Here is a 144179-nt window from a genome sequence, read left to right as displayed (position 1 = left end):
GCGTTTGAACCCAGTCGCGCTTGCAGTTAAGCTGTTTCTGCCGGACAGATGCAGCCGCCGATCGATTGGAGACACGGTTGCAAGATTGTGTCGAAAATTCAGCGCTACCTCATACTACTTAAGATGATTCGATGGACGCCATATTCGTCGCTTCCCCCGCGAAAGAACGTAACTCCATTTCAATGTTGCCAAATGTCTTCTCGCAAATCGCATATTAACAGGGATAATTTTTGGGAATTCGAACTGAAAATTTCGCCGATAATATCTTGGATTACATGCAAAAATCGGACAAACTTTGACTACAAATTGCACAGGTAAGTTGTTGTAAAATAAATTAAATGTTTGAGTCAATTTGGTAACCTCGGAATGGAGTTACGTTCCTTCGTCCGGGAGACGACGTATTTTGTGTCAGAAAGGCATGCGATATATCGCATCAATTGGTTCCATTTTTTCAGGTACTCGTCATTTTTCTCCAATTTTGAGATCGCAATTCTGTTGTCAGGAGACCAAAGCACTCACTCACCAATTTTAACAAAGAAATTCAACGTAATAAAGGCGTGGTTTTTTCAGAGAGAAAATATCGCATTCGAGTGCAGTTTCGATATCAGTATCGAATGCGATGCTTTCTCCCTAAGAAAACCACGCCTTTAGTACGTTGAATTTCTTTGTTAAAATAGGTAAATGAGTTCTTTACTCTCTTGACAACAGAATTGCGATCTCAAAATTGGAGAAAAATGAAGAATAGCTGAAAAAATGGCACCAATTGATGCGATATATCGCATGCTGTTGTGACACAAAATATGACGTCCGTCGAATCACCAATGCACGTTTCCGACGCAATCCGACACCCTTGGATCGGAGGATGTGCACCACGAGATGGAGAGAGAGCGCGAAGAAGAGGGGGAGGGGGAGCCGCCCAACACCGTACATTAGACAATGATTCGTGGGTCCGCGGCTGCCCCATGCCGTGCACAACCGAAATGTTTGTTCATGAAAAGACACAAATGCTGAAAACTCATGTCGTGAGAGTCGTGATAAACCAGGGATACCGAAGCTCGACAATTTTTGCTGCGAGGCCTTTTCGTAAATAAACGGTTGAACTGCACACGGCGAGCAGAAAATCGGGGATTAATTCAGTTTATAAGCCCGCGCGGACTTGCCAGGTCGAGAGTCCGCCAGGGGAACTGATCCCGCAGAGGGCGAGATAAAACTCTTCCGAAAAGGTAAATAAATGGTGGAAGTCGAAAAACGCGTGCCTCGATTGCGACGTTTCAAGATCACCGCTATTTAATTTGCTTCAATAGAAAACGGCAGAACATTGTTGTTTCAAACAGTGTTTCCGTCCCATGCCCGTCAAAATTTCCGGGATTCGGAACTTCTTTATTCCAATTTCTCAAGCCCTTCTCCCACGATCAAATGAACTCATCAAATAGTCATCAAATGCAAGATGGCGACTGGTTTTCGCGCAAGTCTGCTATCAAATGTTAGCGGGCCGTCAAATGTTGATGAACCCGCCATCTTGCATTTGATGAGTTCATTTGATCGTGGGAGAAGGGCTTATCACTCCATGACCGTAAAAACTTCCGGGATTCTTTTCAAATTTTCTTAAAAGTTCCAAGAAAGTTCCGAAAATCTCAAAAGTTCCGAAATTTGGTACTAGTTCCGGTAATTTAGAGCACTGGTTTCGAATGCTCTAAATTGATCATAAAGGCACGGAGTCGTATTTTGGAAAAAGCTGAGTTTGGATTACTTTTGAGCTTGATAAGCCACACATTTTCTCTTATTCGTGTTTATAATCTGAAAAACGAGGGCTATCATTTTAAAGAAGTCATGAGCAAGACACAGGAAAAAAGTCATCCGATTCCAAAGTCCAGACTCTTGGAAAATTTGACAAGAAACACTATCATATTGATTCAATCGGATTTTTGCTTAGGTCAGAAAGAAATCCGCTAGAATTAAAGGGCTTGGCTCTCGATTCAAGCAAAAATCCGATTGATTCAAGGGTGTTTTTTGTCTGTTTTTTAGCTCGACTCAAAAAACAGAAACAGAGTGACGAAACGAACCAAACCACACGCAACTTATTCCATAAGCGCTCTACTTTGAGGGATCGAATCTCATTTTTTAGTGCATAGGAATGTGGCGATAGCCCGCGACCTACGTCCCAGGTATGCTGGTTACTTAAACCTAGTATATCCGTGTTTGAAATAATTTGTTAAAAGTCTTGATACCATTTTCATATGTGCTCCACTTCAATTCTGACACTGTTTCGGAAAAATCATCTGCAATGGTCGGATATGGCATCCTCGGAAGCACGAAGCTTTCCAGGTAATTGTTGTCCAGCCAATCGGCCGATTTATGTCTATCTCACCAGTGGAAGAACAGACATAATAGTCTCATTATCTCTCACCTGAGCACCTCTTGTTTTCACTTTTAAGCATGCGTAACGTCGGTGTGTGTTGGGGATCCCTTTTATTGAGGAGACGAAGTGAGATGAGACGGCGCGGGGAGGTGGAGTAAAGAGACAAATTGTAAACAAAGTGGACAAAGAGAATGGATGAATGAACATAGGCAGTTCCTAGAATGTGAGTAATTCGAGTTCTCTGTTTTTGTTTTAAGCAGCATTCAACTTTTTGCGCGGATCACGACAGTCGGTCAAGAATCTGTCGCCACCAGCGGGCTGATTGTTTAAATTGATAGACAAAGTCATAGACAAAGATGACAAAAAAGAGCCTCCCAAAAAGTGGCCCCTTTTTTGAAACTCGGGGATTTCATTCGTATGCGGCTTAAATAAAACCTTACGATGAGGCAAGCCTCCAGTAAAAATTTTAGCTTGAGTATACGTCTGGTTTCCAAGATACAGCGTTGCAAAGTTTGCATATTTAAGCTTTAAAAAATCGCATATTTTCAAATATCTTACTTTAAAAAACAACTCCATCAGATATAATCTGTTATTTTGTGACATTTTACCTACAGTCAGTCTTATCTTTAAATCTATATTCCTATTGATACGGTGATACTGCTGATTCTCTTGATAGAACGTTGCAAAGTTGACACCAAAGACCTATAAAAATTGCTCATTTTTGTAAGTTTCTGAATGAAGAAACGAACTTATTGATCACCAAAAGATCTGTGTATGGTGTTTAGATGTTACTTTATAATATGATAAGTCTTTTGTATAGGCCTTACCGCAAGCGTAAGTACAGATTTAATGATACAGCGTTGCTAAGTTTATACATTTGAGCTTTAAAAATGTTTATATTTCTAAGTCCCGCGTTTAAAAAGCTACTTTCGTGGATCTTCTTTAGAATTTGAAGCATGAAATCTACCAAATGTGTCATTTGTAGCTCTATGTTTGTATTTAAATAGGGATACTTTAATTGGTGGTGATACAGCGTTGCCAAGCTAACAACTTTAAACTCTCAAAATTATTATTTATGCTAGTTAAAGAGGACGTCAATGGGTGTCAGGCCTTATATCAAGGAAAACTGTCGAGGGCTGATGTCAGTTCCAAGTGACGATTGGTATTCGCAAAAATACTATTGCTAAGTTTATTAATACTTATTTTCAAACAATTAATAATAAAATTATTTTAAAATAAAGATGCCTCCAATAATTGATACTTAATTTTGTTTTTTTTTAAACATTATTTTACTGTTTAATTTTTATTTGATTTTATTAATTTTTTCAATTTTTTCAATATTTTTAATTTTTTCAAGTTTTTTCAATATTTTTTATTTTTTCATTTTTTTTTAAAAAAAAAACAGTGGAGGTACTCTATTTTGCAAGGCATAATAAATGTATTCTCTAGATCAATATTTATTTATACTTAAAAAAACTCGGCAAATTCTTTATTCTATGTTTATTTTTTTCATTTTACTTAAAAAACGGTTAAATTGGCAACTATGGCGAGGCATAATTTGTTGGATTTTGAAAGCAATGCTGGTGCTGCGAGCATTTCATCGAGCATGGCAAAGTCTCTTGAATTTGATTTTGAAATTAGATAATTATTGGAAGTATCCTAATTTTAATGTTATTTTATGATTAAATGTTGAGATAAAAAAAGATAAATAGGCAACAGTGTCATTTTTTACACCAACTGTCACTTAGAACTAACAAGATTCCTTGTATTTCACTTTACAATATCAAAACATGTTTGATCGGAGTTGTCTCTCATAAGAAAACAAGAGAAAAGACATTTTCAGAGATTTAGGATGTAAACTGTGCAACGCTGTGTTACTTGAAATCATTGTAGCCTTTTATCAATGCAACTATGCATCCAAAAGTATCACTAGGGGTTAATTTTATCCCTCAAAACGCAGTTTGATATTCACTAAAATTGGTTTTTAAACAAGAAACTTAAAAATATGAGCATTTTTAAAGCTCAGAAAGGTAAACTTGCAACGTTGCACTACCAAAACAGGGGTCATGCATGAGCTAAAACTTTTGATGGAGGCTTTTTTTATCATTATGCCTCATTTACGCTTTGTTTTAGATTGTAAAGTTCACTCTGATGTTGGTTTTAGGAAGATAATATTTGAAACTATGAAGATTTTTAAAGCTTAAATATGCAAACTTTGCAACGCTGTATCTCCGAAACCAGACGTATACTCAAGCTAAAATTTTTACTGGAGTCTTAGGTCATCATAAGGTTTCGTTTAGGCCACATTTGAATGAAATCCCCGAGTTTCAGAAAAGGGGCCAAAAAAGGCCCTTTTTTTGGGAGGCTCTTTGGATTAGCTGTGTCGAAATTATCCAACCCTTATTTTTCTCCCTTCCTTTTTGAACTTTTCGTCATGGATTAAAACGGATTGTTTCTAACCACTTTAGCGCGCCACTCACTTGCAAAGAAAGATAAGGTCACTGATAATCTCTTCTTTTTTCGCATCCTGCTTCATTATCTCTTTATTTCCAATTCCCTCCGAATCCCTGCTCCACTTACCGACATTTTCTCCCGTCGCAAGTTCTACGGAGGTCCTTTTATAATCATCGATAAATTTCCAAACCCCTCACGTGAAAAGAATTAAAATGTTTACGCATTTCTTTTACTGTCAGCAATTCTCACATTTAATGCTCAGGAAGGGGGAGGACTGAGTAATGAGTATCCACAAAACTCAATGGTCCATGATCAAATGGGTGCTCTTATCAGGTGATGAGAGAAATGTTAATGTCCCACTCATGCAGAAGTGCCAGATATAATTAGCGCAAGGGGGAAAAATAAATTAAAAATTCATTTTCTCCTGAATGGTCTCACCGTTTCATCTGATGTTTTTCAGGATACAAGTTGATCGCTACGCATGGAACTGAAACGAGGCTAAATTCACTCTGGAACTTGTTCTTGGCCAGAATCGAAATACATCGAATACTTGATACTGCTTGGTCTCAAATCTTGTGATAATTAGCCGTATACCGATGAGGCCCAAAAATTGTGTTTTATTTGTGATGGTTTTAAGAATCGAAGCATACCTTTGAGCCAGAGGGGCTCAATTTTATCGCAACATTGCATATAGTTTTACTTAATAACTCTTTGTTTCACAACAGGTGTATGAGTTATTTAGAAAATTGCAGGAATATTTCGTGAAAGCACACAAAAAATTCACGGAAAATTTTAAATGAGCATTTAGAACCCTTATCGAGTAACTTATACATTTTCAAGTAAAGCTTTGCGAAGTTGTAATGCAGTAAACCGACTATAACCCCCTCAGAAAATGGACTAAGAAAACAGAAAGGAATCAAGTCACATTTTGGGAGATAAAACAGTTAGTTGCAGTTTTTAGCTTAACAACTAGATCTCACATTTTATATTATCAATATTCAAAATCTAACAAAAAAAAAAAAAAAAAAAAAAAAAAGAAGCCGTAAAAATAAGCGTTGAACTTTAGGTTAAACATTAGTCGTACGGAGGGATAATGGGATAATATACTTCAACTCCCTTTTCCTCAGTTCGAACTTTATGTGATTTGGTCTCCGCCTGTCAAAACCGGTCCATAATATGATCAGTTGCTGACCATCAACAAAACTCAGCTGATTTAAGTTGGAACGACTTCTGATTTAAACTGATAACAAGGCGCATGGACCCCAATGTCATACTGAGCATTTACTCTAGGGCGATAGATTCAGTTTCTGCCCGGAAAAATTTCGATAGAGGTTACCATGAAATCCCCTTAAAATTCCCACTGGGACGGAGGCTTATTCGTGTGGAAGAATAAACCACTTAATCAACTCGGATGGGTGGTCTTGAAGTTATTTGAAAAATTCATCTTGAATCCCCTGAGCGTTCCTCACCCCAAAGTTCAAAGATACCCCGAACAGAAACAAGAAGGTATGAATAATTGCGTGCGGCGATGTATTTTAGTTCCATTTGTTTTAATGATTTAAATGAGACGAGGACCTTGTTTATGTATTTGAGTTGAGGAAACTTATATTCATACTTAATACTCGTCTGAGTTTTCTGCAGCAAGAGGAGATGCCTAGCGTTCGTCGAATGTTTGCTCCGTTCTGCCCCGCTGGGGAAGAACCACTCAACTCCAATGAAAACGCGATGTACATGCGTGGTTATGCCGAGGCGTGGCAGCGTACTTATAATCACGCTGACTCTTGGCAAAGGAGCCAGGAAATGTGTCACAAAGCAGCTTTTCATGTGCCAAATCTTTCCAGGTTTTGTTTTATTTGTTTAATAACTGACTTGACCTTTTTCAGACCCGACGGCGTGGGTTTCGGCACCGAGACAAAACCATTTCAAAATATTATACTGCATTCTTCTCTTGTCCTCTCTCCTCTGGCCTTTTGCTTGTCCACGCTAATTTCTGTCCAATAACTGTCATTCTCTCGTCCTCAATTTTTGTTCTCATCATTTGGATGTGTATTACTTGTGTTTGTCAGATTTTGATCGGTACCAGCGCTGGGTGCTGAATGTTCATGATAAACGGCTCTTTTGCACCAATGATATACAACAAAACTTGTATACGTTTCGTAGGTTAGACTGCATAAAAATCCCGTTCAAATTTCTTTTAAAAAAGTCTAAAGTTCGCTCTTGAAGGCACAGTTCCCCAGTAAAAATTGGCGATAAGAGCTGCGTTTCAAAATACCACAGGAATTCTTATAGCCGGCTAAAGAAGGCTACAGAAAATCATATAGCTGGCTGTAGAATGCGGAGAAAATCATACGGCCGGGCTATACAAAGCGAGAAAAAATTATGCAGCCGGGCTTTACACTTTATCGCCTGACTATTGCTTTTTCGCCATCGATTATAAAAGGCTATAAGAAATTGTGTAGAAATTCGTGTGCTTTGGAAATCATTACCACCTTAATATTTACAAAACACACGTTATATTTTCCTTTAATACATATTTTTTTTTCATCAATTAAAACGAGAATAATCCATACAGGATGTGCAGACATTTCAAAATCATGAGTTGAATAACGCTGACTCCGCCAGATTAAATATTAGAGCCTAACACAAAGCGGAGCGGCGACGCACTGGCGCCTACAAATCTAACAGGGATACTTCACGCATTGCGCAACGCGTAAAGTATCCCTGTTAGGTTTGTAGGCGCCAATGCGCGTTTTGCGCTGGCTGCCCGCCTGCCGCGCCGCAGCGTGCCACGGCGTTTGAAGCAACTATTTCACACCAGAGGTATTGCACAGTATCATACGAAACTGAAGGCGCTCTAATATATTAGGAATGGCAGGCATCCATCAAAAGTACGGAGCTTTCCTCGCAAAATAAATCAAGATACTACGGCCCAAAAAGAGAGCAGAGGTCCAAAAACTCACTTACTACTAGCATCCGTTATTAGTGACGTTTAGCATACACTTTATTGCCTGGCTGTGAGTTGCTTCATCGCCATCGGCTATCAAAGGCTATACGAAATTGTGTAGCCGGCTATAGAAGCTATTGGAAATCTTACAGCCGGCTGTAGGTCTATGGTATTTTGGAATTCAGATTCTACTGCCAATTTTTACCAGGGTTTGCGTATTTTGTAACAAGCCTTTGCAAACGGAACCGTGTTCATTATGACGTGAGCCCTGTTATGCATATATTCCAATGGGTCTCAGGGCTCATGTCTTCAGAAATAGTCCGAATAGAGAATTCGCAGGTGTCTGAAATTTTGAAAATTTCATCTTTAAAATGTTACTGCTAGGAAAACTGAGTAAGAGGATATCCTTGGTTTCTAAATTGGACAATTATTGGAGGAAATACGAGTATGACAAAAAACCCTATTCTGCTAAAATGCATGTGTTCAAATGGAAAATGCCGCCAGAAGACGTTATGAGGCGGCATTTTTTTTAACTTTCAAATCTATTTTTCTCCAATTTCCCATGCCAGAAAAATAGCATGTAAAATACTGCGAAATCAGCTCATTAAGCACTCCCAAATGGAGCAATACAATTTTTGTGTGCAAATTCTCCATTGCCTGTATTCTTGCACAAACTTTTCTTCGTCACCGGCGCCTAGATTTGCAAAAGAATCGCTTACTTGGTATACGCGCCGTCAATCGCTGACGGCACGGTGGTGGAACGCAAAGCAGTCAGGGGGCTCGCCCCGGTTTAAAAAAATAATCCACGGCCTTTTTAATAATATAACTATTAGTATCTGGCCCCATTTGATAACTATGTCAGAGCCTGCTGTGCCGCATTATTTGTGATCTTTCATATAACGGCCTCCGGCAGTTCAGCTTGCATTTAATTCCCATTAGCCCACCAACGCTCCGACGTTCTCCTGATTTCCTTTACCCCGTCCCACCCCCCACCCTCTCCCCCGCCTCTTCAGCGGCCTCCCTCTTCCTTAACACCTTTCCTGGGAGCATTAAGGATGCAGTTTGAAACGAAATTGCGCCGCTTTCATGGAAGTCTCGAGCAAAATCGGAAACGAGCACCGACCTGACAGACGTATCCTTCGAGATTCGTATAACTTGTGAGAACTTGGATACGAGGAACTAGGTTTTGAAAAAAATATCGTTTTCCGAGAGCTTGGAAATAAAACGTGTCTTTTTTCATTATGGATAGGAATTACGTTCTATTTTCGCACACACCCGGTTTTTCATGAATTCCTGCTTAGTTATTATTTCTAAGTTTTCCATTATTTTTAATTTGTTTCATCATTGCTGACTCTGCGACAGTATTTGATTGGACGTATCTCTGCGAAACGGAACTATGTGTATAAACACTGTTTGGCGCAATGCGTGAAGTTTTCATGCAGTCTTGTAGGCGCTATGCGTTTCAGGCCGACTGCTGCTGACCGCAGTGTGTTTGACGCAATGCGTGAAGTATTCATGCAGTCTTGTAGGCGCTATGCGTTTCAGGCCGACTGCTGCTGACCGCAGTGTGTTTGACGTAATGCGTGAAGTATTCATGCAATCTTGTAGGCGCTATGCGTTTCATGCCGACCACCGCGCCGCTCCGTTCCATATCTATTTACAACAAAATGATTCAATCAATGAGGTAGAAAATAAAACCATACATTTCAAGCCATTTTGTGTTCACATTTACTTACAGCGTCCGCCATTTTCGGATCTTAAGAAGAGCTCCATGAAACTAAATATGGAGGAGCCAATCAAAAGCGATAGCCACATGGTGATATTCTTTCCATCAAACTACTCTAAACCGACCCAAGCTGGTTTCTAAATTGTCTGCATGTTTTCGCCTTGGCTACTCATTTTTTATACGCTTTTTATCCTTTCTTCTCAAAGGGAAAAAAGTCCAGACCCTTAAAAAAATCGACAAGCAAAAATACTCTTGATTCAATTGGATTTTCCCTTGAATCGAGAGTCCAGCCTCTTAATTTGAGCATATTTCCTTTTTTTTCAAACAAACATCCGATTGAATCAAGAGTGTTTTTTCTTGTCGAATTTTTTAAGAGTCTGGACTTTTCTCCAGTGAGAAGAAAGGATAAAAAACGCATGAAAAATGAGTAGCCAAGGCGAAAATATTTAGACAATTTAGAAACCTGTTTGGGACGGTTCAGAGTAGTTTGATATTTATTTGAACAAAAAGGGAATCCGCTCAAATTAAGAGGCTGGGCTCTCGATTCAAGGGAAAGTCCAATTGAATCAAGAGTATTTTTTCTTGCCGAATTTTTAAGAGTCTGGACTTTTTTTCCCAGTGAGAAGAGAGGATAAAAAACGCATGAAAAATGAGTAGCCAAGGCGAAAACATTCAGACAATTTAGAAACCTGTTTGGGACGGTTCAGAGTGATTTGATGTTTGTTTGAACAAAAAGGAAATCCGCTCAAATTAAGAGGCCGCGCTCTCGATTCAAGGGAAAGTCCGATTGAATCAAGAGTATTTTTTCTTGTCGATTTTTTTAAGAGTCTGGACTCCGGATCCAAGAGACTTTTTTTCCAGTGCTCCTCAGTGTCATCCGCCGCACTGGAAAAAAAAAAAAAAAAAGCACATTGGATCTAGAATTCTAGAGTCCAGACTCCTAAAAACGTCGACAAGAAAAAGTACTCTTGATTCAATCAGAACCTAGCTTAAATCAAGAACCAAGCCTCTTAATTTAAGCGGATTCCGTTTTGATTGAAGCAAAAATCCGATTGAATCAAGAGTATTTTTTCTTGTCAATGTTTTCAAGAGTCTGGACTCTAGATCCAATGTGTTTTTTTTTTCCGGTGCGACCCACCTGGCAACGGCACCGGAGACGTATGCAAATCGGAGAATGTTGCCGATTCTGGAATCGGGGGGAGCGTCACTTGAAGTGTGTACGCGGGGGCGGAAGTAAGGACTTGCTCCTACTCCCTGCCACCACGCGCCTCGGCCTCCCTCGGACTCATTAATCACCTTTATGATGTCCACCGTCGCCGCTTCGCGCCGCACTCGCCGATCCACCCCTCGAAACCTGGGTGTGCTATTCTGTCGCGCCGAAGAAAAACGCCGTATGAACATTCGAGAGTTGCCACATTTCCTTCGACAATATGTGTTTTCCTGAGGCAAGTTATGAATATTTTTCTTAGAAATTTTCAGGAGCCTTAGGTGGAATTCCGAACAAAATATCCTGGAGAATTTGAAGACAAATATCCTTAGGTTTACCAAGAAATTCTCGTTTTATCGAAAGAAATTTGGCAACGCCTGAAGGTTTATACGGCGTTTTTCCTAGCGCGGCAGTTTTCCGACAACGTCGGCAACGGGGGTGATGTCCCCACGTATCCCCCCTCCCCCTCCCCCCCGCCGAGGCTCCTTCGCCGGAACGTGGAGGTCCCGAACGATTCGCCCGGCGCACAGTGGATCGAGTCAATCAGAAAGCTCGGAGATAACATTTTTTACTAAAACCGCAAATTTTCATGTTCAATTCGTCACATTTTAAATTTCAAAGGGTGTTTCTAGTCGTAAATTTTACGAGAAAACCGATGAAACAACTTTTAAAACCTCGAAGCTTCGTATGAACGGAGTTATGAGCTTTTGAAGTTTCCGAATTTCGTCCGACTTCCCCCGTTGACTCGACCCACCGTGCGGCATCGGATCTTGGAGTCGCAGGAACTTCATCGTTGCGATCAATCAAACTTGCAGGCTCCATTAACATTCCCATTCGGCTGCGACGCCTGTCTCCGTCCTTCGCCCCCCCCCCACTCCCACCCCTGCGGCCGCCCCCCGTTTCCGCGCCTACCCGTTCTCCAGGATCCCATCAGAATAGGAGGAAAATTATAATTAGAATCGAAGGGAAAGGGACGACGAGGGAATAAGAGGATGGTGAAAGAGAGGACAAGGAGGAAGGAGGACGAGAAAAAGATGAGGAGGCAGAACTTTTGAAATATTTCGATTCTAACTAAAATAAATGCAACATGAGTGAGAGAATTCGAAGGATCCGAAGTGCAAACATATTGTGTCAACATTCATAGTAAAAGTAAAACATAATCATAATGCTCAAATGATCATACATGATTGTATTTTATACTTTCCCGGTACGTTCATCGTGGTTTTCTCGCCATTTCTCACAAGAAACAACTTTTCTTTTTGCTCTGGCTGAATTTTGCAACAGATCCACAGTGGCGTGGCGTGCTTTGCAATGTATCGATTGATCTGCCATTTGAGTCTATGAAATAGGATCAATGAGCGGGGAGTTCGCAACGAACACCTTAATAATCGATTTTTTTACTATAGCTACATAGGGGGATATATCGATAATCGATCATTTACGCCACGCCACTGAGACCCATTCAATTTTCACTGTCTCTGGGCGTTTCATGACCTCAGCATTTTAAGGAATTTCAATCTTCAAGATTTGATAGAATGTTACATCTCTGCACATGGACGTTAAAAAAGTTCGCGAAGAAAACGTGAAAAAAAAATACCTAGAGATTTGTATTTCTTTTCCATTAACCCATTGTCAATTTCCGCCTATTTTCCAGGAGACTATCAAATTTCCTAAATTTGATAGGATGTTGCATCTCTGCAGTAGTGCACGTTGCACGTGAAAAAAGTTTGCGAAGAAAACGTGAAAAAAAAATTTACCCAGAGATCTTTCTTTCTTTTCCTATTGTCAATTTCCGCCTACTTTCAAGAAGACTGGTAAATTTCCAAAATTTCGTAGAATGTTGCATCTCTGCACGAGTGTACGTTGCACGTAAAAAAAGTTTGTTAAGAAAACGTGAAAAAAAACTACCCAGAGATTTGTCTTTCTCTTCCATAGGCCTATTGTTAATTTCCGCCTACTTTCCAAGAGACTGACTTTTAATCATCCTTTGCGGGGCTTACGATTCCGCAGACGTTGATCAGGGTCAGCACTGTCACTGAAGAATTTCAATCTTTAAGATTTGATAAAATTCTGCATCTTTGCAGGTTGCACGTGATAAAGTTTGCGAAGGAAACGTGACCAAAAAATTACCCAGAGATTTGTCTTTCTTTTCCATTGACCTATTGTTAATTTGCGCCTACTTTCCAGGAGACTGACTTTTAATCATCCTTCGCGGGGCTTGCGATCCCGCAGATGTTGATCAGGATCAGCACTTTCACTGAAGAATTTCAATCTTTAAGATTCGATACAATTTTGCATCTCTGCACGTTGCACGTTAAAAAAGTTTGCGAAGAAAACGCGAAAAAAAAACTACCCAGAGATTTGTCTTTCTTTTCCATTGACCTATTGTTAATTTCCGCCTACTTTCCAGGAGACTGACTTTTAATCATCCTTTGTGGGGCTTGCGATCCCGCAGATGTTGATCAGATCAGCACTTTCACTGAAGAATTTCAATCTTTAAGATTTGATATATTTATCATATTTATGTACTAATTTAGAGGCTAGACAAACAGAGTCACGGCCCTACTCAGAAGTTAGAAGAAGAAGAAGAAGAAGAAGAAGAAGAAGAAGAAGAAAAAGATTTGATAAAATTTTGCATCTCTGCACGTTGCACGTAAAAAAAGTTTGCGAAGAAAACGTGAAAAAAAAAAAAAAAAATACCCAGAGATTTGTCTTTCTTTTCCATTGACCTATTGTTAATTTCCGCCTACTTTCCAGAAGATTGACTTTTAATCATCCTTTGCGATCCCGCAGATGTTGATCAGGAGCGCTCTTGACGCATAACAAGGAACTCGGGATGAATGCAACGAAGTTTAAAGCTGGGAACGTTGTCTCCGTGATTCATAGCCGGAGCTTTTTTAGCGCGAGCACGACAAGATAAGCCGGGTCGGTATCTGCCGAGGGCATCGGGTTTTTCCTTTCTTCCGCAATCCGTCATGCGCTCGCGGCAATTAGATATAATTACCATGTTCCGCCGCCGGCTCGCTTTCCAGCTTGACGGGCCCGTGATTAAAAGAAGAGAGGAAGAGTCGCGGATTGTCAACATTTGATCTGAAATGTGCGTGACTCCGCGCAAAGGTAGGTACTCTTCGGAACGCCCCTCGTAATAAGCGTGTTCTTGGGCAGAGTGAAAAGCCGCTGAAAACAAATCTCCACCGACGCACAGTGTATCGAGTCAATAAGAGAGGTCGGACATAATTTGGAAACTTTAAACGCTAATAAGTATATCGACACTTATTTTTGTTTAAAAAAAAATCTTGGTGTCTCCTTAATGATAATTAAATTTTGAAAAAAGAAACTAATAGCATTGAATTATTACTAAGATTTGACAAGTTTAGACGAGAGAGAGTTTAGAGATTTGACGTAGTAATTAATTTGTCCAAATCAAAAACATTAATATGTCAAATAGACTTGTTACATTTTTCATTTTATCCATGCATGCTTTATCCTCCGAGTATGTTTTCCGTTTTCCTTTCAATGAGAAAATTTATCGATTCCTAGACTTGAAAACCACATAATTTGGCTTTGCACGTTGTTGAATGCTCTTTATTTCTTTACATTCTAGTTGAGAAACCAACAAACGTAATTTTTAATCAACATTTCCGATGTTGTCGCTCTTTGTTCGGTATAATATTTGAACATAAACTGTCAGAGAATCAATATATGTTTCAAAGAATTATTTCATTTGAATAAGGTGCTTTTTGTGTAAGAATAGAAATTGTTTGAATCGTCAAGTTTTCCTTACTATTACTTGCGACAGAATTTTCACAGTTCATCATTTCCCACAGGAAGGCGCGAATCTTTTCTAGCCGTTATGGCCTTTATGGGATACGAGCCGCTTTTTCGCTTGAAAAATTTACATTAAGTCCTCCGAGCAAAGAGGGATAACATCGAATATGTTGATTAAAAATTACGTTTGTTGGTTTAACAACTAGAAAGTCAAGAAATGAAGAGCATTCAAAAACGTGCAAAACCAAATTCTGTAGTTTCTAGGTCTAGGAATCGATTAATTTTCTCATTAGAAGGAAAAAGGAAAACATACTCGGAGGATAAAGCATACACGGATAAAATGAAAAATGTAACAAGTCTATTTTACATATTAATGTTTTTGATATGGACGAATTAATTACTACAGTAAAAGCTTTGAAAGATGATATCATTTTTTTAAGAGCCGAGAAGAGTGAATTAATCTATACCTACGCTGCTCTTTATTAAGAACTTTAAGGCACGAAGCGAAATTCTCCGCTGAAAGTTGGGACTCGACAAACTTTCATCTCAAACTTGTCGGCTTCATTCCCTCCATTATGGATGGTGATTATGCTTGTGCAAAACACTCACTTTAATTACGCGTTCCGAAAAATGGGATTAGAATCCATACCGTACCCTACGGCTTCGTAGTAAGTACTCCACTGGAGCTGCAAATGAGAGTGCTTGAGTGACTAAATGAAATCTTACGGTCCAACTCATTCCTCAACTCACCGAAACATCATTGATTTTCTTCTCTCGGAACACGTATTAATGGTGAGACTAGAATAAAAAACGTATTTTAAAGCGAGACGGGTCAAACTTTCTTTCGCGTTTTAAGTACTACAGTGCAACAAAGCCGTCCCTCAGTCGGACCACATTTTGCGATTCGAGGAACTACTAATACTATGGCTTATCCATAAAAGAACTTATCTGCACGGGGTATCAAACGGTACCAATGCTCTTTGTTGCAAAATTTGGTCCAGTTGTGATCTAAGACGCAGCAGGTCAAAATGTGGCTAAAAGGTACCATGCCGGCGAATTTAATAACTGCTTTCTTAAATTCCTTGTTCCTCGTCCTCAAAGTTTAATTGCTACCACAGGATCAACTTTTTGTAATTTTTTGGATTTTTCGTGCAACAAATGATGTGAGATTAATCCCTATAAGCAGTAATACAGTTGAGGGGCTTGGAAGATCATAAGTGCAGTTTTTGCTATTTCAAGAAATACGTGTTTGAAGTTTCGAGATTACATGGATCCTTATGGCAGAAAGAAAGTCCAAACTAACTTTTTGATGCTTAAAAATTGGACTCTTGGGGCGAGATTTTCCCAGAATATACATTTAGATTAGTTTCTCTTGAAATCATTAATAACTCAGTTTTTCAAAAACTGCACTTTTGCGCATTGTCCTCAAAGCCCCTCAGTTTAATTTTAATTTGAACCAAATCTTACAGAGGTGCTAAAGCACATCGAGAATGAACACCGGAAATACGTCTCTTCGCGTGGAACCTATCAAACTGGATCGTCGGATGATCGGGCGCAGAGACTTTTAAACTGTCGAACAACAGAATTAAGCGGGGAGTTAATGGGCGGTTACAAGTTGGGGTCCGAACAGCGTGTAACAGGTTGCCCCGGGATCAATTTTCGAGGGGACTTAGGAGGAGTTTTGTTTGCGTCGAGCTCCGGGTTAAGACGGGAGGCCGGTCCAAGTGTTGAGCCAATAGTGGCATGTAAAGTTGATATAAATACGTGTTCGAAACTAATTCGAAAACTTCCTCCTGTCCACTCTTCGTCACCTCCCTTTCTGTCTTAAACGATTTGCTATGTTGCCAAGTGGACTAATGGACCCTAGACAGGGTACAAATTAAAACATTCTGATACATGTTCCTTAATTAGAATTTCACGTAGAACACGATTCTTGCAACAAGGGGTGAACTCGCAATGCTTCGTACTATGCTGCCAATGAAGTGTAACTCAGATTCGAGAGAGATAAGTTAAAAAACGAGGTCGTATAATAGGCCTCTCCTATCTTAGGCTATGTTTTTCACGTTATCCTGGAAGCTCCCTCACAAATTAGGCAAATGAAAATGAACAAAATAATACGGAAACAGAGGAAGGTAAACGACGCGCGGTGACGACGGCGCAGAGATACAACTATTCGTGTTTGATGGATGTCCGTATTGTATCTGAAAAATTGAAGGCGCGAGGCGTAAACTCGCAGTAGACACCTAGACAAGGTACAAATTTAAGCATTCTGATACATGATGCTTAACCAAAGTTTCACGAAGAACACGATTCTTGAATCGAAAATTATTAAAGTCAACTCCTAACTATATGAACTCTTTTATTTTACATTGATTACGGGAATTTTGAATTGCTCGGTCACAAGAAACGCAATTCTCTACGTAAGTCAAATCACGCCTCACAAGAGTTTAGGCAAGCTTCTCAATCGAGCGTTGTTCCTTTCCCGCCCTTAATCGTTCAACGTGCAAACAATTTGCTACAGCTGAGCCAAAGCGTCAAGATTAAGATTGCCATATTTTTGTACCTCAGAGACTGCCACGGTAACGTTCAGTCTGCGATCTGACGTACGTAGATCATTTGTGTTTTCATGAGCGGGAGACTTGAATTCAAGTGTCAAGGAACATTAGATATTTTGATTAGGAGTCAATTTGAGTAATTTTCGATGCACGAATCGTATTTTCTGTTAAATTTTGGCTGAGAAACATGTATCAGAATTCTTAACTTTGTACCTTGTCAAGTGGTCCATTGTAAGAACCGATACTATTAGTTCGCACAAACTCACAATGCTCTTTAAAAAGATTTATAAAATGAATGGAATTCATCTGAGAGAACCATGTGACATTTTGCTGGAAATGCAGGTGACATGTATTGATTTTATCTCTCGAAAATGTTGAAGGTAGAGGAGAATATTAAATCTGAGGAAATTTGGGTTTAGCCTCGTTTTTTTTAAAATTTTTCTCTCGAATTGGAGCGATATCTCACTCGCAGAGCGGAGCATTGCGAGTTCAAGCATCGCGCCATCGCGCCTTCAATTTTGCGTATATGCAACACGGACATCCATCGAGCACGAATAGTTGTATGTCTGCGCCGTCATCAACGCGCGTGCTTTCCCTCACTCTGGTTCCCTGTTATGTATGTTTGCATTTGTCTTATTTGTAGTGGTGCTTCCAGAGCTACGTAAGCAACGCAGCCGGAAAATGGGAGAAACGTAATCTAAATATGGAAATAAATTTAAAATATAATAAATTGTATATACTTCGTCGGCTATGTGGTTTCTTTAAAAATTCAAACGTTTTTTACATCAGTCAATTGAAATTGTCTAGTTATCAAGAATTAAGTATTCAAATTGGCTCCCCGCCGCAACACCCAACTTAACAAAGGTTAAGGCTCAATGAATCCTAACCAGATTTTTCTGAGATTTATCTCCCAATCGAATACTTTCCCGTTCAATTTGTTTGACGCACCTTCGAATCCACAATCAACATACCAATTGAACGAATAAAAATCTTCAAACATCCGATAGGGGTTTTGCACACTACTATTTTATTCATGACTATGTAACATTCATTTACGTATTATCTGCGGGCAAGTATTGAAGAGACAACACACCTGTTACTCTTGTGCACAGATGTTACACCTTCCTCCGTAAATTATGGAACTTAGTGCAGACTTGAACGACTGTACATTTAGACGGATGATTCCAGACAAAAGCTGAGTAAGCTACTTAATTTTGCGATAAATTTAAGAGAAACGAAAAAGACTGACGTTAAAGAGGTTTGCACGTTTGGGAAAATATTCTTCTCTTCATGGAGATTTACGGCAATGAGTTTTGTACCGGCTGCTCTCTCTTTACGGTCTGTGTTTTTTTATTAATTATGGGAGCCTAACGAATTCTTCCTTAGGTCTTTGTATCTATGCTTTTTCCTCTTTTTTTCTTTTCAAAAAAAAAAAGAAAACATGTTCGTCGGATACTAAGACTGAGACTGAGACTGGCTAAAAAACGAAGCTCTTTGAAGCAATTTATGTGCGAAAGGAGATTACTTGTTTACGTCCTAGCTTTTTCAGGTTTCTTCTCGGCATTTGCTTTGAGCACTGAAATAATTGAAATAATACACTCTGAATAGTTCCTTAATTGGACGGTTTATTCCAGGAGGGACGTTTTTGTCAAAGAGACTTTCTGGCGCTCATGTTTTTTTCTGTTTTTTTTTTTTTTTTTTTTTTTTTTTTTTTTATGAGCAAAAAAATAACCAATTAATATATTAGCCCCCCCCCCCTTGATTTAAGCAACTTCCTCGCGGAGAAATGAAGCGACTGGTGCGCTTGACTCGTGGTAAACTGCAATGCGCTTAAGTGCACTTTGAAACCGTTTAGATACGAACATATACGTTTGGGGGTCATCAAACATTAGTGTGGGGTCTCGCAAAAATAAATTTTGTCTCTGCATGGTCGCTAGGAATGATTTTCGATGGAAAATCAGCATCGGCAACGACACGGCTAACAATTAGTTGGGTTTTCAGGGTGCTTGGCAACCTTGCTTTGTAGCTTGGAATTCCAGGAATGTCATTAAACTCGTAAAGCTCGACACCTTATCGGAGCATGAAGAGAAGGGAGAATATTGTCCGAAAGATAGTTTTTCTCAAGACTCGCGACTGTTTTAGGGTTCCGCTTTTTTTATTGTATCGGACAACCTTACGCGCAGTTGTCATATGTCGATGATGAAACTACCAGAGCATGTATCTCGTTTAAGGTGTTTGAAACTTTTCGTATACCTATTTTATAATCTTAAAGGAGGACAAATCAATATCATTCCTTTGAGTTTTCACAGAGTTTTCTTTGCACAAAAAATAAAAACCAAGGACGTTTTCAAGAATTGACGCTGAGCAGTTTTCCAATAAAAAACTTAAGTATGACAGGAAGTCTTCAACGTCGGAAACCGAGATACGTAGTCTAGTAGTTTCACCGCCGATATTTTATTATATGATCGTTTTATTGAGATGATCTGATTTGTCGGTCCTTTTTTTTTTTAGTCTTCGAACGCAGCTTTGTATAAAGGATAAAATCCCCCGAAAGTCTTTCCGAGATCGAACAACTTGTGCAAATCTTTAAATGCCGAAAATTTTAAACCATTTTTTTCCCAATTTAATATATTACTTTCGTAAATAAAGGAGTGAATTACATCTTTAAATCAATTATTGAAGAATTGATGAATGTAAACAAAATTAGTCTCGGAGTTTACGACGCACAAAAACTGACCTCCAAAGTTTAACTTCTAGGGCCGCATCGTAGTTCCAACTTTGAAATAGTCAAAGGTTCACACTGCAAAATCATTTTCTTGTAAATATTCAGGTACCAAATCCCATTCGTTCATCAGAGATTCCGAAGTTCAGTTAAAAATAAAATAGGAGAAACAAAAATTGCTGCTATCAAAAATGTCATTAATAAACAAGAGTTGATAAAACAAACCCATTGAACCCTTGTTTTCCCCGCATTCGAGCCTCATATGAAGGGACATTTTTATTATTCAAGTCCCAGAAACCGGCTTGACACGCTTTCTATCGGTGAGGACATGAGCTAAAACACAAGTGACAAACTCATGTTTTCCATCATAGCCTACTCGAATGACTATTTTTTCATTCGACGCGACAAAAATACCCGTTCTAAAAATTTTCCTGAGTTCGAAGGTCTCTCTTCCCTGACGTCATGCTGTACTAACTGAAGTCCACAATGATTGATCAGTCAGATCGATTGCTGTCACCACGTCGCACAGTGCTTGCAATTGTGTAGAAAAATTAACCACGAGCACCTCTAACTGACCTGAAAATCTAAATGCAGTATCCTAAAATGCTCTAGTAGCACCGTTCCGTAGGACCGTTAAACCAAAAGTGTCTCCCGTAAATTTTAAACAAAAAATATTGAGTAAAAAAAAATAGGAAATTCGGATTTAACTTTTTTCTTTTCAGCCCCTTTTCCCACCCCTTCGATTGTTTAATTACAGGAATTTTTAGCCCGTTCATGTAATTTACATCACGCGATGGGATAAGGATGAGATCTGATCCAGCGTGACGGGCGCGTGCGACTGGTGAGAGACGGAAAGAGGGAAGGTTGACTTTGCGTGACGCCACTCAATTATCGGTGCGAGACGTCGTTTTTCTAAATTTGTCCGTAGTTTTGATAGACATACTGAAAAGAAATGCTGAAATTTTGCTCTAAGAGACTGATAGCAAGCAGCGAGCCTGAAGTAATTTCACAGGGGCGGGTGGTGAATGCCTGCGTGACGGTTGCATGACAAAGGGGGAGGGAGGGGTAGGGGTACCTTAAAATTCCAAAATTAAATTGTGATATAATTTTTGAACGGTGCCTTACGCCGGAATTGGTTTCATTCCCCTTCGTCAAGCACCTGCAGTCGATTGTTGAATGTTATCGAATGAACTTGATCGATATATAGCATTGTGAAGATAGGGAGTTATCGATTGAGTTTATTCGATAACGATTTAACAATCGACCCGTTGTCAGACATCTTTGGATTCCCCTACTTCCGGTTCCTCGATAAAATATTCGTCGCTTATTCTGCCATGGAATTTTTTAAGAGGAGGCCATGATGGAAGACAGTGTCTAGTGCCAATATTAGCGAGTGAGATAATGTTCCAACTTTTTCCGAGCTCGAAACATGGGTACGCTGATCGATTATTTTATTCCAACTCGCACTGCTCCCACTCAAATTAGGTGACGAAATGTTCGGCGCCGCGCCGCGGCGCACAGTGGATCAAGTCAATCAGAGGACGTACGTGAAATTTTTGACTAAAACTGCAAATTTTGATGTTTATTTCGTTACATTTTAAATTTCAAGAGGTCCTTCCAGAGGAAAATTTCACGAAAAAACCTATAGAACCATTTTTAGAGCCTCAAAGTTTTGTATAACCGGAGTATTAAGCTTTTAAAGTTTCTAAATGTTGTCCGACCTCTCTCATTGACTCGATCCACTGTGCGTCGCGTAGCGTCGCGGTGCCGGCGACCGATTTGGCTGATAAACAGCTGTCTGAGCCAAGGTCAGCGCAGTGACCTCTAAACTTAACACATCTATGTGATTGGGCCTCCGTTCGCGCCTCCAAAACATTTGGAAAGTGAAGCTTATCATTCCAGTTTAAAAATTCGATTATCATTCGTATTTCATAATGGCAAATTATAAACCCGTGACTCACGTAATTTTTGATATGGACGGACTTTTGTTGGGTGAGTTCTTTATCAGTTTTTCCATCCAATTTGCTCTACCGGGATTGAGGTTATGAACGAGAATGTCACGGTGAAAAATTCCACGATTGACAGCCGGTGTTTTCTTATTTTTGAATGTCCTTTTATTTTCGAGATAAGCTGACTTTTCACGCGTATTTTCTTGACTTTATCTTCCTTCCAGTTTTTTTGTGTCCGCCAACCTCATAATTAAGTATTTCTATACAGCATTGAGTAACATCGGACTTTAGTAATAAATAAAATGTTTTAAAGACGCTTTATTTGTTTCGAGGAGCTTTATTTGTGAGGGCAATAATAGCTACGAGCAAAAAACCTAGAATAATTTACGTATACGTTCAAACTGATTTTTGCCGCAGTTTATGCAGTTACACTAACTTACTTCAAAAAATCTTATCAAATTTCATAAAATCTTGGCGAAACTTTTTTATCAGTTGGTACGAATTTCTGTAAAAAAGGCGCGAATTTTAATCTTTATTAGTGAATCACATCTTCCGCGAACGGTTGCCTTGCGGTACCATGCATCAACCAAAACTCGTTAGCCAACGGAAAGATATGACAGATTATGAAAAAAAACCTCCTACCCCGGCACAGTATGAAGTAATAGGGAACTCATCCTTCATTGCAAATTCAATCTCAACGTGAAAACTCATGATGACGTCACGCATTGACGCTCAAATTAAATAGATCGAAGGCGGAGAGGTTCGATAGTGCCAGCGATCGGTCCGCGGAGTCAACGTTCTCGTCATTCTGGCAATCTGCCTGCCTGGCGGTCCACTTTCTATCAACGAGGAACATGAGATAGAGTCAACGCACAGCGCGGGAATCTAGAGAGCGGTAAGGTTCAGTTACACGATCAAATTGAGCCATCAAACTGAAGCTCTGATTGGTGGAAAAAGACCTGAGGTGAGGATGCGACCAATGAGAGGCCAAATTTGATGGCTCAAATTGATCGTGTAACTGGACCTCTACTGTGCGAGGAGTGGACACTATTTTCGCGGGTTTGGTACGAATTCGACATCAGAGGTTGATAAGCCAGCATCTAATTTTTTGCATGTATTCGTTATTCATGACATATTGAATATACAGTTACCTATTTGGAGCTCCTCCTCAAAACTAATGATTTTTTTTAATTAATATTAAAAGAGAGAAAATGGAGTGAATAATGGGAGGAGTCTTTATAGGTGGGATATCCACACGGTTTCCCTTTTGGCCCTAAAGTTGATCAAAAATTTGAAGTGTCGGGGTAAGTTGCTACTCGGAAACTAATTCATTTCCAACCCCTTAAGCTTCTAACTCACGATCAATATGAAGTTGGATCTCATGATACATACATACAAGTCGCTTTTACAGCGCGCCCGGGCGCTCTGCGACACCTAATCGCCATTCTTCATCTTATGATAATATTCATAATAAATATTCATTTTTTGATGTAATGTAATAAAAATTGGACCACATTTAGCAATAAGTAACTACGATTTTTGGCACTGATTAGAAACAGCGTGGGTACCATTAGTTTCCCTATACACATAAGCATTGTTACGGATGAGCTAGAAATTGTAGTTCCTAATTGCAATATGTAGTCCTACTTGAAAGGGCTCATATATTAATCATAATGTAGTCCGCAGGGACAACCTCGAGAAAAACAGCTGTCCACTCAAAATGATCAATTTAGGACTGTACTTGACAAACCTCTCTTTTCTTAAAAATGTTTCAGACACGGAGAAAATTTATAAGCAAACTTTCAACGAAGTACTCCAAAACTATGGTAAAGAATATACGGACGACGTGAGGGTGAAAGTTGTAGGGTGCGCGGCGAAAGACACATTCGTGATCATTAAAGAAAACACAGGGGTGGATGTCGACCCGGAACAACTCAGGAAAGAAGCTCACGCAAAGTTACTTGACAGGATGCGCTCCGCACCGCTGATGCCTGGTAAGCATACGACAGTTGGACATTTTTCGCCCACGTTGTTGTCCGTTCGTACTTAGAGTATAAACTCATGGTTTTAGACATCTCTTAATTTTAAGGAAGAACACTGAAACCCATGTAACCAACGCAAGGACGGATTAAGGGGGTGGCCACATGGGCCGTGGCCCATGGCGACAAATTTAGGGGGCGGCACATTGTGCAATTTTTTTAAATGTAGGTATGAAAAAAGTCGGATTCAGAAAAAAAATTATCAATGAGAAAAGGGGACAAAATTTCTCTTTCCTGATAGTATAGTAATTTCTAACTTTATCGTTTTTCGGTGATACAAGAGACAGCATCTTTAATTAGTCGAGTTAAGAGAGGATGAGGAACTAAACACGCAATTTGGCCTGGAGCTTAGCGCAGAGAGGAATGATGACGAGAACTTGAGATGAAAAGGACAAGCCTTCGGTGCGGCGGTCGGCATGTAACACATATTAGCGCCTACAAGACTGCATGAATACTTCACCCATTGCGCCAAACACAGTGCGGTCAGGAGCGGTTGGCGTGAAACGCAAGCGCCTACAAGACTGCATGAATACTTCACGCATAGCGCCTACAAGACTGCGTGAATACTTCACGCATTGCGTCCAACACAGTGCGTTCAGTAGCGGTCGGCGTGAAACGCATAGCGCCTACAAGACTGTCGGAATACTTTACGCATTACGCCAAACACGGTGCGGTCTGCGCGGCGCAGCGGCTGAAGTTAAAATTATGATACAACATTTATGTTTGTTCTTTCATGATTTTCTGGTTCATTTCTTATAAATGGAGAAGCAAAGTTCCGTGAAATTTTGCTGTAGTGTTGACAGGGCTCTCGCAAAAAATGTATTCAACACGAGTATAGGTAAACGCGTCTTATGCACCCCTCCCCCTCCGGCACGTTTACCTGATGGTTTTTATTGATGTTTCAAAACGAATGAGAAAGGGGCGGCAAAATACAGGCGGCCCATGGGCGGCACGTAGGTAAATCCGACCCTGAACCAACGAACAGGCTTCATGAAGGTATAAGTGGACCGTGTTAAGCAGAAAGGAACCAAGCCGTCACATCAGCTATCGCCAAAATAATTTTGGGCAATTTAATTTTTACAAGAGAACGTTTTTGTGGATTCTGTTGAAACTTTTATGGAATTTGCTCTGTACTATGCAGAAAATTCACTAAAATTTGCACAAAAATACGCACGAACGTTTTCATGAAAAAAATCAAATTGCTCAGTTAAATTTGGCAATAGCTGATATGTAAATAGACTATTCATTGAGAAGTAATCACGCAGGTTTTGGAGTATAAAATGAACACCTTTTCCTTCGTGAATGAGCAATTTGTTGACATCACGCATTCATTACCTATCTCATTTTTAATTTAAGAATCAATACCTTTACGTTTAATTATTGTTAAGTTTAATTATTTTTAATTACAATTGTATATTTTACTAATTATTTCAGGAGCTGAGCGTTTAGTCCGTCACCTGAAAAATAACAACATACCCATTGCCGTTGCAACAAATAGCGGGGGAGAAGAGTTCGAAGTAGTTTCTGCCCGTCATAAAGAACTGTTTGATCTTTTCCATCATATTGTCTGCGGTAGCAGAGATCCTGAAGTGAAAGTAGGGAAACCTGCACCTGACATATTCTTTGTTTGCGCTTCAAGATTTGATGAAAAACCCAAACCAGAACAAGTGAGGATCTCTTTTAATTTTTAATAACATTTTTGCCGTCTTACAATCTTTCCTTCTGTCTAACTCGTCTTAATAAAAAATCACCTTGGTGGAAGAGTCATTAAACATATTTTTTAAAGAAGGAAAAAGAAAATAAGATAATATAGCTAAATTTTGAAAATTGGAGTTTTAAGCGATAATCTTAATCGTGAGTGAAATAAGTAATAATTTGTTAAGTGTGAAACTTTTATTCACATAGTTTTACAACGAATCATCGCTATTCGTACAGTAGAGTCGTTAATGCATTTTTCGATGGAGTTCATTTCAAGTCGATCATCAAAAACTCAACTTTTCTATGTTCCTGAAAGCTTTCAAAGTCGATTTATTTTCAGCTTTTCCATTTAATATTTATTTTTTCTTTACTGTTTTAGTGTCTGGTTCTAGAGGATTCCTTTAATGGAGTAAAAGGTGCCTACAGCGCTGGAATGCAAGTAATCATGGTTCCTGACCCCATTATACCTCCAGAAAAACGTACCTTGGCAACGAAAGTCATTTCATCGTTAAACGAATTCAAACCGGAAGAATTTGGTTTACCACCCTTCTCTGATTAGACATGAGATTGGAAAAACATCTGAATCAGCAGAAAACGCTCATTGGGACCACCTGGATGAACAAAAGTCTTGTGAATGTTCGAAATATTGATTAAACCAAAGAATAGAGGCGATATTTGAGAGGATAAAGACATATTGGTTAACCGGTAAGGTTCTTACAAGAGCCTTCTAAGGATTTGTTTACGTACCTACTTATGATCATTTCTCATATATGTCGTCATATATTTACGACATTTCTCTCATATTTTTTTTTGGTATTCTCTCATCTGTAAAAAGCTTTTCATGGGTGAAGAGAAATTATGGCTCCTGAAATTGTGCAGAGAGGTAGTTAAATACATTTTGTAAGACCAGAAAATGTACTCATACCGTACTCTAACTGATTTTACAACCAGATAAAATGTCACCAGACATTGACAGCACATGAAATTTGATGAGAGGCACCATTATATTACTATAAGAGTAGGTAAAAGAGTGGTCAGCGATTGATTGGTATAATATAACCCTGGTACCCAGCTAACAATGATAGCATATTCATATAATCAAATCTATACTCCAAAATTCGTCAATGCTTGATCATACGGCGGATAGAAACCCAGATTGACGTACCTATGATTGAAACAAAAAACAAGGTTGTTTCATGATTCCGATAGATCTTTCTTGTCCATTGCTTAGCTTTTCTAGTGTTCATTATACTTTAAGGTCTAATTTTAAAGTGTCATTCCGTACCATTCTTTATGTTCCGGTGAAAATGTGTTTTCTATTTTGATGTAGGGATTATTGTTGTAAATAGTCTCTGCAATGAAGAAAATAAAGTATTTTGAGAGTTTTATCGTTCAAATTTGTAATATCGCCATCAATTAGATTTGTTTCTTTTGTCCCATTAAAACTGCAACTGTTAACCTATTTATAAAATTCAATACATTTTTATGATTACCTACTTTTGTATTCTTTTTCTGTCATACCATACAGAGAGAATCTGGGTAAACAGGACGAATTCAATACTGATTTTGTTGATATGGTACATTTAAAGAGTTGCTTTGCATGGGTACTTGGATATTTACGTGTTACTTAAAACAAAGATAGGTCTTTTAATCAAGTAAGAATTAAGCTAAGACAGGAGAAATATATTAGTGAAAGTTAGAATTTCAGAAAATCAAACTGCGTGATTATTCTTCATCATAATTTTACGAGGAACGCAGTGAAAGGGTTGAAAAGGCCAACAGCCAAGTTTTCAGTGAGAAATTTCATTCCCCGTGTCCATCTATCCAAACTTCTTTAAACATGAAAGTCCGATTGAGTCAAATGGGGTTTCATACCCATTTCTGCGTGCTTCACAAACTTACACGAAGCTACCTGAAACATGCTACGTGATTTTTCTGTTCAAAACTGCTTCTTGAATGTGCGCTGACTTTTCTCTGACAAGTTTACAAGTTTACAAGTTTTACAAGGAGGAGAAATCTCGTCAAGACTATCTCGGGTCATTTGCCAAACTTTTAATGTATGTCCTCTGTGAACATTTTAGCTATGGGGTGGATTTCGGATTTCTTACGAATGGAATTAACTAAAACTGATGTAAACTAAAAAATTTAGGTTTACACTCATGAATTGCTACTATGAAAATGTCCTTAAGATATTGGTGTTGGGCTACGGAAAAAGAAAGCACGGGATTGTTTGATGATATGGACATTTCCAATTAATAGTACCCCAATAAATTAGGTTGTTGACCCAAATGCAGTGGCGTGGCGTGCTTTGCGATGTATCGATATTTCACCATTCGAGTACCAGTGTACCACCAGTGGTATATAACCGATTATTAAGGTGTTCGCCCGTTTATCGATACTTTGCATACGTTTAAATCGCCGATAAATCGATAAATCGCAAAGCACGCCATGACACTGCCCAAATGTTGCGGTACTACCATAATTAATTGGAAATTTCCATATTATCCCACAAATTGTACCACAATTTTAGGGAATAACCCTATTTTTTTCTTCTTCTTCTTTCTTTTTTTGGTGATCAGATGGAGAAAGAGTGTCAGGGGTGGCCTTCCTCCCCCTCCTCCCTCAAACTCAAAAAACCAAAACGAGAGGAAAGAAATGATGCAGAAGAGGGCGGAAGAGGAAAAGAGAAAACTGCGATTTAAGGCAAACATGTCGTAACTCCATTCTAAAGTATTTTCGTTTTAATTCCTTCCTAACAACATTTTACATTCCAGGAACATAACTAATATTTCTTTCTCACTTCCAAAATGACTCCGACATGTCATCGGCAACACAAAATGAGGAAAATGGTTAGAAGATTATCTTATAATAAAGCATTTTTTTCGGGAGTAAAATACAAACTTTGGAATGGAATTGCGACATTTTTGCTTTGAACGGGAGTGTAGTTTTCTATCAGGCACTCATGAGTCCGATTCAGATCCACCACGATCCGTCCCACAAAGCGGGACTCAACTCGTGCCCCCAAAAATTAACCGCCTATTCACGGCGCACACAGGAACGATTCAGTGGGAGAAGTCGGACACAATTTGGAAATTTTAAAAGCTTAAAACTCCGTTAAATCAAAACTTTGAGATTTTAAAAATGGTTCCTTTGGTCTCCTCGTAAAATTTTCTTATACACGGAGAAAAAAACCTCGTGCGTGGGACCCGAAGTTTAGGTCATGTGGATCTCTGAAGTTTTCGGATTGAGCATCTGAACACTTTAGGTCTAGCTGTCGAGGTTCGGATCACACATCTGAAACTTCAGTTCTTAAATCGGAAGTACTTCAGATGTGAGACCCGAAGTTTTTCGGATGTGAGAACCGAAGTTTTTCGGATGTGAAAACCGAAGTACTTCAGATGTGTGATCCAAACCTCAGCAGCTGGACCTAAAGTGTTCAGATGCTCAATCTGAAAACTTCAGAGATCCATATGACCTAAACTTCGGGTCCCACGCACGAAGTTTTTTTCTCCGTGTAGAAACACTCCTCAAAATTCAAAATATGACGAAATAAACATCAAAATTTGCAATTTTAGTCAAATATTTCATGTCCGACCTCTTCGATGGACTCGATCCACTGTGCGGCGCGGCGGGCCGATCTTCATAATCTTATTTCGCATCAATGCGTTAAGCCCCGTCGAGCGTTCACGAAATTCCGGCGGATCCCTAGCGTGCATTCCTTAACGGGGGCCAAACTAGCCTAAATAACCCCGGAACAATAGTAACGAACATCCGATGAGAAATCATCTCTCCGGAGACGAAAACGCCCAACCACGAATCACGAAGAGCTCTTTCGCCCGAGTAACTTCACGTTTTCCGAGGCTCAAGGAAAAATCGAGCTACGCAAGTCATAAATACACCGATCAACGCAAAGAGACGCGTGTAAATTTTGAGTTGAGCCCTACAGCCCGTAAAACTCCGTTCTTGCCAGGGCTCACGCGAAAATGAAGTTGCGCCGCTCGACGCGTGAACCATTCAACGATAAAGATACGTAACTCCTTTAGGAGATGAGCCCTCTCTCCCATATAATTGCAGACATTCTGAGGCTCACGTGAAAAACGGAGTTACGTCCTTTTGTGAGCGAGACGAGGGGTAGAAGGAACCGCAGTGCCGCAGCTGGGATCAGTCCTCCACTTATGATAACACGCTCCGCGACCGCCTCAAAGCGATCTCGTCGTCTTGTGAATTTAATGGGCAACAACTAAACCGATCTCCCCGCCGCCGCCGCCGCCCCTTTGAAGCCCCCACCGCCCCCAAACCCCCCGACGGTTGCACCTAACCATTTAACTTCCGTTTAATGATCTATCCTCAGATTAGGTCAGAGGCGCGAAACCAACTGCCAGTTATCCGTGAGTAATCTCATTCCCGCTCTTCTTCACCCCCCTCCACCTCCCCCCGGCGCATCCGATTCTCTATCTCTTAAGCTCGACCTTTCTCCGCGCCCCCGTCTCGCATCACTTTCATCGCTCTATCTTTGGACCTGTCCGTTCTCGGAAGACGCTCGAGAGCCATCTCACGGTGGAGTGTTACACTGCCGTGCTAAGGAAAAACGCCGTATGAACCTTCAAGCGTTGCCGAATTTCCTCAGATAAAACACGAATTTCCTGGAAAATTTGTGAACATTTTTTTTCTTCAATTTTTCAAATGATTTTGTGCGCAATTTCCCAAGAAGTTCCTGAAAATTTCGAGGACAAATATTCATAAAGTTACGCAAAATTAAACATTTTATCGAGGAAAATTTGGCAACTCTCGAATGTTCAAACGGCGTTCTTCTTAGCGTGGCAGTGCAGAGGAGAACAGAAACGATAGAATTTCCGAAATCGAGTTTCTTCGAAATTCGATTGAGCTGGATGATTCCGATTAGACGGAAAAGTTCGCTAAATGTGTAAAAAACGCGAGTGCAAAGAGTTTCGTAAGCGGAAAATAAATGACGTCATTTCCGATAAAACAGCTTTAAGTCTACAGAGGCTGAATGGTCGGAAATATATGTATCAATGGAGTATGAGATGGATTACCTACATTTTGCAAAAAAGAACCTAGAGCATTCTTAGGCCTTGTCACCACGGGCCTTTTCACGAGATTTGTCCCAGGGAAAAATCCCATTTACGAAGTTGGGAAAAATATAGAGTTAATCAATATTTTTCCCAGTACCAAGTATGGTCCTTTTACTCCTAGGACCCACTGAGAGAGGAAGGAGAAGTAGTGTGAAAGCATTGTGCGATTTTGTCTCTAATTGCCAATTGAGTGCAATTATTATTTTAATCCCGGTTAAATACTTGACTTTATCTAATTTATCTTCCCGCGCAAACTAGTCGCAGGACCGTATGAGCCTCGTCCCGTGGAGACGGTAACTGGGAAAAATCCCAGAAGTATCATTCCTGCGATTCGAACTTGGGACAAATCCCATGAAAACGTCCTGTGGAGACAAGGCCTAATGTGAATTTCTGTGATATAAATTAATTGTTTGCCTCAATTCAGGAACCTTGGAATCGAGTCACGTTCTCTCGTCCGGGAGACGACGAATTTTATGATAGACCCTCTTACGCGCAGAGAACGCCACGGGAAATGTCGCAATGCGAGGTAACTCGTACGGAAAATCTCCATGAAATCCTGTCATCCACTCGGCCAGATCAAATGGGTAGGTAGGAGGTGCAAAGGTAAAGAATCCATATTTCGACATGAGCCCCAATTTGCAAAACAGCGCACTATTAGCGAAACTCATTCCAGAGCATGGTCAGCAATTCATCTCCGCGGTAGCGTAAAACCTATTTCCATTTGAGCACGAGCCTCGGTGATGGGGCAGTCGAATACGAGTCAAGGATCATGAGAAAATATTCAGTCTCCCGCAGAGATGCGAGGCAGAAGGGTGAATATTGCTGTTGGAATAAATGACGACTGCCTATCGTTGGTATCCATTTTTTGCTGTTTGTTTGCTTTTATTTTTACTTTTACCGATGGAGCGCGCCGGTTGCGGTCGATCCCGTTTCGCTGCGGGGGGCCCAACAACGATGAAATAAACAAATATCAATTGTCAATTTGGTTGACCGCCAAATGTGATTCCAGCCCCGGCGAGGGGGGGGGGGGGGGGGGGGGGGCGAGGCTCCAAATGCCAGACAAACTTTTACAAATGAGGCTTGCAGAAATTTCATATTGAAAAAAGAAAATAAAAGAGAAAAATAAAAGTTTTTTTCCCCCTTAAACGCAACGCAATTTAAAGGTTGGAATGGGGTGTTTAGAGACTCTGGTGTAGACTGTTCTCACCTACGTTTTCCATGTACAAAACTTTACGTTAGCTAAAATCAGAGAGAAGAGGGACGTATAATGCGGCATACGTGAATGCAAAAGGATGCTATCCGCGCTGGTAATTTTGGACGGATGAAGAGACGGGAGTGACAAAAGCGAAAGTGCCTTTAATTCTGAACATGCAACACGCACATCCACGGAACACGAATAGTTGCGTCAAGGGGCTACAGTCAACTCGACTTGGCCTGGAACAAGATGAGGGTTGTTTCTGGAGTTGCCATGCAGATCTTCGTTTCGCGTGCTGCTCCAAGTGAAAATTTCATTGTTCAAAATTAGGCTGTTTACGCGAGAGTTAAAGTCCCTAACAGGCTTTTCCTTCTAATGGAGTCTGGAGTGGTGTTTAAGAAATGCTCATTTTATCCAGTCTTTCTCCTCGCCCTCTTTCATTTCTGTATACACGCTGCTGGATAACACGCTTAACGAGTTATAAACTGTTGCACATATGTCGGTTTTCAAAACTCTCGATGTAGATGCATTTTTGTTTCAATTCGTCCGAGAAGAAATCATCCTCTAATTTTGGGGCCATAAACAGACGATATACAAGTTTTGGGTTCCATCACTCGCTTCTTGAGATTTACTACTGATTGTTACTGGCGCTTGATACGTTTGACTAGAGTGCTGAAAGAGTTGTTTCACAACACAGAGGCGACTTTTGCGAGTTGGTTCCACTGATACACACAGGGAACAGTTGGTACACACAGGGTGCTTCATCAACGATCTATTAATCATAGCGAATTTACCTACGGGAAAAATACTGTGACCAATTTTCAACGATCACCACTGTTTTACTAACAACACGAGTGTTTTGTCACACTGATTTAACACAACTGCTTAACGTGTTACTTTATAGCATATAATTGCAAGTGAATATACAAATTTTGAGAAAAATTAGATTCTACCGTGCTGTTACGGTAAGAGAATTTCCCGGTTTTTTTCTGAAATGGTGAAATTGCCTTTGTACCACTCTTAAAACTTTATTTGCTGTCCGAATAAATTGACGCGTTCTTATACGAGATTTTCTAACAATTAAGTCAATTTTTAGAAAAAGTTCGAATCTTATACATTTTTCCTAACCATTAGCTTTGTGCCGATCCTATTGTTTCCGCTCGTGCAATATTGAACTGCAGTGTCTCATCGCAGAGGCCAGTTTGCCAGCTGGTGTCTCGTTGACAACCCCCTCCGTCGCCCACTTCTTCGCACCCCCGCCTGTCTGTAACCTTGCCCAGGCGAGCAAGTATCGGAAAAAGTTTAGTTCCTGCTGAGATTTGATCCTGAGCCAACTTCCCTAAACTTTCGTGAAAGGTTCACACGTCTACTTCACACCCTTTGGCCCTTCAACATACCAAACGATCCTCCTCACTCCGGGTAAAAATTTCAATGGAAATGAACTTAATATCGTTGAAAATTGCATTTTAGAATGGTAGATACATACATAAAGTCTCTTTTATAGCGCCGCCTCGCGCTCTGCGACGCCCAATCGCCATTGCCCCTATCCTCCCAGAGATCATCAGGCAATTGGCACCTTCTAATCTCCTCCTCCACCCCTTGTCGCCACCCTTTCACAGGACGTCCACGCCGTCGCCTTCCGGGAGGAACCCAATCGAAGACCTGCTTGGGCAACCGATCATCTGCCATCCTTTGCACATGTTCATACCAGACCAACTGCTTAGAATGGTAGATGCTCTTTTTGAATTAAGACGTTTACGCGTAAACGCGAGCCTTCAGACGTTGCCAAGTTTCCTTCGATAAAAACCGAATTTACTAGGAAAATTGCGAAAATTATTTTCCAAACATTTGAGACAATTTTGTACGCAATTTAATAAAAAATATCTGAAACTTTCAAGGAATATTGTCAAAAATACACGCTTTATATAGGAAGATTCGGCAACTCTCAAATGTTTATACGGCGTTTTTCCTTAGCACGGCAGTGCTGATGATCGTCATTTAAAAGTTTTGTGTCAAAACCATTGAATGTTACAAGAGGAACGTCAAGAGCAAAATTGTTTTCTTTTATCGTCGGTATGTTGAGTAATTGTGACTCTAAAGAAGATCAAATTTAACGATTCTGAAATTGCACCAATACGACTTAATACACGACGATATTCTGGTTGAAGGTGGCGTTTCAAGCGCGAGCGGAGCCTTTTAATTATTCCCGCAAAGAGGAGCATTGTTAAGAGGTTTAGAATTTCATCGATTGAGTTAAAAATTTATTCCCCTCGATTGTATCCTTCGGAAAGGCGGCGACCGGAGTAACTAACAGCTCTGCAGTGCTCTGATACCATCAGCATCGGAAACCTACAAATTGCAATGAAACAGGTTCCGGCCGAAAGCTGCCAGATAACGGACCGAGCAAACGAGTTTTACCGTCCGTGCAAATAAATACATTTTTCCTTTGGACACAGCTTGTTGTCAAATTTAATAGAATATTGCTGAGTTAGACAAAGAAACGGACGGTTAATATTATCGATCATCATTGCGAGATAACAAATTCAAGGCTTAAAAATTGATTACATTGAGTTCCAAACGTCATATAAATATTGAATAAATGATGTGGCGCTAAAGAAGTTTTTAGGGTTACTTTTCTTTGATTTTTTGCAAAAATTACTTTGAAATATTTTGTTCAAATCTCGTTTTGTGGGTAAGTGTGCAGGGCCGGATTCACCTACTTGCCGCCCATGGGCCGCCTGTATTTTAACGCCCCCTTCTCATTCGTTTTGAAACTCGATAAAAACCATCAAGTGAACGTGCCAGCAGGGGAGGGGTGCATAAGACGCATTCCCTCGTGTTGAACACATTTTTTGGGAAAACCCTGTCAACACAACTAGCATAAGTTCACAGAACTTTGCGCGAAATTTAAGTTTCGTAAACCTACCTCTGTGTGGACAAGGCCTTCCATTCAAAAGAAATGAACGGAAAAATTATGAAAGAACAAACATAAATGTGGTTCAATGATTTTAACTTCCGCCGCTGCGCCGCGCAGGCCGCACCGTGTTCGGCGTAATGCGTGAAGTATTCACGCAGTCCTGTGGGCGCTATGCGTTTCACGCTAACCGCACTGTGTTTTGCGCAGTGCGTGAAGTATTCATGCATTCTTGTAGACGCTATGCGCTTCACGTCGACCGCTGCTGTGCACACTGTATTGGACGCAATGCGTGAAGTATTCATGCATTCTTGTAGGCGCTATCCATTTCACGCTGACCGCAATGTGTTTGATGCAACGCGTGAAGTATTCGTACAGTCTTGTAGGCGCTAATATGTGTCACATGCCGATCGCCGCGCCGAGGGCTTCTCCTTTTCATCTCAAGTCCTCGTCATCATTTCCCTCTAAGTCAAGGCAAGTTCCGGGCCAAATTGCATGTTTGGTTTCTCTCTTACCGCGACTAATTAAAGTCGCAGTCTATTGTATCACTCAGAGACGACAAAATTAGAAATTACTGAACTCTCAGGAAATGAGAGGTTTTGTCGCCTTTTCTCGTTTGTAATTTTTTTTTCTAAATCCGATTTTTTTATACCTATACTTAAAAAAATTGCAAATTTTTGCCGCCCCATAGATTTGCCGCCATGGGCCGCGGCCCATGTGGCCACCCCCTTAATACGGCCCTGTAAGTGTGTTCAAGAATCTCAGCTCGCCCATTCTTTTGAGGCTTCAAGTTTGAGTATCTCCTTACTGAAAATTTGGAAAAATCGATGCATGGTGTCTCAAACCGTGCTGTCCTCTTCCGCTTATAATTTTTGCTCACTGATAGACAAGACGTTAGTCATCGAAAAATTCAGCTGACGACGTCTAAAACGCGTGTTCGACAAATACATTTCAATTTTCACTTAAGAATTTCGTGATTGTAAAAAATCTAGGGTGAAATTATTTTACAAAACTCACCGCGAAGCTAGTCTCGTGTAAATTACCTGATGCCTTAATATATTCAAAAATGTCTCTCAGCTCTTTATGTTCTGACAACCTGTATAAACCGGATGTTGCTCGAAGAGTTCCCTTCGAAGAGAATAGACCCTGAATTAAGCAACAAATTGCAATGACTTTGCTGAATCAAGCATACTCCTTGGTCATTTGTACTTGCGTCCTCCTGAAAAAAAGGCGGCATATCAGCACGACGCACCCTTAATCAACACGGAAGTACGAATAGTTACGCCTTGGGTCTACTGCATTGCCAAATCGTGCAAAACAAAAGAGACACCCTGCGAGAGCTTGGTGCAACCCCGTTCTTTCCAACAAAAGGCTGCAACGGTGCTCATCATTCGACCCTCTTTAAAAACGCCTTCATTTGAGCACGACGCAACCCCAATCAACACGGAAGCACGAATAGTTACGCCTTGGATCTGCTGTATTACCAAATATTACGAAAAATACATACCGTACGAGAGCTTGGCGCAACCCCATTCTTTCCAACGGTGCTCAACGGTCAACGGTCTGCACCGGTGCTCATCGGTTGACCTTCCTTGAGATCGCTTTCATTTGAGCACATCGCAACCCCAATCAACACGGGACTCTGAATAGTTACACCTTGGGTCGACTCCATTGCCAAATCGTGCAAAAGACAGAAACCGTGCGAGAGCCCGGCGCTACCTCACCCTTTCTGACGAGAGGTTGCAACGGCGCTCGAGACGTGGACGGACAAACGTGAGCGCGGCTCGTAAGTTACGTTTTGTTTTGTTTTACGACGCCGCGCCGGCCGGGCCGCGCCTCGAGGCTTCGGCCGCGTCGGACATCATAATTCACGGCATCAATTCATAAATTCCGAGGAAACACACCACTTATTTCCGGCGGGGCGGAACAGGAATTATGCTCCAACAAATTTCTTTCGCTTTCCACGGGCAGCCGGGGCCGGGGCCGACGCCGAGATCGGGAGCGAACGAACATGGGGCGGGGGCGGGCGGCGGCGGGGGATGCGAGTATGTCTTATTCATTCGTTAGTTCATTAATGCTCCGCCGGTTAGAGCCACTCGGTAAAATGCCAAATGCCGCCAATTACGTCTAATGCATTTCCTTCGTCTCCCGTTGCACGGCTTGCACGCTGCAGCACGCTGCTCCGCTGGTCTGCCCCGCGTTGCCGCGTCGCGCCGACCCAAGGTCTAAGCCTTCGTGGATCTGTGGGCTGATAGTTGAAATTGATAGACAAAGCAATAGACAAAGGGGACCGATATGGAGTATGGAGCGATCCTGCACGGAGAAAAAAACTTCGTGCGTGGGACCCAAAGTTTAGGTCATATGGATCTCTGAAGTTTTCGGATTGAGCATCTGAACACTTTAGATCTAGCTGTCGAGGTTCGGATCACACATCTGAGACTTCAGTTCTTACATCTGAAGTACTTCGGTTCTCACATCCGAAAAACTTCGGCTCTCACATCTGAAGTACTTCAGATGTAAGAACTAAAGTTTCAGATGTGTGATCCGAACCTCTACAGCTAGACCTAAAGTGTTCAGATGCTCAATCTGAAAACTTCAGAGATCCATATGACCTAAACTTCGGGTCCCACGCAAGAGGGTTTTTTCTCTGTGTATTGGTTAAAGTGGGTGGTTCCTGTAGACTACGGGAGAAAATGATGGACTAACTATAGGGTCTCTCGTGGGTTGCCGTTAGTTTGTCCACTACCTTCTTTGTCCATTGCAACCACTTGCTTCCACCACTAAGATCCCTCCGTATCTGTTTTGTCTCCTTTGTCAATAGCTTTATCTATCGATTCCAATAATCGGTTCGCAAGACCTTGATACACATTGAAAAAAAACTCCGGCCATGGAAGCCGTACTTACATAGACAATAGACATATCGTCCGCGTTCCGGGCTCAGAGGCCGAAAGTTCCGGGTCTTGCCTACAAAGGCAAGGATTACAAGGATTTGCAATTTATACTACAATCCCCGTGGAAAATTTTGCTAGACAGACGGAAGTACCACTGGCACGCGATTTTTAAATTCGGGAAAGTCGTTTTAAATCACAGCCGTAAAGAGTGCACTGTAGGCACGGTTATACATATCGATGGTGAAACTACCATACCACGTATCTCGGAAAACTCGATTTTTCAGGAGAGCAAAAAAACTGTCTGCCTTCCTTATTTTTGATAATTAAAAGGTAATAATTCTTGGAGATAGAGATGATAAGATGCTTTTCACCACGCCTTGAGCATTTTTGAAAATAGTCGCAACCGCGATGAAATACGGAGGAAAAACCGAGTTATGTGTTTTGCGAAGTAGGAATTGACACTATTACATCGAGATATGTGAATTTTGAATTAAGGTATGGAGCCTCTTGTTTGAAGATTTTGATCGATTTAAGGCTTAGCGAATAGTCATATTGAACAGTGTACTTCAATTCATGCACTGAAAGCTTCTGTTGATCCTACAACTGGACCAATCAGCGTATCTTTATTAATTACAATACTATTAAACGGCATGACAGACTCAGAATCGTTGCATAGCATAAAATTGAAAGACTGATACGACCCGCACCGCAAGAAGTAGGATACTACTACTACTACTTCATACTTTCTTGAATACCTTAACACTTCTAATAAAGAAGGTGAATCTCCTTTCCCGGTAAATGAGTCGCTTTCGAAGAAAAGCGTATATCGACGGTGAAACTACCAGACCACGTATCTCGTTTGCGGTGTTTAAAAATCTCTGCTCCCATTTTATTTTTGTAAATGAAAACCAAACAATATCATTCCTTGAAGTATGCACAGATTTTTCGTCACTTAAAGAAGAAAAATCACGGAAGATTTCAAGAATTGATGTTGAGAGGTTTTCCTTTAAAAAATATAGTATGACAGGGCGTCTGCGACGTTGCAAACCGAGATACGGGGTCTGGTAGTTTCACTGCGGCACAGTGGATCGAGATAATAGGAGAGGTATCGGCCAAAAGGACTTTAAACGCTTATAACTCCGTTTATACCAAAATTTTAGAATCTATAAGTGGTTTCATTGGTTTCCTCGTAAAATTGTCTTCTGAAATCACCCCTTGAGATTTAAAATGTGAGAAAATAAACATCAAAATTTGCAGTTTTAGTTAAAAATTTAATGTCCGACCTCTCTTATTGACTCGATCCACTCTGCGCCGACATGCTTTGCCATGCAATCAGGATGCACCCGAAACGTACCCGATGCCGTGTAATGTCAAGAGGGTACGAAACACGACCACCATTCTTTATCCGCCACGGTACTGCGTACTGTAGAGCGCGCCGTGTGTACGCAATAACTTCCCGCCGGCGCGAGATATGTGAATTGCGAATTGGCGCTGAGATATGTGATATTTGAACTACGGTTTTGGATAACTTCCTGATTTTTTTCGACAAAAACATTTTGGTGGCAGATAAAGGACATCTCCTACAACTCATTTATGCAACTAACTCAAAACCGACAAAAATCGAGATACGTGGTATGGTAGTTTCACCATCGATATGCTGCCTGGTAAGGAAGAAAGTCGTATGAACTTTCAAGACGTTGCGACATTTCCTTCAATAGAACCTTAATTTACAGGGAAAATCGTGCATTTTTCCCTCAATTTTTTTAGACCATTTTTTTCGCAATTTCGTCTAAAATGTCCGAAAATTTTAAGGAAAAATACGTATAATCGTTCTCAACAATGCATGTCTTATCCGGGGCAATTTGGCAACTCTCGAATGTGCATACGGTGTTCTTCTTCAGCACGGTAGTAAGAGAGTCCACTCACATGTTCGGTTGGATCGATACAGCGACCCCTCCTATGTGGCTCTCGTGTGAGGGTGTGTGCGTGTGTGTATGTATAAACAACGAAGGCATGGCAAAATAGAGACCTTATTGTAACGGAGGAAGAGGGATTCAGGCCGGGAACAAAAATGAATATTTCGCGACGCCGGCGGCTGGAAAAAGTTCACTTATTAAGTTTGAAGACTCAGACTCTGCAACTGCATCTCGGAGCGTTACGGCCCACTTTTGAGTTTGCGCTGAACTCGCGGATATGTGTGCGAGCGTCGGCGAAGTTGCGCCCTGAAGGTACAATCGCTTAGGTGATTTCGTCGGAGCAAGTTTCCTTTTATTGCATTTGAGCGGAAACTATACCGTAAATACGCGAGACTCGCGCGGAGGAGTAAGTAGGTGCCTTGGCAAACTTCGGAAATTTCAAACTACTCAAACGGAATATTCCTTGCTTATAGTCCTGATTTGAGCGATTCACTTTGTTTGTAGCGAACGGCCTTGGAACAGGCGAAAGGTTGCGATGGACAAGTAAAGCGCGAGAAGAGAAGTCTAGCGTTTCGAAAAATCGTAATGAAAAATTTATCATCTTCCATTCATTCAGGTATGCATTCGCAGCTTCATGTATCGAACATTAATGCAATGTGTGAAGAAAAAAGAGTCAAAACAAAAAGCAGCAGATAAAAATGAAGGAGTGGAAGAACGAGATAATGAAAAAGAAAGAAGACCAACAACAAGATGAATAGCAAGGAAAAGATGAGAGGGAGGGGAAGATGAAGAAGTTTCTGGTGGAGATCGATGGCAATACAAACATTTTTCGACCATTCAGCAACTTTTTCATCTTCCCCCTGCCTCTCATCTTTTCCTTGGTATTTATCTTGTTGTTGGTCCTCTCATTTTTTCTTCTTTTTCATTATCTCGTTCTTCCACTCCTTCATTTTTATCTGCTGCTTTTTGTTTTGACACACACATACACATTTCATACACATTGCATTGATGTTCGATACATGAAGCCACGAATGAATACCGGAGTGAATGGAAGATCATACATTTTTTGTCAATATTCTGAGAAAAGTTGCTAGCCTGGTAGAAGAACCATCTCAGTCTTGTACACAATTTCGTTTCATCTTTACAGTTTCGTAAATGCTGCATTCTTACGAAAGTCCGCCAAAATAATCCCCATTAAATAAAAGATGAGGACATGAATTGCACAAGAGTTAGGTGAAAGCAAAGTTATTTTGCCGGAGAAATCAAATGTACATAAAATTCATAGATGAGCTCCTTAAAGCAACTACGGCGTTAAATTATTTATAAACGTTATTTTCTACTAAAGTACCGTTTATAATACCAACGAATTCCGTATTTTCAACACAAGGGGATTCCTGCAAAAATTCCCATTATCGTCAATTCGAAGTTTCAGGGGGTTCTCGGAACAGCCTGATCACGGACGGCTTGGTGTAAACACACGAAGACAGAGTCCCTGTGCGGCAGAGTAATTTAATTTCGATGTTAATCTTTCATTCGACTGTTTTTAGCCCTTGCTTGCGCTTACACTGCCAGCAGGTCAACCCTTCCACTCTTCTCCTTCCACATTCACGCTTCTGCATTAGTTACTGAATTAATACCGATTTCTAAATCCGATTATTCGCGCAAGCTGAAAGCGTCAATAGCACAGCGATGCTTCACCGGCTTGCAAAACGTTGCTGTAGAAATTAGATTTTTATATGACAATTGACTCAAATAAGAAAAAAACCTTTTTTACTCATGTGAGATATCTAAACTGATGAGACAAATAAATACAGATCTCTGTCAGTTACTAACGGATAAAATTAAACTCAGTGGGTGCCTTTTTTAATGTCGGAATACGGGTGAAGGCTGGAATATTTCACGCGAAACGAAACCTTTGGTGTGCGGGTGGGATGATTGATAGGTTTTTACTTTCGAACAAAATTAAAAGGAATATAACATGGAATAAAAAAAAAAAAAAAAAAATTGAACAAAACAAGTTTCAAATTGTTCATACTTTTTCTCCTTTCCGAAGTCTCCGCTGAAATAAGTTCCACGTAAAAGTACTGATATATAGGTTTCAGGACATTTTGTCAACGATTTTTTGTCCGCGCACATTTTTTATCCCGTAGTTTACGCCCACAGGTAAAATAAGCAACAGTGACTTTGTCCAAGCGTTATATTTTAGTCTAGTTATAAACTGCAAAAATGAATAAAAGAGGGGAAAAAACCAAGAAGCACGCAATCTTTAGTTTTAACCCCTTTGTACAACGATCTTTTAACGATCGGAGCGGCGTGCTGCCAGCGCGAGAGGCTCACTGGCGCCTAAAAACCTAAGTGGATACTTCACGCATTGCACAATGCTTGAAGTATCCACTTAGGTTTGTATAGGCGCCAATGCGCGTTTCCTGCTGGCCGCCCGCCCGCCGTGCGACGGCGCCTGAAGCAACTATTTCACAACAGAGGTGTTGCACAGTATTATACGAAATTGAAAGTATTAAGAATGACAGGCATCCTTTAAAAGTACAGATCTTTCCTCGGAAAATAAATCAAGATACTTATCGTAGACAGGAAAAATCTAAGAGCCTTTAGCTGAGGCAAATATAGAGGTTTATATCCGTTTCAGGTATAACAAGGTGGGAATTTCTTGAGAGATAATTAAGTCCTGTTACACCAAAGAGGTGTAGAGAGTTTTAGTGAATTTTGTCTTATGGAATAATTGTCGCTCCCCCATTTTTACCAAAATTCTCAACTTTATATTATTCTCCGTTGGACCAAACAGACAAAACAAAAACAAACAAACAAACCCTCTTTTTTCCAAGACATTATACATTTTCATCCAAAAACGTCGTGAGCAATGGTCGTTTGTATTTACATGTGGGTCAATTAACTTTGGGTCTCAACTGGCACGTGGACCAAAACTCCCGTGCGCCGAAAAAACGCGTGGACGTAAATTACTGGAAAAAACAGGTGTGCCGGTGTGCGGACGTAGACGAAATGTCCTATAACCGATATATATTGTGTAGCCAATATGAATATGTGACCATCTACGAGAAAAGAGACCTTCGTCCATGGAGAGGAAATATTCAGAAGCGAGATTTTTGTAGTCCGGTAAAAAAATTGGATTTTGAATTTTTGACAGAAAACTCTCTCATCTGTATCATTACCCGATTATTACTGTCATGATAATTGTCGATTAGAATTTTAGACAGGTTTTTTCCTCTACTGCATCGCCGAAGCTCGAGGTTGGTTTGACAACAATAGGAAATTTTTATCCCACAAGGCCAGTAGAATCCTTTTGAATCAATGTACGGATTTTGAGTTTTTATGGCATTTTTCCGTAGATGATCACATTTGATCAATCAGAAGAAGCTTCAATTTCAATCATTCCGACTCATTATTGGAGGCAGAATTGGCTCTCCCATTAGATCGCCGAGTTTGCATCCGTTAATATTTCAAACATCTATTTTGCTCTCCGAAAATCGTGCCGGAGGAGAGGGGAGGGTGTTTAATAGCGGATGAGCACTCCCCTGGCACTTTGAGATGTTCTGCGAAAACGTAATTAAAACTGCATCTGCTCTCTACCTACTTTTCCTTTGATGTCTTTTGGATAGTTGCATGCTCATTTCGGACGATTTTATCTACCTAGCTGAAACGGATTTCAAGCTGCGAGTAAAAAATTCATGATTTTTCCGTGAATGTTTCTCAGCGATGGCAATCTGAGCGTCCCGGAGCCAGCCCTTTTAAATCTCCAAAACTCCGCTTTTAAAACTTCTGAAAATAGTCGAGCACAGAAGATTAGCAGTGTTAAATTATTCTCGGTAGAGTTCCTTTATATCCAGAGTTAAGACAACTCACTTTTGGTTGGGCCAGGGTTGGGCTGAAAGTGGCCTAAAAAAAAATCCAATTCTGATTGGTTCTCGCTCATGGAGGCCGAAACGAGTGCACCAAGATGGCGGTACCTCGAATGTCAACAAGAATAATGAAAATATTACCTAATTGTGGTTTATCAAGAGTAAATTGTTATTTTCATCGGTCCAAAATGAATATAGATTAAGAAATTATTCACAAACCAATCCCATTTTCTTTTTAATTGATCAATTTGTTGATGTTGTTGTTTTTGTGTGACAGACATCGCAGGATTCCTGATCCTTATCCCTCAATATCGTTCGTTTGGGTGCACTCGTTTCGGCCTCCATGGCCAGCCGAGGCCGGCTGCCAGTCAGCTGATAATCGAGTTGTCTTAACTCTGGGTATAAAGGGACTCTAATTCTCGGCGAAAGTCGGGGAGCGTTAATTAAATGGAGGACTGTTGTAAGGGTCGTACATGGCAGGAAGACACCATCCTCAATAGCCGTTGCTGAACTTTATGTCCTGCTTCGTTTCCGCCATGTTTAGATAAAGCACACTATTTGTTTTGTTAGTTTCCCCACTTCGAGCCCTACAACAAATATTCCAAGGAATTGCCATTTCAAATGTATCAATTGGACCGCGTTAAACAGAAAGAAACCAAGCCACATCAGCTATTGCCTTTGATCGGGCAATTTAATTTTTTACATGAAAACGGTTGTACGGAATTTTGTGCAAATTTCAATGAATTTTCTCCATAATACGAAGCAAATTCCTTAAAATTGTCAAAGGAATCCGCACAAACGTTCTCTCGTAAAAAATAAAATTTCCCTGTTAAATTTGGCAATAGCTGATGTGGCTTGGTTTCTTCCTGTTTAACGCGGTCTAATTGCGATTCATTACTGAAAAATCAAAAATATGAAAGAATAACAATCGCACAGCCGACGAGGTAGTTCTTTTTCGGTAATTCAATCTACCTATCTACACTTTCAAAGAGATTATGAAAAGAAGGGGAAAACAAAATGCAATATAATCGCAACTTGATAAAGAGGAACTTTTAGAAAAAAACTAAATAAAAGAGAAAAGTCTTACTTTGACCCATTGAACACGCTCCTAAAATCTGGCCGTTTAATGCTGGGACAATCTGCATCGTGTCGGATGCTGGTGTGCCTTAAAGTCATAACGACTTCGCAAAAATGGGGAAAGAACTCAGTATGGGCATTTGAAGTCTGCGTATGCGGTCTGGAAAAGGCAAGATTTCTTCTGACATAAGACTTATTTTTTTGAAAAGTCTTGAATGCTCCTTTTTGAAGTTTATAGACATTCTAAACTTAACTGCGTGTAAAATCCTCTGAAAATATCCAACTCGATATACCTAAAATGGTAAGCTCACGTGGCTCTAATGCTGAAAATCCTAACACGAAAACCTAACGCTGGACGTGTCCACGACCCCTTCCTTTACTAAGGGGAATATTCACAATAAATTTTAAAAATTTATAATGTATATAATATTTATACATAAATAATTAAATGTCAGCATTTTATCTGAGGGAAGACAGCACGCTGGAAAAAAACGCATTGAATCTAGAGTCCAGACTCTTGAAAACATTGACAAGAAAAAATACTCTTGATTCAATCAAATTTTTGCTTAAATCAAAAGGAAATCCGCTCAAATTAAGAGGATTAGTTCTTGATTTAAGCAAAAATCCGATTGCATCAAGAGTATTTTTTCTTGTCGATGTTTTTAAGAGTCTGGACTCTAGATCCAATGTGTTTTTATTTCCAGTGCATTCAAAATTTCATACGGAGTCCTATCGCAGCATGACAGAGCATGTCATATTTTCCGGTGTTTTTCTGCTGACACCACTTCGGCTTATATTCACGGACCGAAGCTGAGCCGAGGCGAATGAGTTAAATGAGGCTGACGGCTTGAAACGGGCGAGCGCGCATTCATGCAGGTGTCCATTTGTCCATTGGCGAGGATCAATGAATAAATCCAGCCGAATCGGTCGATCGGTGAATTGCTCAATCGGGTAGGGTTTGAATCGCCAAATTTAATTACCATGCGGGCACATTCGAACGGAAAATTACAGCGCGGCCGTCCCGCGTCCGTCCCTGCCCCTGACGCGGTCCAATTTCTTCAAATTATCCTTTGCTCTGGTCCGCTCGTCTGTTTGGAATGGGCGCTCCGGTTTTTTCACGTCCAGTCTCATTTGAAAGCTCCCCGCGACAAAGAGGATACAGGTTTATCCAAAATTATCAGAGGGAAATTTTCCCATCATTTGGGAGGAGGGTCTAGAGTACCTGTATAGCGAGAGTATAGACGGATGTGAAACTCCGAAAATCCATCAGGCCTTCAACGATGCCTCCGCGAATAAAGTTAGGGCCCAGAAATGCAGCCAACCTATGAATTTCAATTATCCAGAGCGATTTATTAATACAATTGTTACGAACCATCGTTTATAAAGCACGTATTTGACTTAGTTTTTGCATAAATATACACATTTTTGTGTAAGAACGCTCATTTATGTACTTTCTTAGCCATCTTCGTTAGAATTGGAATCTACAGACTGGCAGTGAAATTTTGTGTGTTAGAAGTTGGTTAGAAGGGTGGCTGCACTTTTGGGCCCTAAGCCCTCCATGAAGCGATCTGTCCATGCTCTCGCTAGATAGGTACTCTAGGAGGGTCCAGACCCTCTGAACCCCCACCCTGGCTTCACCACTGACTAATAAGGATATTCGATGAAGTGCCTTTGATCGTACACAGCTTGGAGGGTGAGTTGCGCGTATAAAAAGGCTCAGGCATAAGTTTTATAAACTAAAATGGAGATGTTGCATGTGTGAGGAATTTGCGATTTGACTATTGATTCTTATGTAAAAGTTCGCGAGAAACACGATGGCGCCACTGGTTTTCTCTGGAATCAACTCCCAAGCTCAAAAAAAGTTCTCAAGTTGAGGCCAAAATGGAGGGGATATCCCACGCTATCCTGAGAGTCTACCTCTACATCAAGACTCTCCATGCAAAGATAGGGAGCAAATACATTAGCAGGGCTGCCGTGTTTTCAGTTTTAGAGTCCCCAAATAAAGTGGCAGCCCTGTCAATGTATTGGTTTCAGGACATTCCGTCAACGATTTTTTGTCCGGGCACCTGTTTAGTCCGGTAATTTACGTCCACACGTAAAATAAGAAACAGTGACTTGGTCCAAAGATTATACTTCAGTCCGTATGTAAAATTATATTGACAATATCGCATTAGCAAATTGAGAGAGAAGAAGGTGTTGTTATGGTAACTTATTTTTTAAATGAAATGTTACTTTCTAAAACATTTTCCAAGCGATGGCATCGATATTAATCTCAACGAGCCGTACTTGTGTTGAAAGGAACTATACAAAAATGAAAAAGAGAGAGAAAAAACCAAGGAGAACGCAATCTTTGGTTTTAACCCACTCTTACATGGATCTTATACAGTCAAACGCGTCCAATTTTGAGCGTTTGGTTGCGAATATACCACGCTGCAGCACAGTAAAAGCACAAAATATAAAAGAAAATTAAAAAGCTTTGGGAATCATTAAATTAGACACGGAACCACCTTCATATTCCCAAAACACACGTCATATTTTCCTTTAATACAAGGTTTTTTTTTTTTTTTTTTTTTTTTTTTTCCCCCCCATCAATTTAAATGAGACTAATCCGTGCAGAGCGTGCAAATATTTCAAAATCATGAGTTGAAAAACGCTAACTCCGCAAGTTTAAATATTTGAGCCTGACACAGAGCGATAAGCACACAGGCGCCTACAAACCTAACGGGATACTTCACGCGTTGCGCAATGCGTGAAGTATCCCTGTTAGGTTTGTAGGCGCCCATGCGCGTGTCACGCTGCTGGTCGCCCGCCGCGTCGCGGAGTGCTACGGCGAAAGCAACTATTTCGCGACATAAGTGTTGCACAGTATCATAGGCGCTCCAACGTATCAAGAATGACAAGTTTCCTTTAAGGGTACAGAGCTTCCCTTGCAAAATAAATCAAGATACTACGTTACAAAAAGAGAGTGGTAATCTAAAAAACTCACCTAGTCCTAGCATCCGTTTTTAATAACGTTTAGCTAGCATGATTTTTTAATGTCATTAGAGAACAATGTGACTCGATTTACGCAGAAACATTATTGAGTATGCCGTCAAGAAGATTTATTTTGAATCAAGAATAAAATAGCTGAATGAAAGCGGGTTTCTGCTTGGGCTAAATGACTTTTCTTCTTATTTAAGAATCCTTTCTTCTCTGAACAGGCATTATTTTCTTTATTGATTTATAAGAAAATCTTCTTGGCGGTAAATTTGAGCATATTTCTGCTTGAATCAAGTCACTTTTTCCTTTAAATAAGTTCAAAAATCATGCTAAACGTTACTGGATCAGATACTTGGACTTGGCAAGTTTTTCGACTACAGCTCCCTTTTTTTCGTCGTCACTCGATTTAATTTGCGAGGGAACCTCGTGCTTTTGAAAGATGCCATCGTCGTGAGCAAATGTTGCTTGTATTTACATGTTGAGCAATTAACTTTGGGTCTCAATAATCGGTAAGTGGACCAAAACTCCCCTACCGAAAAAACGCGTGGACTTAAACTACTGGAAAAAACAAGTGTTCGGACAAAAAATCGTTGACGAAATGTCCTATAACTCAATGTATTTGCTCCCTATCTTTGCATGGAGAGATTGTCTTGATGTAGATGTGGACTCTCAGGAAAGCGTGGGATATCCCCTCCATTTTGGCCTCAACTTGAGAGGTTTTTTTGAGCTTGGGAGTTGATTTCAGAGAAAACCAGTGGCACCATCGTGTTTCTCGCGAACTTTTACATTAGAATCAACAGTCAAATCGCAAGTTCCTCACACATGCAACGTCTCCATTTTAAATTAGAAATGGACATATTTATGCTAAATGGGACTATGTGCAAGTGAAGAGATGGGGTGTGCTCGCTGATTGAGGGCCGTAAGAATGAATGGGGATTTTAAAGCGCCAGTGACGTCACGGCAACGAAGCCGTCTCTATGGTCGTTCTTGCTCGGCTTTAACTCATGAGCACTGTCCACAACGCTCTTGTCACACGACCACGGCTCACGAGTTAGCGCTCAGTTCCTTTTGATTTAATGTAAAATCCCACTTTTCCATTTTCTCAAAAGGGACGATATCCACTTTTACATTGTTTCTTATCCAGCTCACCACGAGCGCACCCCGCATCATACCACTTGCACATAGTTCCTTTTAGCATTAATACGTCCAAATATCCATTGGCTTTACTCTGAAAAAACGCCTTTCAACGAGCATGTCCGGTGAAAGAAAAGGGAGATTAGAGGGTTAGAAGGAGAGGTTCAAATGGTCGGAAATACACGATTTTTAGAATGAGGCAGGTTAACGTATGGCCCCTTGGAAGAATCAATCGCACATTTTCCGGTGAACGACGCGGAAGTATAGGTATGTATAAATACACAATCAGGAAATGACCAAATCAATGAAATAAAACGAAATGAATGAACTCCCATCAACTTTCACGGAGGATTTGTTGACATTTCGTCCGGCGGGATGAAGCTGAGTAAACCAATATTTACGTGTAAACATGGGAGGAAGCGAATTATTTTAACAATTCTTCGGCGAGAAAAACCCGAGTCCATCGTTTCGATGCTGCATACTTTGAAAATGATGTCCAGTCAGGCGGAGAGAAATTTAACTCCGGTGAACAAAATTGACCCTGCACCAATCATTGCCATGTGTATTTGAAAGAATAGAGGCATTTCGGACGGGTGATGTAAATTTGTGAATTTCGCGTGGTTTGTTAATGTTTGAACCTATAATGTAATTTTCAATTGATAAATTTCGCTCCGCTCACTCTACAAAGAGGCCATTGTTGGAGGTTGGCAACACTGGTTCATCCCTTTAAGTATATTTTGAGAAGAGACGAAGAAACGCGATTTTCCTGGCAAAAATCACAGTTTTTGTCAGTAAGTTTACAACGACCCAATCTAATGTTCTAGAGAATTATTAAGTCTTAATCTCAGGTGAGCTAGCCGTTGAGCAATTCCTTCTCAAGCTCCTAAGGGGCCATAGTTATGACATACGTAACGCTCTGTGGGGAGAGGTGGAGTCTGCGGGCTGATTGTTGAAATTAATAGACACAACTATAGACAAAGAAGACATAAGGAGTATGGAGCAATGTTATTGGTTGAAATGGGTGGTTCTTACAGACTGAGGGAGAAAATTCTGGATTAACTATAGGGTCTCTTGTGGGTTGTTAGTCTATTACCTACCTCATTTGTCCATGGCAACCACCCGCTTAAACCAATAGGATCCCTCCACATCCGTTTTCTCTTCTTTGTCGATCGCTTTCTCTACCAATTTCAACAATTACCGCTGGACCACTGGAATGCGTTAAGAGTGCGTTTAAGGGGGATATAGGAGGACGTTTAGGACTAGTTACGTAACGGAAGAAAGAGCAAGTGGTGCCGATTTGACGAAATTCTAAGATGAAAAATCGACGCGAGACGCCAAAGCGCCTTCATTTTTTTTACCGGTACCAAGGAGCAACGGGTCCGCAAGGAAAGAGTGCGTCAGATCATGGGAGTCGAGAATGGCATGGATTGCATTTTGCAAAAAGGAACCAGGAGCATTGCAATGTTGCGAAGATTGTGAAACTTATTTGTCTTGGAAGAAAAACCTGATTATCCATTAACAGTTTCTACTTCACTTGCTAAGAACTGTAAACTTAAGACAAAATTATAATGTAAATTTCATATTTTTTCATAGTTGCTGTAATTTTATTGCAAAGGATGAAAATACACAATCTTAGCATCATCGCAATTCTTCTAGTTCCTTTTTGCAAAATGCAATCCGTCAAGCGTTCAACGTCAATATCCACCGCAAATCCGACCGGTAGGACTCGCATTCATGGCACAGAAACGGAGAGCTAGATCAGTATGAGAAATTGGAGCGTGAGGCGGGCGAGGCGACCGAAAGGAGAGGCCGAAGAGCGAAGTGGAAATTGGAGAACACACGAGGAGCTTTGAGAAAGGGGTCCGCATCCCACGGGCCTCTCATCCCCAATGCTAATTCCCTATGATTGAGAAGCCCCGAAAAAAAAGGGTAAAAAATTCGGGGCCGGGACACGGAGGCGTCGGGGGGAGCGGGGGGCACGGCGGACTTTGAAATATGGAGCCATGTGAATTATTAATGGCTTTTACAGGGAACTGTTGACCGCAACTTTCCATTAGTCGAAGAGCTTAACTTGGCACATGGGCTACAACTTTCCATACCGATTGGCGCACTTGATTAAAAGCGCCCGGTAAGCTGGCAAGTGGGACAAGCTAAAACGCCCCCCCCCCCCCCCGAGCCCCCCCCCCCCCCCCGGTCCGCCTTCCCACCCAACTTAAGTAACATCTTCCGCAATTTATCTCGGATCACCCCTGTGGACTTGACAAATTTTAGTCAAATCACGTGGGACGATAATAGGATTCTTTCCATGACCTGGAATCGGTGCGCTCCGCTGTTTCCTAATGTACTTACTTACGCTCAACCGGTCGAGGGGGATCCTTTCAGAGTGGGACCCTGATACCCCCCGCCCCCCTTCGATCTTTGTTCTTTTAAGTTAATTACGAAGTGAGTAACCTTTAATTCGGCGTCACATTAAACCATCCAATAAGTCGAATCCAATGTATGACCGTCTCAATCTATGAAAAAGGAAATAAACTACCGAAAAAATCAATATCGAGGTACTGGTGCCCTTCGCACAAAGAGCCATCTTACACTGAAAAAAAAAATCTCGGTGTATTTACTAAGGAAAGGGTAAAATTACCAAGAATTCAGGGTTCTATTTGATCCCAGTTTTTCTTGGTAAAAAACCCATTCATGGAATTGGTAATTGTACCGAGAAATCTCGCTAAAATGATTGAACTTTCTCGGTAATTTTACTGGACCTTGGTAAAAACGCCAATATTTTTTATCGACTGTGGTAGAATTACAGAGATAAAATGGCAAAGTTACCGGGAATTGATTACCAATAAAAGTGGTATTCTTACCTGAGAAAAACAGTAAAAATACCGGTTTTTAGGTAAGCTTAGCAGTCTGTCTTGGTAAAATTACCAATAATTGGTAAAAAAGTGAGATGGTAAAGGTACCAACGGACCTTGGTAAAAATGCCGAGAATTTTTTTTCAGTGTATGCCGAAATGTTTGCACCAAACCGCGGCTTGGTGAAAGTTGAAGGGAACTTTGAGGTTTGCAATTCCAAAAACGTATATACAAGCATATGGTACTCTGAGAAAAAATTACTGAAAGTTAAAAATCTCTTTTATCGCAATAGTATCACACAAATCAGTTGCAAAATTAATTTCAGTGACCTGATACTCAATTTTCTCTTAGGTGTAGCATACCACCAGGCAAAAATAAACTGCAGTGGCGCACGATTCTATGGTGAGCTGGCAATATTGAGCTTACCACCCTAAAATATAACCGTATATAACCTATATACCGTAAAAAAATATTATGTGTTCAGAAAAGAGTGGCCTAACGGTGGCAAAAAGATGATGATATAACTATACCACAACTTAGAGGTTTTCATTATACATCGTGAGCATAAAAATGTATTAAAACTTCCAAATATTGACCCTTTGAGAGTATTTTATACTTTAAGAGCAATAGGTCACAAATTTGAGAAAATCATAAGGTTTACAGGCGCTGCCACAGCCACAGGCTGTGAAACCGATTCATTTCCAACCCTTACAACAGCATTAATTATGCAAACTATGACTTAGAATCACGACGCAGTGTTTTACAAAATTCAATTTCTACGAAGCGTTCAGCATATAGAAAACTGAAAATAGATCTTTTCATCCCTAAATTGGTTTTTTTTTTTGTTATACAATAACTACATGAATCGAGACAGGCTACACCATGTAGAATTGACTACTTACGACACAGTGTTGCCAACTCCTTAGAATCGTCACTGTCACCAATTTATTTTATTTCAACAGTGCTCCCTCATTTATATTAGAGTACCTGATGTATAGCGAGAGTATGAACAGATCGCTTCATGGAGGTCTTAAGGCCCAAAAGTGCAGCATCCTCTAACAACTTCTCCAACAAATTTCACTGTCATCTGGAGAGTCTGCAAATTCCAATTCTAACCAAGATGGCAAGAATGTACAGAAATGAGCGTTCTTCCGCAAAATGAGTAAATTTATGCAACAACTGAGTCAAATATGTGCTTTATAAACGACGGTTCGTAACAATAGTATTAGTAAATCGTCTGGATATTGAAATTCATAGTTGCTGCATTTCTGGCCCTAACTTTATTCGCAGAAGCATCGGTGAAGCTGATGATTTTCGAGTTTCACATCTGTCCATACTCTCGCTATACAGGTCTTATTTATATCACTCTGAGAACGGAAGGCACCGCGCCATGTCCAGACTGATGGAACACATAGAGCGTGGAAGAGTCTCGAAAGAGCAAGGACAGGGACAGGTTCTTCTTTTATTTTTATTGAAAGGCGCAAGCATCTTGTGCGAAAACTTTTTCAATATTTCTCCAACTTTTCCCGCGAGTCGAGGGAAGTTTCCCGTTTCCTCCGGTCGGGAACCCTCGCGCTCCGGAGGGGCAGAACTGAATTGTTTCGTAATTACGAGCGGTGAGACTTCAGTAAACAAACCGTTCTTCATCGCCAGTTAAAATGATCCGACTCACAACTAACGGTTTACTTCTCGACTTACGAACAGCGCACCGCGGAAGTCATTGTAAACGTGAAATATTAAGGACAAACGTACTTACAAGTCGGGACGTTGCCAGAGAATTACTAGAAAAACTTAAAAAGAAAATTCAGACGCACTGAAAAAAAAAAATCTCGGTGTATTTACTAAGAAAAGGTAAAATACCAGCATTCAGGGTTCTATTTGATCCCAGTTTTTTCTTGGTAAAATTACCATTTATGGAATTGGTAATTTTACCGAGAAATCTCGGTACTTTTACTACACTGACTCTCTCGGTACTTTTACTGGACTTTCTCGGTACTTTCACTGGACCCCGGTAAAACGCCAATATTTTTTATCGACTGTGGTAGAATTACCGAGATAAATGGCAAAGTTACCGGAATTGATTACCATAAAAGTGGTATTCTTACCTGAGAAAAACAGTAAAAATACCGGTTTTTAGGTAAGCTTACCAGTCTGTCTTGGTAAAATGACCAATAATCGGTAAAAAAAAGTGAGATGGTGAAGGTACCAACGGACCTTGATAAAAACGCCGAGAATTCTTTTTCCGTGCGGTGGTAGTGAGGCAGCCATTTTCAAATTTAGTAGTGACGAAGAAATGTGCATCGGCTCAGCAGCCAATGAGAATGAGGCTACAACAAAGAGCAGACACTGCCTCATACCGTACACGACCCAACTTTGCCACATATATCTCATGAGACCTGTTGTTAGCTTTTTGTGGAGTAAAAATGCATATTTCTCCGCGGAAAACCACCTCCTGCATTTCCTCTATGATAAAGACTCGTGATTAAGGAAGGTTTAAGAAGGCCCTCAACATAACATCATGAGAATGACAGTTCGTCAGAGCTTGAAGTACGGTTCAAGAGTACAACTTTAAAAATAGAGCCTGGCAAGGTATAAATGATTTGTCAGCACAAGAATCACTAAGTACACGGGAAATTACTGGGAACCTCGCAAACATTGAGATAAGTCCGGAGCTTCCTTAAAGTTAAAAAAAAAGTAAAGGGTTTTTTCTTTAGATACTGCGTATTTTGGCGATAAAAAACCGTTTTAATCTCTTGCAAGGGTCTACTTCCAAAAATCAATATATTCTCACCTTTTTACTCTGGGTTCAGAAGAATTGTCCATTTCATGAGGCTATTTTGAAGGTCCCTTAAAACCATCCTCAATTAAAATGTACACCATATCGATGGTGGGCCTATCAGACCACGTGACTCGTTTGCGGTGTCTGAAAATCTCCGCTCCCAAATTAGCTTTTTAAAGCAAAACAAATCAGTGTCATTCCTTGAAGTATTCATACAGTTTCCTTCGTAAAGAGGAGAAAAATCACGGACATTTTCAAGGATGGACGTTGAGTGGTTTTCTACTTAAAAAATAAAATATGACAGTAGTAAGTAAGGTAATGTAAACTAAGGAGTTTGCAGCGCCGCAAACTGTGGAACGTGGTCTGATAGTTTCATCTTCGATGTGGGGCCAGGGGACCTCCTGACGGAAGTAGTTGTTTAAAGAACGAATTTGAATACTGCCCCTAGTGCGGAAATATTCGAGAAAAGCGATTGTGCTACGTGGGGTTGAGTAAAGGCTGTGTAAACTCTAGACGGACGATCATTGACGGAACCTGTTCCAAGAATGACTTTCAGCAAAGTTAAAACTTGCCCAATGAAATTCGCGGAATCGTGAGTCCATCTTATAAAAATATCGCCCAAATTGGTTTTGATTGGTTTCTCCGGTTAGATTTAGACCAAAACGCGCCTGGACAGCATCAACCGTTTGTGGAACTCGTTCCCGGAAACAGTTCAGGTTCCGAGAACGAGTTTAGACAATGTTCGTCCGTCTGAGCCTAGCTTAAGAGGGAATATTTCGAAGTACCACAGCCGAAATTGAATTTTGTCTTACTTGCTGTGTATACATCGATTCCGACTTGGCATTTCAAAACTCCGCTGTTACTACTGATTCTTTCATTACAAAGACGTTTTCTGCTTGTGCGAGGGAAGAAGCGCCGCTTCCTTAAAATTATTGGTGAACTATTACTTCACATTAATCATGAATCATAGAGATTTCAATTGATATGTAAAAAAAAATGGCATCGATATCCGTGAGAGAAAGTTTGACTTGAAAACATTTGCTGTAACAAAAGATTGCAATAAGACGGATGTTTTCTAGTCTATTCCGAAAGTTGAATGCGGAATAGGAATGTGTGTAGCTAGCCACGATGCGTATCTATTTCGTGTTGATTTTCTAGTAGCTGATCCAGAATGCGATTTTTCAAAGTTCGGCTTTTCCTCAGTACTTCATATCGGATACGATTCTCCGCAATTTTCACTCGTTCTTAACACAAATATCTCAACTGGCTACGTTTGGCAGAAAGTAACTATGTAGGTACTTAGAACACTTATGTGTGAAGAAAATCACTGACGCATACGTCGTTTCTAAAGTCAACAAAAATAGTTGGTTTCTTTTCTCCTGTACCCGATCCAATTAATTCCGATATTCAAAAATTCTGCAATCAGGGTATTTTTTCGAGTGCGATGTAAAATACCGTCATATTTTATTAAACCTTTCCTCTTTGTTCCGCGATATTCAACACCTCGGATTACACTTCTAGACAGTGTGCGTCGATAGCTGTGAGTCTATTTCAAAACATCCCTCTGAAGATCAACCCTGATCGTACACTTCAACTCTTTAAGAAGTCCATCCTTTTTGTGACGGCGCAGTGATACAACTAATCGTACTTGATGGATGTCCGTGTTGCATATGCAAAATTGAAGGCGCGATGGCGCGAGGCGTGAACGCGCAATGATCCGCTCTGTACTTTCAGTGAGGTGTCGCTCCGATTCGGGAGAAAAGTCAAAAGGCGAAGCTGGATTACATCACTCTCATCTTGGGCTTTGTTGCGCACTTAACCATGGTAACACAACCAAAAATAAGACAAATGGAAACAAACACAACATAGAATCACAGCAAGAGAAAGGACGCTCTTTGATGACGGCGCAGAGATACAACTATTCGTACTTGATGGATGTCCGTGTTGCATCTACAAAATTGAAGGCGCGATGGCGCGAGGCGTGCCTGTACTTTCTATTGACTAAAGTGTTTTATACCTTACTGTGCCCTTTATCTAAATAACAATGCTCTTTTCCGAATTACCTTGCAAACCTGTAATTCAGCAAGGATTTTTCAACTTTCCTCTCTTACTAAAAAAGAAGAAAAAAAGGGGGAAAAAATCTCAAGCACGTAGTTTCAGAATTTCTGCTCTTTCTAATATTTATTTAAATATTAGTTTAACAGCTCCATTTTTTCATAACATTATGTCTCTAGTCTGATATTTTAAAGCGTCCACCCTGACACGACTTTTTCTCTTAATTGCGGTGCCTAATACTTGTTCCACTCTTAAAATTATCGATTTTTGTGCCAGAAACTTTATGTCACATGACCGTTTCATTTATATGACCTTCCTAGCCAACATCGTTGCCATTAACAACTCTTTGAGAAGAATCCTGATACTGCTCGAAAGCGCTCACAACAAGGAAAGTAGAGAACAAAGTACGTCCAAAAATTGGTCAAATCTAGTTTGGACGCGATTGAGCGGGAAAATTAGATCGGCTTCGGCAAAATCACGTTCGATGCCTCGGATTAAAAACCGGGGAAATTCATGCCCAGAAGACAAGGCACAGGCACAAGGAAAAGAAAAGCACGTTTGAATTCACCCTCAGATGTAATCGAAGTCCCATCATCTCAATCGCGTGTCTCCAGGCAGAGAGCACTTAGTGAACTATAGTCACGTGTTCTTAGTTCAGTTGCATCCAAGATAGTAATTTTGACAGAAAAGTTGCAAATGTAAGTAATCTACTATTCATTAAACTAAAATGAGACGTAAACAGGTCCTCATAATAATTGGGATCTTTATAGAGACGGACGTAAAATTAATCACTTTCTGTGGTCTGTAATTTCTCGGGAGGATTCGTATTTCAAGCGTATTCCAGCTACGAAAGAACTGAAGCGACCAACTTTCCGGAATTCACTTTTCGTCAAAAATTCGGCTTACTTGTATTTAAGATCAAAGAATAAAACTTTTGCAGGTACGTGAAACTTTAAAGCCGTTTTCTTTATGAATTGAAACCACTGAAAGAACTGAGCACGAGAATATCCTTGATATCTACATCGAACAAAATATTGGAGGAGTTAAGATATAATTATAGTCCTTATTTATAGTGATTATTCGAATCCTTTTTTATAGTGATTTTTAGACTTTTAATATTTATATAGTTTTTTTGAACTCGATACAGTATGGCCTGACAAACAAGGCTACGCCCTAGCGTTCTTGGAAGAAGAAGAAGAAGAAGAAAGAATGTCTAAATCGGCTAAAATACATGTGCCGCTCTGGAGTATAAGAGAAAGAGTAAACTATCTTACTTTTAAATCTATTCTTTTTCAATGTCCCGTAAAAAAAATTAAAATAAGCTGTAGATTATGCTGTGCATTGAGCTCATCACTTATTCTCATTTGAATCACTACGATTTTTTCATGCAATTTTTCTACAGGTTGACCTCAGTAAAAACGCAAAATACGTCATCTCGCGGAGAACGCGAGATGTGAAAGAATCGTAAATAAGTGAAAGTTGCAGCGATTTTCAACAAGACAACGGTGAGCGTGAAAGCATGATACCCCGAGAAAAACGGTACTTTTACATGCGTGACGACAACTGCGACGTGATTTTTTTTTTTTGCGAACGGGACTGGAAACTAAGAAAGAAGAGCGGATGAATTCCGTCCTCGGCATTTGCAGAGGTGCCGGATCGTAAGACCCGTTGCCAATTCTGCCGCGCTAAGGAAAAACGTCGTATGAACATTCGAGAGTTGCCAAATTTCCCCGGGCAAGAGATGCATTTTTTAAGAAAGCTACATATATTTTTCCTTGAAATTTTCAGATATTTCAGATTCGAGTACGAATAAAATAGTCTGAAAACGTTGAAGGAGAGTATTCACAATTTTCGCAATAAATTCGGTTTTTATTGAAGGAGATATGGCATCGTCAGAAGGCTTATACGGCGTTCCTCCTTAGCATGACAGAATTGGACGTATTTCTGCCAAACGGAACTATGTGCATTATGACATGAACCCTGAGAACCGTAAGAATACATGCGTAACAGGGCTCACGTCATGATGCACATAGTTCCGTTTGGCAGGAATACGTTCAATTTTGCCGCCATTAAGTCGTGCGCAATGTATTTCATCCATGGAACGAGGCAGCTTTGATTTCAACCATTGGTAAACAGTATACATCCAGGAGCTAAAGTGATCCTCCAAGTCATGCGTTCTCTGGGGAAGGAACCTTGACTTGGTTGCCAAACCTCCTGCCAGGATGGATGAAGTAAGTTAAGTGCGAGAGGGAATGTCCCATTATACCGTGGATCTAAGTAATATACAGGGTGGCCCAGACCTATTTTTCGGTTAATTTGGGTCGTGCGAAGTCCAGGATCGAAATGTTGAATTAGGAGTCCGACCCCACGGAATCCGGATTTCATGGTCCCAGAAACCCCCCCCCCCCCCCCGGCGCGGTTCATGTCAAAATTTTGAAATGATTTAATCGAAATCAGAAATTAAGGAAATCTTCTGCTTGAATTGAACATCAAGAAATCCAAAATCGGCCCACCCGTGTCCAAAATACCGACCCCTAATGGTGGGGGACAGAGCCTCCTTTCAAAAAATTCAAGTTCGTTAAATTGACATGGAGACTCGGAAAATATGTAATCATGGGTAATCGACCCCAAGGAATCGGAATTTGAGAGTCCCGTTGTCCTCAGAGACTTTTCTGATGGGGCACAGGGGTAACCCCCACACTAGTTAGATTTAAAAGTTCAGAGTCCCCCTGTGCTCCATCAGAAAAGTCTCTAAAAAATTAAAACGTCGAAAATGGGGCCAGACTAAGGTGTGAAAACAAGTTCCGAGCAACGATGTAAAATTCGTTTACATTCTCGGAAAAACGGAAATGGAGATGTTGCATGTGTGAGGGATTTGCGATTTGACCATTGATTCTTGCGTAAAAGTTCGCGAGAAACACGATGGTGCCACTGGTTTTCTCTGAAATCATCTCCCAAGCTCAAAAAAAGCTCTCAAAGTGAGGCTAAAATGGAGGGGATATCCCACGCTGTCCTGAGAGTCCACGTCTACATCAAGAAAAACTCTCCATGCAAAGATAGGGAGCAAATACATTAGCAGGGTTGCCACTTTATTTGGGGACTCCAAAACTGAAAACACGGCAAACCTGCTGATATGTATGCTCCCTATCTTTGCATGGAGAGTTTGTTTTGATGTAGAGGTGAACTCTCAGGGTAGGGTGGGATATCCCCTCCATTTTGGCCTCACTTTGAGAGCTTTTTTTGAGCTTGGGAGATGATTTCAGAGAAAACCAGTGGCACCATCGTGTTTCTCGCGAACTTTTACATAAGAATAAATAGTCAAATCGCAAATCCCTCACACATGCAACATCTCCACTCCGTTGGAGCAACAATTTTTGTTTTGTAGCGACGATTTGGCGGGGGTGGGGCGGCGCAGACTCCTGCTCCTGACAAATTATCACCGGCCGAGGCGGGAGTCGGGCCGGGCCCGGGCGGGTGCGGAAGAGTGAAACAACGATTAATGAACAAGATGTATAAGTTTTGTCATCAGCTTTTAGCCACCATTATTCATCTCACTTAAATGGTTTTTACTTGGCGACGCCGCCGCCGCCGCCAGCGCCTTCAACTTGGCCTCTCGGCAGCCCGCTCGGCTTCACTCAATTCTGACAGGTGATCAAGTAAAGCTGACGAGAACTCTGCCTTCAGCTTCCTCTTTCCCGCTTCTGCGTTCTCTATCTCACCTCGTTCGTCTGCCATGCTCCTCTGTTTGGTTTTCGCTCCCTTCTTGACTCCATTTTACTCCCTCTTTCTTGGATACCATGATGTACTTTATTTAACATTCTGAGCACATAGTGCGGTATATGTCGTCACTTTCCGGCCGAAGTATGACAAGCGCCATGCGACGTTTCAAAATTTCCGCCGCAATTTTGTTTTTTTTACAGTGAAAATTGTTGGTTGAATCTGTTTAAAGAAATCACTGAATTTTATCGGCAGCACAAAAAAAAAATTCAGTGAATTTTCCTCAGCACATACCAGTACCTACCCACGTGGTAAGAAAATCTGTTTTTTTTTTCTCGTGACTCTTGATGAACTTAAGATTACTCGGTGTCGTTCGACCACCAAATTGTCACCTTCCAGCCAAAGAGTCACAAGCGCCATGCGACGTTTCAAAATTTCCGCCGCCATTTTAGTTTTTTACAGAGAAAATTGTTCAACAAAGCTGTCGGAGAATTTCACTGAATTTTCTTTGTGCTGCCGATAGAATTCAGTGAAATTTTCAAAACAATTCAACCAACAATTTCTCTGTAAAAAAAATAAAATGGCGCGGCGGGAAATTTTGAAACGTCCTATGGTGCTTGTGATACGTTAGCCGGAAGGTGCCGATGTAGGAACGGGTGAGCTACCATCAAGTTCTGACCGTGAAACTATTCCTCTAGAATGGCTATCAAAAATAGGGAACCTGCGTAACGTGCAAAATCTGGTTATTGGGGACAGGAGGAGGGTGGAACTCGGGTTAATGTAACCTCAATCCTCGTTTCAACTACGTACGTCTTTCCGAGGGTGAGGAGGCGCTTTCGTGCGAAAAACTATGTATAGTGTTCTACCGAGTAAGTTGCGAGGATTTTGGTTCATTTTGACACCAACAGTTGACAGAATGTTGCATTATAATCCAGCAATTTCATCCCTTAAACACGGCAGAATAAAATTTCAACCACCCGAGTTATTTTTGAATCTACGTTTTTTAAACTGCAGACTTCCACCCTGTTCAAACCTCCATAACTCCACCAAACTTACTTCAGCATTTTTCAGGGGGTTTTGCCTCAAAATGTTCTTAAAACAGTGGAAAATGGTGTTAATGAATTGATTCTGGAATTTTGTGGACTGAGTGAGGTCCTTTTTCGGTAGACCGTTACATCTACAGGAGAGTAAGCGAGACCTCCGTTATTTCTCGATCCAAAGACTCTAGACTTATCCATAAAAAATGGCAATCAGATTGATTGTTTATGCACATATTTATCGGTGTTAATGGACTACTTTTCCCATCTCACTCTCTAATTTTTTCTGCTGGCCCCTAGTTATCTCCAAAAACAATGGAAACCGGTCGGTGGAATATCACAACCGAACGGAACAAACAGGGACCCGGGAAGGAGTAGGGTCTGCATGTAGTACTGTGGAACTGGGAGTTATTTGTCAGCAATTAAATTTATTTACGATCCCTGTTGCGGCCGAGTTGGGCTATCGCCCCCCTCGCCTCCCCCTCGCCTCCCCTCAGCCCCCCCCCCCTTCGCCCCTCTCCAACGTTATCTACGGGAGCAGGCCGTAGTAATTTGTGGTTCCCAATTTCGCGTTGGGCGCTAATGTCACGTAGCGTTTACCGCACCGCACACCACTCGCAACAATAATTATCGCAGAGTCCGATCGCACCCCCCCCCCCTCCCTTCTTGACCTCTCACCGAGATTTTGAAGGCGCGGGAAGGAAGAAATCCATCCGCGTTGAAGCGTGACCAACCGCGGTGACGAGCTCGTTCGTGCTCGCAGGGTCAAACAGGGATTTGACTGGGTTTTTTTTGCGTGACGCAATCCTATCAATTTCGATTGTACGTTGGGTTACCACCGGGTGGTTAGGTATATTGACCGTGAAACTACAAAAGTACAAGCGTACACGAATTACACAGCTTGGGAGCGTTTGTGATTCCACGCTCGTTTATGAAGCTGTTCCCCGGTTTTTTCTTTAAAAAAAAAAAAAAAAAAAAAAAGTCTTCGAATGTAAACACTGCATTATAATGCATATCCAAAAATCAATGCCTATTATTCATAAGAGTGTAATTTTTAATATTTTAATTTCTAGTGCCTCCGTACCTAAAGTTCTTCGCACGTTCTTAAATGGGTGTGCTATGCTATTTTTACCGTGCAAGAAAAGCGTTGTCCGCAGCAAGGATCCGAGTCCTTACACTGCTAGGCTCTGCAGTTCAACTACTCTGCGGTTTTGATTTCTGGACTCACAAGTATATCCTTAGGTATAGGACTATATCTAGGGTATATCCTTCGGTGTATCCTTAGGACTTACAAATATATTTTAATTATATCCTTAGAAAGATTTTAGGATCGAGATCGATCGAAGAGTCCTCGAATGATTAAGAAGAACATAAAAGGTAGGTACTCACCAACATGTTGCATTTGGACCTCTCCATCACTCCAGCATAAATTAAGTCTTCGTTGTGCTTCAAACCTGCAGGTTAACAGAAAAAGCATATTATTAGTTTTATCATCCAAGTAACATAAATTATAATTTGTGAAAATATGAGAACCGAAATCGAAAATTACCTCGAGTATTCATTCATTGTGATACTTAAATTTATGATATATAAACGCCCATAGAACGTTTCTGCAAAAATGTTAACAAAAAAAGCTTTTACACACTCATTGCGGAAAGCAATGCCACAAATTATTTACAATAAAAATCTGCAAATTGTACAGTTTACCAACGCCAGGGGCGGACTGGCCCTAAATTAAGTATGGGGCGGGCCCCTAGGGGGGTCTGGGGGGCCCCCAGTAGAAGGGGGGTCCGGGGGCCCTCCTCCGGAAAATTTTGAAAATTAGGCCCTTTTAGAATGAATTTTACGCTATTTTAGACCCTATTCTTTCTTTAATATTATTTTTGAAACATTATCCAAAAAGAGACCAGAAATGCAAAACTTAGTATATTTTTACTTAAACTGGATGAAAAAATGAGAATCCGTTGTATACTTGGAATTCAACTTTTATTTTCCTCTTCCAACGAAAAATTGTGCCAAAGCTAAATTAGTATACAGAAGATACATAGAATCAAGTAGAATAGTAATAGTGACAGTCTAAAAAGAACACATTCTGAAAAACACAGTTCGGATTTTTTTGTTCGTTTGTTTTTTTTAAATGTACTTTTTAGCCGCCAAAATTGACAACTGTCTTAATTTTTTTTGAACGTTTTATTGGATCCTTTCTTCGCTCTGCTCATAGAAAAATCAGTGCCGTTTACTAGTTAAATGACGCGTAATGAATGAATAAATCGATGGTTAAATTCTGAAAACACGTAACTCGGAATCCGCATCATGAACCCTGAGACTCGTAAGGATGCTCATGTTTTGCGTGTATCCTTATGAGTCTCAGGGTTCATGAGTTAATGATGCGGATTCCGAGATACGTGTTTTCAGAATTTAGCCATCGAAATAAAAATAAGAATGAAAATAAAAATACAAACAAAAAATTGACAAAAATCTGACACTTTGAAAATTATTGTGTTAATTAAACTGGAAATAGAAACACAGTTTTACGAAAAAGTCTTGACGCTCGGATTGTTCACATTCCCATTGGTTTTTCACACTTTACCGGTCTTGTAATATCGAGCCATACACTAATGACAACTGTGTGGCGCCGGCGGCATTCGCGATCCAGACAAGCCTCGAGCCTTGTGAGTGAGTGAAGTAGCCCTATGGTATTTGAAGGAATCGACTCGCACGCGCGTCTTAAATGTGTCAAAAGAGGCCTTATGTCGCGGGAATTTTTGAATTAGAAAAAAGTCATTGGGGCTGCCCATACAATACGTAACGTATTAAGGGGGGAGGAGGGGGGGTCAAGCCCAACGTTACGTAACTCTTTTTTGCCGTAAGACCTTTTTTTCCTTGTTAATTTAAAAAACTGACCAAAATAGGGGGGAGGGGCGAGGCTTGTGTTACGTATTTATTTATTTTTTTTGAGGGGGGGGGATGGTTCGAGCTTGCGTTACGATGCGTTACGGAGGGGGGATGGGGGTAAAAAAATCGGAAAAACTGCGTTACGTATTATATGGACAGCCCCCATTATGGATTTCGCTAAAGGGGGAAAAATCGCCGAAGGCCCCTACGAAATCCCTTGAGGAAGGTAGGAAAGGTTCCCTACTAGGGGCCTCCAAAGTTCAAAATTGCATAGAAATGCGCCCTCGAGGCCTCTCTGAATCAGTACCAAAGGGCCCCCGGCAAAAAGGACCCTTTTGTCGAATCGGCGATAAAGAGCCCGGTGCCTTGAAGGTCCTTAGAGGCGGTATAAACTCAAGGCCTCTTCAAATCGGCAATAAATGGTCCCTTGGAAACGGCAAAAAAGGACTCCTTCGAATCAGATAAAGGGGCTCTTTTAAGGTCCTTAGAAGCGGCAAAAAAAGGCTCCATCGAGTCTTCTTCGAATCGGCAATAAATGAGTCCTTCAGGGCTCTTCCGAAATGACAAGAAAGGACCCCTTTGGACTTATTCGAATCAGAAAAAAGGGCTCTCAAAATGCAACGCCCTTAGATACGGCATAAAAAAGCTCCTTCAGGGCGCTCTCCGAATCGGCAATAAAGTGTCCTGTCCTCTCAGGAGTCTCGGGGCCCTTTCTCGAGGACGAACCGAAAAAGCCCTCGGGCGCTTCTTCGAAACGGCGAAATACGGCCCTTCAAATCGGCCAAAAGGGGCCCCTCCGGGGCCCCTTTTGGCCGATGAAAGTGGGGCGATCGCCCCATCGCCACCCCGGCCAGTCCGTCCCTGACCAACGCTGCAGCAATGCATCCCCAAATTGCTAACGCTTTTTTCTGATTCCGAGTTCGTAAACATCAACGCGATTGCTCATATCACACAGGCACCCCTTGAGAACGAACGATTACCTACAAATGCAGCCACGCATTCGTTGTTATTAAAGAAACTATGACGCCTACAATTTTTGATGTATGCAACATGGACATCATTTGAGTTTGAATAGTTGCATCCAGGCGTTTTGATAAAGACCAATATCGAAGAGCCTTTTAATCTTTCCGGCTCAGGCAAGCGAAACACGTAACGTTACATTCAGTTGCATGTTGTCGTTGCACAGAGAGCAGGCAGTTGAAGTTCTTAACAAAATTGGACGTTAAATAAATATGAGATGGGCAAAATTTGAAGGAGATCACTCATGTACCTCATTCCACTGCCACTTTCCTATTTTACCTTCATTTAAACTGCCTCATTTAATTTATTTAGAGATATGTTTAAATTGGATCATATGAAATGGTTCCTTATCGTAAGTTGGATATTTAACAGCATCAGCATTGCCAAATGTTACAGTTTGTGGAAACGTTATCGGCAAAATGTGCGTGATTGAATTCGCGGAAATGTTGCGGATAATCTCAGACTCAAGCGTGAAATGCAAACGTTTAAGTTTCAAACAGTGAGCCTGTATAAAACAAGAGCACTTTCATTAACTTTTCTACCATTACTCAGTCATTATGTATTCTGCTAGTCTCTTATACGCACCGCAACGTCACCCTCTCCTGTTGAAACTCCTCTCATTAATTAAACTCAACAAACACTTGAGATTCACTAATGTTAAATGCCTGCTCGGGGCAGGAACTTGATTCTGAAAATGAATGTCTTTAACTTATGGGTTAAAAGTTCAGGTAAAGAAACAGCACACAAAATTTCATAAACGAACGAAATTTCATAACAAGAAAATTCAGTCGAAAATTCGCAACGTTGTAGACTGCGCATAATGTTTTTCAAGTTACAAAATCGGTATCGGTGATAAATACTAGAGAAACCCGCGTCTTAGTTTGCAACTTTGCACATGTCCTCTAGTATAGTTTACTTTCTTGATTAACGATCACGATAATTGTAATGGACCACTAGATAAGGTGCGAATTTCAGCATTCTGATACATGTTTCTTAACCAAAATTTCACGTAAAACACAATGCACACAACGAAAATTACCGAAATTAACTCCTTACGAAGATATTTAATGATTCTTGATGCGTGAATTCAAACCACCTACTCATGAAAACTCAATGCTCTACGTGATTCACATCGCGCGCTAAACGTTATCATGACAGTCTCTGCGATATACAAATCTGGCAACCTCAATCTTGACGCTTTGGCTCACCTATAGCAAATTGCTAATAGTTTGAACAACACATGGTGGGAAACGAACATTGCTCGATTAAGGAGCTTGCTGAAACCGTTGTAGTGCGCGATTTGACTCGCGTAGAGTTTTGAGTTTCTTGTGAGCGGACAGTTCAAATTCCTCGTAACCAATGTGAAATAAAAACGTCAATATCTTCGTTAGGAGTTGGTTTCCGTAATTTTCGTTAGGTGAATCGTTTTCTACGTGAAATTCTGGTTAAGAATCATGTATCAGATCGCTTAAATTCGTACCTTGTCTAGTGGTCCATTATGAACAAGATTATATCAATGACTTCTTTGCCCTTTCTAAAATATTAACTGAAAATTTCAAAAAAAAAAATATATCAGGCAACAATCAACATTCTCTTGAAAAAATGAAAACTGACTGAAAATTTTGAGTTGCGACAGCCAATTTAACTGGCAGCGATCCCCGTACTTCACTATCGATATTTCCCTACGGTGCAAGTTAAAATTTCAGCAACTTTTTGTACCTAAAACTTTCCCGCACAATCATTTCAAATATCAATTTCGCATATGACTATTTTACATCCATGCACGGACAATCATTTCCGTTTGAATTTATGTCATCTTGGGTACATTCAATGGATATTCCCCAGGTTGGTTCTCGAGTACAACCGGCATATTTTCACCTTCAGCATGCAGCTTGTTCAAGAGAGAATTGCAGTGCAAAAATTATTTATTGAACACTCCTGCAGATACTGCAGTAATTTTTTGCGGCAATTTTTCTTCGCATAGATTCGAATACCGATTATGACAATTTTTCTTAGAACAAATGAATGAGTCTTCTGAAAGAAATTCCACTTGTTCTTAATTTCTGAAAATTCTGGAGCATAAAGCGCAGACGTGCACCTTAAATCAAAACTCCATTGTGAGATTGCAATATTTTTAAAAAGGCGCTGAAAAAGAAATAGGAAATTTTCGAGCTTCAGTCGAGTATTTCTCTAGTGTCATGAAAGATATACGCTTTTACGTTATTGTTGTTGAAAGGTTTTATCGAATCGTATTGACAACTGTAACAACAGATCCAACATTGGAGGCCAGTGGGGGCTATTACTGGATTGCTCCAACCATGCCTTGGTTGCAATATTGCAGGGGCCTTGAAGATATTCCTCTAGGGTAGATTCAGAGAGGACTACTGTTAGCGACAATCGGGCAGCCCTGTCCGAGCAAAGTCCACTAGGATTATCCTAACGCCAATTGAAAAGCGAGGATTTGTGGTTCCCACCAGTCCGTGCTGAGTGCGGATGGAACTTATCGATCCTTCCGACTGTGTCCACCGGCTAAGTTGGTAAAACCGGTATCGAGAGTAATTTCCACGAATGGATTCGGTTCGATCGGAGATTAAAGCTCTTGCAAACAAGTACAGAAGTAGGAATTTTAGTGTTCGAGGGGGAGGGGGAGGCAGGGGTCAGAGGTTTTCTATAGTGATGATAGACTGACAGCTGAGCGTTATTCCGGAATAGCATGATGAGCCACGGGATGGGTTACCAGACAGGGTATAAATTAAAACTCCACGTTTCGTGTTTCATCCTCCAAATTTTAAGGAGAAAGCGATTCACGCAATGGAAATTGAAGAATTCGAGTGGTAAGCTAGATATAAACATGTACACATACCTAACACTGATCTAACGAAACAAAAAGCACACAAATGCCGTCATATCGACGGTGTAAGTTCCCAACCTAGTATTTCAGTTTGCGACGTGACAGACTTCCTGTCATACTTAATTTTTTCATGGAAAACTACTCCCTATCAGTCCCTAAAAACTGCCGCGATTTTTCTTCCCTGAGTAAACAAAATTCTGGGAAAACTTCAAGGAATGTTGCCGCTTTTTTCTCCCTTACAAAATTAAAATAATAACGGAGATTTTCAAACACAACAAACGAGCCACGTGGTTGCGGACTCACCTACACCGTCGATATCAGTGGCGTGGCGTGAATTGCGATATATCGATTGTTATGCCATTTAAACCTATGGAAAAGGATCGATAGACAGGGTGTCCGCAGCGAACACCTTAATAATCGATTCTCTAACATAGGTTTAAATGGCATAACAATCGATATATCTTAATTCACGCCACGCTACTGGTCGATATGCATTTTTGCCATTCAATTGTTGTTAATTTTAAATACCAGCATACTTCTCTTCAGAATGAGGTGACTCCCGAACTTCCCATCGTGAGAATCAGTTCCTGCGTAGTATTTTGACGGAAAAACGTGTATCGGAGCAACAAAGACTCCGCAGTTATTTTCACCTGCCCGGAGAAAACACGTCGAAGCGGGGGCTTTAAATCGGAATAAAGCCTCACTTCTTGAGACATGCGGCATCCCTCAGCGCTTCCTTCTTCGTCCCGGCCACCGGTGTGCTGCGTACTTTGCTCGAGATAAATAACAAAAGCGAGAGCCGAGAGCGACGAATTAAAAGCTGCGGGAAAAAGAGAGATACCTTTAAATAATCTCGTGCTCGTAATGCATGAGATCATCTAATAAGGATTTTTCTCCCGTCCTGCTCTCTCTCCCGAAATGGCATCAAATGCGTGCGGAACGTTCTTCGGTGGGAATTCACTTTCCTGCACGTCCGCGTGGACAAAGACGGATTGTATTGACCGGCGCCTTCTCTTTAGCTTTCGTCGCACAAAAACTGCGGGAGACCACTTGTCCTTTTTGCCGCCGCTCCATGCCTAACCTATTTGCGGCACTCCTCCCGAGTTGAAGGGAAAAAAACTCTGAAGAATCCGTCGCTTGACAACCTATTTCTCACGGGATTTCAATTTCAACCGCGTCGCTTTAGTATCTTCATTTATCCCGAGGACTTTGGATTTTTAACGGTCCTGGTTTCATACAGGTGAATGTGATCAAGTGCCAGGCCTTGAACTCTAAAAAGGTTTGAAGCTCGTATTACCTACCCGATCAAAGTAGGAATTTAAATTGGATCCATAGATTGAGATTCGTTCGAAGTGATTGGCCGGCGGTTCAGTCGAAGCTGATGGATGTCCGACTTCGAGCGCCTCGGTTTAACTGCATATGGACACAGAGAAGAGCTGTGCGAGTTCACGCGTCGCGCCATCGCGCCTTCAATTTTGCGCATGCAACGCGGACATCCATCAAGTACGAATAGTTGTATCTCTGCGCCGTCATCAAAAAACGCTCTCTACTTTGCTGCATTTCCAATACACGTGAACGACACGCTAGATAAAATATTATAGATGTACCGCGTTTAGCAGAAAGGAACCAAGCAACATCAGCTATTTGTCAAATTGTGTGCAGGAAATTCACTGTTTGCATGATAATCCGCACAACCGTTTTCATGTAAAAATTACATTTCCCAATAAAAGTTGGCGATGACTGATAGTGGATTGGTTCCTTCCTGCGTGACGCGGTGCAAATCGATGGTGTAAGTCGGCAACCACATAACTCGGTTTGCGACGTCGCAGACTTCCTGGCATACTTAATTTTTTAAACGGAAAACTACTCAACGGCAATTCTTTAAAACTGCCGTGATTTTTCTTCTCTGGGCAAAAAAATGTCTGCATTAACTTCAAGAAATGGTGTCAATTTGTTCTCCTTCAAAAAAATAACATAGAGGCAGAGATTTTCAGACACCGCAAACGAGTTATGTGATTGCTGACTTACACCGTCGATATATTGTTTTAGACTTTAGTTTTAGCCTAGATTAAGAGTTTTGAAAAAGAGATAAGCCCAATAGTTTTGAACTGGTCGCTTACGTTAAAGAGAGACTTGTATTACAGGAACAGAGACGACATGGCAGAAGAAACATAGACGAAACGAAAATATAGACGTTTCCGCAAAATTTTCTAATGTAGAACTTTCTATGAAATCTTTACGAATACCGCAAATTGCTTATCGGTACATTATGCTTCCAAAATTTTCACAATTTGGTATCGCTGGAGCGAAGTGACTAGGCTTATCCGCATTCTGAAGTCTGTCATGGTCAACGCGATTGCACTCGATATCTCTACAACAATCCTGGATAGTTGCAGCCAGGCATACCGCGTAGTAATCCAGAGGGCCAGAGCGCCTGCAATTTTTTGTGCATGCAACCCGGACATCCCATGACCACGAATAGTTGTATCCAAGCGTCGCAAGGCGCCTTCGATCATTTTCGCTTGGGAGAACAGAATATGTTACGTGTTGTATTTGCATGTTGTTGGAACGCAAAGATGGAGTGATTATAGCGTATAATAAAATTAGAAAAACAATAAATTATGGATGATACAAAGGAAATAGAGAATGGTTTTCAATGCAGTAACCCGTCAGATTTTATCGGCAAGGTCCCATTTTTTACCCGCTTCTATTCTCTTTCAATTCATTTAGGAATTTACATACATGCATTGTATTTCATGAAACACAGCGTGCTTGATCACGGAATTACTTCAGTCTGCGTGCGACTAAATCGAAAGCTAAATCTGTAAACTTCAAAAAGCTCTAAATACCCTAAACGAATGGGTCTCTGCTGTTAAAAGACGTCCGCGTTGTCTCTGGTTGTGGTAAGAGAAGAGAAAATGAATGACGTGCCATGAGATGTTAGTGCTAACAACAGCCACGAGGCAGGCATCAAAAAGATTATTAGTCAAATAAAATTCAGAACAGAGAACAAAAGGCAAGTCTGAAATGCGGACGCGAGCTAGAGATGAAAATGAGGAGCATTGTAAAAAATACGAAGAAAAAAAGGAACATGGTAAAAGGAGGGAGGAAACAAAAGCAGGAGATCTCTCTCTATCTTTCTACCTATCTCTGCTGTTTGCATCTCCGTCTCGCTCGTTCCGTCAAAGGCCTAAGGTGGGTGCTCCACAAATAGCGTCAAAGGACCAACGCGAATGAGATTAATTTAGAGAATAAAAGAGGAGTAATTCTCAAAGGTACATGAAATTGGATGAATGTGAATTTGGAGCGCGGGATATGTAAAGGAAGCCAACAGGGCAACGGAGACCCGTTTTCTAGGACAACCAGCGGGTTTTTGCCACGCTTTCGTCAGCGATTCACCGGCCGGTTAACTTCGTCCAGCCCTTGCTTGAAAAATAACTGAAGGGGTCGTAGCCAAAGAGGCTTAATTGCATTGCGACGTTGCATTATTTCACTTCTCACTTTATTAATTAATTCAAGAGCGGTTGCCAATTTTAGTCGTACTTTCAAATTTCCTTTGTGATTTGACAAATATGCTGTAAAATGTCTTGTATAAAACAGCCACCCGTTGATACGTAAAGCATAGGCAAGAGGAGTGGAGTAAAGCTCCTCGGCTCCTCCCCTGTGGAAAAATGGGAAAGGTGTCAAGTCTATGGGCCTCTCTAAAGGTATAGACAGGGTAAAAAATAATTATCTCGACGATTGTGAGGATTTGAGAACCCACGTGACCTGTATTTTAAGCCATAATTGTAAAATTTCCTGTGAAAAAACGGTAACTGTGCTAAGTCAATGGGCTTATAAAGCTCAACGTGGCAAATATTTGTAAAACCTTTTCCAAGCGATGGCATCGATATTTATGTCAATGAGCCGTAGTTGTGTTGAAAGGAACTATACAAAAATGAATGAAAGAGAACAAAAAACCGAGAAGCACGCGATCTTTGGTTTTAACCTATTTGTACATCGATTTTTTAGAGTAAAATAAGTCCAATTTTGAGCGTTTGGTTGCGCGCACACCACGCTGCAACACAGTTAAAAGCACAAAACATAAAAGAAAAAATTTAAATGCTTTGGAAATCATTGAATTTGACACAGAACCACCTTAATATTTGCAAAAAAACACAGTATGTTTTCCTTAAAAAAAATGTTTTTTTTTCATCAATATAAATGAGAATAATCCATGCGGAGTGTGCAAACATTTCGAAATCATGAGTTGAAAAATGCCGACTCCGCGAGTTTAAAGATTAGAGCCAAACAGAGCGGAGCGGCACGCGCCATGTGGCCAGCGCGACACGCGCATTGGCGCCTACAAACCTAACAGGCATACTTCACGCATTGCGTATACGCGCATTAGTGCCTACAAGCCTAACAGGGATACTTCACGCATTGCGTATACGCGCATTAGCGCCTACAAACCTAACAGGGATACTTCACGCATTACGCAATGCGTGAAGTATCCCTGTTAGGTTTGTAGGCGCCAACGCGCGTGTCGCGCTGGTCGCACTGGTCGCACTCGCCCGCCGCAGCGCGGCGTACCACGACGTTTCAAGCAACTATTTCGCTGCAGAGGTGTTGCACAGAATCATACGAAATTGAGGCCGCTTCAACGTTTCAAAAATGATGGGCATCCATTAAGAGTACGGAGCTTTCCTCGCAAAATAAAGCAAGATACTGCGGCACAAAAAGAGAGCATAAGTCCAAAAACTCACCAAGTCCTAGCACTCGAATTTGATAACGTTTAGCATAATTTTTGAATTACATCAGAGAGTATAGTAACTCGATTTACGCAGAAACATTCTTGAGTATGCCGTCATGGAGATTTTATTTTGTGTCGAGAGTAAAATCGCGTCGAATGAAAGCGGGGTTGTGCTTGATGCAAGTGACTTTCTTTTTATATAGGCATCTTTTCTTCTGTATACAAGCATTATTTTTTTTATTGATTCATAAGGGAATCTCCTTAATAAGGAGACCGTAGCGTGGAATTTTCGTTTTATGAGAGACGTGAGTTTGTCCGTTATGGTCTAAAGTACTTGAGAAACTAGAAAAAATTGTCATTGATAACTTTCAGACTCGTGGTTACGGCAATAAATCTCACTGAAATGATTCAATACCGATTGAAACCAATTCTTTTTGTTGGATATAGACAATCTGCCATTAAAAACTAGAATATAGTTACAGAAATCCGAAAAACACAAATAAGTGCGGAAACGAGGCTAAAATACAAAATATTTGTATTTTAGCCTTGTTTCCGGAATTTCCTGTGTTTTTTGAATGTCATTTCCATTTCAAGCTGCTTTTAGGTATAAGTCTCTTTGTTTCCACTGTTACAGAAATCCAGAGAGAGTCCGCTTTCAACCCTGAGAAGGAACCAATTTCGGACCCCAACTCCTTGAAAAAATCACAATCCAAGCATAACATCCTTTCATTGACACCTCTCTTTTTCAAAAAAATCAAAAAAAAAAAAAAAAAAAAAAAGCCCACGAGCCACGAGTGACACCGTTCACTGACACCCTTCTTTTTCACGAAAACACAACCCAAGAAGCTGCCACGGAGGTGGTGATGCGAATGCTCTCGGCTCTTAAATTAGAATCTATCACTCACATTATAGAGGGATCCAAATAAGGTCATTGAGGAGGTGCTCAAATGAGCGGGGGAAAAATGTTGTGGGAGTAGGTGCTTAGTTAGGACGTGAGGGTCCTTTCGGAAGGCGAAAGGCGCGCGCGGCGACCGCTTTGATGGTTCCCGGGAGCTATCAAAGATCTTTCGAGGGGAATTCTATGGCATATGCAACATGAAAAGGTTTGACGACTCCAGGAGTACACCGTCGAGCTCAACAACCTGCGTTGCCGAGCAGAGACCGAATGAGTCTGTTGCATACTCCGCCGTGCTATGGAAGAACGCCGTATGAACACTCGAGAGTTGCCAAATTTCCTTCGATAAAATGTCTATTTTTTAGGAAAATTATGAATATTTTTCCGAGAAATTTTCAGAATCTTTGGGTAAAATTGCGAACTAAATCATCTGAAAAATTGGGAGGAAAATGTTCATTAATTTACCAGAAAATTCGCGTTTTATCGGAGGAAATTTGGCAACTCTCGAGGGTTCATACGGCGTTTTTCCTTAGCACGGCAGCACTGCCGTGCTAAGGAAAAACGCCGTATAAACCTCCAGGCGTTGCCAAATTTCCTTTGATAAAACACGAATTTCCCGGTAAACTTATGAATATTTTCTTTCCAATTTTTCAGATACTTAATTTTGCTTGCAATTTCACTTAAGTTCCTGAAAATTTCAAGGGAAAATATTCATAACTTTCCTAAAAAATGAAAATTTTATCGAAGGAAATTTGGCAACGCCTGGAGGTTTATACGGCGTTCTTCCTTAGCACGGCAGCATACAGGATATCGTCACCTTCCGGCCAAAGTTTCATTAACGTCGCGCGACTTTAAAAATTCCTGCCGCCATTTTATTTTTTTACACAGAAATTTGTGGTTGAATCAGTTTGAAAATTTCACTGAATTTTATTGACAGCGCAAAGAAAACGCAGTGAAATTTTCAAACACATTCAACCAACAACTTCCCCGAGAAAAAATAAAATTGCGGCGAGAGTTTTTTGAACGTCGCGTCGCGCTTGTGAATACTTTGGCCGGAATAGTTAAAAGACCTGAACAGATGCGAGGACGCGGCGCTGGATGCAACTATTAGTGTTTGGTGGACGTCCGCGTTGCATACTCCAAAAATTGAAGGAGTTCTAACTTCACGCTGTTTCGTTTTTCTTATTCCAACTGCGCGTTCTGTCCTCAAACCGCCGACATGGAATAGATTTCTTGTGAAATCACACAGTTACGACTTTTTTAGTAGAGAATGTGAGGAACAATTCTTTAAAAGTCATAGAAAAACTGTCAAAAACAAGCTACTGAATCATTGGACGCTGCTGCTGGTTTATGGGATACTGCCGCTACCATATTTATCCCTTTTATATGTGCTGCTACTGAGCCATCGATTCGACGATGCTGCTGCAGGATGCTGCTGGACTACTGGACGTTGCTGTTGCATTTTTTTCAAGTCTTGCTTCTGAATGGCGCTTGTTCCCTGAACTGAATGTAAGGCATAACTTACGAATTTTGATCTTTTTTCATTGCGAAATTTTATCTTTTCCTATTTTCTCTTCACTAAATGAGGAGGCTAAATGGAGCTACATAACAGTAAGTTTGTGAAAAAAGCATAGAAAAAGGCGGAAAATTTTTTTAAAAAGGCAACAATCAGCTGTCATTTAAGTTGACTCCATAAAGCATGAAGTAATAATAAAATACTACAGAAAACGAAAACAAAAATGATTTTGCTTGTTACTGACCGCTATGTCTTAAACATCTCAACCTCTCAGTTTCTCCATTCTTTGCTTTCTCATTTTTCAAATTAAGTACACTCATTTCTGTTGCTCTCTTTCATAGAATTCCTCCCTCTCTACTTTCTCTTCATCCCTCTCACACCGATTATGGATATTGATGGTAAAACGATTGAAATAACACCTCGAAAGATCCACTCCCAGGAGGAGCAACCTACTTCCTTTAATAACAATACTTTCTTTGGTATCGGTCCCCTCTGAGATGGTATAGAACTGAACTTATCAAAAAAAAGAGTAGTCCCCTTCCGAAAAATGGATCAGGAAATTTTTAGTAAAAAATACACACAGTTGTAAGAAACCTAAGTGGGCTCTTCAAAACAGACCCTGCACAGAAAGCCAAGAAATTCAACGCTTTCTATTTATTATTATTTCACATGATGTTTGTAACTAATCTCTTGAACTTGATAAGCTTAAAAAATGAACGTTTTAAGTACCAAATCTGAGAAGAGCAAGGTTAAAGAATGAGGTTTTGGCCTTTATACTTGCGGATTTTTTGGTCTACGCAGGACCGCGGCTGCACCGCAAGCTTCATTTGGAAGAATTTGATTAATTTCTTCGGTCTCATCTTCCCAGCTAGCTAGGAGTGAAAAGCTCCCCTCGATAATTGATCTGATGTTGCGACATTCATATCAAATAATGCGTTTAAAAAATCAGAGAAATATACTTTCCAGTGTTGCTTTCCTTGAAATTGATACATCGAAAGTTTTATTTTTAAAGCTTATCATGCTCAGAAGGTCTTGGTGAACATTAATATAATGCTTTTTAATAATATTTAAAATACATAATGGGTTGAAGAATTTGGTAAGGCTTAAATCCCTTTGTTTTCCACACTTGCTCCTTCATAAAAATTTGATTTATGCCTTTTCTTCACGATTTGACTCAACAAAACTTCATTGCTTCGTGGATGAATTCGTCATGTGGAGACAAGGTTGGGTGTAATTCTATGCTCAAGCCCTTCAAAAAATTGAAGTTGAAAATGAAATTGCCAAGATCCTGATGTTGGGCAGATAGGACGGCATTCTTTGGGCCCATTTTTAAAGGTACATCTGATTTGCCACACAGAACCTACGCGTAGCACTTATTATGGCCTTTGGATGCTCAAACTGTTTGGCTCTCAGCAATTTGAAGACAAGTGTGAAAGTGCCAAGTTAGTAGTCTTGAGCAGATAAAAGTGTTTCCTTGAGCGCACTTTGGAAGGTAGATTTGATTTACTGAACAATGTATAAATGGAAACAGCATCAAGCAACAAAACATATCTCTAAGAGGATTTAAAATACCTACTTAGATAATGTAGTTAAGTGTAGCCTGGGGTAGTTTTTATGATTGCTCGCTCTCATGCTTTCGTTGCTCCCCTTCTCAGTTTACAGTCCTACACTATTGCACATTGATATTTTTGCAAAGCTATGTTCAAATGGAGATCGCTTAATTTCATCCAAATAGTAAGATGATAAACTTGTCACTTCTCTCCAAAAAATCATTCCAAAAATCAATTCACAAGTGAAAAATAGGTATTCTGTCTGTCCAATAATTTAAGCATAACGTTTGCAAAGAACATAAATTAATAAAGTTTTGATTTCAGAAAGCTTCACAATTAAACAACTTTCGAAGTTTCCTAGTTCACCTTTATAAGACATAAATATCATACTGTGCCTATAAATTAGAGAAGAAGGAATGCTGTATAAAACCTAGCAACTACATATAAATTATGAGTGCATGAATTAATTTACAATGAATGTAAGGTTTTTATCACAATACATCAATCCCCATCAAAATTTGATGTACTTACATCTCGAAAGACACATTGCACATTTCAAAAATCAATTTATAAGAGAGAAATATGTATTCTATTTGTCCAGCAATTCAAAAGTAAATATCCTGTCTGTCTGGCAATTCATTAAAGGTCCACCAATTTTAATATGCTTCACATTACATGGTGATCAATTACATTGTGAAGCCCACTAAAATTGAAACTTTAATGAATTGCTAGACAAACAGAATACTTATTTTTGAATTGCTGAACAGACCAATTACTCATTTATTACTTGTGAATTGATTTTGAAAAGTTCAATATTCTTTTGTGATGTGCGTCAAATTTTGGTAAGGATTACTGTATTGCGATGATTCTGTTCTGATTCTGCCTGGCCGTCAACTGAGTTGGGTTGCACTTGCTCAGGATAGTAGTAAATTCATCAGCTGCAATTAATTTTTAAAAACATTCAAAGGAAATAATACACAGACATAGGACAGACTTGATTTTATTTTTTCAATTATACTGTTTAACTTACTAGCCGGAAAAGTAATTAACCTGCGATAAGTAATCATTGCTTCGTCTTTTTCTAACCAACTCCCACCAACGGCCGAATCGATTTCATCATTGATAGGGTATTCAAATTTAATTTCAGCCTCCTGGGAACAAAAAAAAAATGGAGATAAAACAAGGAAAATGGATATGAGTAAGTACGGACTCTGAGAAAGCATCCAATTATACAAAATTTCTTTGATTTCAAAAGTCGAATTATACATTCATGTCTTTAGAATTCATCTTAAACCGAGAGACTGCAGGCCATAGATTCTCTTTTTCTCTTGTTATAGTTAATATTCTTAAGTTTCTAGCCGATAAAAGTTTTTTTGTTGAAAATTGGCCCCCTAAGTACTGAAAAATTACAATTTAACAGCACAGTTCCGAATTGTTGCTTTATAGGAGTGGATAGTACTTGTGGAATAAAAGTTAGTCTGAATAAAGGAAGGGATTAATTTTTCAAATTTTAAATAAATATGATTGAAGGAGACAGTACTCTATTTTATACAAAGTATTGTGCTCTCCTTTGACATCCTAGGGATTGTCTATCCTTAGGATCAACAATGGTTGTGTCATTCATAATACCAGCTGAACATCCTCATTGCAACTCGTTCTGAATGTTTTCACAGCCTTTCATGAAAGATCCCTGCCCTCAAGACGCTATTCCCTTACTCATTAATCTGTTTCAGTAAATTGAGTCTAATTCTTGATGAATTTTAACTGTTAGTTTTGAATGTTAAAAATCGAATGATGGGGCGCAGTTTACAATCCAAAATATAAACTAGTGTTAACTCCATGATTAAGACACTTTCAAAGCTTCACTATTCGTTTGTGACTGATATGCAGGTAAGTGATTTAATTGTACAGATAAAGATAGATTCTATGGGAGAAGTTCATTTCTTGATACTCTAGAACAGATACGATAATAATAAGCCATCGCACAAGGAAGAATGTAATACATCAACTTCTTGCAAATACACTAATTCAACGATAGAATTATTTGAACATGCAGAGCGTAGAGGTGTGCCCATGCCCATAGACACTGTCATTTTTTGGTACCAAGAGGGCCAATTTCGAAAAACTTAACCTCTTTGAAAACTTGATAATATCACTTACACGACTGATTTTACCAATTTGCTATTATAGTTGCAGAGAAATAAAGTAAAAAAACTTACTTTTGAGATGATCTATTTATTGTGGCGGTCCATTGATGCAATCAATAAATCATAGATAAAAAAAAACTTTCGAAAGATTAGTTCTCATTTTTATTCCTTACTGTTATCTTTCACAACCACTAGAAAAGTAGTCTTTGCAACGGTTTCTAGCCCCAATTTAACTTGTGACAGGAGCCAATCAGAAATGGGTTCCTCATGCCTTCACTCTCTCTACACAAGAACCATAGAATTTCGAGAGGAAAAAGATTAAAACATGGCTGGATTCATTTGACATCCGTTCTTGCCTTCTAACCTCCTGAAGCTATTTGAATGCATGTTGTTGTTGTTAGATATTTTCAGAGAGAATGTTTTACCCACCTCATTTATCAGCTCCTCTTCGGCATTTGACCACAGTATACCACTTGCTTCCTTTTCTGGTTTGGATTTGACTTTCCTCTTTGAGGGTTTGTATATCTTGCAGATCATTACAAAATGTTTAAAATCTGACAACTCATCTGAGCCTTTGATTTCCTTGCTGAAGAAAAGAGAAAAAAAATTGAATGAGTATTTACAGATGACTAGTATTTGAAATTGGAAGAAGGCTTGAAATTATGTTGGGCTTAAAGTGTAGCTATGTTTTAGCAATTTACGCACTACTCAAAAAAGACTTCACATATTTGGAAAACAAACCTGCCTCACATTCTCGAAAGATTTATTCTCATCCAGGATCCCTGCTGAGAATCATGCATACCAAATGAAAGTCAAAACAATTTCCAAGGAAAGCTAATGATGAATCAACGCACAAGTCTTCCTTGCATCTTCTCAAGCAGTCCATTCAGAATTATCCAATGGAACACGCATGCTATATATTTCGGAGCGTTTTAATGAATTTATTTACCCTCCCAAAAAAAACACATGTCTGGTACCTAACATTATAGAGCCTAAAGAGGGGGGGAGGGAAGGAGGAGGTATCAATTTTACAGAACTTGCTTTTTGTAAAATTATCGTGAACTATGAGCTGTTACCTTGGCGACAGGCTCAAAATCAGCAAAATTGTATTTTTACCCATGTACAGGTTAATGATACTACACATTCACAGACGAAATTGCAAGTCAGGAGGTCAGTTATCCGAACTTTTGTGCAACTACATTTAGGAAGAAATTACCAAAATTTTCAAAAAGAAATTCCACACTATACAGCACACTCAGACTGAATCATCCATTAGTGTAATTGATGAGTTTTTCAATGCACAAGTTTCACTAATATGACACATTATCGGTATGTTGTATCAAAGCAGAATGGATAGTTTTGTAAATGCACAATTAATTTACCAAAAATACAACTTTATTCTTGCGGTGGTTACTGCAACTTGACTCAAGTCTTGTTCAAGAGAACATTCAAATTCTCGAAAACCACTTTGCTCCTCTGACAAAAAACATTCATACCTCAGCTTGGAGTTACTTCAAGAAATCCTTGTGGGAAAAATCATTTTCGATGCAGAATTTTAAGGAAAAAACATAAAATACGGTGAAAAAATTCAGACTCATGACACAAAAAGATGATGAGAGAATGAAACCTTTCTGATCCTCCAAAAATATACTTTTAAAATTCCTAAAAATGTCAACAAGATAAAAGAAAAATTGGCAAATACATACCTTAAACTTTCAAATAATGGTACAGATATCTGAGGTGGAATGTTGATAAATCTCTCGTTAATTATAAGCCCAACTGGAGCAGATGTGTCATTGGACAGAAGCGATTCAACTGCAGAATAATCTTCAGCATGATCCTTTGCTAAAGATAGTATAAACTTTCTCAACTGCTTTGTGCACTGTGACTCCTATATGAGATAAAACACCAGATATTATTCTAGTCATATCAATAAAATTATCAAAATTTTTAATTATAGAGGAATCAGCCATAACGATCAAAAGTTTAAACTTGTTAAATGGTGCAGGTTTCAAATTGACATCCTCAGAGTTCAAGCTAACTTTGAATATTTGCAAACTATGATGAACTATGGTATTCGACAATCTTGGATTGTTAAGTAATGAGTACTATCTGGAGTAGATAATGATGAAGTCCTTATCTCAAGAGGTTCACTCACAGTGTGAAAGGAAAGGTGTGTCATAGATCAACGAAGAGAGCTTTCATAGGCTGACTCATTTCCTCAGGGGCAAATGATCTGATGAGAATAGCCTCAGATGCGAGGAGATCGAGTAATATGATGTACAAATGAGGCAACTGTCATTTTTGAAACAACTGCATGCCAATTACTTCGTGCAACACAGTTTCAAAGTACATTCCCAAACAAATTGAACAAAGGCATATTTTTTTGTAAAAAAAAATCACCCAAGCGTTTCATAGGTAACATTTTTGTTGCAATGAGAAAAACTGGAGAATAGGAGGGCATGAACTAAGGAAAAAAGATTTTATCCATTGTGACACTTCAGTGCAATCTTTTCCTACTTCAGACATAAATTAATTTGGTGGGCACACTTCTTTTTCAGTATTTCAAGAGGAAAATTATTTAAAAATTCTCTGTTCCTTACCTCAAAAAACAGTTTCAATACTCTTTCCCAACCCTTGATTATTAACAGTTGATGAAACTATGGCAAAAAAATGTTCACTGCTTCATCGAGACTACTGAGAAATAAAAGCTCAACAAATCAATCCTTTTCTCATCAAGATCTGGTTTATTTAACTGCTCTGATTTAAACGACTCCTGAGTTTATAGGTATAGTTTAACAGTGGCTCAACTATGAATCATCTTCAGAATGTTTAAAAAATTATTGCTGATTCTTTTGTTTAAAGCGTGAAACAAAAAACAATGGGATTTAAAATTTTCTCTGATTGTTCTTCATCCTGGTTATCCTGTAAAAATTTAAGTTCATGATGTTAAGTCCACTTTCTTCTAAAAATAAAGTAGGGATGCCTAATGTTGGAATTCAAATGCATGGTTTTGGATTTTAGGCAGAGGAGGGTGTCTCAAGAAGGCCCTTAAAGTAAGTTAACAAACCTTGTTTTTAGTAAGGTCTAGCACTGTATTTAATCCAAAAATATTATCTTCATCATCTTCATCGTCCTCATCTTCATTTTGGTTTTCCTCTATACTTTCATCTTCTTTGATCACACTACCCACATTTTTTTGCTCTATGATCAATTTCACCAGCTCTGGTAGATCGACCCCGGAAGAGTGGAAAAGGGGCACAAGCAACTGCGTAATACCCTCTACATCATCTTCTTCAGGACTTCTTCCGACAAAATCAATTACCACCTCTTGCTCCTTCAACAAAAAACAATTGAAAGATTGTTAGTTACTTAAAATAATACTTGTACGTTCGACACGTGACAAAAAGAATGTCAAAAACTTGTGACTAAATTAAAAGGTCCGTGAGACTAACCAAACTTACGAGTATCTACAATTCTTGAGTCCATCAAACAAACTATTATCTCGTGCTCTCGGTATTTCTAATCGTAGAGAAGAAACTGGACTCTCTTCATGGTATTTCATCTTTCAGATTTCAATCAGTACAGACACAGTGCCTTTCAATATGTGAGCCATATAAAACAAAACTTAGTATAGATCCATTCAACTCCCTGGTAATAAAATGCATCTTAGGAGACCACAATACTGAAAAATGATTATATAAATTGCAGTTTCTCCTTTACTAAAACTGTTGAGGGTGATTTCACGATAACAGGAATAGTTAAAATGTGAAATACCTTAAAAATAAAAGTGCACCAATTTTAACAGGATTTCATTACCTCATTTTAAAGGTATTGAACCTCCTTTTTCCAGCTTTGGCACGCTCTATTTTGATTCAGTGCAAAGTTAAAGTGATTGATAAACAAGCCATTGAATCAGGTATCAGCGCTTCCCGCGGGACTGCTGGAGGTCCACGCAAACATGGCGGCCCTGCCATATTGTGTCGGTTACGTAACAGACGCAGCGTAACCGACACTTGAAAATGTGAGATAAAAGATGATACAAAAGATGAAACTTGGCAATTCTTGAGTTATGAGGTGGAATTGATGCTGCCTTAAAAGTTTTCTAAACTTTGGAGACTTCCTTTTAGTTTAATACTATTAAATTGAGGTTTTTGCGTAGTGAGGAATTAGTGCTACACACCTAAAAATCACTGGTTTTCATAATAATTAAAGTTTTCATTGTAAAAAAAACTGACTTATCAGTAATGGTTTTGTCGAGAAGACTTCAGCGAACAATTTGATGGCAATTTTGAAACTCCTGACTCCGTCTGGCGAGATAAACACTGCACTCAATACAACTGCAAAAATTTGTTGCCAAATGTGGCGACACCTCTTTCTAATGACTTTTCTCGCTCAATAATAAACATTTCAGTTCAAACTGGCAATTTTCTTGAACATTAGAGTCTCTTTTCAGCAAATATTGCCAAAGAGTTCATGATCAGTACTGATTTGTTACCGCAAATTGCTCTTTTGCTTCAAAATCGGGGTTGGCGACGCGTAACCGACCGGACATTTTCGGCCTTTAAAGTCTCATATTATGAAATATGATAATAATTTATCATATTTTTTAGCGTGGATAGGTTCAGGGACATCATTCCTATTGATTTATTCATTTGGTTTTCAATCGTTTTGCCCTATATCGTTCATAACCCACGGCGACACGACTATTCCTCTTATCGTGAAATCACCCTTGAAAACATTTTCATTTTGTGCCATTTTTTAAATTATGCTTAAAAGAGTTTGCTCGAAGATGGGCACATTGGAAATTGATCAAGGCTTTGGAAATCATTCACACACCACCATGTTATTATGTTGATTCAACGCTCCTATTTACCTGAGCAGTCCCAATTGTGCAGTCTGACATTGCATGCAGTCAGCGTACGGTCAGCAGTGAGCCATTACAGACTGTCTATTCAGCCCGCAAATATCACTAATTACACAGTCAGACTGCTCGTAAAATAGCAGCTTCAGACTAGATGCGATGATGATGCCAATTTTTAAGTGATCAACTTAATAAACAACAATAACGATGGCCAAAGTGCAAAACCTCGTATCTCCGTTTGCAATTAAGCAGACTACCTTACTTCATTCATTTATACAAAAACTAGTGAACATGATTTCATGAAAACTGCCTTGATTATTCTCCTGTATTGCCTGAATATTTCATAGAAATTTTATCTTCTGAAGTTGACTTTTTTCTCTTCTAAAAAATAAAATAGGAGCAGAGATTTTGAAACACCGCAATATAGATACATAATTTGCACTACAGCTATAGATATGTTCACACCCAGGGAGTAACACTTGACCCTAGATAAATGCTCACCAACCAGGTTTAGAAGCTCTAATAAAAACTACCCTTCCAGTATCAATTAATAAGGATTCTTACCTATCCCGTATAGTTTTAAACCATTCGCCTCCTAGGACAAGTTAACTTGTCTGCGCATGCCTAGGACATATCTCAGCTGACAAGTTAAATCACACCATCTATCTATGTTGCTACCCTTGAGATGCCATCTATTGGAAAAATTAAAAAATACGACAAAAACAATCGCGCAGCAACGGCAACAGATAACGCAAATTAACACGTCAATTGAGCTATGTCCCAGGCGCGCGCTGATGAGTATACTCGTCAATTGAGGCAAATGGGTTCTGTGAGTAAAATTCTGACCTGATGACCTATGCCTAACACTGGTCACAGACTGATTTAGGAGTACCTAGTTTGCAATTCTTCTCACTGAAAAGTCTCAGGGGTTCCAACAAAACGACAGCGTATGTCAGCAACCACGTATTTCGGTTTGCAACGCCGCACACATCCTGTCATACTTAATTTTTTATACAGAAAACTTCTCAACGGCAAATCCTTTACACTGTCGTGATTTTACTTCTCTGTGCCAAAAAAATTATGCAAAAACTTCAAGGAACGATGTCAATTTGTTATCCTTTAATATAATAATATAGAGGCCGAAATTATCAAACAACGCAAACGAGATACGTCGTTGCGGACTTGCGTGGTCAAAAACTGAAACTACCAATGTACTAGCCCTAAGTATTGCAACTCTGCTCTTGTATTTTTTACCAAAACAGGCTGATCGAGCGCATAATTAGCGGAGTGAAACCTCATTACCACCAAAGAATAATTCTAAAGAAAGGATGATGCTCAATATGACTTCATTTACCTCATGACTAGACCCCGGACCATCTCCAGAGCTGAGCTTACTTTTTTTCACTTTAGGTTCCGAATCTGTCATTTTACTACAGATACTTGAAATTAAGACTGAATAGAAGATTGCATATAATTTACCACCACATAATAAGATAAGATCAAAAAATTAATGTTTTCTACAATCAGAATCAGGAAGAAGGAGATAAACTAGACCGGGTGCACGCGTTGGATTTACAGAACGTCAAATTTCATAATATAACCTCAAAGCAAAGATACAAAACACAAGTCGACTTGGCTCCCATTGGCTCAAATTGCTACATTTTCCCAATTATTCCTTTTTTCGAACAAAAGGAATTTTAACGGCAAATTCTGAACCAGGCGTTTTGATTGGTCCAGAGCGGTTCATTCCATTTATTCCGAGTTGAACCAAAGTAAGCGGGAATTTCAAATAATTCAGGATATCCTGTTCGCTAGATCGTTTCCGTTTCCTGTTAAACAGTGTTGTCAGTTTTGTTTGTTGGGTGAAACTGACAACACTGTTTTACCGGAAACGGAAACGATTTGGTGAACGGATATCCGGAATTATTTGTAATTCCCGCCTAATTTGGTTCAACTCGGAATAAGTGGAATGAACCGCTCTGGACCAATCAAAACGCCTGGTTCAGAATTTGCCGTTAAAATTCCTTTTGTTCGAAAAGAGGAATAATTGGGAAAATCTTAGAACCGCTCCCGCTTCCCCTTTCCCGCTCTTGTCGTTGTTCCCGCCTTTTACTTTTGTTTTATCGTATTTTGAGGTTATGTTTACTTCTGGTTCACTGGCAGCGAACACTGGCAGCAGCTCATGTTGCAACTTTTCGAGCAAGTCGAAACTTGTCGATCTCCCATTTTATTTTTCTCTGTGGAACGTAGTTTGTGAACTCTCTTTATCAGCTGGGTTAAAGTTGTGTTTACTCATTATTCTCTTTAATCTGTGCCTCATCGATCTCTTTACCGTATCAAATTCACGGAATCTGTTTGGGTGTAGGAAGAATTCTACTCTCACTCTTTTCTGCAGGACTACAAGAGCCTTGTATTCAAAATGAATACTGGTGGCTACCAACTTTCTGAGGGCGCTCTCCAGGTAACTTTTGATCTTAAATTCCACTTAAAACCGTCATTTACTAATCTAATTTTGTGGGCTCAACACGAGAAAGTTCTATTTTTCTAATTCTTTCTTAAATGTTTCAGACCATCATGAGTGGCGGAGACTGCCATGAACCGATCATGCAAATTTTGGTGAGTGTATCTGAATTTACTCTGTCAAATTTTCTGCATCTAGCTTGCGATCGAATTTGAATTCAAAATTTTACGTTCCAAGTGTCCCTGTCTATCCAAGTCGTAATAGTTAGTGTCAGTAGGTCAGGGCACTTTGATCTAGTAAGTAATGGGTTTTTTTTTCCAAATGATTAGCAAGCAAATCCATCAAAATAGTCCAAATTACCTGTAGTTTACTTCATGATATCTCCTGCCTGGCAAGTATCATACCAGAGACTTTCCTTGGACCTCTCTGGTATGAAGAGAACCCAATGATAGAGTACCTTTATAGACAGAGTATGGCCATTTGTATCTTTTTACTACAGAAACCTGTGCCGCTTTTTGATTGGTCAACAAGTTTTTAGGCTTCATGATGCTCTTACAGCCGTAAATAAACAAACAAGATGGCGACTCATCGTAACATTGATAAGAAGCTATAATTTGTCAAAAATGTCAATTATGGCAGTAATAATTTAAACTAGCACATCTACAAATAACACATGAAAACACTGTTAAATCGCCTTTCGCCTTTATCACAGCTTGATGCAAGATGTGCGTAACCTCAAACTTGCTTGCTGATAACAGCTATCTTGTTTGTTTATTTACGGCCGTAAGAATATCGTGCCAGCCCATTTTCTCGCGACCAATGATAAACCGGCACAGAAATGGCCATACTCTGGCTATAAAGGTACTCTACCCAATGATTGTGGCTGGTTGAGATGCACAGCCGTTTTGCGAATCATTTCATGGCGTCATTGAGTGAGGCACCATATGCAAGAGAATTGTCACCGAGAGTGTGTCTGAAACTTGAGATTTCCATAGAATACTGGGAAATAGAAAGTATTTTCAATTATTGAGAGGCATATCAGGGAACTGAGTTCGTGGCAAACCTCCTCAGTGTTTGCCTGGCCTCCCTTTGAAAAGGAAAAGGTTGCATTTTAGGAAAGCGATGCCAGTCATATCAAGTTCCAGAGTACAACCTTAACTATTGGAGTGGATATAATATGGTTTTGTTTCTTTTCTTCATCATATGATAGTTTGAGATTCATATGTGTTTCAAGACCTCTGTCACATATAATTTCTGAACTCAGTGTGTAGTTTTCTTAAGATCATAAAAAAGTCAACTGAATTTTGTCCTTGATCCAACTCAATTATTTCTCAAAATGTGTTGAAGTAGCTGCAAACTTGTCAGGGAATTGCACTGAAGTTTTCGGTCTTTTTACGTTTGAGACCTCATCATGGACAGAGTTTTGGTAGTTGCAAATCTTTAGCTGATTATGTTTGTAAATGAAATATTGAAGACTTAAAAAGTTAGAGCAGAGTGTGCACCACTTCCAAAAACACAAATGTGCCAGAAAACCACAGATTTTGAAAGGATAGTGGGCGTAGATGTACAAAAAACAGACGGACTATCAGTGGAAATTTTTTGATTTACACTATTTTTGATGAAAACTTTAAAAAATAGCCTCAATAGTTTGCAATTCTTGAACAAAGTTTATTGCAGAACAATCCTGCAAAATCTTGGTTTGATTCTTCAAACCTTGGCTCAATCCCTTAGCATTCCTATTAGCCATTTTTAATCAAAATTTGTGAATGCCCCTGTGAAAGGTCTCATCACATGAGTTAGCTGCTGCTAACCTCTGGCTGTTGATAGTTTCAAGTAAGTTTGTATGGCTGCATTGTCGCAGCCTGTGGTCAATCCACTGCCGCTTTTATAACATCAGCAAAGCAGCTGTCTAGAAAAGAGAGTCAGCCATTGTTAACTTATCTTTAGTGCTCTATCTTTTTTTTTCTTTTTCTGTAAATTATTGTGGAACTTCTCGAATCAGAGAAACAATCACATTGGGTTCTCTAGCTACTGTACTCTTGCCATGAACAGCTGGCATTACAATATTCGTACAATATTACAACACAGTATTTCATGCATAAACCTGATATTAACTGTTTATGCTATAGGGTAACAAGAAAATTGCTGGGAATGCAGCAAGCGAACGCTACCGGATTCTCATTTCTGATGGAGTACATTTGAATAGTTTTGCCATGCTTGCTACTCAGCTCAACAGCCAAATCACTGATGGAACGTTAGCTGACTTTTCAATTATCCGAATGAATCGACATATTGTGAGCACTATCAACAACTCTGGCAAAGCGGACAAGTAAGTATTTTCTCTCTGACCATTTTGTTTTAGTTAGGTGAGGTGATTGATTTTTAGGTTTGTGGTGGTAATGTGTAATGCTCATTATGCGCAATGAACCTTGCTGAAAACAGGAGCAGAAATCTAATACCTCTTGCATCAACTACTCCTGATAGCTAAGCTAATATTTACAGAAATGACTTTCACTTAAGTGTAAAGTGAGCCTTTATTAATCTCTTATCTTGCTTTATACAGACGAGTGCTGGTAATCTTGGATTTGACCGTTCTTGTAAATGGCGCTGAAGTGAAAGAGAAGATCGGAAATCCAGTGCCACTGCAAGAAGGTCCAGGATCTGCCAATGGAACCACTTCAGCTCCAGCAGCTAATGGTCACTCATCAACAGCTCTAGCACCATCTAATCAAGCTGCTGGTCAGTTTTATCAATTTTATCACTTCAATAGATTTGTTGTCTAAGCCTCTTTTTATCCACCCGGCAGTCAAGCCTTGAAACATAATACCTCTGTATTTGGGCTCCCAAGCTGAATAAAATCACAAGGGATCACTGGGCTGCCCTTCTGAATTGGTCATCAACTGGGACTTATTGCATATCAATATTTCACTTGCTGCAAAATCATCCAAAGTTAAGGGATCATTAAATCTTAGTTTAATAGAACGGAATCAAGTCACATTTTGGGAAAAAATAGGTTATAAAAGGTTCAGAGTTTAACCAGCCGCACATATTTGCCCGTCGTTTCAGAGTCCAGACAAAATATTTAGAATGTGAAAATAGACTTTGAATTTTATCTAGAACATTGAGTCCCATGGAAATTTTCAAGAAAACTCGCCAATTGCACAAATAACCAATTTTTACAATATTTTCAAAAACAATTTTGTCTGGCATCGATTTTAAATTCAAATTTTCAATTCAAATCTACAGTATAATTGCTGGAATGTAAGACGTCTATTTGCCAAGAAAATCATATAGAGCTAAATTTGTTTTAGGTAGTTCTCTCAGATTGTTATTTCAGATTTGAAGGGAGCATATTGATATTGCATTTCAATATATCAAACATATTGAGGGGCCTTATTGATTCTAATATCTTAGTTTTGAAGGTATCAAACAAGAAGAACCATCTAACTTAAGATTCACAAAATAAAGCAACTGGTGCAAAATATACCAGCAAAATAAAATGCTTAAGTAAATGCTGTTGCATAAAATAAGATTGGTTCAATTGGATTAATTCACTATTTTGACTTAAACTTAAACTTGTGCTTTGTAATTGTATCATACCAGCTTGCCCCATCATAATATGCCATACCATCTCTCCTTTTACCCTTTTCTTTTTAGTCAGTTTATTTTTTGAAAGAATTATTGTTGCTCATGGGTTTTTTTTTTTTATTTGAACAATTAGCACCGCGTAGCATTGGTGGAAACCGGAGCGTTGCAAGACCGGATTTAAATCAGTCAATCGGTGGATCCAGTGCAACTACAAAAATTGTTAGTCTTAGTCCGTATCAAAATCGTTGGACTATCAAAGCAAGAGTATCAAACAAGGCTGGCATTCGAACATGGTCAAATGCCAGAGGTAATGGCAAACTGTTCAGCGTGGATTTAATCGATGATACTGGAGAAATTCGTGCGACTGCATTCAATGCAGAATGTGATAAATTTTATGATATGCTTGAGGTAAGACTTAGAATCGTACAGTTTACCTATATTTATAAGTAACATGGTGCTAGAATAGTGCTGGACCCTTACTAATTTGCGAGAAAGTCAGAGCAAAAAAATCCAAAAATTAAAATTAGAGTCACCAAATGAACTCTCATGAGTTTCAGTGCAAGACGAAAAGCCAGGAGTGTGTTCAGCTCAGGCATTCATGCATTGAGCAATTATTCTTAAGGTCTGATTGATCTTTTCAAGATCTATCTACTTCTTCATATTACCTACAGAGTTTAAATACTGAACAGAAAAGGCATCAAACCTAACTATTTTTCTGTGCAGCAAAATATCAGGGTCTGTGAAATATTCAAAATTTATGCACGGAAAAAAATGGATTGCTGATTCGATTGTTAAAGAAAAAGTGACTGCAATGTTTCAAATTTACATTTTACAATAGTGGAAAGCTAATTTAACCACAGGGGTGGTTAATTTAGCACTTCCTTATCTCATAAATTAAGAGGAATAGCATTGAAATAAAATTAATGGTAGAACAAAGTAAGTCTAGAAATCATGAAATTTAGGAATAGCTTCAAAAATCCAATTATTTCGCTATACTTAGTGGGTGTGGAAAGTATCTTGGTTCAGAGTGAAATAATTTAATAAATTAACCAACATGAGTTAAATAAATTAAATTTCAAAGTTAATTCTGTATAAAAACTGTAATTCACGGTGATTGTAATAACAGAACAAATGAATTTTCTTAAGATAAATGAGTTCAAAAATATATATCCATTTCGATAATTTTATTTCCCTTAGTCCTAGTTTGAATAATTACAATTTTAGCAGAGACAAACCGAACACCCTTTGATTTTTCAGAAGGAGAATCAGACATAATTTCAGGATTCAATATTGAATATAGAAGAACTAGGTTCATAATACTCTTCTTATCAGAATATTGTAGTATATTAGTTATAAGATTTTTAACAATTTGTATATTCCCAGTGTATTCTGTCTTTCTTTCCAAAATCTATTTAAAAAAACCAATCAATATTTTCAACTCACACAGAAAGTAAAACCACTCCACATGAGCTCTGTTTTTACATTCAGATTTTTTCAGACAGAATACAAAAGGTTGCTTGTAGCGTCTTTTTAGTTTTTTAAAAATATTACATTCCTCTGCTGCAATCCTTAAATTGTCTGTTTGATCTTTAGATGAATAAAGTCTACCTAATCAGTAAATGCGCTTTGAAACCTGCTAACAAGAAATTCTCATCATTGAGTCATGATTTTGAAATGTCATTCACTCGTGAAACGGTTATTGTTCCGTGCGAAGAAGAAGATGAGTCCATCCCAGCAATATCATACAACTTCATCCCACTGAATAAGATCCCTGAAAAGGAACCAAACACAATTGTCGGTAAGCATTGTAATCAGTTTATCCATCCTGTTCGGAATCTAAGTATATTTTATGTCAGTTTATGAATCAAAATATTGTTCCTCTTGCCTCTTTTCCCACCAAACGTTTCTATAAATTAGGAATGACAAATGACAGAAATTCTAAAAGTTGAATTTATTTGTAAGTCCATGTTTAAGCTGCTGCGGTAGTTACTTTTAGTAAGGCTTAAAACTTTCCAACATTGATTCAAGAGTATATTGTGAACTTTCAGTCATCTATCCAGTGGATAATTTACTCGTTCACTCATCTTGCAAGGATTCAAAATTTTGGTACTTAAAATGTCAAACTTTATATTTAATCGGAATTAATTGAAGTCAAGTTTTTCAATACTGGAAGTGCTTTCGTAACCAAAACAAGAGAAAACAAATCGTCACCTTCCGGGCAAAGTATCACAAGCGCCATGCGACGTTTAAAAATTTCCGCCGCCATCTTATTCCTTTACAGAGAAATTGTTCAACGGAGCTGTCCGAAAATTTAACTGAATTTTCTTTGTGCTGCAGATGATATTCAGTGAAATTCTGAAACTGACTCAACTAAGAATTTCTCTGTAAAAAAATAAAATGCTGGCGGAAATTTTTAAACGTCGCATGGCGCTTGTGATACTTTGCCCGGAAGGTGACGAAATGAGGTTCCTCTCACCAAATGAATTGCTCCAACTTAAAAAATTGATAACCCATTTCATCTTTAAAGTTAATTTGAATTTTCTTTTTTCTTTCAGATGCCATTGGTATTTGTGTTTCTGCATCAGACGTTCAAAATCTTGTTGCAAGAACCACTCAAAGGGAACTTCAGAAAAGAGATGTATCCATCGTCGACCAGACAGGAACCAGAGTAAGTTTAAAACTATACTTCTAGAGCTACTTAAAATGCTACTTGCATTGTGAAGTTGCAGATAAACTTATCTGATCTGACCAAAGCAGTTTTTTCACTAATGACAAATGAAAATGCAAAAATCCGTATCAAGGATGGTCATTCCATTAGAATCAAAAAATTCTACCATGATTAAGATTTGCTAAATTATCACTTCATTTCATTTCAAAACAGCCTAAATTTCTTTGAACGAAAGAAAAGGAAAAAATCACACAATGGAATTGGGTCGGAAAGTATAGAGGACAGGGCTAATGGTATAATCTACAGGAAACGGAATCAAAAGAGTGCCTGCATATAAATATGTAAGGCACGCTAAAAATAATAATTTGATGCACTGGACGCAAACCTAATTGAGTTGAGAGTGCGTGTAATGTCAATGGTAAAGTTGAAACCAAAAAGCACAAATATACGGCAGCAGAAATTTCGAATTGAACGGATTCATGATGATGCCTCAAAAAATGGCGTCTGCCCGCAACTGATTACAGTGTGCCCAAATTTGCTTATATCGTAAGAGTTACTTTCCTATGGAGCTACTAATTTTGCAGATCGCGCACTGAGTATCAAAACTAATCACTTTCTTCGCCAAAATTCACTCGCAAACACAATTTGAGCACGATTTCGAAACGCAAGCGCAAGACTTCTCTGACTCAAAACCACTGACTGTTGAGCAAACGAAATCCCTTTAAACAATGACATGGCGGCCTCAGCGAACAGACTGGAATGCGGGAACAACGCCGAAGGAAGAAACAACCGAACGCCAGGCCCGGGCGGTTGGAGTTCTGAGAATTTCCCTGACCGGGCCCTTTGTCAGGAAGGCGCGCAACCCTCGAGAAGGAGGGTGGGCAGTATGGCGGGTAGGGTAGGAGAGGTTTTCTGCGTCACCGCTCGCAGCGGGGCGATCGAGAACTGTATACAACTGCGCATGCGCGCTGCGCCGATCGCGCGGGACTGGCCGGGATGGAATGCTCCGTGCAACGGACAGCATTTTACCGTCAACTCGCTGTTAAATGAGAGGCTGCTATTTCGACACCCTCGCTGTTGCTTTAGCAGATTATTTCTGCAAATTTAACGACCTTCAAAACATTAGACCAACACCTGCACGAGTGTAAATTTAAAATCCAAACGAATGTCAAAATAACGTGTGGACTGTAAAATCAAAAGTCAATGACAGTCATTCCAAAAGCTTCAGGAACTGTTGATTTAATGACTGCGCCTGACGTTAACTCAGCAGTCGTGTGATGATGGAATAACATACAGAATGTTATTTCAAAAGCATCAATAAGATGTTGAGCTAACAGAGTTGCACACTTTTGTTTCAACATACTTAAAATGTTAAACTATCAGTCGCGACAACTAAAAGAACAGAGAAACGTCAAACAAATTTAACATTCAATGCGACTGTTAAAATGACAGGTCTTTTTTTTCCGTGTACATCGACCTGGTATATCAAGTTTCTGCAATTTTTCACGGCAAATCGGTAGATTTTCGGGATGTGGATTGCTTACTTTCAATTCATGAATGAATAAAGCATGGACATGGTTAAGCTTCTTTGCATGAAAAGACGTTTAAAATAAAAAAATCAAGACATATTTAATACAATTGCATTTATATCGAGTAAATCTCTTTTCAATAATATAACAGGATTTATAATACCGGTGATTTGGGTATTTTAGCCCCAAAATACCTTTAAATCGACTTTATCTTCTAGGAGTTCGACAGAATTTTTCCTTTCTTCGCTTAAATTTTTCCGTAGCACTTTTCTTCAAGAATCTGATAAGATTTTGCTTGAGGCAGATCAAAAAACTTAAATTTGTTCGAATAGCTTTCTAGATTCACAATACACGGTCTCGTCAAAGTGTGTCGTTGAAGTGTTGGATCGTATGAATTCTCTTGTTGTGCTGCTTGCCTATTTTGAAATCTCTGTAAATGAAAACTAAAGGGGTTGATATGTGCGAGTTAATGACGCGCCTTATCAACACATTGTGTTGGAGTTCACTGCTTGTTTTTCATTAGATTAGGTTATCCAATTTGATTATCAATTATATTGTTAGCTTGATTAAAGTTTAATAATAGATCGTTAATACATCTAGTTCCTGTAGGAACTCCATTGATTTTAATTCTTTTTATAGCTTTAGATTAACTCAGTCTTGGTCTTTGAGTATCCGATTAATGTCTCACATAATTTCTGGACACTCACTAATAAGACTTTTCAGAGATTGTCGTTTCTATGTGACTATAATCCAAGAGGGGCTTTTTATTTTTGAATATTTTGTTTGTTTTATTCAAGCTTTTGAAAGGGGCGAGGGTATCAAATAAACTTGCATTGATCTAATGATTGATAGCATTTTGATAGCATTTATTTTTCTTCACATTTTATGTTGTGTATGTCACATTGATAAGAAAGTTTGACAGGGCATATCTCTACTAATCACGCTCGGCCTGCGTACTGATCAACTACTTAATTAGCAGAGACCATTCTTAGCATATCAACTGCCAAACTTCAGTCGTATTTGCTCAACGCTAACAAGTCAAGGAGAAAAGGCTATCAATACTGAAAAACTTACGTGTAGATGAAGGTTTCGCTGCTTAGAGGAGGTTTTTACCAACACTGTGGCCAAAAAATGACTTATCAAGCTGCAGCTTTGAAAGTCAGAAGTTGGCAGATCAGAAAATGGTTCCACTGTCACCTAGTTCAGGGAGGCAGTTTTACTATGTGATTTCATCTTTGCAATTTATATTGCTTGTGTCATCCTTTTTTTTCTCTCCATATGTATATATTCATTTATTTTCTCTTCTTTTTCTTGGATCTTATCATCTGGTAATTTAAAGCTTAAAAATTCTTATGTTCAGCAAATAATGACTTCCATGCTCTTTGATTGTCAAAGAATCCTCATGTTTTAAAAAAAAATTAACACTTAATATGCAGTAGTTGTGTTCCTAATAAAAGTAAAAAAAAACCTCTGCTTTCTTTCTTTCTGTTTTCTAACTGTGCAACAATTGATTCCTTTTTAACTCAGTGCTAAATGAAAAGCATTTAGTAGATGGGAATGTGGCTACAGTGGAGACATTTGTAAAAACATGTATCTTGCTTTATGAAATCAATTTTGGATATTTTATTTCTGAAATAAGCTCCACAAAAGTTGGTTCCCTCTCTCTTAATATTACCTAAATATTTCAGCTCTTTTATTTCTCTGTAACAAATTTTTATTCTGTAATTTTTTTATTATTATTATTATTATTATTATTTTTTTTTTTTTTTTGTAGGTAGACATAACATTATGGGGAACGCAGGCTGTGGAATTTGACCCCTCTGATGAACCAATTGTTGCGGTAAAAGGTGGGCGAATAACAGAATATAGTGGAAGCCGTTCCATTGGTTTGCTGGGTAGCTCCTCACTTGTACTGAATCCTGATATCCCAGAGGCACATCAACTCCGTGGCTGGTACGATACACAAGAAGCCCGCTCAATGGATTTCAGAAATGTGTCTGCTCGGACTGGTGCAGGTGGTGCAGATAGTAAGTGTTCATTTTCACTTTATTTCTTTTCTCGTTGAGCATCCTCAAGGCGATTTTCATGTGTAAATTTCTGCTTGTCGTCTTTATTTAAACTTGGCTGTTTACGACTGATGACTAGCATATGCTACATTAACCTCTTTATGTTTTTAATTTTAATTCATATGTATCTGTTCTGAAAGGCCACCTGTTAGGAAAAAATTTGGGGGGGGGGGGGGGGGAGCTCGGAAATTTTCTTGGTAAAGTATGAATCTCTACGTAAGAGCCTCAAATGAATCCTGGGAAAATGCATTTAACTGAGCTGCCTCTGTTTCCCTCAAGATTCAAGCTTATGTATTAAACATTTTGAAGAAGCATAGGTTTTTACTCAACACCACTGTATTATTTCGTCCTAATGAACTTATCTCTCAGGTTTAGCTGTGATTTTTTCACTCAAGTAGGTCCTCCTTGGCCTCTGAGTGGCTGTTCTTTGATGGGCTCTTTGGACTCTTGAAGGGCTATTTACTTAGCAACTGTAAAACACCTGGGTTTTAATTTGAAATCAGTCGGCTCATCTAAAGATCATCACTAACTGGGGCTGTAGGAATAGTCAAAATAAAACCAACAGTCAATTACTTGAAACTACAAATTGACGGTGTAAGTCGGCAATCACATAACTTGGTTTGCGACGTCGCGGACTTCCTGTCATACTTTATTTTTTAAACAGAAAACTACTCGACGGCAATTTTTTAAAACTGTCTTGATTTTTCTTCTCTGTGTGAAGAAAATTCTGCATAAACTTCAAGGAATGATGTTAATTCGTTCTCTTTAAAAAAAATAACATGGATGCGGAAATTTTCAGACACCGCAAACGAGTTATGTGATTGCCGACTTACACCGTCGAAATGCAAATTTGAATAATTTAAAACTGTGTGGATTTTTGTGAAGAGTACCAAAATTCACAAATATCGGGGCAGATGTTGAAATATTTGCTGTTGAACTTGGGGTGCTAACTTCCTCACCTTAGCGCACAGAGCCCATTTGATTTCCAATTTCGGTCAATGACTTCTGCAGTGCTCACTGCGGGCAGTAATTACAGCTTTTTAAGCTCAACTAGTTGTGTTCGCCTTGAATGTCATACGCTTTGATCGCTGCAAAATAAATGTTATTGGCAAGCAAAAAGAGTGAATTCCGTTTAAAATGTCTCTCAAATTTAGCATGGCCAATTTCTTGAGATGATTTGCCACAAAATGCTTTATGTGGCCAGCAGGAATATTTGTAAATGTCGGATAGTGCGCTCACTTAGTGGCGTAGGTTATTTGCTTTGGATTTGAGGTCGATTAGTCATGATGTTGATTTATTTGCACAACTCCACCTACTGATAACCAAAAAATCATGGAAATGAGCCTTGTAGATCTCCAAATGTAACCAGGATAAAAAATGCAATTGTATGGAACAGAGGAGCTTACAGTATTGATGCTGATTGAATGTTTTTCCTTTTTTTCAGATGGATCAAGTGACATCATTTCTCTGCGAGACTTTCGTGACAAACAGCTTGGAAGTGGAGATAAACCCGACTACTTCAGTATTAAAGGCACTGTAACTCATGTGCGCCAAGAAAATGCTCTTTACCAAGCTTGTCCTCTCGGAGACTGCAAGAGGAAAGTAGTGGACCAGAATAACGGGTTCTTCCGCTGTGAAAAATGTTGCAAAGAAGTGCCCAATTATATTTGGAGGCTTCTGTTAAACGTGCACGTTGTTGATTGGTCGGGCGAAGTTTGGATTACACTCTTTCAAGAGACTGCAGAACAGCTTCTCGGAATGACAGCTGCTGAAGTGGGTGCTGTAAAGGAAGAGCATAACGACATCAGTTCCTGTTTCAAGAACATTAGATTCTCAGAGCACATTTTCAGACTACGGGCCAAACAAGAAACTTACAATGTGAGTATCCGACTATTAACCTGAGTTCAACGTTTAGTTCAGAATGATTATTGGGTTCAAAGACAAAACTAATGATTATATTACGTCATTGGAAAAGCATGCTCCGAGTATCTTCTCATTTTATATGTTCACGCCATATATGAACTTTCATGCATTGCCAAAGTTCCTTTGATTAAATACGAATTTTTGAGAAAACTTATGATCATCTTCCTTCCAATATTTTAGATTATTTTGCTCACAATTTCACCTTAAGTTCTGGAAGGTTTCAGGGGAAAATATTCATAAATCTCCTTAAAAATACAGTAAAACCTCGCTAAGTCGGTTTCCGGATAAGCCGGTAACCCGCTTTAGTCGGTAGAATCGCCCGGTCCCGTTTATCACCCATATAACACAATGCTAAATAAGTCTCGGTATCTCGGTTTGGTCAGATTCTGAACCCGCTTAACTCGGTGAAATTTTTCCATCTCGACCTGTTTTTCTTCGATCGTCACCCGTGATCAAGCGTAGGTAGTGTTTCCGTGCGCGGTGCGGTGCGGGTCGGGTCAAGTTACGCCACGAAGGGTGAGCGAATCTCCGAGAAAGCGCAGCGCAGTGCGAGAAACGACATCGGAAATAGAGAGATAAGGAATCAAAAACACTCGATAACGACACGAAAGATGAGAACAGTAGAGAATAGGATATCTGATACCGCGTGTTATCTTATCGCGCGTGTGAAAACACGCATGCATAATTAAGCAATTTCACGCATCGATGAGTTGACAGGTCAAGTCGGCACCGGCCCCTCTCCCCCTACCATCTTGCATTGCCCTTCCCCGCTCCCCCCAGGAATCTTCCGCAGAGTTTTTCGGAGATTTTAGCGAGTATTGATACGTTGCATTTTCAGTTCAACGACCCGCCATAGCGGGTGGCCGCGGCGCATCACCGCGCGGCATGCCGCGTGGGGTGCGCGGGGGGTGATACGCAATGGGGTGCCGCGGCACCCCAACATACGATTAACCCGATGACTTCATGATGCCCTGACACTTACAACACGCAATTTCAAGTGCATCTCATGAAATTTTACTCTTTAGTACCATTCTCTTCGATCAAATGGCTCTCCTAAACACTCCTACAAGTCACTCTACACGCACGTTTGCGTTTGTCCAATTTAGGGCGCGAAATTTGAAAAAGCGCGGCAGGAAAAGTGGCAGTCCGCGTAAGTCGGTAACCCGCTTAACTCGGTAAATTTCCTCGGTCCCGATGAAAACCGACTTAGCGAGGTTTCACTGTACACATTTTACAGGAGGAAATCAGGCAACTTTCAAATGTTCATACGGCGTTTTTCCTTAGAACGGCAGAATGTGGACCTGATCCACAAATTAAATTCATCTGTTCCTAAAATAAAGAGTCCGAGGGTGAAACCAATCGGTGCTTTTTGATGCAAGGTAAATGAAACAAAAGCATGCTCCTTTGCTACAGGCCATCTAAAATCGACAAAACGCTGTGCTCTATTCGTTTCGTTCAGTCTTGACAGAAAGTTTGACATAAAATGCTGATTCATATTCGATTCTTATTGGTCCAATTGCCCCCGGGCTTAGGGGATTTCTGCCATGTCGAGTATAAAAATCGGCTTTTTCAATCTTGACTTTCACATGTCCAATCCTCCCTCGGTTTTAAACCCTGTCAAGGCTGAAATGGAACAAACAGAGTGGTGCGTTTGTCAAGTTCAGGTGTTTGATCAGGAGAAGAGCGTACCTTCGTTTCACCTACTTTTTCTTGCGACACATTGTCATGAGTTCTTAATCATACATGTATAAGCACTCCACCTTTGCCCCTGCCAAATATCAACCTCCCATAGTATAGCACCTGCCTGATGAACAAGGAACCGCTGGATTTTCTCAGGGCTGTGCAAGCCTGGTTTTTTTTATTCAAGCTGAGTTTGAATATTTTTTCACTGTCTCAAGCTGAGTTCAAGCTTTTTTGAGCATTGAAAATGATCCTCAAGCTGAGTCGAGTCCGAGTAATTTTGAGTTTTAACGCATGATTTTACAATCGAAATATCATGGCGAAACTAAAAATGCTAATAGTATGATTGAAATATTTGGGAGTTGGACTCTCTCTGCGTTGCCGGCTCCAAAAAGCTTGAAATACTTTATAAAACTTGTGTTATTAGCACTCGAACGTAACCTTACTTTTAAGCCGAGTCGATTACGAGATACTCGGCTCGACTCAACTCAAAATTCGAGTAACCCCACAGCCCTAGTATTTTCCCTCAGCAGGATAAGATATGTAGAAATCTTGCCTTCCTTGTTTTTTAAAAGGCCTACTTTAAAAAGCAATTTTTTCTTTAAATGCAAAATTTTCAGAGTAATTCATTTATTGCTAAAGTTTACAATACATTCTGTTATGATCTCCTGTTTAAATGACTTTTGTTTGTTCTCAGGATGAAACGCGAGTTCGAGTTGCTGCTGTTACTGCAAAAGCACCAGACCGCAAGTCTTACTGTGATTACCTTATAAAAGAAATCAAACAGCTTGCAGGCATTGGCGTTGTTGTGGCCTAAATTTTGAATTGAATCGTTTATTCCATTTCAATATTTCTGTCCCTTTTTTTTTCTACATTCATGTCTGTTTGGTCAGTTCCTGATCCCTTTATTAGGACCAAAAGTAGTCTTTTCTGCACCGTACCTCATCAAAGATATTCAGTAGAAAATTTTTAAAATGTGATCTAAATTGTTTTTTTAATAATTTCTCTTGTGTCTGTATCTAGTTAAAGTTTTACTGGTCTTCATCAACAAACCATTCAAATAATCGCATGCCAGCATTTAAATATTTCTTGCATTTTTTGCATAGACGTGCCTGGATTATTAGGATACATGATGGTGATGTTTTTCGAGGGAGAAAAATCCTTAAAATTGCACGAGTCTTCATCATCTGATACCATTTCCTCATAATTAATCGTATCTGTGATAAGGGACCTTATCTTTGGGAGAAAATTCTTCTCAACTCTTCATTGAAGTAAGGAGGGAACAAAATTTTTAAAGTTGAAGGAGGTCTTGGTCCTGAAGTTCCTAGACAAAAGTTCTCTGGTTGTAGATGAACTTAGTGTAAGTGTTAGCAAAAAGCATAGGGGAACTCTCTCCTGGAAGACAAGGTCCCTTTTCCTCAATCCAATCACATTTTGTTTTAAGGAATTTCTAATGCCTGAATTGTGAGTCTTTTATTATAAAATGTATCAACTTCGACTCTTGTGTTGATACTTTTTCCTCTTCAGTAATTAGAATCTATATGTATTAATCTGTGAGCTCCTCAACTGATCTTTACCCATTGTAAGCTTGTGTGGTTACTATATTTTTCTATATTTTAACGATATTACAATAAATGTAGGTTATTCTTATTTTGTGTCTTATAAATAATTCTTTCTTAGTTCCCTAAAGCATTGTTCAAAAGTCCTAGTGTAGGCTTCCATAGATAACCAGAAGAAGCGATCTTCTAATTTCAGGCAGCCAAAAATTGCCGTGCGGGTTAGTCAATTTTTTTACATCTCAACACACAAATGAGTTTTTTTTTGGCAAACTAAAGTCTGAAATGAATGAAACTCAATATTTAGTGGCCTCCGCCATAAATGCATTATTTTAAGGGTTTATTATTGAACTTTTACGTAACTTAAAATCTGGTCCTAATTTACACTTTCTCGGCTTGTATCTCTTCAAAGAGAAAATCGTAGCTTTGAAAACTGCGATGTCATAACTAACATTTCCAACAAATACAAATTGGTGGCAGCAACACGTTTTGCACTATTAAATGGATGCCTGAATTGTATTTTTAAAGCAAAATTCCCCATAACAGCACCCACCGTCATTCAAAAATTAATGTTCCATGATTCCTTTGAGAATGACAAGTGTGGCATCAGTAAATCTATAGAAAAGCGGTCACGCACAATACTCTCTTCAGAGACTAGATGGAATGAAATTTAAAAATGAAAATAAGATCACTTGAGAAGCCAAACAATACATTATTATTGTCAATGAAGTCTTATACAGTATTTATTACAATCATTTTATGCTGCAGTCTCAGGCACTGACGACTGAAAAATTTACATCTTTGTGATCGATTCTTCATAAAATCAAAGATTCTGAAACAAAATTAAGGGATCATAGGGAAGCAGAGGACTTTTGTAACTGTACTAACACAAAGGTCTGTCAATTTCTGGATGAAGTAAGATAGAAAAAAAAAAGAAAAAAAATTGATAAGCAGAGCTATTTTTTTTCTGCTTAGTTCTATTAGCATTTTTTTCTGTCAGAAGGAAAACTTAGAGTAATGAACCGTTCTGAAAAGATTCTTATGTAGGAATTTCTCGGATTTGAAAAGAAATGTACCATACTCATTCTCTGAAATGCTTGCAGGTATTTTGAAGATCTTTTCTTAGATTTTTAGGCCTGCTAGCACCGTGATTCCTAGGCTCTGACTGCAGTTCTATCAGTGTTTAGCTCCCATTCGATACCCTGATCCATGTTTTTCAATGAATGCCAAAAAATGAAAACAACCCATCCATTTTTGAGTACAGATAAGGAAATGGTACAGAACCTGAGCATCTCTTAAAGGCTGGCATCTCGTTCTTTGTAGCAAGAATAGAATAGTAGAGTGGTGCCGTATCTATCCTACTATAATAGGAAATTAGAGCCAGAAAAATTAAAAAAATTAGAATCAGTTTTAAAGATCTCTAATGAGTACCAGGTACCTATCAGTAAAGGAGTTAAGAGAGAGAGCATTCAGCTTAGTTAGGTGCTTTGAAAATGCTTTACTGGGATCCTAATGAGATATTGACACTGGTTTCGCTCTTTTTTTGTCGTATCAACCAGTCAGAGCCACGGAATGGTTACAGATTACAAGAAAAAGGTGGAATAGCCTCTTTTACTGACGAAGCATAGATTTTCTGTTCCACTCTTTCTTATCTTTACATTGACTCATAAATCTAAAATTTTTTTTTTTGATTAAAAAAAAAAGAAGAAAAATTGGGAAACCCCTAAGAATTTTCATTGTGAGCCGCCACCATAGTGGCCTCCAAGTTCACCATGGACTACTTTTTCGTTTCTCTTTTGTCATTAGCATGAAGTACTAGTAACATGACTGGCTTCTCGTATTTTTGTAATTTTTAATATCTAAAGCTAGAGGCAATGCTATCGTTTCATAAATGCTTATCTATTTTGTTTAAGCTTATTAAAAGAGAAAATCATCTATACACATTAAGTATAGTCTTCAATATTCTTAAAAACCATACATATTATTCCGGAATTCAAAAGCAAATGTACATTTCATGGTGAGAAAAAGAAAAATGATTTACAATGTTGGTACAATTTTTCTGGAACACAGAGTGAATCGTTTTCATTTAAATGCCTCAAACACATTTTAGTTTTAGGGCCACAACATCGCAAGGAGGCTGAAGGAATTTATCAAAACCATTCTGTTGATATAAAAATAAAAAATAATTGCGAGCGATGACGGTCAGCTATCTAAAATTACTCACAAGAGTTCAAGCATAATTCAAGCGTGTTCCATTACTGGCCTAATAAAATTTGAGTTTATATCTACAATGAATAAATTTTATATCACAGAATATTTTAGACTCACAATCAAACAATGAATCGAATAAAAATCGGAGTTAAAGCCTCTCCAACTCATGACTGTTAATTCAATAACATTAACTACAATAGGCATTGTGAAAGCAAAAAAAAAAAAATTAGAAATTACTTTAATTATTTGATAACAGTCATTAGCAGGAAGGATCTTCTCAATTTTAAAATTTAGACCGACTAAGCATGCATAATCTAGTTGTAACATCAAATTCATTTTGCAGCGGCTGGTCTTAGCATTCCCCTTGGAGGAAGTTTTTGAGTCAAAACTGGTCACTAAAATGCAAAATTCTGTGACGTAAATTGCAGCTCTTCATTTAGAGCAACGGTTTTACATCAGATGGACTCTGTATATAGTAATTGCTGAAAGCATTGCCCTTGGTGTATAATAATGTTTTCTTGAAAATTAATTTATTGGGAATAGAAATCAGAGAAACATTATCAAAATGTTCTCTATCAGAGACATATTAGAGCTTCCATTCAAAGCTACAATGGGTAAATTAAATATCACAAAATATTTCATTCACTCTCTACTAATCTTGATCGGCAATATGTTTGGTAGTGAATGATAAAAAAACTCCGCTTTTGGTCCAACATTTTTCTTGCAATCCTATCTTCATATGTAAACCTACAAACTCTATCCTTGAGATTCTTCAAACTATCTACATTCTTCTATTACAACTGTGTGGGCAAAATAATTATATATGAAAAACTCAAGATTTTCCTGATTAGGTAACTACCAAATAAAATCAATGAGGTTTGAACGCTAAATTTTCCTGACATCCTCGCTTTCTGTCATCTTCAAAACACTTCTTGTACAAATGCACTTGTGTGTGGAGGCCTAATCATAAAGTTACATGTTTCATCAACCTCCAAATTAGTCTTATTATTAGTGTACTTGAACACTTGATTTATATCAAATCTGCTGATGGGTTTGAAGAAATCAAAGAGTTCCCAAGAATGAAATAATAGAGGTACGTAAAGGGTAAAAATAACAAAAAATGGCCTGCTCTAATAAATTTTTCAATTAATTATAAAAATAAGACAAAAATCTCAAAATAAGAAATTAAGAAGTTACAGAACAGGCTCTTTCTGGTTTATTAAATACCACAAGGGACAGCTGTAAAATAAATCTTGAACACCTCATTATTCAGAAACTCAATTGTTTGTTTGCTCCGATCTAAATGAAACACGACAAGACTCTGAAATAATGATACTGAATGAGGAGAGGAAAAAAGAGCCAGAGAACTTGTACTTTCAAAATGAAGTTATAAAAATTTGCTCTGGTGGGTGAATATTGTATCTTTTTTTTCATTAAAAAAGCTAGATGCGTAACTGGATGAAAAAATCAATCGGACAAAGGTCATTCTATTCAATAAAAAGCCCAAGAACCAATGCATATTTCAAATCTTTCAACAACTGAATAAAAAAATAAAATCAATCCGGGCGATTCATTTTGAAAGCTATTTGGTCTAAAAAAATACAAAAAATATTCTTACAATTTAACCCTCATGCCTGAAACAATAAGAGAAAAATATATATAAAAACGACAAAAAATTTGGGAATTGAAGGCGACAAAAAAACCAGTTTAAATTGGGTCTCTCATGAGCAAATCATTAAGTAGCTTCATGAAATATTCCGATAGGTATCAGCACAGAAGTTATCGGTCTGACTAAAGCTTTCTAAAATAAGGAAAAAAAAGAGGGATTAAAAACAAAAAATCTACCATTGTGCACTTTAATGAGTGTTAGAGCATTTTAACAGTACCTAACTTAACCTAAGGGAAGCGAAGAAAAAAGCTCTCAAACAAGTATGAACAGGTTTCAATGATCTCCTGTTCCACTCAAAATTTATTCAGAAATCATTAACGTTCGATAATTGTCAAGAAAGGGTCATGACAATAGTATTCGGGTTTTAAAAAATAAAAACTAAAAGACGTTGAGAGAAAGTCTGAATACCAACCCAGTAGTATTATAATGCCTCTATTTTATTGATTTTCAGTGACAGAAACCTAAGTTTGACAGCTTCTTTCTACCGCTTTGCTGGAAATCACATCAAAAGTAACACTAGTTACAACACCAGTATAAATCACTGTAGTCCATTAAAATTAATTTAACAACAAGAAAAAGAAATAACAATATTATATCATAAGAGAAATTAATTAATTTCTAAACATAATTGGTATTGTAAAACTTGGATTTAACACCAAAACCGGGAAACTTTAAGTTTACAAACTTTGAAAATGACCTTTGCAGCTACCGCTCAGCGCTCTTACAAACTCTCTTCTTTTCCAAACAGAAACTTTCTGGATGTATCATAGACATCTGGACATCAACCACACAGTCAACAAGAATACGAAATAAAATGTACCTGTTGCTACATTCAAAATGATTTCAATACTTGCAACTACGCTAGAATAATTTTCTCCCCTCAATTTTGACTAAAACGAGAAAAATTTAGAACAGGAAATTCACCTCATTCCAATGTATTACACCGAGTTTCTGAAGACATGCTAGGTGTCATGTCATACTTGGAGCAACACAATCAAAGTTTCACAGGATGGTTATAGAAAAATATTTATAATAATACTTATTAGGTATTAGGTGCCAAATTAAATTTAAAAAAAAAAAAGAAAATGTAAATAATGAAAAAAAACGAACAATGAAATGAAAAAGTAAAAGGGAAGTAGCAGGGAAAAAGAGTATTAATCTGATCTAAAATTTCAAAAAGATTTTAAAACTGATGAAAGAGAAAATGATAATGAAATAGTTTGCAACTTGCACATTAGCCTTTTGTATCCAGAGAAAAAGCACCTTTGAGGAATAAAATCTTTTTAAAAATGGGCAAAAACATATTAGTGACTGAACCTCTGGTTAATCGGTTATGGTACTTATAAAATTAAAACTTTAAAGGTCTTGTTACGTGGGTACTGTAAGGTTGAATTTTGTATTGCTTCTTGCTTGGTGACATTAGTGTGTGTGTGTGTGTGTGTGGGGGGGGGGGGGGGGGGTGAGTCATTCAATTCTGGGGGAATTCTTTCTTTTAAATTCTTGTGCACCAAAATCTGGCTTGCTTTAAACAAACAATAGTGATGATGGAAGCTTAAAACAAAGTGCTTACTGAGAGTTGATGATTGTCAATGAAGTAAATTTGTAGACAAATCAAAAAATCTTAGATACCTTGTTACAATATATGTACCTACGCAAGAAGTTAAAGAGAGCTAAAATGTGAACCATTTACTCTTCTCGAATAGAACTAAGTTGATTTAAAGAGAAATTATGGTAGCAATGCCCGTTTCGACATCTGTATTCTATGATGCAATCAGAGAAAGAGGTATTCTATTAAGAGCCAGGCAGAAAACCATTAAACCCTAGCAAATCTTACCTTATTTTATGGTTCAAATCTAAGAAGATGAACTCTGATTAGAATTAATTAGGTCACAATTACTGAAGAATAGGAAATTGTTTACACTCGGTAAAGTCAAAGCAGCTGAATGATGCACAGACAGGCCACTGCCCTTAAATTTTTTCTAGGCCTTAAACCTAATTTGACTGGATATTTGATTGAATAGCTGATCTGACTTAATTGAGTAGGATTTTTCTCTCCAGCTGCAAACACTTTGTGTTGTCAATTCTATTTAAATCATTCAAAAGATGTTTAAAAACAAGGGCGAATTGAAACAGAGAAGCAATCGGAAATACCGACCTACCAGCACTTTGACAGACCCATTTCAGTTGTTTTACTGTTGTGTAAAGGAAGGAAACCAGTTCAAAATCGTCCACAATATTGATGGACCAACCATGATTTTTCCTGGTATTCCTGCTTGCCTGTCCACTTCTAATCAAGGGAATGTCTTCATAGACTTGTATTTAACCTATTACCTGCCCTCAATAAAAAAAAATGCTTTCCGAAAGTTGATGGAATGAAACAAAAGAAAATCTCCAAGGAGTACAGAGAGCAGAGCTTGATTTTTTGTCCTCTCCACTAAATAATCCATTAATGAATCAAACATGTTCCCCTAGCAGGGCAAAAACTGCTAGTTCAAAAAATAAATCGTTTTAAAATTCATCAATGACATCAACCTCTCAGTTTTTTAAAAGTAGAATCTACAAAGGAAAGAAAAAACATGAAGTTGAACTTTTGAATGGATCTTTTATCCTACTACATTCTCTCCGGAGAATTCAGAAGGAATGAGGATAGAATCTCTCGAGAGAGCCAATAGCATAAAGTATCTTATTTTAGAGAAAAATTTTGTCCCTCTCTTGGCATGTTGCATCTATTTTAGTGTGAGAACAAACAGTCTTTCATCTAACATCTTAGGACTACCTCAGTCAGCGAAATCAATGATCAAGCACGCAATTTTTCAAGCAGATATATATTTATAACCAGCTTGCTGTTGAATGGGTTTTTTCAATTTCCTGCTGGCTGGTTTCCAGTTTGAAGTGACTGAGGGGAAAAAATAGTAATAAGTTCCAATCCTGATCTACATTCATAAGCTTAAGTATTTTTGTGAGAGACAGGAAAGTTACAATCTTCCAAGGCAAATTAATAAAGATGGAGAAAAAAAATAATCGTTGACAATGAAATTTAAAAAAAAAAAAAAAAAAAAAAAAAAATGAATTGCGCTGATTGTGAAGTTGATTTCATGTTGACGATGGTGTGTAGGCGCATTATTCATTATTCTTCGGCAACATTAGAATGAGCATAGTTGTGATTCATAGTTTTTTGTACCAGAAGAGGTAATGTTGTCCATCTTGAACAATTAGATCATCAACGCCTAAAAAAAGATTAAATTATGAAAATTAGAGTAAATATTTTTTCAGGAAGAGAAAATTAGGGCAAAAATTGTTAGTATGAAATTTGATTACTTGTTTGAAAACACCTCCAAGCTGATATGAAAATAATTAGAATTTAACTCATACATTCTTGGTTACAATTAAAGCAGGGTCCAAAAGTCAACTGGTTAAAGAGTTCAATATAATAGTGATTGATGAGTGATGACATATTTTTGTACAAAGAATAAAAAAATACGGAGTGCTTGGATTTCCAAATGCTAATATCAAACATTACATTTAAAAAAAAAAAAAAAAAAAAAAAAAAAAAAAAAACTGAAAACAAGGTCATCAGAGCCTCATCCAGTTTCCTCACACACGGACAATGTGGATTTTAGCTCTGGCCCCTTACACTGATGAGTTCATCTCAATGTGATGAAGCCTCTCTTCATCTTCTTTTCAATTAAGTATATCAGGAAAAAAGTCTGTATATTTAGCAGTTGCGAGGATAAGACATAATTCTCCTGAGAAGTTTAGGCCCAGCCTGAATTTTTTCGACTCTACAATGTTTTGCTAGTCCACGAATCGGCAAAGAATCATAGAGCTGAGGAAATTTAGTAAGCCAAGCCCCAAAAACGACCCTTATCAATACCACTCATTTTCCTGCTACTGCGACACGTCATTAAAAAATACGCCAATAATACTGGTTAGCTTTTCTCTGACAAAATAATGCAGACGTATAAAGTATGAAGGACATGTATGGCGTGGAGTTTGTAATGCATGATTACCTGTGGGTGCTACAAGTTGATTCCCTGGTGGGTTGTTGGGATCTGGTAGACTAGTCAGCTGATACAATAACCAGTAATGATAACTCATTGGTTCCTCCTTCCAGCCAGCCAAAGTGTGAACATAATGTCCATTAGGCCACTCTGTTGCTGAGAAACTGAACAAAAACAAAAGTTGCTCTTCAAATAATGTTGCTCATAAAAAACAACACAGAATTTAGACTAATAAATTATAATGTTTTGCCTCTGAGGCCTTGTCTCCACGGGACGTTTTCATGGGATTTGTCCCAAGTTCGAATCGCAGGAATGAAACTTCTGGGATTTTTCCCAGTTACCGTCTCCACGGGACGGGGCTCGTACAGTCCTGCGACTAGTTTTCGCGGGAAGGTAAATTGTATAAGTCGAGTATTTAACCGGGATTAAAATAATAATTGCACTCAATTGACAATTAGACACATTATTTTAACTAAACAAACATTAACAATGTAGTAATGAATAAAATATCGCACAATTCTTTTTCACTTCTTCTTCTTCTCTCAGTGGGTCCTAGGGGTACAAGTACCATACTTGGTACTGGGAAAAATATTGATTAACTCAATATTTTTCCCAACTTCGTAAGTGGGATTTTTCCCTGGGACAAATCTCGTGAAACGGCTCGTGGAGACAAGGCCTTATAGTTATGGATGGTAAAAGTAGGATTACTTTTCTAATCTTGTCTAGACACGTTAGCTACAAAGGCACTGCACGATGGGGTTAGTTTTTAACTGAATCATAAGGACCCAAAAGGTAAGATTCAGAGATGTTGAGTACAGTCATGAAAGCATAACTCAAGAACGAAACAAATGTATTGGGATAATTGTTCAATATTCATAAGTGCTAGGTTCTGATACTGTTCTAAAATTAAAAACTCTGTTTTTTGGCTCGAGCTGATACACTCCCCAACATGTTGAACTCAAAAAAAAGGCAAAAAAAAAAAAAAAAAAGGAATTTTAGCATTCAATTTTGTACTCTCTATATTTTATAGATATATTAATATATTTCACAAAACTCCTTTGTCCATGATACCTTACATTAAAATCCTGACTACTACTAGCGACCAGTACTTTTAGTTCCACAGTAAAGGTTCGTATTATATTTAAAGCAGAAAATTTAATCATCCATAGACAGGATAAAGTACCTAGAAACATGGAAGAAAATTTTTCCGGAGAATAATTTTTGTTAAGCGAATTTGAGTATTCAACGATGAATTTTCTCTACTATATCAAGGAGAAACATACTGACGATTTATGACATTGTCATGCTCATATGTAGAAGTATGAAATTGCATTTCATTTCGATAGTTATGAGCCTCAACGATGTAAGATTATAACTTGGAAAATCTTTCACTCAAAGCTTCGGTTTTTGAACAAAATACTTCAAACCATCATAGTTCTGATTCAGTTTGACATTTTAGGACTTGCCAAAATATCACTTGGTGCACTCCCACAGGCAGTAAGTCTAATATCATTATTTTAATTATTCAGCGCTAAGGTCCTTATTTCTGTGAATGATCACACATTATGATGCTCTCACCTATAGTGTTGGCTGTCTTTTTCGGCGGCAAGTTGCATCACATTATAAAATGTCGAATTATGCTGGGTTGTTATCGATATACTCTGATTGTCAGTGATGTTACTTCCAATCCAGAGTGTGTACGTCACAGTGACATCTACTGCGGGTGCCTGCGTAGCGTACTCTAATAGAACATCTTTCACAGTTTCTTTGCTTGACAAACTTGCAGACTCTTTCATAGATTTCGTTTTGAGAGCCTCTTTTTCTTTTGACCCAGAATTTTTTGAATTTCTTGCTTTGTCTGGTTTCTCTTTCTTCGTACTGATGTCTTTGCTTTTTCTGGAGGTGTCTGTCTTGTTTTTACTTTCATTTTCTGTCACAGCGTGAATAGTCTCCTCTGTTGTGACAGACAGGTTTGGTATGTTCAGAGAGGAGTCTGATTCATAGCCTGAAAATGAAGGAAAATATCTTGTAATTGAAATAGATTGTGACCTGAGATTTTTTTAGTACTTCTGAGCACTTTATACAAAGATTTCCTTCGATCAAAGCTTAACCAAAATATTACTGGACGATTTATTCCAAACCCATGCTTCAGAATTTAATAATATTGGATACTACTTCCGGTGTTTCCATGCAGAAATGCTAAAATGAAAGTGATCTACTGGGTCCTCAGTAAATACTAAATTCAAAACAAAAAACTTGGGCATGACTTTTTCAGTAGGTAAGCATAAAAAAGGAATCTATTACCATGCCTGAAACAAGGCTGATGAGGAAGAATGTTAGTTGCATCCAATTTTAAGACAAAAATTTTAGAAAATCCTCCAAACAAATATTGAAAAAATCATAATTTTTTTGGCAATTTAAAGTTAAGATAATTCTTTAAAAGGATTCAACAAGTAAAATTTTGAGATCAAAACTTTGGGAACTTGAGAGCCTCAGATGATTTAAAGGGGCCAACACCATACCTCTGATCGTGCTGTCACATTCAATTTCCCTAACGGAGCCAAGGCCTTTGTCAGCTAGGGCTAAAATCACTTCTGCAGTGGTTGGTACATCAAAAAATCCACCATCAGGATTCTGGTGGTTCACAAGCCAGGATATGGCACTTGATCTATTCCAAAGTTCGTTTTCATCCTGGAGAGCCTGAAAAAGTAATGAAACGTTATTGATTATTTGAGTCAATTTCACTTGGTATTTTTCCACTTCATCTCTCCAGACATACTGCAAACTTATTTTCTAAGCCGTCAGTGGAGTTAATTGTTGATTACTTTTCCGAAGGAAAAAAGATAATTTCAGTAAACAGAAAATTTATAGCGCTTTGACTGATCAAATATATGAAGAAAAATTTAATATCGGCACAGATTGATGAAAATTCAACATTATAAAAGAAGAGCAATTACATACCTGTGCAGCGAGAGCTGTCCCATGAAGACTACCAAAACTTCCATCAGCCTGTTGAAGTCTTGCTAAGGTTAGGAGTGGTTTGTTGGTATAGTGTTCAAGATTCCTGTTCCGATGATCCTCCACTATACACTGCAGAGCCATGACTACACTGCTCAGTGTCTCTAGAAAATCACAGAACAAAATACAGAAAAATCAGTATACACAAACTGAGGCTCTTGAGTAAAAACAACAATCAAGCCTTGGCACTGGAATTGTATCCTTTCTAAGGATTTAGAGTACTGTAAAGTTATAACACTGGAATTCCTTGAGAATAAAAAATCTTTGGTTAAGGGAAACTTCAGAAAATCACGATTTTTACGTTGAGCCAGAAAAAATTTGTTCTTACTCATAAATAGGTCAATTTAAAATATTTCAGATCTTCTAAAGAATTTTGAAAACTATGAAAAAAGTTAATCCTTTGCAATTGACTATCAAAGGAGACCCGAAAGTATTATCAAGTTCCTGTCTGAATTTGGATCAGGCTGAACACTGACTCCCCCGCTCACTTCACTTACTTAATGCTCGTTCTTACCCAACAGTCATCACAAAGAATAAGACGTTTTTCACAGACTCCTTACCTCATAACACTCTGTATTTTACATGGTATTACGATGCATATCAAGAAAAAAAGTTAATTATGTAAGGAAAGTTGCCCTTTTGGCAGTTATTATTCAATGGTAGGATTACCATTGTTGTTAGATTGATTTGAGGAACCGCACTACATGACAACAGTCATTTGCAGTTTTTCATGAGAAGTTTTGAAATCATGGTGGCTCATCTGCACCAAACTATGTCTGTGCATTTGTTTTACAAATTTTTGGAGCAAGAATCTCAAAAATTCATACTTAAATTTCTTGCATAGATTGTGATGTTAGGAGGTGATATCAGCCCTTTCTGATGCCTAATTGTGATTTTTGTGAAACTTTCTTACCGACAGTGTGTTTTGAGTTGGCAATATTGAGCAATCTTCTCAAATTCCGTTTTCTAATGTGTGCTCCAGCATTACAAATCGCAAGGACACTAAGTGAAAAATCCACATCAGACTCTGCTTCATGATGCAACAAAGATCCTGGAAATGGAATGAATAGAGGTTATTTTGTTAACTTCTACATAGAATCAAAATCAGGGGGCAAACTGTCATCGTTTGCGATGGAGGACTTCAAAATATGTCATTTGAATGATGATAAATTGCAATTTTATAAAATGTTTGCAGTGTATCTGGCTCATAAGAATTATTACAGTGAGAGAGAGAGAGAGAGAGAATGCTGCAAACAAGTGAGTACCTTTTCTTAAAGGAGGAACCAGTGAGCAGCGATCTCACATACTTTTCTTTTGATGCATCTTATTTGTGTGAGGCAGATGACACATCTCACCCCATAAATTAAGAGACCTTGGTAAACTGCATTTTTGGGGCAGCCGGAATCGAGAAAATCCAGAATTAGTAAAATTAAGAGAACCTTCTAAAAATAAAAGGGCAATCTGCATTTGAAGTATTTCCAGCTCTTTTTCAACTGTATCTCAACCAGCATAAACTTTTACCGTCTTGAAGTTGCAGCACACAAAAATTAATCTTGATTTTTAGCCAAAGCCGCTTTTAATTCTTTTAACAAATATCCCTAAAAATGAAGAAAATTCGAAAAATATTTCTTACATTCTGAGGAAATTTTTTTACTACGTGTTTGTAGAACAATTTACTTTTTCTGTTTCTGTATTTACCAGGTAGAACTTTTTTTTTTTTTTTTAAATTTATTATTTCCCTCTATAAATTTAAAAAAGATTACTCCTTAAAGGTGGGTAGAATCGACTATCAAATTAAGTAGTTGTAATGCATGCCAGTAAGTTTCATAAAAGATTTCCATGCAAATTAAAAAAATTATGTTTAAAAAGGTCACAGACATGTATTCGTTCTTCTAATTAGGAGAACTCACCAGTTCTGACACACAAATTTTCCAGCATTTGTATCTTTGGAATCGAATTTACTTAAAAAAGGTGCCATTCACTATTGGATTTATATACTACATCGGTTTCCGTTTCAATTCCTCATTTCCTTACCTATTAAATCGTGTCCATGAAATTGTCGTGGATCGTTGCATGTTGCTGATAAGGCTAAAGAGTAGAGGGCGATTTTTCCAGGAGTCAAGGTCCGTTCTTTGGCCAGATGAGTGGCAGTAACATCGTGGTGTCGCCAGAGGTGCAGAATCAAATCAATTTCAAGCTGTTTGGCTGTTAGTTGTCGCTGTGCTGGGTCACCTGTGCGTGTCAGTTCGAGTGTTAGTAGAGTCAATGCAGTATCTTCTCCATTGCCCCAACTGTAGTCTTTCAATCTTTGATTCAACAGCCAGTTTAGTGCGATTTTCTCTTCTGCAAAACAGTAAACGATGAAATTAAAATCCTGCACATCAAACAACAGTAAACAAATAGACACTATTTCTGCTTTATTCTTCAAATTATTATTTTAACAGTTATAACAAGTTAGAACAGAAATGTGACCATCCAGGGGGAGAGTGACATCGATGCCAAAAAATTCAAAATTTAGGTATTGGCACCACTGCGTAAAAGAGTGCCTTGCTAGAGTTTTGAAAACGAAAGCCGTCCAAAAAGTTTAGCTTTGACGAACTTATGTACAGTGCTTTACGCCTAACAGCCAAAAAAAAAAACGAGAAAAAAAAGAGAAAAAATTTGGAAGAAAACAAATTTAAAGTTTCGATTTGCCAAGAACGGAAGTAATAATTGCCAGATGGACACGGGGCTGGATTAAGCGGGTGGCCACATGGGCCGCTGCCCATGGCGGCAAATTTTGCAATCTTTTTGAATGTAGGTATCAAAAAAAGAGAGGAAAAAATCGGATTCAGAAAATAAATTACAAACGAGAAAAGGCGACAAAATCTCTCATTTCCTGAGAGTTAAAGTATAGTAATTTCTAATTTCGCCGTCTTTCGGTGATACAAGAGACAACACCTTTAATTGAACGAATTTCTATCAAACGGAACTATGTGCATTATGACGTAAGCCCTGTTATGCACATATTCTTATGAGTCTCAGGGCTCATGTCCTAATGCACATAATTCCGTTTGATAGAAATACGTCCAATTAGTCGAGTTAAGAGAGGAACCAAACACGCAATTTGACCTGGAACGGAGCGGCACGGCGGTCGGCATGAAACGCATAGCGCCTACAAGACTGCATGAATACTTCACGCATTGCGTCAAACACACTGCGGTCAGCAGCAGTCGGCCTGAAACGCATAGCGCCTACAAGACTGCATGAATAATTCATGCATTGCGCCAAACAGTGTGGTCAGCAGCGGTCGGCGTGAAACGCATAGCGCCTACAAGACTACATGAATACTTCACGCATTGCGCCAACACACAGCTGTCGGCGCAGCGGCGGAAGTTAAAATTATTGACCACACTTATGTTTGTTCTTTCACAATTTCTTCATTCGTTTTTTTATAAATGGAAGGCCTTGTCCAAACAGGGATGGGTTTACCTACGGAATTGAACTTTCGTATGTGTTGAGTCCTCCAAGAATCAATACCTACATCTCATAGGTTCAAACTGAAAAAAACATTGTTGCCAATTTGCTGGATCAGCAAATGAATTGAGGCATCCCCGTAAGAGACTTGCGCTTTGCTCGTTGACATTGTTTAGGAAAACGCGAACCTTTGAGAACATGAAGTTTCTGGATGAAACTTTAAGATTGATAAGAATGATGGAAACATTGATTTTTTTTACAAAGACAAGGATCGGGGTAAATCATTTTTGGCGATCTGAAAATTTAATTGCCGCACGAGCAAACTTGTTACAACTTAACTGCTTGCTGCGGGACTGATGAATGGCTGTTTTAAGTCGGCAATTGTCTGTCGCATTGAGTGACACTTTAAATCCACGTTGTGACACGAGTTCTAAGATGGGTAACTACAATGCTTCAATTTGTGACTGACGAATCGAAGCCAAACCGTGGTTGCCAGCGCTTAAAAATAGGGGAGAACACCCGCTATGGACAGTCGAGATTTTGCTCATTTATGTACAATATAAAATGTTTAGGAAATCGATAGTTTTACATAAAATTAAAGAGAGGGTAAGCATTGCTACTGATGTGTCAAAGAATTGCCACTGGTTACAAGCAGATGTTGCGTGTGTGAGGAGTTTGCGATTTGACCATTGATTCTTATGTAAAAGTTCGCGAGAAACACGGTGGTGCCTGTTTAATGAAACTGAAATACCTATCGCCATTTGAAAAAATCGGGTTTTTGACGTCAGCTACCACGATTTGGACACCCTTGGTTTCCTGTTCTGTGACCAGCAACTGACCCATTGGAGACAAAGCCCTAGATCGTCGATGCGGGATCTCTAAAATATAGTGTATCTGTCACTAGGCGAGTTTTTTTTTTTTTTTAAATCAGGCGAGGACTACTAACCCAAAGGAGATGTCGCACGTGTGAGGAATTTGCGATTTGACTACTGGTTTTTATGTAAAAGTTCGCGAGAAACACGATGGTGCCACTGGTTTTCTCTGAAATCAACTCCGCCAAGCTCAAAAAAAGCTCTTAAGTTGAGGCCAAAATGGAGGGGATATTCCACGCTATCCTGAGAGTCCACTTCTACATCAAGACAAACTCTCCATGCAAAGATAGGGAGCAAATACATTGACAGGGCTGCCACTTTATTTGGGGACTCCAAAACTGTAAACACGGCAACCCTGCTAATGTATTTGCTCCCTAATCTTTGCATGGAGAGTTTGTCTTGATGTAGACGTGGACTCTCAGGACAGCGTTGGATATCCCCTCCATTTTGGGCTCAACTTGAGAGCTTTTTTTGAGCTTGGGAGTTAATTTCAGAGAAAACCAGTGGCACCATCGTGTTTCTCGCAAACTTTTACACAAGAGATGGTCAAATCGCAAATTCCTCACACATGCGACATCTCCATTCTTGGTTCCGATTTGGCAACGACTGAGGCCGGGGACGCGATATCGATATTGACGCCTTAATACAAATATTATTGCTCTTAGGAAGTCCACGTTGCATCCATAAAAATGAAGGCGTTTTGGTTTCCTTAAACAACTTGCCGTATTTAAAAGCCCTTTTAACTTGACGCGACGCCGTGCCGCCAAGTTTTTTTCGAAATGCCCTGATATTCACCACCTTTCAACTAACGATAATTGAAGCAATACTGGCGCAACTAAACCAAACTAAACCGCATTTCTGTTTTGCAAGCGACTTTAAGATAGTTTCCGAGGTGAGAAAAATTCAATAGTGGACGTTGCTTGCGCAGATTGGTATCCGCCCTCATCAACTTTCGGAAGAAATCGCATAAAATGCTCGGTGATTATCGATTTAAGGGGATGAGAAATCAAGAAATAGTATAGATTAACTATCTCTTGTAAAAGACCTCACCGAGACCTGCTGTTTTTTAAGAAGCGCGCAAGTGCATACCTTCATGGAGATCTCGCTAGGAGACAAAGACCTACGCAAGCTTTACCGTCGATAATTTTTTGGCTATCATTCTAAAATCACAAAAAGATCGGGATTTTGTTGAGGCCTATTGCAAGAAGGAGAAGAAGAAAAAGTAGCATGTAAACAGGAAGTTAGCTCTAGATAGCAGTAACCAGAGATTAGACGTTCCCAATGCCAATGGATGCCTTCCGTCTGTTTCCGGCTAAGTCACCTGCAATAACGCGAACTGATCATCAATAATTCTCGATACACCTACGTATTTTATCTTTGCTTCTGGATCCTTAGTTAATTCGCGTCATCATTTTTGTCCTTTCATTGTAAGAAAGTTGGATTTGTACGTTTCAGGTGTGTAAACTAACCCCCCCCCCCCCCCCAAAAAAAAACGAAGAAAAAAAACAAAGACTGAAAAAAATTTAGATTGCTGCCAAATCAGGAAGGATATTCCTAAAAAAAATGTGACAGCTCTGCCGTACTAAGGAAGAACGCCGTATGAGCCTTCAGACGTTGCCTTGCTTCCCTCGATGAAACCTAATTTTCCTGGGAAAATATTGCATATTTTTGTTCAAATTTTTCAGACAATATTGTTTGCAATTTAATATAAAATATCTCAAAAAGTCAAGCAAAAAAATCCATTGTTTTCCTTAAAGAGAACTGTTTGATCGGGAGAAATTAGGCAACTCTCGGAGGTTCGTACGACATTTTTCCTTAGCACGGCAGAGCTCTGGTGTAAAATGACTCAGTGTGACAACTCCGAGGGAACGTAAGCCCTGTTTGAAGAGCGAGAGAGACATACCCACCAGTGGCGTGGCGCGAATTGCGATGTATCGATGATTCTGCCATTTAAAGCTATGGTAAAGAATCGATTAGTATGGTGTTCGCTGAAAACATCCTGTTTATCGATCCTTTTTCATAGGTTTAAATGGCATAACAATCGATATATCGCAAAGCACGGCAGGTATCCACGACCGAGCGGGAACTTTTAGGATACTTCACGGCAGAGTGCATAAAGAGTCATTAATTCAGATAGTCCGACAAGTCTTATCTACAAGGAAGATTCAAGTGTTTGACGAGATATTAATTGGCTCACGATAGGGACACAGCTGACACAACTTTTCCACACACAAAGCGCACGCCCGGACACGCTTCTGCTAAAAGTTCTTCGACAGTCTTCCGAGTACAAGTTCTTCAGGCACAGCAAAATTTGAAACCGAAAGTAAAAATAACCCGATCGGGACTTTAAACCTGATTTCTGATTTTCTTGAATTCCTTGTGTGTGTTGACTCTCACGTTGTAAAAAAATTTCCAAGAGAAGTCTCATTTTTAAGTGCTGTTTCGACTCGAAGAGAAGGATTAAAAATTTCCAAGATGCTCATGGAAACCATAAAATCGCCGGCTTTTGCATTTAAAGCGGGTGAATTGGTAAGTGACTAAAAATTTATACTATAAAATTAGGTGCTACCGACTCGTCGATCTAACTGTTTGATCATCCAATGCCTTCAGGGACATGTCGACGGTGAAACTACCAAACCACGTATCTCGGTTTGCGACGTCGCAGACTTCCTGTCATACATTATTTTTTAAATGAAAAACTACTTAACGTCTAGTATTGAAAATTTCTGTGATTTTTCCTCTTTGTGCGGAGAAAATTCTGTGAAAATTTCAAGGAATGATATTGATTTGGTCGACTTCAAAAAAATAAAATGCGAGCGTAGATTTTTAAACACCGCAAACGAGATACGTGGTTTGGTAGATTCACCGTCGATGTGTTATTGATGTATCATAAAGAGGTGAACAATTAGGGGTTTCCAAAGGATATCGAAGTTGCATTTTCAATATTCTGTGGCCGAAATTCATCGGAAAAAACGGGCGTACTTGAAAATGTTTACGATGAGTCACAACTGCATTCCAGCCCATCCTAAGGCTATCTGATTGGCCGGCGATGCAGTTTCAGCTCATGGACGGATGTTGCATTTTGGCATAAAATAGCCGATAAATCCGGACCCCCGCACAGTGGATCGAGTCGATTAGAGAGGTCGGACATGAAATTTTTGACTGAAACTGAGAATTTTGGTGTTTATTTCGTCATATTTTGAAATGCAAGGGGTGCTCCTCGAAGAAAATTTCACGAGGAAACCAATAAAACCACTTCTGGGACCTCAAAATTTTGTATAAACGGAGTTATAGGCGTTTAAAGTTTCCAAGTTTTGTCCGACCTCTTCCATTGACTCGATCCACTGTGCCCAGCGGTCCGATTATTGAAACTATGTCAGCCCGACACTACAAGACATAGCCCTATCTCAACCATGCAATATATCGCAATTCTATGCCTTATCGGGCTGGTTTGAATTTCAATAATCGGCCCGCTGGTCACAAGTAGAAGCTCAAAGAATATCTGACTATTAAATGCATCAACATCTGCTCAAAAACACCAGTTGATGGAATCAGAAACAATGCATTACATTAACTACTCTAAAATTGACTTCTGTGACAAACTTGCTTAGGAAACTGCTCGATCAGACATTTCATCAGACAGCATTAGGATAATGAAATTCTCAAAAAATCGGTAATCAATCATCAGTGGGCGAGAAAGAGTGTTCATTTCCGATTAGACTTCTATCTGGACCGATTACTTAAATTGCTTCTGGACCCTGTGGGCAGGGTCTCTAGGGTAGATTGCTTCTTGATGGACTTCATACAATCACTGAAATTATTTTTTGCGAGCAATAATTGCGGCAAGGTTTGAAATTAACGAAGGCATGATATGGTCGCAATATTGCCGAGCTACTTTTTCCGCACTCCTTGCCAATGTTCCCCTGAAAACGGCGGTGATGGCTATTTTAAAGTTCCACCAGCTGACTACATTCAAACGCCGATTTAAATCTATTTCTTTTCTCAACCAAGTGAATTTCAAGATACTACTTATTAGACGTGTTGAGAACTTACAAAAATCTGATAGTTTTGAATAATTCGGTTATTGATTCTTTTTCCAGGCGCTGACGTTTATCAGTATCGTACTGGTGATAGGACAATATTTTGGGTCACACAGCGTTTTCAGGAATCAGATCATTGATTTGACCTTGTTCAGCTACGTTTTCCTCAATATTCTCATAATGGCAGGACTTCTCCTCAACGAACCCGTCTCGCGACGATTTGTAAGTAAATTCACAAGGTCACGCGTTGCTTCCTACATTTTAAACGCCGTCGGCGCCATCCCAAACTCCCGACAAATTGTTCTTCCTTCAGGATGCAACCCATTTGATCTGGGATGAAAGAATTAGATGCTTTCAGATTATTGTCACCTGAAATTGACTTGGATACCTATTTTTCATACATCAGCTCTCATCACTTTACTTCATGATTTTTTTGCCTTCCACTTTTACTGTTAGACCGTACAAGCGAAATCAAATTTCGCAAAAAAAAAAAAAAAAAAAAAAAAAAAAAAAAAAAAAAAAAAAAAAAGCGGGAAGTCCAAATGAGCTTCCTTCAAAGATTATTCTCATTCTTCATGGGAATTGCATTTGGAAATTTTCAAAAAGTTCATTGTAAGGTGCGTAATTTTTTTACGTAAAGACATGTTTTACTCGTTGCTCAATTAATACATCACCCTGTCTAGTGGGCTACATTCGGGTCCTATTGAAGGAGCATTGCGTCATGGGGTATAGGAGAGCCCACCTGCTCCGTATTCAGCCAAGGTCTCTGTGCAAAGATAACGCTGTACACATTAGAAAGATTGCAATGATTCGAGGCTAAAAATTACCTTCTCAACACGTGGAGTTCCCATCCCACAGCCTCATACAGAGTGGCAAACCTGCTGGCATATCTCTGAACGGAGGATTCGACAGTATATAGACGAGAACTCTCCTATACTGACGGTATGCGTTTGGCTCTTATTGGAGTAATTTTTTTTTTCTTTTTAAGTTTGGCCATCCATCTTTGGACTAAATTAATGGCGCCATCGTGCCCCGGAAAATTTGTCATAGAAATAGTTTATGAAACCAGAAATCCTCGCCTCTCGCAGAAACTTCATTATAACAATCAAAACATACAAATAACAACAAATAAGGTTTTCCTATGAGATGGTTTCACCAAGAATCAAAAATCCCTAATATCCCCTCCTAGGTAAGGGGAAATAAGAAATAAAATAAAATTTCTGACTGAGAATTAACGTAATTCAGACATAGAGTACATAGAGTCGTAATGAAAGTGGGAGAGCTGGCGCCACTTTTAAGCATTTTCCAGGTCCCAAATTCCGAGATTCCTGTGCGGCGCCGGGTTCCTTTTTCGATACATAATCGATTGTTTGCGATACACGAGGACCCGGCCATATTCCACACCGCCATTTTGGATCGAATATGTATCGGAAAAGTGACCCCGCACACCAGGCTCGGAACTCGTCGAGCAGAACATGGCGCCAGCTCTCCCACTTATACATTACGACTCTATGTACTCTATGAATTCAGACGACTGGGCTGGAATGTATTTAATGAAATTTTTTTTCCACGTACTAACATTTTTTTGGACGACTTTTGGACTCATTTCGCTCGGTAACTTTCGAGGATGACGCATGCAAAAGTCGAGAATACCGTTGCCGCACTGCAACGTTGAACGTATTTGTGGTAAAAGGAACTATGTGCATAGGGTTTGCGTTGTAACATAGTTCCTTTTAGCATAAATACGTCCAGTTTATTCAATGTCATCTCTTTTGACTTGGTAATTTGCGCGCACGGGGCACGCTCCAAACGGAAATTGGCCGAGTTTTCGGACTGGTGTCACTTGTCACTCTCGTGCTTTCCGCACGGTTGCACAGGACGAAATTTACGATGATGCGTGTCTTTGGATAGCTACCCTTAGGGAGTAGGAGATTTCTCTGCCGTGTTGTAGTGTTGTGTAAAAACACCGTATGATCATTCGAATGTTACCAAATTCTATCCCATAAAATATATATTTTTAAGAAAAGTTATGCATACTTTAGGGGCTTGGAGGAAAAGGCGCATTAGTGCAGTTTTTGAAAAAATTGAGATATTAAAGATTTCAAGTAAAACTAGGCATAATGCATATTCTGTGAAAAATTCGCTCCCAAAGTCCAATTTCTAAGCAGAAAAGGTAAATTTGAACTTTTAGTCCGCCGTAAGGATCCGTGAAATTTGGCCTGAAGGTTCATAAGGCGCGTTTCTTTACCACGGCAGTATTACGGTCTCCACTTTTTTGAGCTTGGAAGTTGAGTAATATTAAAGAAAAATTGAGAAAGAATCCCAATGTGAATAAATTTGGCCAATCTCGCCCAACGAGCAGAATCCGCCTTTCCCATAAAACGTTGTCTCTATGACGTGAGGGCGTACCTCGATTTTCATGTGAGCCCTGTTTCCCATATAAATTCACGCTATTGAGGGTTCACGCGGAAATCGAGATACGCCCTTACGTCAGCGGAGCGACGAAAAGTCGGTTTCTCTTTCCCGCGCATCGCCCAAACGTCGCATTCTAATTCCGCTTTTCTCCGTGTCCCATTTTTCAAGCGTTTAAGGAAGGGATTTTCCCGGAAACTTTGCTCCATACTTAGCGCTGCCTCCGCGAGTCTTGTTCTAGAATCAGGGATCGGGGCTAGCTCTCCGGTACCCTCTCCGCGAACCCCTCTCCTCACTAACGGCATTTACCTTTTCCCTACCGATCGGCTCGGGCGCACGTATCGTCGTTTCCAGCACGAAGGAACGTAACTCCATTCCAAGGTTGCCAAATTGACTCGAACAATTAATTTATTTTACAAAAATGTACGCAAGCGATTTTGATCCAAAATTGGTATTTTTGCCTGGAATCTAGAGAAAACTCAGGGAAATTTTCAGTCAGAAATGCCCAAGATTCTCTTGATTAATAGGCAATTTGCGAGGGTAAATTTGGCAACATTGAAATGGAGTTACGTTCTTTCGTTCAGGAGACGACGGTATTCCGAAAGGCATATCTGAATACGATGATAACGAGCGCGAAGGGGGTGGGAGGGGGGGGGCGACTCTGCCTTTGCTGAGCACTCGAAATGTCAATACCGTCGTTAGTAGAAATGTCAGGAGCTTCGTCGTCAAAAGCCGGCTGCTTCTTCGCTGCGGATTTGAAACAAGGAGAAAAATCGCGAAGCGTGATATTATCTTCGCCTAATTTAAGGTGGATCCTCGGCTTTCAGTTCCGTGTATCGTCACGTTCGAGAGGTGTTTTAGGATGCAGTCATCACAATCGATATTTTGGAACACTGGGAAAAGAAAACAGATTGGATCTAGAGTCCAGACTCTTAAAAACATCGACAAGATAAAATACTCTTGATTCAATCAGATTTAAGCTTAAATCAAGAACCAAGCCTCTTAATTTGAGCGGATTTCCTTTTGATTTAAGCTTAAATCTGATTGAATCAAGAGTCCTTTTTCTTGTCAATGTTTTCAAGAGTCTGGACTCTAGATCCAATGTGGGTTCTTTTTCCAAAGAAGAGCCAAAAGAGCCAAAAGCCACAGAGCTAATTTTTCACGGAATATGCATTAAGACTAGTCTTACTTGAAATCATTAATACCTCAATTTGTTTCAAAAACTGCACTTATACGCCTTGCCCTCAAAGCCCCTCACTTTAAAATTTAAAAAAATAAAGCACAATTTATTTCAATTTGACGGTGATTTTCGATGAGAGATGCCCCTTCAATTAGTGGATAGGCAACAGACGCAACACGACGATGCAAATAGGAATACTTTAAGCATGTAATTTGCAACATAGTGCAGCCTTAACCTGTGCTACCTGCGGGCCGATTATTGAAATTGATAGACAAAGCTATAGACAAAGAAGGCAAAAGGGATTCGGAGGGATCCTGTTGGAGGAAGCGAGTAGTTGCAATGGACAAAGGAGGAAAGGATTAGACTAACTAACGGCGACCCACGAGAGACGCTTTAGGTAGTCCATCATTTACCCCCTTAGTCGATAGGAGCCACCCATTTCAACCAATAGGATCGCTCCATACTCTCTATATCTCGTGCCGCTGGGGCCCCGACGGGGGTAGCAAACGAGGCCGCCCCTTGCTACCTTCAATCCAATTCTAGGTAGGATTCCGGGATCAAATCGAAAATCCTGATGCATGCAAGAACTCATTTCATTCGATTTGGCGCTAGAGCCGATTCGTTGGAAACTGACAACTGCAGGACGTGCGGTCCGCTGGGTGACGGATTATCTCCAACTCGAACATGGTTGAGTCTGGGCAAGATGCGGTGGTCAGACGGACGGAGCAACAGACGATACGATGACCCCGCCATTATCCAATTAACAGCCTTCGGGCTCTCCCAAGCTAGAAATTCATTCTAACTTCGGGTTTGGGCGCACCAAACTGCCGCGCTGAGGAAGAACGCCGTATGAGCCTTCAGACGTTGCCAAGTTCCCTCCAATAAAAACCGCAGATTTACCGAGAAAATTGCGGATACTACTTTCCGAAATTTACAGACAATTTTTTACGCAATTTAATCTAAAATATCTGAAAATTTCACGGAAAAATATGCATGAATGTCGTCGACAACACATGTTTTATCCAGGGAAATTTGGCGACTCTCGGATGTTCTTACGGCGTTCTTCCTTAGCACGGCAGAGAAGGGACGTGTTGCGCTTCGCACGCAATGTCGCACTCGCGTAAGACGCGTCGCTCTTCTGACCTATCTCTATTTTCGCTTGAGCCCGGGAAAGTATAGAGTTATTTAGAGCACAGGGCTCACATGGAAATTGATATGCGCTCTATCGTGGACGACGAAGGGTCCATTCGGGACGAACATAATAAAACCGTTAATTTATTACGGAAGGGCCCGAGAGCCAAAACCTCGTGATCCTCAGCTCCCTTTGCCTCAAACGACTCCCGAGGGCTACGAGATTTTGGCGCTTGAGTCCTTTAACGCTAAACCCTAAAATGGAGAATCTCGCTGAATCTCATCGATGCGCTAAATTGGGCGGCATTTAACGAAAGGAAACCGAGTGACATAATTGAGGATTGCCAAATTCCCTCGGACAGGGTATTTTTACAGGAGAACGGCTGTGTGGATTCCTCTAAAAATTTCATGGTACTTTCCCCTGATAAAAATTGGCAGTAGAATCTGTGTTCCAGAATAACATAGACCTACAGCCGGCTGTAAGATTTCCAATAGCTTCTATAGCCGGCAACACAATTTCTTACAGCCTTTTATAGCCGATGGCGATTAAGCAACAGCCTGGCAATAAAGTGTATGCTAAACGTTACTAATTACGGGTGCTAGGACTTGGCGAGTTTTTGGACTACTGCTCTCTTTTTGGGCCGTGGCATCTTGGTTTATTTTGCGAGGAAAGCTCCGTACTTTTGAAGGATGCCTGCCTGCCATTCCTAATATGTTGGAGCGCCTTCAATTTCGTATGATACTGTGCAATACCTCTCGTGTGAAATAGCTGCTTCAAGCGCCGTGGTGCGCTGCGGCGCGGCGCGGCTGGCGGGCAGCCAGCGCAAAACGCGCAATGGCGCCTACAAACCTAACAGGGATACTTCACGCATCGCGCAATGCGTGACGTATCGCTGGTAGGTTTGAAGGCGTCATTGCGCCGCCGCTCCGCTTTGTGTTACGCTCTAATATTTAATCTCATGGAGTCAGCGTTTTTCAACTCATGACTTTGAAATGTTTGCACACTCTGTATGGATTATTCTCATTGTAATTGATGAAAAAAATATGTAGTAAAGGAAAATATAATGTGCGTTTTGTAAATATTAAGCTGATTCCGTACAAACTTAAGGATTTACAAAGCACACGAATTTCTACACAATTTCTTACAGCATTTTATAGCCGATGGCGAAAAAGCAACAGCCAGGCGATAAAGTGTAAAGCCCGGCGATAGGAACTATAGCCCGGCTATATAATTTTTTATCGCTTCGTGTAGCCCGGCCGTATGATTTTTTCCACTTCCTACAGCCAGCTATATGATTTTCTATCGTCTTCTTCTGTCGTCTATAAGAATTTCTATGGTATTTTGAAACGCAGCTCCTATCGCCAATTTTTACCAGGGTCCCCGAGAAACGGGATGAATTCGTCGATTTTTTAAAGCATCTATACGACCGTTCTTCTGCAAAATAGTTTTGTCCAGTGATGAAATCTGGCGATAGCTAGACTTGATTTAGTGAACTAAACGCTGCCCAATTGCACCCGCGCCACGCGTCGCGACAATTCGTCCAGTTAGACGTGTCATTGCTGAAAAGACCTATGAGCATGGGGTTTGCGTGTAGCATAGTTCCTTTTAGCATAACTAAATAATTAAATATGTCCAATCAATAAACATTGATGAATAGCGTTCCTGCTAGCTGGCAAAAATAAGCACAATTATCGTTGCGATTAGTTCCCAGACTCCCTAAATTTCGTTGCTGTCATAGTTGTGTGTAGATGCGTCCACCAGGACGATTCCCGTGATTTTGCGGAGCTCTAGACGAGGAAATTGATCAAAATTTTCAAATAATGTCACAGGTTTTTTATTGCCGTGAAGCGGCGCTCACGGACCGCACGCACTACGTTGATGTCATCACAGCCTAGATCCGATGTGATGAAATCTGAAACCGTCTTGTTGTTAGAGTCACCCTTGATCTAGATTGGAGATCCGACCGAGAAAATTAGAAAAGGATAGAAAGTTAGGTCCTGGTTGCAGTCAAGATACTAGCGAAACTAGAGCATACAACGCACAAGGACATCAAAAATTTCACTCAAAAACTGTTGAAAAATAGAAAAACTGAAGACTGCACTTTCCTTACTGACTGGCGAAAAGCCCGTGACTGAAGCCACAGATCTACATAGATGTTTTACTATTGATATGAATTATGATTTTAATACTTGCTCATTCAAATTAGAACTGAAATCGCTAAACTTGAAAAACTCAAATTTTCCTCACTTTATTTCTTGTCCGGACGACGCGACCCTCCGGAGGGTATGCTGCCCTCCCTCTTCAGCGGTGATAGTGCGACGAAAACTAAGTATAAGGAAAGATTGAGTTTTTTAATTTTAGCGATTTCAATCTAAATGTAAATGCACTTTCCTTCTTTTTTAGCCTTGTTTTATTGTCATTTTAACGACCTCACTTCATTAATTTACCTGGGCAGACCGATACTGTTTCAATGGACCACTAGACAAGGTACGAATTTCAGCATTCTGATACGTGTTTATTCACAAAAATTTCACGTACAACACGATGCGTACGATGAAAATTACCGGAATCAACTCCTTCCGAAGATATTTAATGATTCTTGGTGCGTGAATTGAAACTACCCGCTCATGAAAACTCAATGCTCTACGTGATTCACATCGCGCGCTGAACTTTATCATGAACATTTCTGCGATAAAAAAATCTGGCAACCTCAATCTTGACGCTTTGGCTCAGCTATAGCAAATTAATTATAGTTTGAAAAACACATGGTGTGAAATGAACATTGATCGATTGAAAAGCTTGCTGAGACGTTGTAGTGCGCGATTTGACTCACGTAGAGCTTTGAGTGTCTTGTGAGCGGGCAGTTCAAATTCCTCGTAACCAATGTGAAATAAAAATGTTAATCTCTCCGTTAGGAGTCGGTTTCAGTAATTGTCGTTGCGCGAATCGTGTTCTACGTGAAATTCTGGTCAAGCAACGTGTATCAGAATGCTTAAATTCGTACCTTGTCTGGAGGTCCATTGGTCCATTGACATGATTCAATCCAGCAATAAAAACGAACCTTTTTCCTATTATTTCTCGATGCCGATCCGTCCCCGCTTATCCGTTTCCATTGATTCTTGTTGATCTCATACTATCTCGATGCATCCGTTTGGTAAGAAGCTCTAATTGCGTGGGTCCCAAGTGAGCGACTGAGCGTGCCGTGAATTTCGCAAAGATACAACTATTCGACCACGTGGGAGCTTGTGTTGCCTACACTGAAATTGAAGGCGAACTGGCACGGCGTGAATGTGATCTTTTCCTCTTTGAAAAATACCTACCCAGCTTATTTTCTCATTTCTTCCTCCCTTATATTGTCAACGAAATGAATGAAGTTATTTTTTTGGAGACAAATGGGTGTAAAAACCGAAATTGAAAGAATCACTAGGCCTTGTCTCCACGAGACGTTTTCATATAGGATTTGTCCCAAGTTCGAATCGCAGGGATGAAACTTCTGGGATTTTTCCCAGTTACTGTCTCCACGGGACGGAGCTTATACGGTCCTGCAACAAGTTTGCGCGCGAGAAGATTAGTAAGTAAAAATCGAGTATAAAACCGGGATTGAAATAATAATTGAATCCGATTGGCAATTGGACACATTAGTTGATAAAAACAAACACGAACAATGGAGTAACCAACAAAATATCGCACAATTCGCCTTCACTCCTTCTATTCCTCTCTCAGTTGGTCTCGGGGGTACAAGGACCATGCTTGATACTGGGAAAAATATTGATTAACTCAATATTTTTCCCGACTTCATAAGTGGGATTTTTTCCCAAGAAAAAATCCCGTAAAACGACCCGTGGAGACAAGACCCTACATTAACAACGAGTTTCCTTCATTTTATCCTCATTTTAATACCCAAAGTGCGTCAGAAAATAGTCATCGGTGGATTGCGTACGCAATCCGAACCGCACCGCAAGTAGTCAAAACTACTGTGTTTAACTGAATTCGATAAAAGTTTTGGATCCTGCTATTGCGACTTAAGGCGGATTCATAATTAAAACTTCATCCCTTCTTTGACGAATGGCCTGGCCCTGAACGGCATTTTTTTTTGTCAATCAAGGTAGTAAATGCTATCGATCGAGGTTTAATAATCGGCTTTCAAAAGCTCATTTTGCCTACCCGCGAGAATGAAGGCGGATCTGTTGGCAATGCTGCCGCGCTGAGGAGAAAGCATTTGAAAGTTGCCAGATTCTCCGCCAATAAAACACTCGATTTTGAGAAAAGTTGGGATAGTATACTGGGAATAGGGTTGTTCAGGGACATAGTATTGACGGATAAACTACAAGACCACGTTTCTCGTTTGCGGTGTTTAAAAATCTAATCTCCAATTAAATTTTTTTTAAGGAAAACAAGTCAATATTATTTCTTGAAACTTTCACAGTTTTCTTAGCACATAGAGAAAAAAACACAAAGGTTTTCAAGAATTGACGTCGAGTAGTTTTTCATTTAAGAAATAAAGTATGATAGGAAGTCTATACGATGACGTCGCAAACCGAGATACGTGGTCTGGTCGTTTCACCGTCGATACGTGTGTAATTGCGGTTTCAATATTATGACGCTAATTTCGATCAATCGCGCTTTTATTTACTCGAGATCGATCAAAAATTGCACTTTGATAGTTTTGGTGATTTTTCTTTGCGGTTTGACGCTAGAGAATTTCCAATTCAAGGCATGCACCCGTTCCAGCCCAAATAACGTAACATGGACTTAGAAAGGAGAAAAATAAGTTTGAATTTCAATTTTTTGGAGGCTTTATGCAAAGAGCGAACTTCAGATTAAACTCGTCCGGTGGACTTTCAAATTGTATTTGAGAACTGTGAATTTTTGGGAGGGAAAAAAATGTTATTCCGCGTGACAAATCCTTTGATTTGACTTGTTATTTACTTTTCCCTGACTTTGTCCTCACATGACGTCGAACACTTCTTCAAAATTTTTGACTCCTACACCGTAAAACATATTTTACCTCGACGTCGATAGACTTTTCTTACGACGATATTCTGTCAGACCGGCATGGAACCGGGGACGTCCCCCACGCCAGGTCCCCTGTCCCCTCCCACTCTACTTTATAAGGGTTTGTCAGGCAAGTCTCCTCCCCTGAGAATCTGACGTCATGTATGGATGGCCCCTTCAAAAATGGAGGGAATGAAACTTTTCTTCGCTAACTACATCTAGTATCCAAAATTAAGTGACGTGGATGGGTGCGCGAACCAAGCTGGGTAAAAAAATTTAGGAAAGAGCCACACTGGAAAAAAACCACATTGGATCTAGAGTCCAGACTCTTAAAAACATCGACAAGAAAAAGTACTCTTGATTCAATCAGAATCTAGCTTAAATCAAGAACCAAGCCTCTGCTTAATTTAAGTGGATTTCGTTTTGGTTCAAGCAAAAATCCGAATGAATCAAGAGTATTTGTTTTCTTGTCAACGTTTTCAAGAGTCTGGACTCTAGATCCAATGTGTTTTTTTTCCAGTGCAGAAAAATTCAAGGTCATGGCAGAATTTCTTGACTTTTCACAGGTTAGTATATTAAGGGGTGACTCAAAACTCCCGCCCCCTGAGATTCTTGCCCCTTTTGGAAAGTGATCCCCTTCAAATTTAGGGGGACTCAAAAGCCGTTTACTTTGATTTTAGAGCACTCACAATATTACAAGTCTCTATCTTAATTTGCTGAAATGCGATGCCCGGTGCTATGGGTGCGGGACTTATGGATCACCCTGTATACAGAGTGTTTTTCCAAGTTATGCGTGCCTTCGTCGTTTCCCGGACGTGGCTACATTTCAAAGTTGCAAAATTCATTTTTACCAGGAAACTTTAAGACATTTCTAATTGAATATTTTACAAATTTCTCTTCCGACTCATGTGAAAATCAGAAAAATTCGAGACAGAAGTTCCACGGTCATATTCCTGCAAAACATTTAACAACAAATTTTGTAACATTGAAATGGAGACGTTCCTATATACCTCTGGGAAAAGATAATTTCATGAGAGAGCAGTGGCGAGTTTGCAAATTGACAGCGCTGTTTTTCCTGAATTTAGCTCGATTAAAAATATCGATTTCAGGTGAGGCAAGCTGCCTCAATACGAATCGATTGTTTTGCATACGTTTGAACTGAGAAAAAGCAGTGTTGCCACCTATTAAGAATAGCCACTGAATATAAGAGCTTTTCACCCAGTGTCCTCGTGAAGCTAAAGTCATCCTTGGGCTCAAGTTTCTTTAAACCGTCACTTGGTTCCCTATGGCTACGAGCTTCCAACACTGCACTCTTGGATGAATGAAGGTGGGGGAAAGAGGGGGGAGGGGGGAGGGGGGAGGGTGATGTTGAATCCGAATCGGAGGACTAACACAAAATATACGGCATCTGTTGCAGACGTTTCTCATCAGCGCTATTGGCGGTCTTTTTTATTTAGTAACGAGTTATTTCCTCGTGGCTGAATGGATGGAATTCAGTCAGAGTCAACTATTAGCATCGGGAGTCATTGCGTTTATCAACGGGATCGTCTTCATCGCCGATTCGTATTACGCCTTCGTTTACTTCGAGGAGTGAACGCCTCGCACCAGCAGCCCCTCACGCCTTTGTAAAATAACCCGAAATGTACAATAAAACGCTTCGACCCTCCCATGTCTATCGTGGTTTGTCTCCTCATTTCCTCAAAACCCGAAAAATCAAGTTCCTGCAAGACCCAAGTAGCAGTGATCGCGATAAATAGCGATTTTATCGCTTGATTATCGCGATTATATCGGTGGCAATTTATCGCAATATTATCGAAGAAAAAATGGCGATTTATGGCGATTAAATCGCTGTACATCGCAATTTTTTGTTCGATAAAATTGCGATCAATTTTCGTCAATAAAACCGAGATTAAATCGCCATATATCGTGATTTTTGTTGCGATGATATCGCGATAAATTGCCGGGCGATGAAATCGCGATTTTATTGCAACAAGATCGAGGATAATCGCTCAGATGTTCATGATCTTGGCGATTTTATCGCCGACAAAATCGTAACAAATCGCGATTTTTCAGTTGAAAAATGCTACTTGGGGAGCAGGAGATTTTGTCACACTGAAAAAAAAAGTTATACGGGCTACATAGACATACTGTCCATTCCGGGTTCAGAAGCCGAAGGTTCCTGGTGCTGGAGCCGTAGCTTTGATTGCTCCGGATGCTGCGCCCGGAACTTTCGGCATCTGAGCCTGGAACGCGGACGGTACGTCTATATAGCCCGTAAGTACGGCTTTCGAGGCCGGAGTTTTGTTTTTCAGTGCACCTTCCGGCCTAAGTAGGTATCACAAGCGCCATGCGACGTTTCAAAATTTCCGCCGCCATTTATTTTTAAACAGAAAATTGTTGGTTGAATCTGTTTGGAGATTTCGCTGAATTTTATCGGTAGCACGGAGAAAATTCAGTGACATTTTCGGTCGGTTTCGTTGATCGATTTTTCTGTAAAAAAATAAAATGGCGGCGGAAAATTTTAGACGTCGCATGGCGCTTGTGATACTTTGACTGAAAGGTGACCATTTGGTGGTCGAACGACACTGCGAAATATCAAGTTCATTGTCACGAGAAAAAACAAATTTTCTCAGCACGTGGGTACTGGTACGAGATGAGGAAAATACTCGCTGCGTCGAAGAAGCTAATGATGTCGCAGGGTAAAATCTTAGCTGGGGTGAGGAAAGTTTCCTTGTCTTGAGCGAGAGCAAAAGCAAGCAGTGACATGGCGTGCTTTGCGATCTATCGATATGCCCCTACTTGAAGCTGTGGTAAATAATCGATTATTGAGGTGTTCGGTGCGAACACGCTGTTTATCGATACTTTTTCATGGGTTTAAATGGTCGATCAATCGATATATTGCAAAGCACGCCACGCCACTGAAAGCAAGATACTAGTGATTTGAGCACACTGAGAAAGTTCAAGTTCATCGTCACAAAAAAAGTTTACTTTGGGCACTCCCTGATTGTGCTGAGGGAAGAATACTCACGAGGAGCGCTTGTTTACGCCGAGTAAAATTTTAGTTGTGACAACGAAAGTTTTTTAGTTGCAAGCAAGAGCAGCGGATTCAATATTTGGCCAAACTAGGACAGTGGCGGCAAGTAGGCTGAAATTTTGGGGAGGGCGAATTTTGGAAGAAAAGGGGGGGGGGGAGATCTCGAGGGGGTGGGTCCTCCACGGAGAAAAAAACCTCGTGCATGGGACCTGAAGTTTAGGTCATATGGATCTCTGAAGTTTTCGGATTGAGCATCTGAACACTTTAGGTCTAGCTGTCGAGGTTCGGATCACACATCTGAAACTTCAGTTTCGGATGTGAGAACCGAAGTTTTTCGGATGTGAAAACCGAAGTACTTCAGATGTAAGAACTGAAGTTTCAGATGTGTGATCCAAACCTCAGCAGCTGAACCTAAAGTGTTCAGATGTTCGATCCGAAAACTTCAGAAATCCATATGACCTAAACTTCAGGTCCCACGCACGAAGTTTTTTCTCCGTGTCCAAAAGAAAATTTTTGAAAATTAGTTACTGCTGAGACGCAATTTCTGGTTGTTTTCATGCTGAAAAATCACTTAAAATGGAAAAAAGAATTCTAAAAATGGGGGGAAGGGGGGGGGGAGGGTCGCCTATCACGTGCACGCGCCGTTACAGTACTGAGAAATATAGAGTATAGAGTCCATCGTCACGAGAAAACTGCTTTCCTTGGCAGTTTCTGGTTTGTCGTTGCACGGGTAGCGCCGATGGTTTCGACTAAAATCAACTCCCTCGTTCATTAAAAAAAACAGGGTCTTTGAGGGGACTATGGGCAGAAATACGAGGGATCCGAGGGATTCCACCGACCATGTTGAATTTTAGCTGTTCACGAGTAAATGAAATTAGGTAACATTATTTGAAAGAGAAAAAATCGTACCTAATGGTTCGAATGATTAAATACCACCACTAAGCTTCATATTGGCCTCTTTGATCGACCCAATGCGATGAAATAATCTTTCCTTAATTACACGACCGAGGACAAAGGAACACGCTCGGAAAACAACGAAGCTCATCAAGGGAGGAATTATTTAGCAAAAAGACTGACTACGGCACGACTTTTGTCAACTCTCCCGATAATGTCGCAATTTCTTCGTAAGAATCTTTCGGTCGGGGCGAAATGAACAAAACTTCATTAGAACTAAGCCTTCGTGAAAACGTTCCGAAAGATACGTGCAAAAACCATGTAAATCGATTTATTCTCACTGGCATCATTAGAGGATGTATATTCTAGTTCCTGAATAAGGAGCTGAATGGTTAAAAAAAAATCATTAGAGGAAATGTCGTTCTTATTCTTTTAATCCAATGCTATGTATACATGCCACAGAAACGGCTGAATGAGTTCGCCAACGGCGAGCTGAGGATTTTTAATGGGCGAAGGGTATAAAGGGGAGTACAGTGAGGGATAACAATAATTAAGAAGTTCTTTTGAATGACCACGTTAAGCACGTACACACGTAAAACGCAAAACCCATACTCTAGTTTGACTATTTATTTGTAGAAAAAATCCATAATGGACCACTAGACAAGGTACGAATTTCAGCACCCTGATATATGTTCCGTAACCAAAATTTCACGTAGAGCACGATGCGCACAATGAAAATTATCGAAATCAACTCCTCACAACGATATTTAATGATTCTTGATGCGTGAATTCAAACCACCCGCTCATGAAAACTCAATGCTCTACGTGATTCACATCGCGCGCTAAGCGTTATCATGATAGTCTCTGCGCGATGTAAAAATCTGGCAACCTCAATCTTGTCGCTTTGGCTCAGCTATAGCAAATTGCCTATAGTTCGAGCAACACATGGTGGGAAATGAATATTGCTCGATTAAGAAACTTGCTGAGACCGTTGAAGTGCGCGATTTGACTCGCGTAGAGTTTTGAGTTTCTTGTGAGCGGGCAGTTCAAATTCCTCGTAACCAATGTGAAATGAAAAGGTTAATATCTTCGTTAGGAGTTGGTTTCAGTAATTTTCGTTGCGCGAATCGTGTTCTACGTGAAATTTTGGTTAAGAAACATGTATCGGAATGCTTAAATTCGTACCTTGTCTAGTGATCCATTAGTTCATAAGTATATCGACGGTGTAAGTCGGCAATCACATAACTCAGTTTGCGACGTCGCAGACTTCCTGTCATACCATCTTCATTTTTCAGACGGAAAACTACTAAAACGGCAATTCTTTAAATCTGCCGTGATTTTTCCTCTCTGTGCGAAGAAAATTCTGCGAAAATTTCAAGGAATGATGTCAATTTGTTCTCCTTTAAAGAAATCACGCAGAAGCGGAGATTTTCAGACACCGTAAACGAGATACACGATTACGGACTTACGCCGCACAGTGTATCGAGTCAATAGGAGAGGTCGCGGACATGAAATTTTTCACAAAAATTGTAAAATTTTACGTCTATCACGGCCAAAGACATAAAGACGGAGCGCTCGTATCTAAAAGCACGGGGAAAAAGTGAAGCTAGGTTCGGCGCTGCGCGCTTGTGTGAGTGTGTAAATGAGCGCGGGAATCCATGGCGGCAAACGGAAATTTGATTTGAACTTGTCCTCTTGATTTTTGCACATTTCTTCTTTGAAACGTATTTTAAATTCCTAAAACGAATATACTAAGAAAGTTCGGTCTGCGTCCTAATATAATACACCTACTTTTGCTCGGTAACAGGCAGTAATCTCAGATAAAGTTACTTTTTCTTCTGCTCATGGTGGTTCTGCAGGTTCAAACAGGCCGTTACAGTTCTAGATCAACGTTACTCCCAAATGAAATTAATCGGTCGACGACGGACTGAAACTAACCTAAAGTTAAAAAAATATGAGTGTGTACCTGAATTTGGGCAAAAATCAACCTAAAATACTTTGTTTCCGCAATTTTATTTATTAGTTCCCGCCCTACATTTGAATTCAAACTTGTCCCGATTTCGCCGCCAATCCTCTAGCCAATAGTAGAGGTGATTGAAAAGAAGCTCTAGAGGCTTCATTTTTTGCTTTTAGTGCTCCGTCTTTATGTCTTTGATCACGGCACAATTTTAAATTTTAAGGGTTGTTTTTGAAGAAAACTTTACGAGGAAACCAATGAAACTACTTTCACAACACCAACATTTCATATTAATGAAGATATACGCTTTTAAACTTTTTACATCATGTCCGACCTCTCCGACTGACTCGATCCACTGTGCGCAGTTGATATGTTCTATTCTCCTTGAGAGAAGCAGAAAATGACATTTTTGGGGCGATCTAAAATCAGTTCACAGTACACCTACAGCAGGTTTTACTTTCGATGTCCTCAATTTAGGCAGTAAAAAAAAAATTAGGCTTGTTTTGTCCACTGCTGGAGGGGGCAGAAAGGCAAAAAATGTTTATGAAAATTAGCTAATGAAAGCGAAATTTGAAGCGATCAGAGCCATAGAATCTTGATCGCATAGAAAAAAAAACTTCAAGTTTCAGTAACCAACTATTTTCCTGCAAAGGTAATGACGATTGCATGTTTTGCATTGGAAATTCTGCAAAATCTTCTCAATTAGAAGAAGAGTCCGCCCGACATTTTCAGCGAAAAATATGCTGCTATTCTTGCACATGAAAAGAAAAGTGTCCGGTGAAGCTAAGTGGTCGGGTTTCGCAACGTAATACGCCCCTGAGGATCTATCTGTTTTCGCTAAGATTTTCAATAGGGCATTTTGCAATTGTGCATAGTCAACAAACAGAGCTGCAGTATAAATCAGTTCTCTTGCAAAATATAACCAATGCAGAAAGATTTACCTATTAGACAAATATATTTTCAAGATTATTATTAAATACTCAATAAAGAGATTAAAGATTCGATTCCATTCATCAGTACTTCCTTTTCACGGGTGAGCAAGTTTTCTATGAGAAAATGGAATAGGTACTTGAAATAATTTATTAGACGTTTTTACATGGCCTCACGACGGTGTTTAAATTGCAAAACGACTGATCTTGATTTGCGACGTTATGTATTTTCTGACATATTTTATTTTTTGAGGGATAATTTAACATCGTCACTGCAAAAAAATTCGAACGATTGTTCTTTGCCTTTTCGAAAATATAATTAGAAATTTTCGTAGAAAACTTCCAATGATACAATTTTAAGGACATTTGATTTATGTACGCGAGCCGAAATGAAACACCCTAATCAACATTTCACGAACGGAAAAACCCATTGAAAGCAAAATAAACCTCTCCTCAGTGACAGCTTCTCAGGAATAAAGTGGCAACTTTCGATCGACACATTGCTGTTAATTTTTCGCCATTTTTAGCGATCTTATCATAACGCCGGCGGCCCCTTCAAATCGATAGGTAGGCAATCTCAATAACAGACGGTTGCAACTTGCCGTGCGGTTTGAAGTGTACAGAAATATATCGCACTCGTTTTAGTCTCACGAATTGGGCGATTATGTATGACATTTGCCTGAAATACGCAACCAAAAAAACTGAAATATTGAAATTCATTGTGACTAAGCTGTTTGGAAATCAGCTCACTTCAGTTCGGAGCGAGGATTTCCCTTAGAAGAAAAAAAAATTGATGTTACGACGAGGCGAAAAAACAATTTCTGGGATAGTCTAGATATCTAGACATGATTCTTGATCTTGGATTCTACAATCGAGTGTTCTCTACATTTGCAAAGGTCATGTTCAATACGATTACTTTTAAATTGTAAATGACAATTGATAAGTTTAAAAGGCAGACCAGCTAAAGAGAGTTTATTTCTCATCCACGTCTGTAAATGTGGAAACGCAGATTTGAGAGGCATGCCCTTTTGGCGACAAAATGAGGTACTCCACGATTCTATGAAGCGTTTGAATTATTTTTAGAACTAGGTGCGTCAAATTGGGACTTCTTAAAACTTTAAATCTTTTTGTAATACAAAAGTGCTAAGATAGAAAAATCGGAAAATCGAAATTAAATAGCTTTCTTTTAAAATTTTAAGGAGGAAATGAGTTGAAAGCCAATAAATAGATGAGAATATCGTTGGCTGCAAAAAAAGCTGACGTAAAAATACGAAAATCAGTTGTGCCCTGCGCGGTCTAAGCCTAAGCAACGATGTACTTTCCGTTTCAAAAATGAAATGTTGGTGAGGAAATGCATGATGTAGACAGAACTTGTAGTCTGGCCCAATTTCACCTCATTATACAGACCTCCTGACCTGCGAGGACCAAGTTCAAACGTTGCCAAAAATATTATCTTTTCGCAATTTACGCGTGTTCTTTAAAAAAGCCAGTCTCCAGGTACATCATGAAACAACATCACTAGAAATTTGAATGAGCTGTGTCAGGAGAGTCTAAGTAATGCGGAATGGAGACAGGAAAAGCATAATGCTATGGCAGTCCATGCTCAGGAAAAACGCCGTATGAACCTCCAGGCGTTGCCAAATTTCCTTTGATAAGATACGAATTTATTGAGGAAATCGTAAATATTTTTCTTCCAATTTTTGAGACTATTTTTTATTCAATTTAATCAAAACATCTGAAAATTTTGAGGAAAAATATACATAGGTTTCGTCAAAAATACATGTTTTATCTGGAGAAATGTGGCAACTCTCAAATGTTCATACGGCGTTCTTCCTTAACACGGCAGTATAAAGCCTCACAACACCAGATACGATGATACGTACGGTAAACAATTTTTTGTGGAGCAAAGGCGGATTTTAAAATGGGGGAGGGGGATTTGTGTCCAGGACATTACAAAAGGACATATTTCTTCTGACTTTCAGTAGTTGAGCTCCCAAATACCAAGTATCTCCTGACTTTCTAAACTTGCCACCTTTTTATAAGGGGGGAGGGGGTGTCTACTGGATTTTATCCTCAAAGGATGACGAAAATGCAGAAGTTTTGAGGAACAGCAACCGAGATAGGGGCAATTCTAGTTTCACGGTCAAAATACGTACATGAGCTGTGCGGTGCGAGCACTGCCATATAAATCTTGTTCGTTAAAAAATTTAAACTTACGATTCACGACTACCGTACATCGGGTCATTTCGCACAAAGGGAAAAGAGCAGTAGGTATTGTGATGCGACTAATGTGTCAGACGCAAAAACTAAACTGGTCGATTGGAGTTTTAATGACGAACACCTCGATGCAACAATTCGTGTTTAGAGGTGGTTAATGTTGCCTATAGATAAACTTGTAGGCGCTCGCAGAGATGAGCTGAGCCATTCGCGGAGGGCTTTTCGCGCACCATCGTCAAAGGGCTCGTGCGTTGTGCCTACCCATCTGAATGATCCGAAGCATGGGCTCAAAAAAGGCTTAGATTTGGTTCTTTTAGGTATACATACTCCATTCACATGACGAATCAAACCGACACGTGACTCACCCCAAGGAGGAAACCGTTATCGAAAATCCTCATTAAAATACTCCAGAGTATTTTTTTGGGTTCAGCGTTAAACGTTCAGCGGGTCGATTATTAAAATTGATAGACAAAGCTATAGACAAAGAAGACAAAAGGGATATGGAAGAATCCTATTAGCGGGTGGTTGCCATTGACAAAGGAGGTAGGTCATAGACTAACTAACGGCAACCCACGAGAGACCCTCAAGTAAGTCCATCCAGGGCCGGATTAAGGGGGTGGCCACATGGGCCGCGGCCCATGGCGGCAAAATTAGGGGGCGGCAAATTTTGCAATTTTTTTAAATGCAGGTAGAAAAAAATCGGATTCAGAAAAAAATTACTAACAAGAAAAGGTGACAAAATCTCTCATTTCCTGAGAGTTCATTAATTTCTAATTTTGTCGTATTTCGGTGATACCAAAGAATGGGCACCTTTAATTAGTTGAGTTAAGAGAGAAACCAAACACGTAATTTGACCTGGAGCGGCGCGGCGCAAAGAGAAATGATGACGAGGACTTGAGATGAAAAGGAGAAGCCCTCGACGCGGCCGGCGGTCGGCAGGTAACACATATTAGCGCCTACGAGACTGCATGAATACTTCACGCATTGCGTCAAACACAGTGCGGTCAACAGCGGTCGGCGCGGCGTGAAACGCACAGTGCCTACAAGACTACATGAATACTTCACGCATTGCGCCAAATACAGTCTGGTCAGCGCGGCACGGCGGCGGAAGTTAAGATTATTAAACCACATTTATGTTTGTTCTTTCTTATTTTTTTTAGTTCATTTCTTACAAATGAAAGGCATTGTCCCCACAGAGATAGGTTTACGGAACTGAACTTTCGCGCGAAGTTCCGTGAACTTTTGCTAGTAGTGTTGACAGGGCTTACGCAAAAAATGTGTCCAACACGAGTGAACTAGTCTTATGCACCCTTCTCCCTCCGGCACGTTCACTTGATGGTTTTTATTGATGTTTCAAAATGAATGAGAAGAGGGCGGCAAAATACAGGCGGCCCATGGGCGGCAAGTAGGTAAATCCGGCCATGTAATCCTCATTAAAATACTCGAGAGTATTTTTTTGAATTCGGCGTTAAACGTTCAGCGGGTCGACTATTGAAATTGATAGACAAAGCTATAGACAACGAAGACAAAAGGGATACGGAGGAATCCTATTGGTGGAAGCGGGTGGTTGCCATAGACAAAGGAGGTAGGTCATAGATTAACTCACGGCAACCCACGAGAGACCCTAAAGTAAGTCCATCATTTTCTTCTTTAGTCTATAGGAGCACCCACTTCAACCAGTAGGATAGCTCGTACTTCCGACGTCTTCCTTGCCTATCGCTTCGTTTATCAATTTCAATAATCGCCCGCTGGCTGCTTTTCTCTCTTTGATATTCCAAAACAGATCAAAACTTTGAAGGATCTTAGGATCGGAGCCACAAGCGTTTGAAACAGGGGACTCGGCCTTTTAAGACTGCTGATGACAGATCGAGATTGCGGTTGATGGGACAGGCTTTTTTATTCAGTGACGTGGCGTGCTTTACGATATATCGATTGTTATGCCATTTAAACCTATGGTAAAGAATCGATTATTAAGATTGTCGCTGCGAAAACCCTGTTTATCGATCCTTTTCCTTAGGTTTAAATGGCATAACAATCGATATATCGCAAAGCACGCCACGCCACTGTTTTTATTTTCATTCGGAATCGGAGAGGGACCTGAGTCGTGGGTAAGAAATCGATCGACGAGGATGACTTAGAAGCAAGTCCGACGAGGAAGTTTGCTGAGAGAGAGAGCCTCCTCAAAAAAGGGCCATTTAAGCTTTGCCCTTTAAGAAAAGCTTTCATTGATATGTCAACACGATTAGAGCCTTCGAAGAGACGATCGCGCTGTCATAGTTAAACAAGGGCTCAAAGCTAATTTTGGCGGTGCAGCGTTGCAAAGTTTACAAATTCGAGTATTAAAAGTACTGGTCATTTGATCGAGAATCTACGGGTGCTTAAAAATTTCAAGAAATACATCATGTTTTATACAAAAACAATATGCGAGACAAGAAATCTGCAGGGTTGTACATAGGAGCGTGGATTTTCGACTTTCACTATTGCTGGAACTGATCCTACGGAATCCAAATTTTATCAACCACAAGGTCCCCTCCCGGCTCCCCGGGAGAGCTACCGGGGAGGGGGGAGGGGGGGGGGGTTCTACCTTTAATTTGGAAATTACTTTAAAAAAAACCAGAAAGTACTGAAACTGTATCACCTAATTCGATACCTACCACTAAGTCTAAAATCGGGCTATCCCCTACAAATGAACCTCTGAATTTGAGGATCAAAGCCCCCTTCGATGAAATATGTAGGGATTACTTAATTTACGAGCACGCCCGGAAAAAATCAGTCTTGAAAGGCAATCAACCCCAAGAGATCCGAATCTGACAGTTACGAGCCCTCTCAAGGTCTCCTCGATAGAAAGAAGGGAGGCTGAACTTGAAAATGACACATGTCGAAGGATTGTCCACTGTCCAAAGCCCCATCAGGTTCCTAATGTCAGGCTTGGGAATGGGGGAGAGGGGGCGCGTGCTTCAGCACCGTCAGATTCGGATTCCTTCAGGTCAATTATCCAGAAAAACACATTTTTCTCCGGGCCTTTACTTCAATCGAGCGACCGAGGATTTTACAGAGGGATGCTCTGTCCCCCGCATTTACAGGTTATACTTAGGTACTTCGGACACGAATGGGTCGATTTTGGTTAAAATTGTTCTGCACTGGAAAAAAAAAAAACACATTGGATCTAGAGTCCAGCGACTCTTAGAAACATTGACAAGAAAAAGTAATCTTGATTCAATCAGAATCTAGCTTAAATCAAGAACCAAGCCTCTTAATTTAAGCGAATTCCGTTTTGATTCAAGCAAAAATCCGATTGAATCAAGAGTATTTTTTCTTGTCCATGTTTTCAAGAGTCTGTCCTCTAGATACAATATGTTTGTTTGTTTTTTTTCCAGTGTGCTTTCTGATATTGATACAATGATATCAAAATTATGACAGAAACCCCGCTTTTCAAAATTAGGACCTCCCTTCTAGCTCTCACGGGGAACGGGGGGGGGGGGGGGGGGGGGGGTTGAGAATGATGAAATTCAGATTCCTTGGGGTCGTTTCCCCGTCGACTTCCTTCAACCTAAAACAACCGAGAAAAAAGTCTGGCACGGTAAGTCTGGGCCACTTCTCCGTAACAGATAGGATTCGAAGTTCAATTGGACGTATTTCTATCAAACGGAACTATGTGCATTATGACGTGAGCCCTGTTATGCGTGTATTCTAGTGGGTCTCAGGGCTCATGTCATAATGCACATAGTTCCGTTTAATAGAAATACGTCCAATTCAGTTTCTAAATCCTACACGAAGAGCGAGTCTCTCAAAAAGGACTGAGGAGGGGCTGAAAAGGTGACAGGTCACCATGATGTAACCTTCTTACGAAGAGCTTTCGATTAAAGTTTTAGCTAAAGTTCGAAGCTATTTTTACGATACAGCGTCTCAAAGTTCGCAGGTTTGTCGATTGGAGAATGTTGATTTCCATTTATAGTTAAAAAAAAAAAGGAACAGACAAAGGGTTAGTGCATGCAGCAGAAATTTTCTCAGCACTATGCGGAAAATAACGATGGAGCAACTAGTTATTTCGTAAAATCAACCCCAAAGCTCAAAAAAGCTCTGAAAAGTCGAGGCCGTGATGGACGTGATTGCTTCTGCCTGCAAGTTTAAGATCACCTCTGAATTCGATCAAAATCCTCAGGAAGGGATAAGGCAGGATGCATTAACAGGGTTACCATGACTTCAAGCTAAAATGACTTCCGTTTGAAACTTGTGAGTCTCTAAAAAGAGAGTAGCAACTTGCCCGATGTTATCATCCCTATCTCTCGAAACACAGTCCATGTACCAGTAGTCTGAAGCAGACGTATACTCTCTTCTATTATTGCCTCAACTTCCAGAGCTTTTCAAAGCTTGGAAGTCGATTTCAGGAAAACCAGTGCCACCGTCAGATTTTTCGCGAAAAACGTTGGCTCGGGCATCCCGAACGAATTTTTTTAGCAAGAGGGTGTTGCGTTACCAGACGACTTCTTCGGGGGTGGTTAAGGCTTCGGCCATGAAGCTGGGGGGTGAAAAGACGGGGCGGATTACCTTTCTGGCCGAGTCTCTCTTGGGTGGAGGTGGTGGCGGTGTCGGTGGCTGCGGCGAGCGGAAGGAGAAGAAGAGTGACGAGGAGCTGGCGGAGGGTCGACATGTCTCGGCTGTGGCGGAAATGACGGTGCTCGACGACGAACACCGGGAGGCGAACGGAGGAGGACGCGAAGAAGTGCACTGGGGCGCGAGCCGAGCCGACGAGACAGGGTGGACGGAAGGCCAGCCTGCGACTGCAACGCTCGCGCTCGCCGCCGACGTCGGTCGGTGTCGCCGCCTGGGAGACGCGGGCCGACGTTCAATACTCCACTGAATAGAACCCGCTCGCGAGCTAATCAAAGTCCGCCCTCCCCCGCCCCCGCCCGGAGCTTCCGTGACCCCACCGAACAGCTGATCGGCGCGTCATGACTTTTAACCCCTCTGCTTGATCCGCCCTCCCCGCCGTCGCCCCCCGCGGCGAGGCGCGCGGTGAGCTTTCACGAAAACTCCCTCGGGGCCCGCTTCGTCACTTGCACCCTCGTCAATGGGACTTTGAAATGAAGTTCCTGCGAGAGCAGGGATGCTAAATGAGATTCGTCGTTTGGAGAAAGTTTTGCACCATGTCATAAATCTTGCATGAGTAGAGATTCAAGATGAAAGTTTTTTTTTTTTTTTTTTTTTGGAGAAAGTTTCGAGCAATGTTGTTGAATTTTGGGGGGCTGAGTACATGAACAACCAGAAAAAATACAACCAAGGGTTCAA

The 144179-nt window shown here is 39.6% G+C and overlaps 5 protein-coding genes across 5 annotated transcripts; 3 read left to right on the top strand and 2 right to left on the bottom strand.

Moving 5' to 3' along the window:
- The first annotated feature begins 21548 nt into the window (after positions 1–21548).
- LOC109034409 (probable pseudouridine-5'-phosphatase) lies at positions 21549–26917 on the top strand. The gene is made up of 4 exons (XM_019047532.2): positions 21549–21727; positions 23460–23678; positions 25158–25390; positions 25801–26917. Exons 1-4 carry the CDS (start codon positions 21670–21672, stop codon positions 25978–25980), a joined length of 690 nt encoding a protein of 229 aa, XP_018903077.2. The 5' UTR covers positions 21549–21669; the 3' UTR covers positions 25981–26917.
- A 50388-nt stretch (positions 26918–77305) lies between these two features.
- LOC109034414 (protein BCCIP homolog) lies at positions 77306–84986 on the bottom strand. The gene is made up of 5 exons (XM_019047540.2): positions 84757–84986; positions 81609–81875; positions 80245–80429; positions 78968–79124; positions 77306–77542 (listed from the first exon to the last, which is right to left on the bottom strand). The coding sequence occupies exons 1-5, from the start codon at positions 84826–84828 to the stop codon at positions 77336–77338; spliced, it is 888 nt and encodes a 295-aa protein (XP_018903085.2). The 5' UTR covers positions 84829–84986; the 3' UTR covers positions 77306–77335.
- A 582-nt stretch (positions 84987–85568) lies between these two features.
- RPA1 (replication protein A 70) lies at positions 85569–100967 on the top strand. The gene is made up of 10 exons (XM_019047411.2): positions 85569–85863; positions 85971–86018; positions 87993–88192; positions 88427–88602; positions 89585–89859; positions 91045–91249; positions 92007–92119; positions 95423–95675; positions 97159–97592; positions 100015–100967. The coding sequence occupies exons 1-10, from the start codon at positions 85822–85824 to the stop codon at positions 100132–100134; spliced, it is 1866 nt and encodes a 621-aa protein (XP_018902956.2). The 5' UTR covers positions 85569–85821; the 3' UTR covers positions 100135–100967.
- A 598-nt stretch (positions 100968–101565) lies between these two features.
- Positions 101566–143766, bottom strand: LOC109034332 (uncharacterized protein CG3556). The gene is made up of 8 exons (XM_019047413.2): positions 143439–143766; positions 113807–114115; positions 112686–112823; positions 111716–111876; positions 111277–111454; positions 110333–110759; positions 108764–108918; positions 101566–107980 (listed from the first exon to the last, which is right to left on the bottom strand). The coding sequence occupies exons 1-8, from the start codon at positions 143539–143541 to the stop codon at positions 107919–107921; spliced, it is 1533 nt and encodes a 510-aa protein (XP_018902958.1). The 5' UTR covers positions 143542–143766; the 3' UTR covers positions 101566–107918.
- On the top strand, positions 118289–131532 carry LOC109034335 (uncharacterized). Its single transcript, XM_019047418.2, has 3 exons — positions 118289–118629; positions 120201–120362; positions 131277–131532. Exons 1-3 carry the CDS (start codon positions 118576–118578, stop codon positions 131451–131453), a joined length of 393 nt encoding a protein of 130 aa, XP_018902963.1. The 5' UTR covers positions 118289–118575; the 3' UTR covers positions 131454–131532.
- Positions 143767–144179: the final 413 nt, after the last annotated feature.

This window comes from Bemisia tabaci, chromosome 4, assembly GCF_918797505.1.
Source record: "Bemisia tabaci chromosome 4, PGI_BMITA_v3".
Classification (NCBI taxonomy): domain Eukaryota; kingdom Metazoa; phylum Arthropoda; class Insecta; order Hemiptera; family Aleyrodidae; genus Bemisia; species Bemisia tabaci.
This window is presented reverse-complemented; position numbering and strand designations above follow the sequence as displayed.

Bases quoted from the DNA above. Each gene is read 5' to 3' on its own strand.
- LOC109034409 (XM_019047532.2), top strand. From the start codon at position 21,670: ATGGCAAATTATAAACCCGTGACTCACGTAATTTTTGATATGGACGGA. The intron at 21,728-23,459 runs GTGAGTTCTTTA...AAAATGTTTCAG, and splicing joins TATGGACGGACTTTTGTTGG to ACACGGAGAAAATTTATAAG. The intron at 25,391-25,800 runs GTGAGGATCTCT...TTACTGTTTTAG, and splicing joins AAAAACCCAAACCAGAACAA to TGTCTGGTTCTAGAGGATTC.
- LOC109034414 (XM_019047540.2), bottom strand. From the start codon at position 84,828: ATGACAGATTCGGAACCTAAAGTGAAAAAAAGTAAGCTCAGCTCTGGA. The intron at 80,430-81,608 runs GTTTGTTAACTT...TATCTCATATAG, and splicing joins TAGACCTTACTAAAAACAAG to GAGTCACAGTGCACAAAGCA. The intron at 79,125-80,244 runs GTATGTATTTGC...TCTTTTCTTCAG, and splicing joins CCATTATTTGAAAGTTTAAG to CAAGGAAATCAAAGGCTCAG.
- RPA1 (XM_019047411.2), top strand. From the start codon at position 85,822: ATGAATACTGGTGGCTACCAACTTTCTGAGGGCGCTCTCCAG. The intron at 88,193-88,426 runs GTAAGTATTTTC...TGCTTTATACAG, and splicing joins AACTCTGGCAAAGCGGACAA to ACGAGTGCTGGTAATCTTGG. The intron at 88,603-89,584 runs GTCAGTTTTATC...TTGAACAATTAG, and splicing joins ACCATCTAATCAAGCTGCTG to CACCGCGTAGCATTGGTGGA.
- LOC109034335 (XM_019047418.2), top strand. From the start codon at position 118,576: ATGCTCATGGAAACCATAAAATCGCCGGCTTTTGCATTTAAAGCGGGT. The intron at 118,630-120,200 runs GTAAGTGACTAA...TTCTTTTTCCAG, and splicing joins CATTTAAAGCGGGTGAATTG to GCGCTGACGTTTATCAGTAT. The intron at 120,363-131,276 runs GTAAGTAAATTC...CATCTGTTGCAG, and splicing joins AACCCGTCTCGCGACGATTT to ACGTTTCTCATCAGCGCTAT.
- LOC109034332 (XM_019047413.2), bottom strand. From the start codon at position 143,541: ATGTCGACCCTCCGCCAGCTCCTCGTCACTCTTCTTCTCCTTCCGCTC. The intron at 110,760-111,276 runs GTATGGTGTTGG...CTTCATTTTCAG, and splicing joins ATGTGACAGCACGATCAGAG to GCTATGAATCAGACTCCTCT. The intron at 108,919-110,332 runs GTGAGAGCATCA...GTTTTTGTTCAG, and splicing joins AAAGACAGCCAACACTATAG to TTTCTCAGCAACAGAGTGGC.